Consider the following 109,222-nt stretch of genomic DNA (forward strand, 5'->3'; position numbering starts at 1 on the left):
AGGAAATAACAGCAAATTATTTCAAGGGGAAAGAAAGTGGACTAATAGGTCCTTGGCAAGGATGTTCAGAAATCCTAGAACAATGATTCAGCTCTACAGAAATGTTTCTAATCTAACCTAACCTTTTAACAAATTTAGCAAAAGGGAGATGGTATCAGCACTCAAATTAGGATAACTCAAGCTGATTTTACAGATATAGATCACCAAAGGGCCTAATTATGAAGGTGTGGATGGGTAGAGGGGAACCAGGTGTGTTATTGCTCAGAGGCCTGAAGCGAGGCGGAGGGAGAGGTGACAGGAGCCTGACCCAGGAGTTGAGTAGCCCAGACCGCCCTGAGAGGTTCAGGGCCAAAGCCAGCCTAGGGGTCCTTGCAGGGAGGGGCCAGGAGAATAAATACCCTGGCCTCGTTCTCCTGCTAGCCTCCCCCCTTCACACACACTGGCCAAATCCAAGTAGAAGCCAAGGGGAAGGCAGGACCTCTTGCTGGGTACATGGTAAGTCAGCCTCCAGGGCAGAGAGAAGAGTGGACAAAGATGAAGGGTGACCTGGAGGGAACAATGGGAGACTACTGGCACAGAGGATTATGAAAACAAGAACAGGCAAATTTGATGAATACAAACTTTGCTCATTGCACCCAGTCAGCCTAGAGATCTGTGCTTTACTCAATATTGTAACATGGAGTACAGATGGCAGGTCAGTCAGCAAAACAAAGCCAGGAGCAGAGAAGCAGTTGCAACCCCAGCACAGGTCCCAGAGCAGAGGTATTGACTACTGTAGTTTGCAGACAAGTGAAAAGGTCATCAAGGGGAAAAGCAGAATAATGGCAGCAGGAGGCTTGAAATAGCCTGTGAGCCATGAGGCTCCTTCTAAAAAGGTGCAGGGCTTAGGAGCAGTTCTTGTAGTTCTTCTGAGTGTGTGGTGGGGAGGGGAATAGGGGATTAAAGACCATTTCACTGTAGTTACAGCCTTAGTTGTTCCCAAGACTGGGGAGATGGGGAGCAACAATGATTGCCTGGGTAACAGAGCCCCCTTCCCTCACCTTATCCTAGAGACAGCTGGCTTTTTACTTTAATATGTAACCCTTGACTAAGGAGCCAGATAAGTGTATCCTACCAAATTGCATCCCTTCTCTGCCAGCACCAAAGTCCCTATAATTACAGGTTGCTTTTGCTGGGGAGCCTTTAGGCTCTAAAGCAACCTGGTTAATTTAGGAACAAAGAACATTGTTCCTAAATTGGATCAATTTTTTTAGAGAAAAAGCTTGTGGAGCTTACGTTAACTTCTTTCCCAGGAAATGGCATTACTTTTTCTTTTTTCTTCTTCACCCAAAGGCTCACAAAGAGTTGAAAACATTATAAATACAGAAATAAACCCTTTCAAAACTCTTCATAACAAACTAATAAACAGTTCAACTTCACCAGTAGTCTGACAACTCAAAATGGTGAAAATGTTGAAAAGCTAAAAGGCATTGTTGGCGAGTCTGCTGAGACTGGCACACTTGTACCAATTACAAGTGCAAAACGGCACCCTTCTGGTATTAAAAAATTCATATCCTCTTCCCTAATAATGCCACTTCAGGGAAGCTATCCTAAAGAAAGAGACGTGTACAGAGATTTATTTGCAAAAGCAAAGAGAAAAATTGAAAGCAATGTTATTGTATAAAAATAGAATTACATATGTGATGTTTCACATTGATAAAAACATGTTTGAGAGTGATGGCATGGGAAAAAGCAGTGTGATGGAGTCATTAAGAGCACAGAATCAGGGGTCACTCAGATAGATCTGAGTTTTAATTCTGACCACAAGCACTTTGAGCTATAGGGCAGCTTTGACTCTCAGCTTCAGGGGAAAAGATACCTTCATAATGAAGAAGTCTGGCAGGGGGTGGGGACCACCTTAATGAAGTGACCAAACTATATCCCCAATGATGAGGCCAACTGACATGATGTGCCTCCCAACAATATACAACTGGAAGGACACAAAATCTATCTACTATCATTCCCCCAAATTTTTAAACTGACTCGAATCATGAACAAACTCATTCTGAAATTCTGAAACACATCTAGGGTACTCGTCAAAGAATGTCAACATCACTTAAAAAGAAAGAAAGAAAGAAAGAAAGGTTGTCCTATGGGACTTCCCTGGCAGTCCAGTGGTTAAGACTTTGCCTTCCAATGCAAGGGGTGCAGATCTGATCCCTGGTCGGGGAGCTAAGATCCCACATGCCTTGTGGCCAAAAAACCAAAACATAAAACACAAGCAATATTGTAACAACTTCAATAAAGACCTTAAAAATGGTCCACATCGGGACTTCCCTGGTGGCACAGTGGTTAAGACTCTGCGCTCCCAATGCAGGGGGCCCAGGTTCGATCTCTGGTCAGGGAACTAGATCCCACAGGCATGCTGCAACTAAGGAGCCTGCATGCCACAACTAAGGAGCCCACCAGCTGCAACTAAAGAGCCCACATGAGCCACAACTAAGGAGCCACCTGCTGCAACTAAGACCCAGAACAACCAAATTAAATAAGTAAATATTTTTAAAAATAAAAATACTTATGAATAAATATTTATAAAAAATGGTCCACATCAAAAAAATCTTTTAAAAAATTGTTTTAGATTAAAGGAGACTAAGAGACATGACAACTAAATACAATGTAGGGTGAAGTGCCATGAGGTCTGCAATTTACTTTCAAATATTTCAGAAAAGCAAGCAAATGTAGCAAAATGTTAACAAAGTGAAATCACATGAAAGTCACATGGATGTTCATTGTATTATTTTCAGTTGTTCTGTAGGTTTGAAACTTCTTGAAATAGAGTTCAGAGACTAAATTTGCTTCCTTGAAGGTGGTAAAATCTCTTGGGGTTGTAGAGAGGACTATATGAGGCAGTGCATATAAAGATCTTAGCGCAGCACATGAAAGAAACGCTAACGATGTGCTTTGGTACCTTATTATTTATGACCACAATGGAAATATATGTTTGTCCCATAAGGATTTCTACCTCTCCATTTTCTATCATGGTCCAGGATCGCACTCCCCCACCCCTTTTGATGTTGGCATGGCCATGTGACTGGACAGTGAAACATGAGATAAGTGATATCTGTCACTTCCACATGGGAGCTTTAAGAGCCACCATGTAACTCACAGCATGACTTCCAGCTGTGCAGTGTCCCACAGAGCGCATGCTGACATAAAGCCTTCGGCTGACTGGATTCCTGAGTCACTGCAATGAGTCTTCCTACTGATTCACAGTGGCTATGTGGAGTGAGCAAGACACAAACTTTTGTCATATGAAACCAATGAGCTTTAGGGACCCTAAATTACAGCCTAATCTAACCTAGGAGTCCAGAAACTACTGCCCTCTTGTCAAATCTTACCCATCACTTATTTTTGTAAATAAAGTTTTACTGGGATACAGCTGTGTATCATTTATATACTGTCTGTGGATGCTTCAGAACTACAACAGCAAGAGCTGAGTAGGTGCAACAGACACCATACGGCCTGTAGAACCGAAAATACGTACTACCTTGTCCTTAACAGAAAAGTTTGCTGACCCCTAACCTACTCTATCTTGACTGACACAATCATATTTTAAGACAAAATAGAAAAAAAACCCAAAGCATTTATAAAACATGACTTTTAGCTGTAAAACCTTGGGCAAGTTATTTATTACTTCTACAAACTTTTAGTTGCCTTTGTGTAAAATGGGAGTATTAGCAGTATCTACCTCATATGATGCTGTGATAAGTAAATGAGTTCTTGCATGTAAAAACTTGGAACCAGGAGGCTTGGAACAGCAATGCTGGAGTAGCCAGAAGTAAGTGCAGGAATATGAGCTGAGGCATATAAAGTCATGAAGACAAGAACTCAGTACATTATAGACACCCAATAAATGTTAGCAATTATTCCACTTACATAAAAACTAAATATATTTGAACAGAAAGAGAAGACTAGAAGACAATAAATAACAGTAACCATGGTTATCTTTTAAAATATTAAGAGATAGGATCAGGAATGGTTTTTTATTTTTCCTTTGTTACCATTCTGTGCTTTAAGATTTTCTACAACAAACATAATAGATTTTATAATCTGGAAAAAATAATGAATGTTTTTTATAATTGCTGAACATTTTTAATATTTCTGTCATTTCACTAAACATCTTTTGTTGACATTCTACAAATGATACCATCCAATAATGTCCCAATACTTTCTTCTTGTGAAGATAGTTTATATATCTGTAAAAATAAAAGACAGATTATGACATGCTGACATATTCATGTACTGCTAATTTTCATTACATAAGCATGTATATGTGAATTTATTTATTACTCAATTATTGGGATAATGGTGTAAAATCACAATGAGATTAAAGTATGGAAAGTAGGTGACAATTCATCACTTACGTCAAAAGTTTCAATTGCAGTTATGGTGATAACTCTCTAAACATAGAAATACATTTGTACCAATTTTAAAAGCATACATCTAGACATTAACTTCATACTACATTTTACATTTCAAATGTACTGTGTAAGATATAGATATTTTAAATTATCTATTCTTTTAAAAAGAATGCATCGGGCTTCCCTGGTGAAGCAGTGGTTAAGAATCCGCCTGCCAATGCAGAAGACACAGGTTCGAGCCCTGGCCCGGGAAGATCCCACATGCTGCTGAGCAAATAAGCCCATGTGCCACAACTACTGAAGCCTGTGCTCTAGAGCCCATAAGCCACAACTACTGAGCCTGTGTGCCACAACTACGGAAGCCCACGTGCCTAGAGCCCGTGCTTGGCAACAAGAGAAGCCACCACAATGAGAAGCCTGCACATTGCAACAAAGAGTAGCCCCCGCTCGCCGCAACTAGAGAAAGCCTGTGCACAGCAATGAAGACCCAACATAGCCACAAATAAATAAATTTATATATATTTAAAAAAGAAAGCATCAACTAAGTTTTAAATTATGTTACATAAACCTGAATTTCCAATTCTTTGCATCTATAATTATTATTCAAGTAACTTTTAATTACATTAACCTTTCTTAAAAGTTAAAAAAATATATAGAAGCATTGGTGTTCAATAAGCAATCAGTATTATTCTATCTATCATGTTCTTTCTAAAAATACAGGCTTACAAACCTTTTTGACTTCCATAATATTTGTTATTTCAGGGAGATTTTCAAGAGAAACTTGATGACCTTCTACTTGAGATATTAAGTATTCTTGATTTATTTGTTTTTCTCCCTCTTCAATATAAGCAATCAGAACTGAAGTGTCATTTGCCGAGATACCAAATTTTTTCAAGGCCTCTGAAATCTAAGGGGGAAAAAAAAGACAATAAAATCAGTAGTTTCAACACCTGAAATCTCTCCCCATTTGTGCTCTTTCCTGGTCAGATTCTTGTTTTTCATATCCTAATGGTTTTCTCTGTCTACAGTTTTTCAACAATCCTTTCCTAATATCTACCAGCTCTGACTCTTGAGTACTCCCTGCTCAAAGCTGCACCTCATTCCCATAGATTCAAGCCTGGACTTGGCATGGGGCACAAACACCCACTCCCCCTGGACCTAAGTGACCCTCTAGCCACACACTCCTGCCCTCTAGCCAATCGGGACTCTTTGGGGCTCCCGTCATTTCATACTTTTTTGCCTGGGCTCACACTTTGCCCTCTGCCTGGAGTGCCCTCATCTTTCAAGGTCCAGTTCAAATGTCACTCCCCTTGCACTTTCCTCCTTACAGAATGAACTGCTTCTTTGTTCCCACAGATATGCATTATTATTCCCATTATATCAATTATCTTAGGGCATTTGGACTTTGTCTTGTTCATCTGCCTTCCTCAGAAACATATTTGTTTCTTCTGCCCCTACAGGTGGAACAGGGACAAGCTCAACAGATGTTTATGAATTGTACAGTCTCTTGAGTTATTTCAGTGATCTCAAAGAAACAATAGTTACCCAGTAATTTCCCCCCAGGTACTGGGGAATTCTATTACCACACATTTTATAAACTTTTCAAACATTTGTATTTTAAACTATGCCATGGGTTTCTTAACTTTTCTCTTGATGTCAGCACTTGATTGTGTTGTTAATAGTAGTAGTAATACTAAAACTTTGTCAGCAAAATTACATTTTTTTTTCAAATGTGCCCCAGGTAGAATGTTTTTAACTCAATAACTTTGATTACTATCAGTATCTCAAACCACAAACTCTTCCTATGCGATGGGTGTGTGAGCATGTGTTAAAGGGCTGTTCTAGGTCCCAGGCAGGCTTCTGGTGTATCGAAAAGACACGGGTTATATCCTCAAAGAGTTTATGGGGAGAATGAGAGATTCACATGATAACACACAAATATCCATACCTAATTTTTATCATTAGATTTAAATATCAGTTAGAGTGATCTTCCTGACTCTGTATGGTCAGGAAGGACAAATAAAACTATCCTCACTTAATTTAGCTAAACTTTAGTTTACTCACATGTGAAGTTACTCCAAAGCTTATTTGTCTAGTAAGAGGCAATGCTACACCTCAACTCTCTGTCCAACATTCTTTCTTCACTATTATTTTCGTTTGTTACTAACAACAGGCTCCAACCCAACACTGAGTACAAAGGCTACCATGACAAGGTCAAAAGATATAAAGTAAGTAAATTCCATATTAATTACATTGTTATTTGGGGAAAGATTGAAAATAATTTCAGTAGATAGAGTTCTTGTCTTCATTTTTCCCAGTTTGTAGAGGTGAACTGCTTTGTTTGCTGCCACAAGTATCTGAAATGGATCGACAATCTACCAAAGAGAACAAAAAGAATTACACACAGAGAATCTGGAGTACTCTGAAGACGTATGCCCTATATCATGGTAACTCCAGTGTCAGGCTGTTTTACTTCATCACAATTCCCATGGACTACATTTTCAAAATTTTCAAAATCTCAAGGGCCTACAATGTTTAGAAAATCACAGAATTTTACAGCTGTAAGCAACTTAGGTAAATAGTAAAAAGTTTAAAACAACACTTATTGAGGCCTATTATTATGGGAAAGGCCATATTTTCAACATTTTACCTTCATTTTCTATACTTCTCAAAACTACCCTATGGGGCTTCCCTGGTGGCGCAGTGGTTGAGAGTCTGCCTGCTGATGCAGGGGACACGGGTTCGTGCCCCGGTCTGGGAAGATCCCCACATGCCGCGGAGTGGCTGGGCCCGTGAGCCATGGCCGCTGAGCCTGCGCTCCGCAGCGGGAGAGGCCACAACAGTGAGAGGCCCATGTACCACAAAACAAACAAACAAACAAACAAACAAACAAAAAAACACTACCCTATGATATCTGTATCATTATTCACATGCAACAGATGAGGAAACCAAGGCAAAGAATGAGTTGGCATTCTAGTTCTGTCACTTACCACTGAGGGAACCTGGGCAAATTCCTTAGTGTTTTATCTGTAGAAGCAGATAATCACCATACTTACTTCACAGGGTTGTTGTGAAGATTAAATGAGTTAGCGGTATACGTAAAGAACTTAGAACAATGCCAGGAACCAAATAAGCACTATATAAAGGTTGGCTACCACTTGCTCAAAGTCATAATAAATGGCATATCTGGGATTTAAGTCCTGCTGATTCTACCACTATGCAATGTCTCCTTTACAGAGATTTTCTAGTTCAGAAGAGAAGATGGAGATCCAGGCATCTGCCATCACATCAGAGCTAGACCACCTTTCACATTTCCAAGGGCAGGCCCTGGCACTTCAGCTTCTATTCACTGTTTAATTCAATGCTGACCAAATCTGATTCCACCCTACAGCTTGGACAAGAACTTTTTACCTGAAGATAACAATTTTAGGCTAACCTATAACGTCATGAAAAATCATCATATTCTTAAACTCCCCATATAGTTCACTCATTCCCATGAGTACTTACCACTGTAGGATTTATTAATGAGCCATCAATGGCACCTTCCATGGCCTTTTTTCTCAAGTCTCCAGCATTTTTTACATCTTTAAATAACAGAAGGGTCACCCTGTATTCGGGAAACAGGTCCAGGTGATGTGTTAACTGCATTTCATCGATAAGCAGGATTCTATTGCACAAGACCAAAAGACCAAAAGTTAACAACTGTAAGTCACTAACAAACAAATATCCTTACTAACAATAAATATATTAAAGTAATTTGAATAAGATGTAGAACTGTTAAACTAGAAAAATCCACCCCAAAACATTTGGCATTCTCATGAGACACTGTATTTCTAACCCTGCTGAGCTGTTTCTAGCTTCCTTTACCATTCCTGGGAAAGGATCAAGGTTGACACCTGGCCCCCTGGCTGTGCAGATAAGGCAGGCTCTGATGCATGGAAGAAGGGCAGCTTCCCAACAGACAACTAGGAGCAGAAAACCAAAAAATTTTTTAGACCACAGGTTACTTATAGCATTAAGGAAAACTCACTCTAACTTGGTCTTTTTAGCTTTCTGATCTCACCATTTATTTATATTTTAGCAGAACCTAGACACAAATATAAAGAAAATAATCTTATAGAAGAAAGTATGACACAACTCAAAGATATTCATTTCACACATGGGAATCTAGCTAAGAGGGTACAATTCTTAAATAATAATACTGACCCTTTATAGACGTAAATTTAACAAGAAAAGAACATAAAAGACAAATAACTGCAAAGACATAATCTATCTTTGAAATGGAAAAACTAAGCACTGCAAAAATCTGATCTTTAAAACAATTTCAATTAAAGTGAGGCAATTTTATAGGTTCATTTTATCCTTTTACCTAGGAGGTTCCATTGCTAGCATTTTTCTTAAGAAATAAATTGGCAATCTGAAGATTTATGTAATAAGATGTCCTTCTCATGATCCTAAGAGTAAAAAGTTGAAAACCTACCTAACTAGTAACAGGGGATTGGTTTTTACTAAACAACCACTAAAAACTAGTCTTGGGGCTTCCCTGGTGGCACACCTGCAGATGCAGGGGATGCGGGTTCGTGCCCCGGTCCGGGAAGATCCCACATGCCGCGGAGCAGCTGGGCCCGTGAGCCATAGCCGCTCAGCCTGCGCGTCCGGAGCCTGCTCTCCGCAACGGGAGAGGCCACAACAGTGAGAGGCCCAAGTAGTGCAAAAAAAACCCAACAAAACAAAACTAGTCTTGAAGAGTAGTTAAGGATGTGTAAATATAGCAATAAATAACATTAAGTACTTCACATCTGACTGGAAAACAAAACACAAAATGTGACATAAATTGTGGGTTTTTTAAAAGGTACACAAAAAGAAAAAATACTGAAAGAAAAATACAACAAAAAGTTATCCTTGACTTGCTGGAATTACATCTGATCTTTTCTGTTACAATCAGGAAAGAATAAAATTTGTGAATAATGTCCTAGCACAGAGCAGTTCAACCTTTAGTATCATCATAACGTCCAATGGAAAAAAAATAGATACAGACAGAATGTGTACCCAATTGTACAAAAAGATGCACTCAGAAAGCAAAAACATAAAGGAAGCACACCAAAATACGGACATCTTGGATAGCAGAATTGCAGGTAATTTCTATTGTTTTCTATAAAAAATATTTTTGTGTGTATGTTCTGAATTTTCTGCAGTGTGCACACAAAATAATGAGTACATATAACCAGGGAGGAAAAAATTTTTATGGTTTTTGTTTTTGCACTAGGGGAAAAAGTCCCCCTAGCAAACGTCAAAATGTTTTGTTTTGTTTTATATAATTCACTCAGGTCAGTAACTTCGAATCATCGTTGGATACTAACCTCTCACTCAAATCCCATATCTAATCCAAAAGTCTTGTCAATTTTCAAATATCATCTTTAAAGCTCCAATTCGCTCCTATACCCACTGCCACCACCGTAGGCCACCATCTCTCATCTACATCTGTGACCTCCTAGAAGTGGTCTCCTCACAATTCCTGCCCTCCTATCATCCAACCTCCACCAACGGGCGTTCCAAACTCTATGATCTGGGCCCTTCCTCCCTCTTCGGCTTCCTAGCGAACTCTCCTCTGATCGCGCTCATTCCGCCACCGCCGCACTTGACTTCTCAGCTTCAACTCACCAAGCTCCCGCCCTCGCGCGCCCTCTAGGACAGGCAGTTCCCCCGATGCAATCCTCCCTCCCTTCAACTCGCCGGTAAGAGTCCATTTACCAGCGCGCCCAGAACCTAGGACTAGCTCCCTATTCTACGAGCTCCTCTGTCACAACTTTGGTGAGTCGCGGCCTTATCTGGATGATGTATCGTCAGCTGACACATCAGGGAGAGACTAAGCAGATCACTGCCGGGCTGCATCCTAGGGCCGGGCCTCGGGAGGCGCTCAGTAAACGAGGACGCCGAGAATCACATCCGTTGTCTAGAAAATGGATGCCGAGACTGCGTCTTCCGTTCCCGCCCGGCCAGCTCTTGCTCGACGAGGACTCACCGTCCCGTCCCTGTTCGTCTCGTAAGATCTTCCGCACGGAAACAAAGCCCTGAACTTCCGGAAGATCGCCCTCAGCTGCGCCCCTTCTCCGCCCTTCCGGCACACCCTTCTTCCTCGGCTTGAATCGCATCAGCGGACGCGAAGGAGAGCCGGGTCTCAGTCCGCCACTTCCGGCGAGGGAGGAGGCGAGACTCTTCCGGCGGGGCCGGAAGCTGAGGGATGGGTGTGGGTCTCAGCCCGGTCCTTAAGCACCTTGGCCTTGGACAAGACGTCTCAGTTTCTTTCCGTGCAAGGAAAAGTATTGGCTCCAATGAGCTCTACGTACGTCTCCGCTGCTCGAGATTCAACAGTTCTTTTTCGAGGCAGGCGGGATTCAGTTTGCTACTTGTTCTGGGTACGGTCACTGGGGAAGGATCTCCTGGAGCAGAAAGCAGTCGGCGACCTACCTGAGGTACTTCAGAGAGAGGTGACAGTACGTTAATGGAATCAACCTCTTCATCCAGCAGGCTCACAAATTTGACTTGTCATCCTTACGTGTATCAGCCTCCAAAAGAGGAGGTAATCCGCTGAACAGGCTGTAGAGAATTATTTTCCATGTTTTTTATGCTTGGGGCTCATGTTGGTCAATACTTTTCTTTAAACAGAAAGACAGGTAAATAACAAATAGGGTGGATATGTGCTATGGAGAAAAAAACCAGAGGAAGTGGGGTAATGTCAGGCCGTGGGTATTACTATTTTAAATAGGATGGTTAAGAAAGATCTCACCAAAAAGGGCCATTTGAACAGTGACTGGAGAAGGTCTGGAAGCAAGTTCTGTGTGTATTTGAAGAGCAGCATTCCAGGCAACAAAGGGTGTTCAAAGGCTGAGACACATATGGCCTTAGCCTATTTAAGAAAGAGCAAAGAACCTTGTGGCTTGAGCACAGTGGGAATATATATTTAAAAAAATGGTTCTGACAGAAGACTGGTATCCAGATAATGTAAAGAACTCCAACTCAAAAATTATGAGACAACCTAATTAAGAATAGGAGACAGTTTTGAACACACTTCACAAAAGATATATGAAAGGCCAATAAAAACTTGAAAAAAATGCTCAGCATCATTAGTCATCAGGGAAATACAAATTAAAAACAATGAGATAGGGCTTCCCTGGTGGCGCAGTGGTTGAGAGTCCGCCTGCCGATGCAGGAGACACGGGTTCGTGCCCTGGTCCGGGAGGATCCCACATGCCGCGGAGCGACTGGGCCTGTGAGCCATGGCCGCTGAGCCTGTGCGTCCGGAGCCTGTGCTCCGCAACGGGAGAGGCCACAACAGTGAGAGGCCCGCATACCGCAAAAAAAAAAAAAAAAAAAAAAAAAAAAAAAAAAAAAAAAAAATGAGATACTACTACATACCCGTAAGATGACTAAAATTTAAAAGACCTTAAAATTTTAAAATACCAAGTGTTGTCAGACATGCAGACCTGGAACCCTCACATGTTGCTAGTCTGAGTATAAAATAGTATAACCACTTTGGAAAACAGTTAGGCAGTTTCTTAAAAAATTAAATGTATTCTTACCATACCCAGCAGTTTCACTCCTTGGTATTTACGCAGAAGTGAAAATGTGTCCACACAAAGGCTTGAATGTGAATGTTCATAGTAACTTGACTCATAATATCCCCAAACTGGAAACAACCCAATGCCCAACAACACATCAATGGATAAACAAATTGTGGTAAATTCATGTCATGAAATACTATTCAGTAATAAAAGGAATGAACATACTTGCAACAATACTTGCAACATGGATGAATCTAAAAGCATGCTCAGCAAAAAAGCAAGAAACTAAAATTATGTTACTGTATGATTCCATTTCTATAACTATAGGAATTGCAAATTTATTCTAGAGTGACTGAAAGCAAATTAGTGGTTGCCAGGAATGGGCAAGTGGGAGACACTGACTGAATAGAACCCCCAAGGGAACCTTTGCAGTGAAGCCAATGTTCTATATATTGATGTGTTAGTTAAAAGGGAGTATGAATTTGTCAAAATTCATCAAATTATGTACTTTTAAAGAGTACATTCTATAAAATTATGCCTCAGTAAAGTCAATTAAAAAATAGACATAGAAAAAAAAAAGTTGTCCCAGTTCAGTGACTTGTCTGTGACCACCAAAAGCTGGAAACAACCCAAATGTTCATCAAGTGAATGGACAAACTGTATATCCATACAATGGAATACAACTTGGCAGTAAAAAGGAAATCAACTATTGCTACATAAAATAACATGGATAAATCTCAAAATAGTCATGCTGAAAGAAAAAAGCCAGACATAAAAATAGTGTATACTGTATGACTCCATTTATATAAAACTAATTTATAGTGAGAAAGCAAATCACCGGTGGCTTGGGTAGGGGGCCTGGGGTGGAAAAGGAGAATTACAAAGGGGCACTAGGAAACTTCGGGCTAATATCAATAGATGTGTTCTATCTTAATTGTGGTAATGGTCTCGTGGATGTATACATGTCAAATTTATCAACCTGTTCACTTTTACAGTTGTACAGTGTATCATATGTCAATTATATCTCTAAGGCTGTTTTAAAAATCATGAGACAACACTACATCTGTATTAGAACAGATCAAAGAAATGAAAAAACTGATAATTTAAGTGCTGGTAAGAATGTGAGCAACTGGAACCATTCCTGTGTCATGTGAAAATAACCCCGCAAATGAAATCTGTACTTCTTGATAAACTGTTACTTGACGTCTCTGTATTCCTAAAAGGTATAAATATTTGTAGTATCTCAATGTCAAGTCAGTGGAAGGGCTCTGGTACTTCTTGGTCTCATATGCATGGTTGAAAAATTAAACGCTATTACTGCCAGATTTATTAATAATAAATTTATGAATTTTATTATTTTAAAATTTTATTTATTATTGGTTGCATTGGGTCTTCATTGCTGCACACAGGGTTTCTCTAGTTGTGGCGAGCAGGTGCTACTTTTTGTTGCAGTGTGCACGCTTCTCCTTTCAGTGGCTTCTCGTTGTGGAGCATGAGCTTTAGGTGTACAGGCTTCAGTAGTTGTGGCTCACAGGCTCTAGAGTGCAGGCTCAGTAGTTGTGGCACACGGGCTTAGTTGCTCCGTGGCACGTGGGATCTTCCTGAACCAGGGCTTGAACCCATGTCCCCTGCATTGGCAGGCGGATTCTTAACCAATGCGCCACCAGGGAAGTCCCTAAATTTATGAATTTTAAATGTGTTACATTTGTCTTGCTGAGGTCCTCTAGAAAGCAGAGCCTGAGGCAAGGATTAAAATGCTGGGTTTTTTAAAACATCTTTATTGGAGTATAATTGCTTTACAATGGTGTGTTAGCTTCTGCTTTATATCAAAGTAAATCAGTTATCTCTTCCCTCTATCCCTCTCTATCCCACCCCTCTAGGTGGTCACAAAGCACCGAGCTGATCTGCCGGTGCTATGCGGCTGCTTCCCACTAGCTATCTATTTTACGTTTGGTAGTGTATATATGTCCATGCCACTCTCTCACTTCGTCACAGCTTACCCTTCCCCCTCCCCATATCCTCAAGTCCATTCTCTAGTAGGTCTGTGTCTTTATTCCCATCTTACCCCTAGATTCTTCATGACCCTTTTTTCCCCTTAGATTCCATGTATATGTGTTAGCATACGGTATTTTTCTCTTTCTGACTTCACTCTGTATGACAGACTCTAGGTCCATCCACCATACTACAAATAACTCAATTTCGTTTCTTTTTATGGCTGAGTAATATTCCATTGTATATATGTGCCACATCTTCTTTATCCATTCATCTGTCGATGTACACTTAGGTTGCTTCCATCTCCTGGCTATTGTAAATAGAGCTGCAGTGAACATTTTGGTACATGACTCTTTTTGAATTATGGTTTTCTCAGGGTATATGCCCAGTAGTGGGATTGCTGGGTTGTATGGTAGTTCTATTTGTAGCTTTTTAAGGAAGCTCCATACTGTTCTCCATAGTGGCTGTATCAATTTACATTCCCACCAGCAGTGCAAGAGTGTTCCTTTCCTCCACACCCTCTCCAGCATTTATTGTTGCTAGATTTTTTGATGATGGCCATTCTAACCGGTGTGAGATGATATCTCATTGTAGTTTTGATTTGCATTTCCCTAATGATTAATGATGTTGAACATTCTTTCATGTGTTTGTTGGCAATCTGTATATCTTCCTTGGAGAAATGTCTATTTAGGTCTTCTGCCCATTTTTGGATTGGGTTGTTTTTCTGTTATTGAGCTGCATGAGCTGCTTGTAAATTTTGGAGATGAATCCTTTGTCAGTTGTTTCATTTGCAAATATTTTCTCCCATTCTGAGGGTTGTCTTTTGATCTTGTTTATGGTTTCTTTTGCTGTGTAAAAGCTTTGAAGTTTCATTAGGTCCCATTTGGGTTTTTTTGGTTTTTATTTCCATTTCTCTACAAGGTGGGTCAAAAAGGATCTTGCTGTGATTTATGTCGTAGAGTGTTCTGCCTATGTTTTCCTCTAAGAGTTTGATAGTGTCTAGCCTTACATTTAGGTCTTTAACCCATTTTGAGCTTATCTTTGTGTATGGTGTTATGGAGTGTTCTAATCTCATACTTTTACATGGACCTGTCCAGTTTTCCCAGCACCACTTATTGAAGAGGCTATCTTTTCTCCACTGTATATTCTTGCCTCCTTTATCAAAGATAAGGTGACCATATGTGTGTGGGTTTATCTCTGGGCTTTCTATCCTGTTCCATTGATCTGTATTACTGTTTTTGTGCCAGTACCATACTGTCTTGATTACTGTAGCTTTGTAGTATAGTCTGAAGTCAGGGAGACTGATTCCTCCAGCTCCATTTTTTGTTCTCAAGATTGCTTTGGCTATTCGGGGTCTTTTGTGTTTCCATACAAATTGTGAAATTTTTTTGTTCTAGTTCTGTGAAAAATGCCAGTGATAGTCTGATAGGGATTGCACTGAATCTGTAGATTGCTTTGGGTCATAGAGTCATTTTCACAATGTTGATTCTTCCAATCCAAGAACATGGTATATTTCTCCATCTATTTGTATCATCTTTAATTTCCTTCATGAGTGTCTTATAATTTTCTGCATCCAGGTCTTTTGTCTCCTTATGTAGGTTTATTCCTAGATATTTTATTCTTTTTATTTCAGTGGTAAATGGGAGTGTTTTCTAAATTTCATTTTCAGATTTTTCATCATTAGTGTATAGGAATGCCAGAGATTTGTATGCATTAAAAATGCTGGTATTTTATTTGCAGTATGTAAGAACAGAGTTGTGAGGATGAGGAACAGGCTTCAAAATGCAAGAAAAAGACACACAGGTTGTTTGGTATATGTGTTCACTCAGCAGGCTGGACTTTCTTTGGGAGGCTTGAAAGGAAAAACCATTCCTGAGAGTAATCCACAGAAGGGAGAAAGAAGTGGGAATTTGCCTGCCAGGCTTCCTCATGTCTTACGCATTTCATTAATCAAGGCTCCTTCCATGGGAGCCAACTCCTCTATACTTCTGTTCATCATCTCATCCTTGTCTGGCAGCTCAGAAAGCCAGAGTTGTGGCCTGATATATAGCATTTCCTCCAACTCTAACATGGAGGGATGGCTGAGAATGGAAAGGGCTTGGTATGGAGGCCCAGAGTTTAACTTGGGCTCTAGTCAGCTCAGAGAGTGCTAATTAGGTTTGCTGGCAAAGGCAAAACAGAGGAGTGTGGTCCAGGTGGCAAATGGCAGCTTCAGGGAGGAGGAGGAGGTTGAGGGAATCTGAGACATTCTTAGAACCTGTGTTTCACGTAACAGGAAATATAAATAAATGCTAAATAGTGATACAAGGTATCTTGTAGAAAAAGGAGTAATTCAGTAGGGGAGTAGGGTTGGGAGAGAAGGCTTTACTGAGGAGAGGGGGCTTCAAGAATGATTTGTTCACAGAGGCTATAGGAGAGCCATTATAGCCAAGGGAACAACCTGAAAGACAAAGATACTGTGGCATAAACACATATAATGTTGTGGCCAAGAAACAGCTGGCACACTGAAGAATGGAGTGGAATACAGCAGAGGCTTTGAAAAGCCAGCTGGGAGTCAGATCACACAGGGCCCTGACAAGGAGTTAGAAATGGATTCTGAAGGCCGTAAGCCACTAAAGATTTCCAAGAGGGGAATAACATTAATGAGCTTGTTTTAGGACATAATTCTGGGGCAGATGTTAGAATTACATTAGAAAGGTGGTTCAGACAGGATCTATATAGGGCCTACCTCCATAGCAGGTGTGTTTGTAGTTGATTTTGTGGGTCCAAATCATGACTTAGGGCACTGAATGGCATACACTCCTGGGACATGATGCCTACAAATCAAGCTTACCAGACTGAGGTTAAACCCAAAACCAATTTAATTGGCAAAGTCTCATTACACTGGCTAGATTGAACTCATGCCTATATCTCTACTCTTTACTCAAACCCTACCAAGAAGATAAGACTCCTAAAGATTAAGAACTCACAAGAGAATGGGAGGGATGATGAATGGTAGAGAGAGAGAGAGAGAGGGCAATAAAACTTTCAAAGATATTAACTCTCAGAATGGAGAAAAATAAAACCTAATTGTGTGCAGCAAGGGGAAGCTAAACAAAATTGTCAAGGTGACTGACCACCTTATTACAAGTCTACCATACACTTCCATCAGCCCTGAGTGCCTCAATCTTAAGTACTAAATGACAGGCAAAGATCACCAGATATTTCAAGATCACATCTAACAGGAGAGAAAGGCATCAACAAACAGGAAAAAACAAAAAACAAAAACAGCTGACACAGGGAACAGAAGAAACCTAAAACTTGATAACTTTAGAGAGAGAAAAGATAATGCATTCATTTAAAAAAAATAAAAGAATGAAGTGCCTGAGGAAAAAAAATTCAGAAAAGAGCTAGCTCTTGGGGATTAAAAATATATAGCAGGGGGCTTCTCTGGTGGCGCTGTGATTAAGAATCCACCTGCCAATGCAGGAGACACAGGTTCCAGCTCTGGTCCGGGAAGATCCCACATGCCACAGAACAACTAAGCCCGTGCACCACAACTACTGAGCCTGCACTCTAGAGCCCACGAGCCACAACTAACTATTGAGCCTGTGAGCCACAACTACTGAGCCCACGCACCGCAACTACTGAAGCCCACATGCCCTAGAACCTGTGCTCAGCAACGAGAAGCCACCACAATGAGAAGCCTGTGATCCCCACAATTAGAGAAAGCCCGCGTGCAGCAACAAAGACCCAATGCAGCCAAAAATTAATTAATTTTTTAAAAAACATATAGCAGAAAAAATATGTATATAATATGTAGAAAACCTAAACAATCAACAGAAGGGTGGAAATAAAGCTGAGAAAATTCTTGTATTTAAAAAGAAGAAAGGAAAGATTAAAAATGGAAAATAAGAGAAAAAATATAATTAACGTAGAGGTACATTTCAGAAAATCCCATAGTCAACTAATAGAAGTTTCCCAAAAAGAAAATAGAGAAGATAAAGTAAAAAGAAAATTTCCCAGAACTGATGCACATAGCCTGCCAGAACGGAAGACCTCACTCAGTATCTAGCATTATGAATTTTAAAAATACCCACACTAAGTCATATGATGAACTTTCAGGACACCTGAAACAAAGATCCTAAAGCTTGCGGAAAGAAAAATTACAGGTCACAAATAAAAATTCTGGAATCAGAATAGCACAAGGCTTCAAACAGCAACAATGAACTCTGGAAAACAATGAATAAATGCATTTTAAAGTGCTTACCTACAATTGTACAGTCTATCAAACTATCAATGCAGTGGAAGAATAAACCCATTTCAGACATGCAAAAGCCTCAAAAAATTTATATCCCATTAATCCTTGGGAAACCATGGAAGGATATGCTCCACCAAATGGAAGTAAACCATGAACGCAGCAGCTGTGGATCCAGGAAACAGAAGAGGGGCATAAGAAAGGACCAGGGTGAAGGCAAAGAGAAATCTCAGGGCAAGAGCTATGCCCCAGGTGTAGAGAACAACCAACGTGACTGTCATGTGTTGAGCTGTGCTCCCGCAAAAGTCGTATGTTGAAGTTGTCCTAACCACCTGGACTTCAGAATGTGACTGTACTTGCAGATGGCGTCTTTAAAGAGGTAAGTTTAGATGAGGTCGTTAGGGTGGGCACTAATCCAATATGACTGTTATCCTTATAAGAAAAGGAAATCTGGACGTGGACACAGAGGGAAGACCATGTGAAGACCAAGGGAGAAGATGGCCATTTACAAGTCAAGGAGAGAGGCCTCAGAAGAAACCAGCCCTGCCAACACCTTGATCTTGGACTTCTGGCCTCCAGTACTGTGAGAAAATAAAACATCTGTTGTTTAAGCCACCCAGTCTGTGGTACTTTTTTTTTTTTTTTTTTTTTTGCGGTATGCGGGCCTCTCACTGTTGTGGCCTCTCCCGTTGTGGAGCACAGGCTCCGGACGCACAGGCCCAGCGGCCATGGCTCACGGGCTTAGTTGCTCCACGGCATGTGGGATCTTCCCGGACCAGGGCACGAACCCGTGTCTCCTGCATCAGCAGGCGGACTCTCAACCACTGCGCCACCAGGGAAGCCCTGTGGTACTTTTTTATGGCAGCCCTGGCAAACTAAAAACAGTGCCCAACTTAGAACAGGTCAAGAACAAGTTCAATCAATCCAGGAAAGATTTCAAACAAAAAAGAATCTGATGTGTTTACCCTATCCACACTGAGAAATGTTACAGTGGTGTTAAGAGATCTGGAGGATGAATTAGTGATAGGTTCATAGGAAAAGACGCAAACAAAAATGAAGGGGACAGAATGGTGTAAGAATGGAGACATACTCGTACACGATGGTTCAGAGGTGAGTGATACTTACCTAGCAAATAACATAAACTTAGAATACTGATTTAACCAAAAGTTGGGAAATAACTATCCTGAATAGATGAGGGGAACAGAAGTGTGCATGTGGACAGATGATGTGAAAGAGCTAAATTCTCATCTTCCACAGTAGGAAGTCAATAGTATCAGAAACTGAAAAATCAAGACGTGGTAATATAAGCCTAGTATTTAAATATGGAGGCAAATATTAGAAAATAATGCTAAAATACTTAAAGTGGTTGCATTTGGGTAGAAAATAATGCAAAACTACTTAAAGTGATTGCCCTTGGGGAGTGACCATCGGGGGACAGGGCAGGGGTACTGATGGGAAGACTACTCTTTTTCATAGAAATCTCGGTAGAACTATTTGAATTTTAAACTATTGGGTTGGCCAAAAAGTTCGTTTGGGTTTTCCGTAACATCCTGCAGAAAAACCCAAACGAACTTTTTGGCCAACCCAATACTTAACGTGTGTTTTTTTAACAAAAATAAAAAATTTAAAAGCTTAAACAGACCACTAAAGACCTTTAAAAAAGGTTGCTTGTCCCTTTAGCCAGAGGACTTTCAGTGGTGTGATGTGAGCAGAAGCCAGAAACACAGTGTGCTGAAGAATAAATAAGACACGAGATAGAAAAAGGAGACTGGTTTTCAACAAGCTGTGTTGATAAATGAAATAGCATGGGGACAGAGAGGACAACATGATCAAAGAAGGTTTTCAAAGGTGGCAGTGCTTAAGATGACACTTCTGCTGGCAAGGTCCTCCTCAGAAACTGCTTGCCAAGGAACTCCTTAAAACTATTAGATTAGCTGGACTCCCATGCCTGTCCCTGGTGGCTCTTTTTTTGCCTCACCAGTTGTCTTGCTGCTCCAGTATCTTTCCAAGGGAGAGTTCACGTGTACGCGAAGGAACAATTCCACAGAGCAGCCTTCTGGCAAGAAGAACTCTTGTATCTCTGTTAAATGTGGTGGGCAGAAAAACACTTTCTGAGCCACCACCTAGATAAAAGGTAGCAACCTGAATGAGCTCATCAGACACAGACCAGGGAGTAGCTGAGTTAGAGCACTTCCTCAGGGTCAGGTTCCACAGGATGTTCATTTATAACACGGAACAGAGAAAACAACTATCATATGCAGTATCAGACTTCAAAATACAACGCTTCAAAATCAGAGACTCAAACAATGAAGCCAATTTGCCCAAGTATTCATCAAATATTTACCAAGGCTTATGATGTCATGACAGACCTTTTCTTGAGCAAACAAAGGTTTCTGGCTTCCTCTGCAACTAAAAATAATTAACACCTCCCACACGATCCAGCTGTGTGTTCCAGAGGTAAACTAGCAGAAGGGGCAAGTTAGAAAAAGTCAAGGTCAAGGCACCATTCCGCTGTGAGGGGCAAGTGGAGAAAGACTACAGCAGGTTACGTTCAACAAAGAAGCAACAACACAAGTTGTTGTTGCCATGCAACTCTCCCCAGATAATCCAGGCTTTAAATGCCACACCCTATTCTGTTCATCAAGCAACCTTTATAGTCTATAAAAGTTTCCAAGTTTTCTGAGTAGCTCCACCCAGTTGATAACAATTACCCTGTCAGGTAAGTTACCCAGCATTCAGCATTTACATTTATCAATTGGTCTCTCCTGCTCAACTGACAATCAATCCCTAAAAGTTTATCCCGTGTTAGATGGCGTATCTGGCAATTCAGTGTAAGGAAATTGGTCAAATCCAACAACAGACTGCCAAAAGAAAGAAAGAATGTCTAATCTCAAAAATACTACAACTAATTACAAATAGTGATTAGGTTCTAAAGAGATTATCTCCTAGGTAGATTTTAATAGAAATCTTGAACAGTTTGGGTTGGGGGGAGAAGATACCCTGATGACTGGGTAATAACAGAACATGACAAAAACACTAAAAATTTTCTACACACACACACACACACACACACACACACACACACACACTCTAACATTACAAGTCTAGTCAGAAGGAAATACACCAGAAAAGGAAGATAGAATTTTTAAAAGTAATTTACAAGGGATGTTCTTTATTACATTTTATCAGTTCTAAAATATCATCCTCTTTTAAAAGAATTTAAGACTGGAATGACAGACTATTTCCTTCACTGTTGTACATACTGCAAATTTATCAGCAGAGCTAAGTATCAATATAATTTTTCCTTAAGCTCGAACACATAAGGGAGCACTAAAATAGATTATAAACCTCATTTGACCTGATCTTATAAAAAGTCACTCTGGCTGTCTTCAGTCCTGTTCTGTCTCCAGATAGATTTCCACGGTAGGCTTGTGTCACTTGGTCCATCTATAAGGGGTCGGATAGGGTAGTCTGTAGTAACTGCCAGGATACCACCTTCTGTTCTGTGCTGCTTGACTGGCATTTTGCTTTACATTCCAAGAGTACCTCTTGTGTAAACGGTCCTCTCCGTGGGGACCAGGAGGAGGAATATGGCCTCTATGGTAAATGTTCTGATTCTGTGAAAATTTTCTTAAACGAAACAAAAGTAATACACCATTATTAGTTTTAATAAATATATATAACAAGCTTTATAAAATTATACATAAATACTCTGGTTCTACTGTTTTCTACCTGTGTGATTTTAGCAGATAAAATTCCTTAACCTTTGGATTTCATAGTTCTTTATAAAATAGAGCTAATAATACCTTCCATCTTCATGGATTGTTCTGAAGATAAATTAAGATGATATACTTCAATTACCCACCACAATGCCTTGGCACACTGTAGGTTCCCAGAAGCCTTCCCACCTTTCCCTATAGAGATAAATGCCCATACTATTCGAATCAGATACGTTCTCTCCAAGTGTGGCAGGGTTGACATTAAACAGAATAAGCTATGTATTTTTGAAACCAGGAACCTACTTTCACTTTATAAGTAAATACATATATAAATTAATTATAAAATGTAGAAATTCTAACCATGGCACATGCAGCAAATCTGGAAAATTAAAATTTAATTGTTTCAAAAGCAATATCAGTAAATCTAATATAATCATACAAAAGAAAATTTGGAAATCTGAGAAAAGTAAATACCCCCAAAAACCCCTCAATCCCACTTAATCTAAGTAAACTGGTTAATATTTACTTTGGGTCTTTTTCCCCCTAGCATCTTTTTCTGACTGCTGAATTATAACCTATTATTTTCACTTATCATAAGTAAGCTATCATTTTCAATGGCTTTATAAAATATCATAGTATGGATATAATAATTTACTTAGCTATTCTTCATCATTAGAAATGCAAGCTGCTACCAACTTTTCCACTACTGTAAATAATGCTGGGATTAACATCCCAGAACATATACAACTGTATCCTAAGCACCTAGTCCAGAGTCTGATACATAGTAGGGAGTTTGAGAAATGTGCTGAATGATTAAAAGCATGTAAATTTCTCCATATTTTTAAGTATTTCTGTAACCTCATGGTGGAATTACCAGGTATGAACATTTTTATGGCTATTACAGTTATGTTTCAAAAGGGCTATACCATTTTTCAGTGCCCCTGGCAACATAAGCAACACCTTTTTGAAATGTTTACATCTGCTAAAAATGCCAAAACATCTTTTTGAAAACTGAAAGCTTACAATGTGCTAAAGTACTTTATTAACTCATGTAATAATCAACAACAATCCCAAGGTATATGTTATTAAAATTTTATTTATAATATTATTAACATTTCCATCTAACTGATAAGAAAATAGGAATTTAGAGATCTTACTCAAGATCACATACAGGGTGAACAGCAGAGCCAGGATGCAAACCCAGGTCCAGCCTTACAATCAAACACTGGACTACCTTGTCAAAAACCTGCTAAATTAATAGCAAAAACTGTTGTTGTTTAATTGTACTGAGGTTTTTCCTGTTTCCCAAGTAAAAGTATGTTTGTGATTTATGTGTTCAACCCCTTTGCAAGTTTCTCTACTGGAATTTTACCATTTTCCCTATAATTTGTATTTACTCTTTAAATAAAGCAACCTTCTTTATTCTGAAAACTATACCACTATTAATGCAGCCTAAGAATGTAGGATCCTTTCTGACACTCACATCAAATTATTGGCTTAAACTAAGTTTAAGAATCAATGAAAATGTCTAAGTCCTCTTCCCAACTGCCTCCGAAAAATCACCTATTCCCCCTCCTATACTTGATTTTCCAGCCCTAAATGCAAACTATGGAACGAACAATACCTCCTGGTTGACACTGATCAGCAAGAAAACACCAATTTCTTCACATCATAATGTGTGTGCACTAATTTATAATATTAATTTCTATTTCAATTCTAGAAAAAGGGAAAGCAGAGATACCTTTCTGATTGCTGCAAATCTTGGGTCTGGGCATGGAAATGCCGAGATGTTGGGTAACCTGGGGTCTGATGGAGGTTATACTTCGGTCCTCGGTAAACAGACTTATTGGCTGTGTGAACTGGTTCCATCATATGCACTGAGTCTTCAAAACCACTTGTTCTGGATACACTGGAATCCCGATTCCTCAAACAGAATGTTTCCACAAAATATTACTGGTCTGCAAATTCAGCAGCCAATTTAGTGACTATATATTGGACCGGGAAAATAACAATTCCATCCTCCCCACATTCCTATTTGTTTAGGTTTCCTCGAGCAAGTAAACAGCTATAAGAAGAAGGGATATGTGCAACTTAAATGATATAAAAATAGATCTTCCTAACCACAAATATCACATATAAAATGCAACTTACTTTCTGATGGGACCATTCCGAAGGTCTTCGATGTAGTTTTGTCTTTCTAAGCAATGTCCACGGCTCCTATTGAATACTGAGGAGCGGATGAACGGTTAGAAATAACTGTACAAAAAGCAAATCTTTCCCAGAGAAAGCAGATCAAAGCTGAAATCCAGGGACTTCCCTGGTGGCGCGTGGTTAAAAATCCACTTGCCAATGCAGGGGACAAGGGTTCGAGCCCTCGTCTGGGAAGATCCCACATGCCACGGAGCAACTAAGCCCATGCGCCACAACTACTGAAGCCTCTGTGCCTAGAGCCCGTGCTGCGCAACAAGAAGCCACTGCAATGAGAGGCCCGCGTACTGCACCAAAAGTAGCCCCTGCTCGCCGCAACTAGAGAAAGCTCACACAGCAATGAAGACCCAACGCAGCCCAAAATAAATAAATTAATTAAATAAATTTTAGAAAGAAAAAAAAAATGCTGAAAAGCACTGACTGATTTACTCAGGCTGTTATATCTCGCTATTTCCAGATACATCCCTTTATAAACTTTTGGTAAAAGGTTATCTTATGTCAGAACAAATGAATTACAAACTTTTCTCTTTTCCTTTTTTTTTTTTTTTTTTTTTTGTGGTACGCGGGCCTCTCACTACTGTGGCCTCTCCCACTGCAGAGCACAGGGTCCAGACGCGCAGGCTCAGCAGCCATGGCTCACGGGCCCAGATGCTCCACGGCATGTGGGATCCTCCCGGACCGGGGCACGAACCCATGTCCCCTGCATCGGCAGGCGGACTCCCAACCACTGCGCCACCAGGGAAGCCCCAAACTTTTCTCTTTTTCCAAAATTTGAGAAATTCCCCTACACTTCTACCTTCAAATTTTATAAAAAGGGAAAACTAGTGACAACCCTTATACTTACATTCAATTGCATCATCTGGCCACATGCCTTCTATATCAATCAAGTATCTACAAAACAACAAAATTCAAGTCATTTGTAAATTAAAAAAGAAAATCAAGTTTTTGCAAAAAAGGTCCAGTTTCGCTTTACAAATATAGATATAAAAATCCTAAGAAAGTATCAGCACTTCTAATCAATAATTATTAAAGAATGATATACACCATGACTACAAAAAGGCTTTATTCCAAGGATGCAAGGATAACGCAACTTTAGAAAATCTATTAATTATTTACATTAATACAATAATTTAATTAATAAAGAGACAGAGAATAAAATACAGGACCAAACTGGCAGATGTTAAAAAGTTATCTGGTAATATACACAGTCAGTTTTGGTCAAAATGCTTTGTACACTCAAAACAGGAGACTTAATATGACAGAGTATTCAAGAACCAACAAATAAGAAAAGACAAATTAGGATAAATATTAACATCATATCTAAAAAACCCTATCTAACCAACCATAGGAGCCAGAAACTTAGGAATCACCATCACTGACAGCTATTTCTCCCTCACCCTCATCCTCAACCCACCACCAGTGCTAACAATGATACTGCCTACATACCTCTAGAATCTGTCCACATCTTTCCACCAAAATGAGCACCATACCCAGGTCCAAGCCACCATTATACGCAATTTCTACAAAACTCTCCTAACTTGTTTCCTCGCTTCCACTCTTTCTCGCTGCAGTGTATTCTCCACTCGGTAGCAAAACGATAGGTTGAAAATGCAATTGGGTATGTTCCACACACTCACCTTCAACAAAAAAAGTTCAATGGTTTTCTATTCCTCTTAAAGTCTGAAACCTTAAACATAAGCCTGCACGATTGAGCTCCTACCCACACTTGCAGCTCCATTATAATGACATGCTCCCCCAACAGCCCAACCTTCATGGCCAGTTCCTCCAACACAGCATATGCTTTCCTCTTATAGGGTCTTGTGCTATTCCTTATGCTCAGAAATCTCCCCCCAACGTCCCTATCTGGTTAATACCTACTCATCCTTCAGATATCAGCTGAAACATCCCTAAATAAACCTTGTCTAATCTCCATGATGAGATCACAGCCTCCCTAAAATATGCTCTCATGGTACCATGTCCCTCTCCTTGGCACGTGTCAGAGTTGTAATTCTACAAGCAGAGTATGATTCTTGAATATCTATTCCCTCTCTGGACTGTTAAAATTCACAAAGGACAGGTCAAGTCTCTTTTCAAAAGTCTTTTTGCTAGCACCCAGCACAGCGCTTAAACATAACAGATGCTCAATAAGTATTTCCTGCATGAACAACCATAAATTGGTACAGTGTAGCAACATCCACAAAAAGCATAAGGGTATAAACTCTTTGATGCAGAAGTAAGCAAAGGAACAATGCAGCCTTAAAAAAAAAATAAACAAATGGTACCTAGTGAAACTTAAAAACTTTTGCACAGCAAAGGAAACTATAAACAAGACAAAAAGACAACCCTCAGAATGGGAGAAAATATTTGCAAATGAATCAACAGGCAAAGGATTAATCTCCAAAATATAAAAATAGGTCATGCAGCTCACTATTAAAAAAACAAACAACCCAATCAAAAAATGGGCAGAAGACCTAAGTAGACATTTCTCCAAAGAAGACAGATGGCCAAGAAGCACATGAAAGCTGCTCAACATCACTAATTATTAAAGAAATGCAAATCAAAACTACAATGAGGTATCACCTCACACCAGTTAGAATTGGCATCATCAGAAAACCTACAAACAACAAATGCGGGAGAGGCTGTGAGGAAAGGGAACCCTCTTGCACTGCTGGTGGGAATGTAAACTGATACAGCCACTATGGAGAACAGTATGGAGGTTCCTTAAAAACTAAAAATAGAATTACCATATGACCCAGCAATCCCACTACTGGGTATATACCCAGAGAAAACCATAATTCAAAAAGACACATGCACCCCGAAGTTCACTGCAGCACTATTCACAATAGCTAGGTCATGGAAGCAACCGAAATGCCCACTGACAGATGAATGGACAAAGAAGATGTGGTACGTATATACAATGGAATACTACTCAGCGATAATAAGGAACGAAATTGGGTCATTTGTAGAGACGTAGATGGACCTAGAGACTATCATACAGAGTGAAGTAAGTCAGAAAGGGAAAAACAAATACTGTATATTAATGCATATATGTGGAATCTAGAAAAATGGTACAGATGAACTGGTTTGCAAGGCAGAAATAGAGACACAGGTGTAGACAACAAACATATGGACACCAAGTGGGGAAAGCAGGGCAGGGCGGGGGTCGGTGGTGGTGAGATGAATTGGGAGATTGGGATTGACATATATACACTAATATGTATAAAATAGATAACTAATAAGAACCTGCTATATAAAATATAAATAAATTTTTAAAATTCAAAAATAAATAAAAGTAATAATTAATTAATTAAATTTTTTAAAAAATGAATGAGGTTGGAAGACTGTCAAAACAGCACACAGATCACACACTCAAGCCCCGGAAGATGGGGAACTGCCTTAAGTCCCCCACTTCGGATGGCATCTCCCTGCCTCAGAAGTCTCAGTCTGACTGGGCTAGCTTTGGCAAGGGGACAGAGCTGGATCAGGAGCCACTGCTGCCATATCTGGATCAAGTTCCAGTTCTGGTCTATCATCCAACACCTAGCCAGACTCGCCTAGCAACGCAGCTGAGAGGAACAAATTAGGATAGCTCAAAGAATAGGCCTCATACAGCATCAGCCTGAAGGAGTTTATGACCCTGGAAGAAATGGATCAGAAAAAAGGATCCAGGGGACTTCCCTGGTGGTGCAGTGGCTAAAGACTCCGCACTCCCAATGCAGGGGGCCTGGGTTCATTCCCTGGTCAGGGAACTAGATCCCACATGCATGCCGCAACTAAGAGTTTGCATGTCACAACTAAGGAGCCCACCGGTTGCAACTAAGACCCAGCGCAACCAAAAAAAATAAATGAATAAATAAAATAGTTTTAAAAAGATCCAGGAGTGTATGATGGACTTTGTTTATGCGAACCCAGTTTGATTTCTGCTGTGTATGCAGATCACCTGGGCTGTACAGATGACTGGCTGATGAGATCCTTCATGTGCCCCTCCTGCATGGAGACAGTTGATGCAGCACTGCTTTTGTCCTGCGAGACTAACTGAGCCAGTGTCTCTCACCTGACTTCAAGTGAACCATCATTTCTGGTGGTTTTGATCTTTTGTCGTTGAGCCCAAAGAGCCAGGAATTAGGAATTAAGACCATGCATGAAAGTTTCCTAAAAATTCCTGAACGGCTGCAGATGTTGGGGAAAAGTACGTGATATTTTAGAAATTTAGGGGGAAAAGTAGGATGCTATTATTATGTAAAGCCTTCACCCAGTGTTTAAAAATATAATTGTATTTAGATCTTGTTATTGCTCCAGTACATAGGAATTGTGTAAAGTGTTACAGCAGCTATATATGTTTCAATTGTGTGTCGAAGATTAGGATAAAGATAGCAGTTGTTTTTCCTAAGTGAGATAACTTTCTTCTTCCCCCTACCTAAATTCTTTTCTGCAGTTGCTGGTATTTGGGTCAAGCGTTTATTAAAAGCTACATTTTATAACACTGGCACAAAAAAAAGTAGTTTTAAGCTTGTTTGCATAGTTCTTTTTTTAAAAATAAACATAGAGCATTTATTTTTTACTTTATAGGAACTCCACAACTTAAGGTCCCATTGTTCTTTTGCTGTGATTGTTGTTACTACTGATGTTGCTGTTTTCTGTCTTTGCTGGTTCTGTCTAATCTACCATTTGTCATTATTGGCATATGATCATCTCAAGGTCACAAGATGGCTGCTGTAAAACCAAGTATCATATTTTCACAAAATGAGGAGGAAGCAGAAAAAGAGTCCAAATGGTCATTTTCCTAATGCATATTTATCTTTCTTCAGAGAAAAATATCATTCTCATAAGCACAATAACAGCCCTCCCCTAATTACTCATTGGCTACAACAGATTGATATGACCATTCGTAAGACAATTCATGGCAAAGAGGGATATGAAAATGATTATCTCAGCCTAACAAGGATTTATCCACTAAAGCTGAATGCCTCACTCCTCAAAAAAATCATAAAGTTCTATGAGCAAGAAGAACTAATAAGTGACTATTAAGTAAACCACCAGAATTGTTTGTCCAAAACCATATGATTCTTTTTTTCAAGTGGAAATGGAATTCATTGCCTTAGGTCTTTTTAAATAGTGTACTATTACTGTTGGGGCTGGCTCTGTGCTTGAAAACCAGTTTATTTATAACCTGTTACAGGTGGTATATTTCTTTGCAGTTAAGAAATGCAGAATTCAAAGTGATCTCCTAGATAGTAAGCAAACTGAGATTCATTGTCCCTCTTCTATTAAAAAAATGAGTTAATGTGTCTAGAAGCTAACTCTAGTAAAGTGGGGTTTAACATTATCCTTTCTTATGGGTTTCATCTAATTATTTTGGTTGTTAATATGGTGATAATTAAAAGTCAAGATAAATTTTAAACATTAAGAATTCTGATTTATTGAGCTTCAATTCTGCCACCATGCTTATGTAAAAATGAAAGTCGCACCATGGATAAACTGAGAAAAGTTTCTCAGTTGTAACCATTTTGATTTATTTTTTCCTGTGACCTCCTTCCCTGTTGTCTTCAACCACAGCAAAGAGATACTGCATGTCTTCTTATTGTAGTGCTGAGGTTATTGAAATTATATAAAACACATCTCAGTCTCTGTCTCTTAGAAGGAAAGTCCTGCTAGTTGACTGACAATTCTAAGCAGGGAGAATTAAGATAAATGTGTTTCATGTTTTGCACACAAATGCAGAATTTGTATAATCATGACTTCACAGTTGCCATCTCAAAAGAGAAGGAATTTCTCCTTTATATTTTTCTTGCAATTAATGTAAGAACACTCTGAATCTCTAAGATTCTGAAGTGTTAGAAGTAGAGATGGTCTAGTAAAGATGTAGTTGTAATGTTTTACCCATTTAGCATGTGTTTATTTTTCCTTATGTACTCGAAGGTGACATATTTGTTCAGCTCAGTGACACTACAGCTGAAAAAATCATTCATTAGTGAAAGGAGAAGCAATCTCAACCTAACAAATCACAAGTGTTTCTTATTATTTTATATTGAGTTGAATATTTGACTCTTAACACTGTCTACATACAAAACAGAAGTCTCTTGAAGGGTTCTTCGTAAGTGCATTATAGAAGAATTTAGTATGTCATAAGCTCTTAAAGATTTGACATTCAACTGTCGTAGTATCCATGTTCGTTAATTTTCTTATGAGCCCCATGATGAGTTTGAGAAAAACTGAAAGAATTAGAGTATCAGGTTCTATTAAATTGTTACATGTATCTTGCTTAAGTTTTTGTTCATTAACTTATATACACCTGAATAAAGCAAATTTGAGGAAAATAAATAAATAAATAAGAATGAGGTCTCCAAATATTTTCATAGGAAGATGTCCGCCATATATTAAATTATAAACCAGAATGTCTAAACACTATACCATTAAATCACATATACAGTCAGTTCTGTATATCCAATGGTTCCATATCCTGCAAAAATGGAAGGCCAACTATACTACACCATTTTACATATGTGACTTGAGCATCCGAGGATTTTGGTATCCATGGGGAGTCCTAAAACCAATCAATCCCCTGCAGATACCAAGGGACCATTGTATATGCTTATATCTGCATTTTTTACGTCTGAAAAAATATGTGCTGAATTATTACTGGTGGTAACCTCTAAGTAGGGGGCAAAATTGCCTTCCACTTCATACATTTCTCTGACTGCATTTTTTGCATTCAGCTTACATTAGCTTACATTACCATTGTAAACAGAACAATTTAAACATGGTCTGCCTTTTGGGGTTGGCAACTCACCTGCAGATGAGGTAGCCAGTCCTGTTTAAACCATGGGTACAGTGGACACCAATAAGTCTGTCTATAACAGAGAATATGGAATTAAGTAAGCGAAGTAGATACACTAAAAACAAGTTATACAATATTCTGAAGAGTAGCGTTTATTAGTTACCACGACACTACAACTATCCTGAAAAGGAAAAACTCTGAAGAAAAGAGTGTTTTTGCAGGAATGTACTATGAAGAATTAACTACTATAAACTCAAAATTCATTGTCTCTGGGAAATTTTGCATAGCCTCCAATCAGATGCAATAGTGTGGCATGGAGAATGCCCATCAGGAACTGATGTGACTATAGAAAAAGGGAGTGGGAAAAAAAAAACAGGCTATCAGAAGAACAGAATTTGTTTTTGAGTGAAACAAATGGAATGCCTTCACTTTTCATGCTCAATATTAAAAAGAACAAACGGTTTCTGAAGGGCTCTTGGGGTCCCAAAGCACTTCCATTCCTTCTCTCATTCACTGCTCCTCACACGCCACGGGTCTATGTCCTGTGGAGACCTCGGGTAAGTAGCACCGTTCTTATTTCACAATGAAAAAGTAAGGCTTGAGACATAAACCCAAGCTGCACAGCAGGCAAACAGAAAAAAGACTAGAATGGAGTCTCAGATTTTTCCAACTATGCCACAGTATTTCATGGTCCAGCACTTAAAAAAAATTATATGAGATAGTAAATAAAAAACAACATGTAGCTGATCTCTGCAAAAGGTATGTCTGTGACTAGGTGGTGTCTGGCATTCGTCATCTCCTGCCTGGATTACTACCGCCCTACAATTCTAACAATCTCTTCTATTTCAACTGAGCCTCCACATGGAAGATGTTATCTTTCTAAAATATAAACTTGGCTGGATTGCCTTGTTGCTTAAAAATCTTCACTTAGCACAGAATAAAGCCCAAGTTTTCGGCATAGCACTGAGAACTCTTTACAAACAAGCATCAGTCTGTCTCTTCAACTGAATTATAAGTTCAAACTATGACTTACAAGAACCTACATCATCCACCTCCCTCCTTTCTCCTGCCAGCTTCCCTGATCCCATTCTCTACTGCCCTGTCCTCACTCACTTTCCCCTGTCCAGCCACACAGGCCTCCTTACTCTTCCTCAAACATGCCAAGCTCAGTCGTGCCTCAGGGACTTTGCACCTACTATTCCTTCTGCTTCAGAACACACCCTCCCAACCCATCTCCTCTCCCAGATATCCAGCGGCTTGTTTCTCACTTCAAGGCTCTGCTCAATCGACAACTTAATAGAGGGGACTTCCCTGATCACCTACCACATTCCCTCACCTCTTCATCTTGTTCTGCTATTCTCCAAAGCATTTACCACACTTGACACTCCATATATTTACTACTTATTTATTTATCTCTCTCCCCCACTAGAATGTAAAGTAGTAAGGGCAAGAACTTTGTTCTGTTCCTACTTCCTAAAAGAGTGCCTTCAACTTAGAAGGTGTTATACAAATATTTGCTGAAAATGAATGTATGAATTCTTTGCCCTTTCACACTACCCTCTAGTCACACCAGAGGCTGCCCCTCCAGAGCACAAGTTCAAGCTCTGTGCCTTTTGTATCTGTTCCCAATACCTGGGCTGTCCTTTCCTCATTCTGGCCAAATCCTCTTCCTCCAAGCCCAGCTCAAATGCTGTCTCCTCAGTCAGGCCTTCCTTAATTTCTCCTCTATATTCCTGCTGCACCTGATTCATTTATTGTAATTAACCCACTTACAGTCACTACATGTTGACCTTCCCAGATGACTGTAAGTTGCTACTGAACAAAGACTTCTAGTCACCTCTGTATCCCTGTGCCCTAAAAACAAACCTATAAGGCTCTCGGTGTTTACTAAAACAATTTATTTTCTGAGTCTCTACCAATTCTAGGGAGTGGATAGTACAGTCTCCTCCTCATTATCAGTGTGCCTGGCATCTGTGGGAGGGCCTTAGAGCAGAGGAAGCCACCAATGGGTCAAAACTAAGGTCCTGAGACTACAATGGCAGAGAGCATGGTGAAGTAAGCCCACTGCATGCAGAAGACCCACAGAGGAGTCAGCATATGCAATGGTATAACATGTGAACAATCAACGTTTATAAACACGTTCTCATGCAATTGTAAGGATCTTCTAGCCCACGCAGGACAGAACACACACAAAGGAGCCTGGAGGAAGTGAGTAGGCCGGCAGCTGCACCCTAACATCTTAAGAGGTAACATTTCTGTGACTACAGTTTACGCAAATCAGATAATCTGCCTCCTTTGTAGACACCCTGGTTATCACAGGCAAGGCCAAGCCTCTCAAGTTTTAAAGCTAAAGTACAGGGAAGATATGTGAATAGGGCTTAAGGTATTTGGGAGCTAGTACCTGCATTAAGCAACCACGTTACAGAATGAAAATTTATCTTGAAATTCCAGTCTCTCCCTCTCTCTCTCACCTCCTATCCCCTATCTTCCCACCTCCATCTCTAATCCTTCTCCACTACTCCCTGTTTTATGTATATATGTGCATCCTTTTTATATACATGGAATATTTACTGTCTGTTAGATTTATTTAATAAAGTGCACACACCTCAGGCTAAATTTAGAAAGAGGACAAAATGAACACCTTCTCATGTGGGTCACTGGTGTTTCAAAGACAAAAGATTCCTCAGTCTTAAAACACGGCAAATACCATGTTCCTTCTAATAGTCAGATGCTAGAAACAGGCAACTGGATCCTTAAAATTCAGACGCTATTAAGACCTATCAACAGAGTAGATCTTAAAGCGGAAACAAGAAAACACCAGCCTTTTAAGTTTCCCGTCTGAAGATAAGAATACGAGGTGCTAGTGTTCTTCCTCACTTGTACCCAAAGTGTAAAAGCAGCAAAAATATCTTAAACACATATGATGCGGAAGCCACTCTTCTGGTCCACTCTGTTTTGTTTTGCTTCTAGGGATCTGTCTCACTCCGAACCTTTGCTTTTTGTTTTCTCTTTTATATACGCTGAGAACCTGAGAGTCTTAACCTTTTCTTCTACCTCTCAACCAATAAGTAGGACAAAAGAACACTTTTATTTCTTTATGTATTTTCCATTCAAATTTTTTAAAAAGAGATAAGTAAGCTAGTTCAGTTCATATTTCATACAAAAATCACTTTCCAAACTAAACTAAATTCTTTGTGACCATAAACAGGAAAAACACCATACTCTATTAGTACCATCTGACATTTCCACCTTAATGTTACCAAACACAACAGGCCTAATGTCAGAACTATTAAAAATGTTAAAAATCCCCAACCCCACTCAAAATGCATACCAAGTTCAGGTAACGGAAAAGAAAAAAACAAAAACAAAACCAACTCACCATTATCTTTATTTTCTTTCAAGAACCCATTAACAGCACATTGGAATTTAAAAATAGTGTCATCATCTGGCACCTGATGCCCAATTGTACAAATTTTTAAATAAGGAATAGTTTCTGGTAAGTCCTATAAGGCAAAACCATGAAAATATGTATTATTTCATTTGTAGGGAAAGAATAAAAAATTAATTAGAGAAGGCAGAATATAAACTAAGAGAGTACATTAAACTTAGTATGTCAATCATTATGATAAGATCCATTTTTTCCAAAGCTGCTTTAACCAGTAAGTATCACCTGATTTTCATTAAAACTGCAGAATGGACAGTTACTAGGCATGCAAAAGGAAAAGCAAATCTATGTGAATGAATGCACATGTAACTCAAAATGATATAAACAGTTCTACCTACATTTATGTTCTATCTTACATTTCAAGGGACATAAAGTGGCTGTGATTTAAGTAGAATAGTAGAATAGAGTCAGAAGAACCTGGGTTCGAATTAGGAAATAGAGCAAATTTCAGGCATTGTTGGGAACTGGTATTCTCGTGGTGGGAGAAAGTAGACTATCAATAGAAGAGAGAAAAGTATAAGTGAAAATTCTGTAGTTCTGAATTTAAATGGAAGGTAGCAGTATGAACCTATGACATATTTTATATTCAAAACAAACATACATATCTCCCAGCTCTGACCACTGAAAAAGTCTAGAAACAACTGATGTCATATCAGAAGGACTCAGGAGTCTCTGAGAAGCTCCAACTGGCCAAAGATAGGGCCTCAGTTAGAATAATAACTGTAACGGAGTCCACGGTGAAATGAATAAATAAATTCTAAAAAACTGGTCACCACTGGAGGATATTTGTGAATCAACTCATTATTTTGAAAACTGTTAAATAAAAGAAGAGAATCATGCCTCTACAACTGGGCAACCAAGTAGCTGATGAGGGGAATGGTCTCCTGATAGAAATATACCAAGCTAATAAGTGAAAAAAAAAACAACAGAATTCACCAGTTTTTGATGACTCAACTGAATTAATGGATGTAGGTGTGAATTATCAGTGACTGCTAATATCACAGAAAGAGACAATTATATGTCTCCATGGAACAGCACATCATCACCTATGAAACCGTCTTGCCAAAACAAAACATGCAAGCTTCATTCTGATCAATGACCAATTTACAGGAAATAAAAGGATTGAAGAATATGTTAACAACACATGGAATGTAATCATCAAAATCTAGATGGGACAAATCACCTGGTTTTTTAAAAACTAAAATTCAAGAAGGAAATAAAAAGTGAGAGAGACATGGAGGGAGAACCTATAGATTAAATAAGACTTCAGAGACCTAACAATCAACGGCAAAGTGTGGACCTTATTTGGATCTAATTCAAAATTCTAAAAAACAATTTTTTATGACATTTAGAAGACAACTGCAAATTTGAGCACTCACTGGGTATTTAATATTAAAAAATGATATAAGGAATAAAAATCCTATATTTTACATATACATACCAAAAATGTATAGGTGTAATTACATGTTGTCTAGGTACTGTTTCAAGATAATATGGAATAGGGTGAAACACGTGAGGGTATAGATAAAACATGACAGCCATCAGTTGGTAAATATTAAAGCTGGATGAGTTCATGGGTATACAAGGAACACTCACAGTATTTTGTATACTTTAGTATATGTTTAAAATTTGTGATACTTGTTTAAAAACATGACGACACCGTAGAAAAGTTTGGCAGTTTCTCAAAGGTTAAATGTACACCTACCACATGACCCAACAACTCTGCTACTACCTACACTGCACATCTAAAAGAACTGAAAGCAGGGATTTGAACAAATATTTGTACAACAATGATCATAGCAGCATGATTCACAATAGCTACAAGGTGGAAACAACCGAAGTGTCAATCAACCGATGAATAACAAACTACGTTATATACACAGTGGGATTTATTAAGCCCAAAAAGGAATGGCATTTTGTTCCATGCTATAACATGGATGAACCTCGAAAACACTATGTTTAGTGAAATAAGCCAGACATAGAAGGACAAATATTGTAGATTCCACTTACACGAGGTACCTAGAATAGGCAAATTCATAGAGACAGAAAATAGAATAGAGGTTACTAAGGGTTGGTGGGAGAGAAAATGGGGTTGTTACTGTTTGATGGTTATAGAGTTTTTGTTGAGGATGATGAAAAAGTTTTGATTTTAGACAGTGGTGATGGTTACACAACACAGTGACTGTAATTAATGCCACTGAACTACATATTTATAAATGGTTAAAATAAATATGATTTATGTATACTTTACCACAATAAAAAAGAAAGAGGAATAACTGAATTGACATTTCAATTCTTCCTCTTCTGAGTGTCAGTTTCATCGTTTGTAAAATTAGTAATTGTAGTTGTCTATCCTCTGAGCTTAGTGCAGAGTAAGCACTCAGTAGCAGATATCAGTACTACTTCCACTTCAACAGCAAAGGATTGTTGTGAAGATTAACTAAGTCCATCGATATGAAAAAACTTTCTAAATGGCAAACTGCTGTACAAATATTAACAAACATTAGGTGTTACTGTCTCCCAAGGCCATGGAACAGGTCAGAAGAAGGATAATTCTTTTGCACTGGTATGTCTTACATGGGCCAAGAGAATATATCGGTTTCTGTACTATATCAGAAGGTATTAGGAAAAGAAAGCATAAAACTTAGAGAACAATTGTCTTTTACCGTGATGCTTAAACTTGCTCAGGCAACTGCTTAAAATAAGTGCTGAAGATATAATGGACATGCCTTTCTTTCCTTTTAGCCTACGACTATTCTTACTAAAAGTTTACTTCATTTTCAAAATGTAGAACATGGAAGCTTACAGAATTTCTTAAGCTTATCTAGAGCCTAATGCCAAATACTATAGTTCAATTCATATCTTTAATCTCATTTTGAAACAGCAATTAGAAATGTGTATTTAAGGAAACCACTAGCTTCCCTTTTTGAACCCATGAAAGAAGGCCAGGATTCACCTTAGCATAAGATGATAAGTACTGAATTACTATGAATTATTACAGTATCAGAAGAAGGTCATTTTCAATTACGGGTTCCATTTACCTCTGGCTTATAATAGCGGCGAGTATATGTTAAGTCAATAATCAGCCCAAGTTCTTCATTCTGTTCTTGGATTTTGTTAAAAAGATCCAAGGGGGAAAAACATTCTTCTGGAGCAAGATTCTTTTCAAAACTCTGTCACAAAGAATAAAATAAGAAAAACATGTGTTTAAAATCCTTTATTACATTATCCATTTATTCAAACCCTGTGATGCTAACATATGAGATTCAAAGTAAAGTTTCCTCCTCTGGAATTTACAAGCGATATTACAATCCTTTCTTCCACAGAGATTAGACAGAAGAAAATAAGCTCACTTCTGTATATTTATTTCTATGTTGGTTTATTTCAGGCTGGTCTCCTAACCAGACTGTAAATTCCCAGAAGGCAGGGACCACATCAATTTTGGCTACCACTGTACTGCCACCTCCAAGCAGAGTGCCTGTAAATAGACACATAAATAAATACTTCTTGAATATCTACCTATAGGAAGGATGGCTTTCACTGCTAAATATTCTTTTATGTATTTGGCTTATTTATGTACTCTGTTCCATTGATCTGTTTGGCTATTCAAGTGCCAGCAACACAGTTTTTTTTAAATTAGTAGACTAGTTTTAGAGCAGTTTGAGATTCACAGCAAAACTGAGCAAAAAGTACACAGTCCCCACTTATACCCTCTCTCCTTCATCCCATACAACCTTCCCCATTATCAACATTCCATACCAGTGTGCTTCATTTGTGAGAATTCATGAACCAACACTGACACATCATTATCTCTCAAAGTCCATAGTTTATTGCATTCACGGTACAAGTAACTGACTATTTCTTTATTTCTAGTATAGTCATCCCCAAACATTTACATGCTGAGATACATATTATTTTCTTATAAATTACTTTTTTCTTTATTTATAGTTAGGATATTACATTGTTGTTGTCTTTTTAATTAAGTACAAAAGTTGGTTGTATTTATCTATGAATTCCATGTCTGCATAGTAAAGGAGGTATTAAAAAGTATTTGCTATAAAAAGGGAAAATGGAGTACGACGGGGTTGAGAGCCAGGGCTCTATATGGTGAATTCAGATTTCTGGAAGAATACGGTATTAACTTTTGCTTACCTTTTTTAAAGGAACTTTGAAAGCAATGAAACGAGTCCCAGGCATCCGCTGTCCAACTGGGAGATAGTCTTTCCACCTATTAATATATTTTTTGTTAGGCAAATTTTATCTTAGGCTGTCTCCCTGCATAGGATGAATGCGCCTTGAAAATGGAAATCATATCCGTCTATAGCAGGTCCCTCTTTCTGCTTTGCATTTTGCTGCTGCACTTATTCAACCCCACCTAGTAATAACCTATACTTCCCTTGTTCCTGTTTTCCCATCTTCAAAACAGATAACAGGCAACAAAAGAATGCAAAGGTCTCAACAAATAAGGGATATCTAAATCCAGAGATGGCCAGAACTTCTGTATCCCTGATAAATCCTAGTCTGGTGTTGACTACTGAGTTATCATTAATACATGCATGTTGACTGAAATAGTTTAAACTCAATTCTTCCACTTCACAGTTTATTTTTAGTCCTCAAACAAAACTTGATAATAAAATTCCTTAATGCTAGGAATCACAGTGAAAAATAATATCCGAACTGAGTTCTGTAAGATGAGTTAGAACTAAGGTTAATTCAGTGTATCTGAAGCATAGAAAGTGAAGGCAAAAGTGGCACGAGATGGAGCTAGAGAAGCAGAGAGGATTCTAGACCGCGCAGTCTTAAAGGCCAACAGTTTGTTTTCTATTCTCAAAACAACGTTTCTGAACGATGTTTATGAGCAAAGTTCCAACTTGCTTTTAAGGTTTCTTGTGTGAAGAATGGATTGGAAGGAAACAGGATATATGGACACTAGTTGGGACCTAATTGCAACAGACAGGCAAGTTCAGTATTAGGATGTTGAGGAAGGGTTGACAGATTCAAAAGAAATTCAGGAGATAAACTGAAGCGGGCTTAATGGGGTATGAGATGGAGGAAAGGAAGGTCTTAGGGAATTAAAGGGTTTACTGCACACATGAGCAAAGTCTCAAAATTAATCATTTGAACGTACAGAGGTAGATCTCTCAAATGACACCGCTTAGGAAGCAACAGTACGCCCTTTATAATTCCTAGACACAACACAAATCAACTGTTTCGATGGAAAATTCGGCGGTATCGGTGCGTTTTTTCACTCAAACTTACTTCCAGTTCCTCTTACTCACATTTTCTGTGCCAAAACAACACAGCTTGAGGAATTGAAGGGGATTCCATTTTAGTAATTAAGGAGTGTCCCCAACACTGACAGTCCCATCTTCAAAGGCAGTCCCTGTGCATTTTACCCGAGGGGCAATGGCCAGAGCCTCCCTTTAAAAACGATGGGGGGAAATCAGAACATCACACACTGTCCCTTTTAGCTACTGTGAACTGAGCCGCGAGACGACCAATACCCCCAAGCAAACCGCGGACGGGGCAGCGCGCGGGGGCAACAGTGACAGGAGACAGCACAAGAGACGAAGCCCAGGCTGAGGGGCTCTGAGTTCTACCGGCAAGGCCCAGTGGCCAAGGCGTATTACCTTTCCGGGATGTGGTTTCCGCCCTTCCTCTTGGCCGACGAACGTCCGGAAAAGCCGCGACCCTGACCCCAGCGCCCGCGGGCATGATGCCACTGGCTCATGTGACCCCCCAATATGCCGCCCACCCAACGCCAAGCGTGCCAAAGTCGCCAACGCAGCGCCCCCGGTGCCAGCACAAGGCCCCAGACCACAAGCGCCTAAGCACACACCCACGGAGCTCGCGGACCTCCGACTACTGCGCATGCGCCGCTGCCCGTCGAAATGACGTCATCACGCCGGTCGACTAAGACGCTTGATTAGTAAAGAGAACTCTGATGGTTGCAATTCTCTCCTTAGCCGGAGGCTGGTAGCAGACGTCCATTAGTTCGTGTGTGTACCCTTCAGAATTCCAATCATAGGGGACATGGAAGGTTGTCCCACACCCCCAGTCTCTTGTGTAGTTCTTTCAGATATTTAAGTGCTTACATTCACATTTGTTGTATCCTGTATGTGTTTGTACTCAATGGATATCCTGTATTTTGTTGTTTTGTTTGTTTGTTTGTTTTGGGTTTTTTTGTGGTTTTTTTTGTGGTATGCAGGCCTCTCACCGTTGTGGTCACTCCCGTTGCGGATCACAGGCTCCGGACGCGCTGGCTCAGCGGCCATGGCTCACAGGCCTAGCCGCTCCACGGCATGTGGGATCCTCCCGGACCGGGACACGAACCCGTGTCCCCTGCATCGGCAGGCGGATTCTCAACCACTGCGCCACCAGGGAAGCCCTATCCTGTATTTTATATAAGAGCAGCATACTATTCATAGTCTGGGTTCAAAATGCAGGAAGTGGGTATACAGGACAAGACAACACCCTAACTATAAGAATAAAGATTTAGGGCTTCCCTGGTGGCACGGTGGTTGGGACCCCTCCTGCCGATGCAGGGGACACGGGTTCGTGTCCCGGTCCGGGAGGATCCCACATGCCGTGGAGCGGCTAGGCCTGTGAGCCATGGCCGCTGAGCCAGCGCGTCCGGAGCCTGTGATCCGCAACGGGAGTGACCACAACGGTGAGAGTCCCGTGTACCAAGAAAAAAATAAAGAAAAAAGGTGTAGGTCAGGGTAGGGTCTGATGTTTCTAAGTGTTGAAAAAGAGCTCTTTAGTTTCTTCCTCCTACATGTAAGATTCTTTTAGAGGTTAAGATGATGCTGAACCTGCAAGCTAAAGTTAAATGGCTGGAACTAGGGAGAGAAAATAAGTTACATAGGCTCGGAACCAGGAAAAGCCTAACTAAGGGTTTGCCTAAATAGAATTGAATGTTGGAACTGAATATTTTAATATGCAAACATTTTACTGATACCAAAATTTGTCTTACCACACTTCCCCCAATTTCACACCACCAACCCTAACCTGCAGTAACTATGGGTCCCTTGATTTCCATGGAAATATAGAGAAAAGAGACACTGATCTGGCTTGCAGCTATTTAGTAAGTTGTTAGCCTCACGTCACATACTAGTATCATGTAAGTAGGCCATCTGAAGTACGAAGCTTAGGGGAAAAACCTTGAAGAAAACTTCAAAGCTTAAGCCACATCTCTATACTACAACGCCTTTCACAATTTCTTCTCAGATAAGTATCATCCCCATCAGTGAAAAAACTTATATCTCATAATAGGAAAAACAGGCCTAAAAATAAAAAGTGTGTCTTTGGAGGTCCCATCTATGGGATATCTTCCTGGTACTAGAAAAGTCCCCAGAAAGATCAATCTTTGCACCCCTGAAAACTTACCAGCACGGAAAATGACTAGATCCATAGATTTCCTCCCTCAAACCAGCTTACCTCACATATAAATCATTAGCAACTCAGCCCTTACTCACATTATCACAGTCACAACAGTGGTTAGGGAGAAAAGCACTAACCAGGGCAACTAAAACAGAGGGAATCCAGGCCAAGTTGGGCTGATGGCACATATCAGCTCCTTACGCTTGGGTGCATAATGCGCCTCACCACAATGTCTTTTTCACAGACCCTCTGTAAAGTTTCTCCACAAAATCCAACTGGTCAGGTTAGTTCATGATGCTTCAAGATAAACAATCGTCAAGAGGAAAACATGCAATATGTCTTACAATGTTGCAGTCCTTAAAAATATGACAAGGAAATAACCCTGTAGACAAAATCAGAGCATTTTTAAAAATCTGTATCCTACAAACATACCAGGGAATGCTATAAATAAGGTACTATGACATAAAACAAAATGAAAAATATGTTCTCTTTAATGTACAAAATTCATGGCAGTTGCTGAACTTTCGAGCTACTTAAATATATCTATATCTATAACTGTCTGTTCCGTTAATACAAAATGAGGCCAAAGTGTGTCAACTTGTTTCCCACAGAAACCAAAAAGTCTACATGAATTTCTTTTCTCCTGTGCCTTTTCACCTTACCTGCTCCCAATTCTCCACGAACGTCCTCTTCTTTCTCTAATTATTCTCCTCTTCATTTTGCTTGGCCTTGCACCAAGCATGCAAGACAGAGAATCCTAGAGGTCCAAGATTCTAGACTGACTGTTTGCAAGGGGGAGGAGATTATAGTAACTGCCACACTGTATATACTTCTGTGTAAAGAAAAAGGGACAGTACTCAGACTGTCTCTCACACATAAAAGAGCTGGATGGCAGGATAACTGTGTGGCCCAAGGAAATAGAGGTAGCAAATTATGGGCAAAAGCATAGCAACCAAAGGCTGGAAGAGGAAAGGTTTGCAACCAGCTCTGTCTCCTAGCTCTCTGGTATTTGCTTCCAGCGGACAGAGTCTATTTTGTGAAGCATCAAGCACTGAAAAGAAGACGCCTACTGCTGGAAGTTGACAGGAAGTAACATCCATGAGGGTAAGAATGCAAGATCAAGGCTTGTCCTAGAAACAATGCCCATAATGAAAAAAAAAAAAAAAAAGAAAGAAAGAAAGCAGAAGAGAAATGTAAGTCACAAGTCCAACCTGGTCCAGCCTAGCCCAGCCCAAGGAAGGTAGGAGTCAAGGAGAAGAAACTAAAAGATAAGAGCCTTGGACCACAACATTCTCCACAAGGTACACTCAACAAACTTCACCCTGCTCTTTAACCAAGTGACAAAAAGAGCTTCTTAATCCCTACTTTTGCTCCTTAAAAGCTGCTATAAGTTCACTAATTAGACAGATATGATTTCAGAACAACTGTAATAGTTCAAACTAGATGGCTCTTTCCTTCCTAAGGATATTAATTAAATAAGATATATATATAGCTCTAAGTATATGACACATAAAATATAATGCTCTGTAGAATATAAGTAACTGTTAGTTAATTATATTAATGAACATCTGTAAGAAATGTTGCAATGATTTCCCTAATGTTAAGAGCCTGGGGGAGGTAAATTTGTCTTCTAGGATTTCCTCCCCGGAGCTCAGAAATTTAGGTGTTGTTATAGCTCTCCTACACTCTCTTCACCCAATCCCGCCTTCCTGTTGGGGATCGGACCTCCCTATTAGCTATCTCATACCTTTAAGCTGCCTGCTTTGTGACATCACTCTCCTACCAAACCTTCTACCACTTGGTAGAGTCTTGGGGTTTCCGTGAAGTTGTTTGTAAATAAATTTGGATCATCACAAGTGATGAGTGGCCAGTAAACAGTGAACTTTGTACTGGACACATGCGCCGTTCAGCTGCAGCCACTCAGACATCCTCTAGTGTTGTCTCTTCATCCCTTGTATCTGCAGTTGATGTTCCCTCTTCTTCTCTGACCATGTCAGGTAAGAAAAGAAACTTTTAAAAGTTTTTCGTTAGATTTATTTTGCCCCTAAATTTAGTAGTAGATTCAAAATAACATGGAATAATGAGGGAAAGTATTGAACTAGAAGTCTGGAGACCTAAGTTCAGTTTTGACTTTGGCATTTACTATCTGTGTGACTTTGGACAAACCATTGACTGTCTCACAAAGCCTGATTTTTTTCCTTATCTGTTACATTAGGATACTACATTGGTTGATCACTGTGATCCCTTTCTTTTCTAATATTGAGGCTTAAAGGGTACCCATGTAGAAAATGAAATCAGAGACTTCTCAAGAGTGTTTTAACAGAAACATAGAAAAGCCAGGTGACATAGAAAACTAGCAATATATACCAAGATGTTTCATCTCTAATGGTCTCCCTCCATTAATATTTCGACTAGTTGAAAAGAGAAAATAGGAAGAGTGGATGGAGAGTACTGGGCTATAGGGAGGCACAGAGTCAAACGTAAGGAAGTTTAGGATTGTCTTTATCAGCACAGACCAACAGGAACCAAGAGATAGGAAAAAATATAAGAATGAAGAGGGAAAGCATAGAGGAGCTCTCAAGAAAAACGTAGTTTGGAATAGAATGTTGATGGGCACCAAAGATTTTAAATTAAAGCAGAAACAGCATTGAGTGAAATCTGCTCAGAGCAGAGCAAAACAAAGTTGATTTTAGCCAATCCTTATATTAACAGACTAAGAAGAAAAGTAAGGACAGAACAGAATATCACCAGGAAAGGCAGCTTATCAGAAAAGTCATACTCAGTTTTTTTTTTCTCTCTATATTTATTTTCTGACACTTTGTTTTTTGTTTTTTTTTTTTAAACATCTTTATTGGAGTATAATTGTTTTACAATAGCATACTCAGTTTTTTTTTCTTTCATTGCCTCTCTGAATACAGTTGGCACTTAACAGTTTTGAATATAAACATTTTAGAAATGTTTTAGAAATGATGCTTCCTATAAAAAAGAAACCAAAGTTGTTATCTAGGGGGCTGCTTTTCAATGTTTTATTCTTTCTAATTTTTAAACTATGTAGACATTTTACCAATTAAAAAATTTAAATGATATCTTCTAAATTGAATCAGAAGGACTATTTCCTTTGTGTGATATGTAGGTTCTAAGGCAAGGTTGCTTTTCATCTTTACAGTTATTTCCTTCCAAACAGAGAGCACATTGATCAACAGCCATCGTTCGTTTTTAGATCTTAGCTACCTAAGAAGAAAAAGAAAAAGTCAAGCCCCACATCTCTAATTCCACATTTAGGGAATTCCCTGGTTGTCCAGTGGTTAGGACTCGGTGCTTTCACTGCCAGGGCTATGGGGTGCGGTAAAAAAAATAATAATAATAAAAAAATTTTAAAAATCCACATTTATCTAAAACGTTATTGTGGAGTCCTTTGGATTTTCTTACATTTGAAAATCTTTTTTAATCAGATTCTAGTGATGACGGTTTTTTTAGGGTTTGGAATATCATCTTGGATGTTGAAGATGATTATAATCTAAGTTCTAGGATATATACAAAAACCTTCTTGATACTTGTTAAGCTTCCTTTCTGCTTATTATATAGTTCTATGCTTTGAAATATATATTTCTACCAGGCTTAATAACTGTTACTTGCTGGGTAAAAATATGAATGAGCACAATAATGAAATTCTTTTACACTTATTATTTTGCTGTCTGCTTTGTACCAGTTTTCATTGAAATACTTGTCTATGTATATTGTGGCTACCTATATATTCACATTTATTGCATTTTGTTGCTTGTTATGCATTTTTACTGATATATCTTCTCTGTCAGTATGTATTGACTAGGAATTCATTCAAAATCACCTTCTATCGTGTTTTTTGGTTAATAGTATTCACTAAAATAGAGTGGGCAAAATTCACTTTCCTAATATTGCATGTATGGTACAGAGTGTCATTTGTTAGTAAATTCATTATGCTTTGATACTTGCCACATACCGCAGTTTTCATTAATATCTATGTATTCCTTTTTCGTTATGTAATATGTTTTTCATGATTTTTCTTTGTCTTTCTAGACTTATTGTATCTTCCTCCATATAAATCATATGCAATATATCAGTCTATTCATGTATTAATTATTACTGCTATTATTATTGGTGGTGGTGTTATAACCACTTTAGAGATGAGTAATCTGAAGTAATTAGATAACTTTTTTCTTTCCAAAAGCACTTAAGAAATTCACTTTTGGGTAATCATTTTGAGGTAGGATGAGAAACCAGGCTTGAGGAGGGTAAAAATGACTCTTTAAATTGACCAGTTGGGCTGAGCTATATGTGAACTCTAGGTAATAGCGTGGGAACTGCACAGGCAAAGTGAGACACTGAAAATTACAATGGTAATAGCTGTATTCTTTTCTACCGGTCAAAAAATGCCTATATTATAAGTTCTATTTCTCCTGCTTTCTGGCAGTATCATGCTCAGAGTAGCGTCCTGGCAAGGAAGTCAGGATACTTAAGTTCCGAAACCTGGTAAGGATACTAACATAATTAGAGAACTTGAACAAGTCAACCCGACCTCTCTGAGCCTCAGTTTCCTTACTCATGAAATGAGACTGTGAAAATAAAAGTTCTCTAAGGACCTCTTAGTTCTAAAATGCTTCCAGTCTAGGAAATAGCATAGAAGTCCATACTAGTGCAGGCTGAAGGGAAAGATAGGGCAGGGAGAAGGTTGCTTCCAGCCTGGAGAACAATGTCTGAACCACACCACTTGGGTCTTCTGCCTATCTGTGCCCAAGATGGGAGCACAGGCAGTTAATACAGGAGAGTATAAAACTGCTCAGTCCTTACGACCATCGTAGCTGTCTGATTTTTGGTTTAATCAGTAAGTATTGATATTAGAGGTGTCCTGATAGCAAGAACCTTAAGATAATGCTTTTCCTCAAACATAGTGAGAATTTATCAATCTCCCTGATTTTTTCATTACCCTCTTGTTCTTACAGAAAATTTCCAAAATCCATCTGTACGTGGAACTCTAAATTCTCTGCAGCATTCTCTTCCTGTGGTGAGCAATGCAACTTCCCTAACAGGAAGTGTCTGCAACTTCTCCAGAGTCTCTGCTCCTGCCGTCAGTTCGGCATCAGCTACTGGTACCTCTTTCCAGACACTCATGGGTAGTGCCTACCTTTACCAACATTCTAGCACAACTATGTTATCTCGAGTTACTGACCAGAGCCAGATCTCCACTTCAGCTGCTCCCTATCCAGGTGTTTTTGAGTGGGACATCACAGGAAGCACTGAAAAGAATTCTTCTTCACTCGGAGACTTTACTCTGGCAGTCACTGACCAGCACACAGCTGCTTCCTCCATGTTTATGGCAGCCCAGTATGATAAGACTGCAGACACCAATAACATGGTCCCTCTATATCCATCACTTTCGGCCAGCCTTGCTCAGGGAACACCATCTCAGATTCCTAATCAGGGACATAGCCTGTCATTTCCCTACCAGGAAGGAAGCCAGGTATATTAGTATAACCAAGGCACATTGGGGTCTTTACTGTATGGAGAACTTGGCTCCTGCCTGCAATCCTATGGCTCTGTGTCATACACAGGAAGTAGGGCCTCTGTGCAACCAGAAATGGTAATGGTACTAAAGGAAATTCGGCCCACAAATATCCTACCACCAGCATCCACCTCTGGAATCTATTACCCTGTGTCTGCTCAACCCATCATAGAAACAAGTTTTCAAGGTGAGTACAAACAGAAAGAAAGTTGAACAATGAGGTTAGCATTCAAAAATGGGGTCCAATCTACAGCTGGGAAGTGGTGTATAGACAGGTAGAATTTAGATCCTGAGCCTTTAATAACCACTACATTCTCTCAGTGCTCTCTGTTTTTAGACTCTATATAAGAACAAATAGGGCTTCCCTGGTGACGCAGTGGTTAAGAATCCTCCTGCCAATGCGGGGGACACGGTTTCGAGCCCTGGTCTGGGAAGATCCCACATGCTGTGAAGCAACTAAGCCCATGTGCCACAACTACTGAGCCTGCATTCTAGAGCCCATGAACCACAACTACTGAAGCCCACGCACCTAGAGCCCATGCTCCGCAACAAGAGAAGCCACAGTAATGAGAAGCCCACACACCGCAACCAAGAGTAGCCCCCGCTAGCTGCAACTAGAGAAAGCCTGTGCACAGCAATGAAGACCCAGCGCAGCCAAAAAATAAATAAATACATAAAATAAATAAGTTCAAAAAATAAATAAATAAAAATGAATTTAAAGAGAAAAAAGAACACCTAATGCCCGTGGGCAGGTGGGAGGAACACTGTAAAGGTCATCTATACTACATGTACAAGAACCCCGAGAGTATACCAATAGGTACCACATTTTTCACTGCTGTAGCCAATCATTCCCCCTGTACTACCACACTGTACCACCCCCTTCCCTGGTCTACTGCTAGAGTCTCTTTGGAAGGTGTTTCAAAACTCTTGTTATGATAGTGCCAGTTTAACTGTCTTCACTTCCTTAATTTATACCAGGATTTAAGACCTTGTGGTCTGAGATCCTGTCCAGAACAAGCAGGCTAAGACTCCGTCTTTGTTTATATATTTCATCAGGAAGGGATCTACTCCCTCTCCTAGTTCATGGTGTGAAGTGTTCTTAGCCTCTCAGGAAAGTGGGGAGAATTGAAAGGACCCTATATGAGAATGCTAGGCTTTGTAAAACATTTCATTTCTAAAAACTAAGGCTCATTTTTTATTTGACTTATAACAATCCTATGAAATGCAAAGAAAGCCAAGAATCAGTGACATGAAATGATGACCAGTAAGAATCACAACAGTCACCGCTTATCTCATAGCATAGGGCACTGTCCATGATCCTTAAGAAGAGTTAGTAGAAATGCCTTGCCCATCTTGCCCCTAAACACCAACACAGCAATCATGTACCTTTCAAGGTACATGATTGCTGTATTGGTGTTTACGGGGAGCATCTCACTTACCAGGGACTGACTTCCACCTTGATTACTTTGTAGGGATGGAGACTTCCCTGGTGATGAAAAATTATCTGGGTTTGCAACCTCCAAGCCAGACATTTTGTGTGACACAAACTCAAGAACTCCCTAAGTCCTTCAGTAGCAGAAATATTCAGATACTTGAGAGTAACCCACCACCTGAACTTAGGGACATTTCAGTGACAGATCCAGTCCAGAGTGCCAGCAGTCTCCTGGCCCTTCCTCTAGCTCTAAGCCAGGGACAAATAGAGAGTAAGAACTTGGAGGATATTAAAACCAAGCTTTCAAAGCCTCTGGATGCCTACCAAATCCCAAAAGAAAACCAAGATCCTCCACTACTCCCTTTAGAAATCCCTGATATTCACCAGCTCCTGGCCTGCACTGATCCTCTCAGCCCAGAGGAGCAGCCTTGTTCTGAAAATGCTGATCTGGGAAAGAACAGCCTGAGTCTTGAGGACCTAGGGACACATGAAAATGGGATGGAATCTAGCAGTGGTTTTGCAGACATTACTACACTGGCAGAGGATATTCACCTTCCCCAGCTCTTTAATTCTTTGAAAGATCTTGATCAATCCAAAGGTCCCAATGTGATCAAAGCCAAAGACACCAGAGCCATTAAGGTGAATCAGGTGCAGGAAAAGCCAAGTGTCATAAAGGTTCCCTCTGATCAACCCAGGAAGAACAAACATAAAGCCTCTGAGCCTATCAGTGGTGCTCCCAAGGGCAACATCCAGCGCAAGAATCCAGAGTGCCCGTTAGGGGGAGAAGTGGTTCTATGCAATGCTGCAGTCAGTGACAGGGCTCCTGTGAACTCGCCCAAGCATTCTAAAGGCAAACCTCAGAAAGCTGCATCCAGAAAGATCAGCAAAACTAAGAGCCATGGGCAGGAAAAGACCACAAGGACCAGAGGAAGAAAGAAGAATGAAGAGAATAAGCAATCAGGGAACAAAGTCAAGGCACAAGAGAAGCCAACAATTCCCAAGATGAAGCGAAAGAATCACCAAACTGAGCTTATCCAAGAGAGCTTTAAAAAGCCTCGAACCTCCCTAGGCATGTGCATGCTGGAGTCTGTGAAGGATTTTCATGCACTGGGGAAGAAGAATGATAAGAAAACTGGGCTCTCTTCCTGTCGGGTCTTGGGAAATTCAAGCAACCCTAAAGACCCCCAGCCACCACCAGTGATCCAGCCATGGCAGCATACCCCACATGAGGGTAAGAGTCCTGAGAAAACTCAAGACAAAGCCCAGAAACCAGACAGCAGTGCTGAAAAAGAGTGTCCATCTCCATCCCAGTATGAGCTGCCTCCTCCTGGGAAGGTCAACTTGTTACCTCTGCCTTTTTCTGCCTGAGACAAGTTCAAACTCGACTTGCTCCTCAGAAGCCACAGTCTCTGGCCTCACATCGGCCTGCTGGGGCTGACCGTGCCCAGCCTGCTTCTACTAACTCGGCTCAACCTGCTGCAGTCAGTTCATCCCAGCCAGCTCCTGCCTCTTTGCCAGGCAGGTCCCACCAAACCAGCTCAGCCAACTGTGACCAACCCAACCCAACCGGGTTGGACCGACCATACCCAGCCTAGTGTCCCTCAGTCTGCTGCTCCTAGGCCTGCACCGTACAAAACTTCATCTTGCACTTCTCTCCAGCGGGAGCCTGTTCCCCCTGCTGTGACTAAGCGCCAGTCCCCACCCAAGCTCCAAGCCCCATTTCTACTCCAAGCCTTCAGAAAGCAACGAATTCCATGGAGGGAACCCAATGTTCCTGAGCCAGTATGTCAAAGCCCATCGAACAAGAGCAGAGGCCAGGGCGGGAGGCCATGAAGAGGCGGGCTCAACAAGAACGTGAGAATGCTGCCAAATACACCTCTCTGGGGAAACTGCAGTTTTTCATTGAGAGGGAAAAAGAAATGGAAATTGCTGACTACTACGGATATGTAAAGTAAGAGCTGCTAGGACTGTCAGTGCCATCTTGGGTACCAGCTGTTCTTCCATATATAGATAGATACGTATAAATTTCTCTATTTACTTTGATATATTTTAAAACAATAAAACTGAATAAATAAATGTATTAGAATTAATAGATGAGTAATAAACCTTTTGAATTTTGAGATGCTGCTGTGGCGTGGCGTTTTTTGTTTTGTTTTTGGTTTTTTTTTTTTTTTTTGATGGGGTTGGAATCAAAGTCTGCATGAGAAAGGAAGGACTGAAAGTTTGATGGGAGAAGGAAGGAAAGGGGAGGAAAGGGGTAAAAACTGAGGAAAGAGGAAGGAACTTGGCCCAGGGCTAGGAAGGCCAAAAGAGATTTATGGATTTATGAAAGGAAGCAGGAGTGAGGGTGAAATGGCAGAAGTAAAAAGCAGGGTCAGAGGTCAGGGTTGAAAGAACAAAATATGAGTAGAGTTGAAGATGACAGAAGATGAGTCTAGGATTACTAGGAGAAATAGAAAAAGTCTCTTGGGGAGGTTGGCATTAAGTCTCACCACCACCAGATAGGTATTTAAGAAAACAAGAGGTTCAGGACACATCTCTGAAAGGTTTGAGTTGCCTTTTGCAGGTGTGATTATAGTGGGGGAATAGGGAAATCTGCCAGAGAAGTGGCTAGGGCTCAGAGTTATCCTAGGGGCAGCTGACGACAGGGGCAGAGCCAAGGGAACTGCTGCACCAGGAGGCCCACCAATAGGGCCTGGTATGTAAATCACCATGTACTCAACACCTAAGCACCAGGGCAGCCAATGCACTATTCAGTTAATCCTGGCAACGACAGGCAAGGCCAGTATTCCTGTGCCACTTCACTTAGAGAGGTGCAGCAAAGGGCTGAGGTCACATCGCATGTGGAGGTACAAGGCCTCAATTGGAGGCCCAAATGCCTCCAAAGTCCTCAGTATTTGCAAGTGCCCGCAGGCGGCCAACCTGGCTTTCAGAGCGCAGCATCCTGATGTTACTGGTGGACGAGATCAAACTTCTGAACGGGCCTAAATATTAACTTGAGGGGCTTCCTCCATTGACCAGGGCGCATGCCGCCTTCTGTAAACATCACCATCAATTGAAACGCACGAGAAAAATCCGATGGAAGTGCCCACTCTCCGGGTGAGAGCGGAGGGGCACGCACACTGGCCAGCCGCTCCAACAGCCACAGGACGCAGGCGTCCAGCGGTTCAGGGGCTCCCTGGGAGGCCTCGTGGGGCAGCTCGAGGGAGGGAGGATGGGAGAGAGCGGCAGGGGTGGGCGTCAAAAGGAATGCAGTGGGGAGAAGGGAGAGATGGAGACAGTGGAGAGTGACTATGGGAAAACTGGCAATTTTCAGTTTCAAAATTGTTTTTTAGAGATGTCATTCACATGCCATAAAGTTCACCTTCTGAAACTGCAAATTCAGTGTCATTTCGTACATTCACAAGCCTATGCAACCATCACCGTCATCTAACCCATTACGTTCTCATCATCCCAAAAAGAAGCCCCCGTAACCATCAGCAGGCCCTCTTCATCCCCTCCTCCTTCAGTCCCTGCAACCATTAATTTCCTTTCTGTAGCTATGGTTTTGCCTTTTCTGGACATTTCATGAAATAATACAAGTGTGACCACTGTGTCTGGCTTCTTTCACTTAGCATAATGTTTTGAAGTTCGTCGGAGCATGTGTCAGTACTTCATTCCTTTTTATGACTATATAATATTTCACATATACACCCCATCATTCATCCACTGATGGGCATTTGGGTTTTTTTTTCACTAATAATCTCCATTTATTGAGAGTTTATTCTGTGCCAGGCAGCACCAGGCTAAGTTATGACCTTATTTCACAGATAAAGAGGCTTGGAGAGTGTGAAGACTTTGCCCAAGAGTAAGAGCTAGCAGGGCTTCCCTGGTGGCGCAGTGGTTGAGAGTCCGCCTGCTGATGCAGGGGACACGGGTTCTTGTCCCGGTCTGGGAAGATCCCACATGCCGCGGAGCGGCTGGGCCCGTGAGCCATGGCCGCTGGGCCTGCACGTCTGGAGCCTGTGCTCCGCAACGGGAGAGACCACAACAGTGATAGGCCCGTATACCACCAAAAAAAAAAAAAAAAAAAAAAAAAAAAAAAAAAAAAAACAAAGAGTAAGAGCTAGCGATTGGGGGAACTGGTGTTTGAACTCAGGCGAACTTCAGAGGTAATAGAGTCACGTGACAGAACATTAGAAAAGGTACACAAGGGAATTCAATGAAAAGTCACCCTCTTCCCCACGTTCCCCAGCCTCTCATTTCCCTCCTCAGAGACATCTGCTTTTGCCGTGCTGTGGATCCTTCCAGAGAATTATTTATTCCCCAACAGGTATGTATCACAATTTATTGACTAATCTGTCTCACTGATCTGAAATGTCACTTTTATGGTATAATAGATTCTTATACGTATTTATATTACTCTTTTCAGAGCTGTCCTGACTTTTTTGACTGTCTTTTATGTTTGCCATTTCTCTAAAATTCTTTTTATCTTCTTTTTGATTAAAAAAAATTTTTCCTTTTCTTGTTTGTTTCTCTTAAGGCATTATCCATTATGTTCATTCATTCGTATTATTTTATTTAATTTATTTATTTTTGGCGGTGTCGGGTATTAGTTGCAGCACGTGGGCTCTTCATTGCAGTGCGTGGGCTCTTCCTTGCAGCTCGAGGGCTCTCTAGTTGTGGCACGTGGGCTCCAGAGCACGTAGGCTCGGGGGCTTAGTTGCCCTGCAGCATGTGGGATCTCAGTTCCCCAACCAGGGATCGAACCTGCATCCCCTGCACTGGAAGGTGGATTCTTAACCACTGGATAACCAGGAAGTCCCCACTCTTGTATTATTTTAAACTTAGTCTTCATTTTTGAAATTTTTTTCTTTTATTTTGAATTATGTCCTGAGTTCTATCATCTTACCTAACTCTGGTTTATGCTGTTCTTTCATCTATTTTTTTATTATGGTAAAATATATATAAAACAATATTTATTATTTCAACCATTTTCAAGTACACAATTCAGCGACATTAAATACATTCACAATGCTGTGCAACCATCACCACTATCCAAATTCAAAATAATCATGTCAAAAGATTGAGCAGGACCTCAGAAAGATGGAGGCAGCAGCATAGTTTCTGAATCTCTCCAAACCCTTACATGGAAGAAGATCAACTAAAACCAAACACCCATAGGTGGCATTTATCACCATTTACCATTTCCAGAACTTTTTCACCATCCCAAATAGAGACTCTATCGCCACTAAACAATAACTTCCCATTCCCTCCTCGATCCATGTTCTTTCATCTTTCGCGTTGTTTTTCCTAACGTCTTTTAGCCCACTGTGAAATAACAGGTTACAGTTTTGATCTGTTTTGTGGACCTGTCTTTTCCAACTTGATTTTATTGTCTGAAGAGATGCTATTCTGCTCTTTATTCTCTTTTTTCTTTCACTATGTCTGTACGGGATTTGATCCCAATCCTTTTCTGTTATTGATTTTTGGACGAAAAAAGTTTTAAAGCACTTTGAAAAGGAGGTGCGAGGCCATGTGGAAACACGTTCTTCATGGCTGTTTCATCAATGCTTCACTTATACTGTTTTGGAATGACTGTTTTCCAGGAGGCACAAACCAGTGGGCTTTATGATTGGACAGAGTGCACAGAAAGGACCCCACGAAAGCTGATCACCTTAGCAAAAATGATTTAGTTATGATTTCACCCAAGATTGGTCACAAATCAGCCTGGGAAACTCAATGAACCAGGGACAAGGTATAATGCCATCTTTCCTTCTCTCTGCCTCAGCTCTCAAGGATGGGTCACCTACATATTAGTAGTAATTACTATTTGGTTTCTGTTCATAATTACTATCAGAAGACACAGCACTTATGGGCCTAATTACACAGCCTAGTTATGCACCATTCTTCTTCATTTTGGCTTCCTGTCCACCAGCAGGAACCTGATTTATTTTTGTTCTCCCTTCACCACAGCCCAGTAATTTTTGTGAATGACCCTCAGTCTCACCAGAATCTGTAGCTCTCACTCTGTCCCAACATCCCACCCCATCATTTGCTCCCTGAAGTGTACTCTAGAAATTTAGATAAACTGGATATTTTACCACTGTTCACCATCTCTTATGAAACCAGAAGAAGACAGCTTTCTTATGGAATGACAGAGAACTTGTAAAGATAAAACACTAGTTTGCAGGAGAAAGGGAAAAAGAGAATGAATGAAATAGTTTCTGGAAAACTATTTTTACATTATGTTTTGTTTGTTCCTGGTAAATAAATTGAAATCTTCTAAACATTAAAACAAAATCTAAACCACTAAATTCAGTAATACAGGAATATAACTTTTAAAAAAAATTTCTTTGGCTGAGCAGCATGTGGGATCTTACCTCCCCAACTAGGGATTGAACCCACGCCTGCTGCATTGTAAGCACTGAATCTTAACCACTGGACCACCAGGGAAGCCCCAGGAATAAAACTTTTAAAGGAGAAGTTATAAACCCCTTGGTTATATGAACTGGAGATTTTTAGTAAGAAGATAAGTATTTTAAATGACTTGGAGCTTTAAAGAAAGGAAGGAAGGAAGGAAGGAAGGATAGAAGGAAGGAAGGAAGAAAAAAGAAAAAGGGAGTTCCTTAGTGGTGCAGTGGACTGGACTCCATGCTGCCAATGCAGGGGGCCCCGGGTTCGATCCCTGGTCAGGGAACTAGATCTCATATGCATGCCGCAACTAAGAGTTCACATGCCACAACTAAGGAGCTGCAACTAAGGAGCCTGCCTGCTGCAACTAAGACCCAGCACAACCAAATAAATTAATTAATTTAAATATATATTTTTTTAAAAAAAAGAAAAAGGAGGTGTGATTGAGAATCGCTTTTCTAACTTCTCAGAATTTCTTTTTGTCTGTTTTTTAAGGTAGTATTCAAAAACATAGTGGCTTACTTTCAGAGGTTTCCTGGCTCTGCTGCCCTCCCTGACTTTTACGAAGACATTTCCCTTTGTGCCTGTTTTTCCTCCCAGAAATTTCTCTTCTGTGTGGGTCACATCCTGGAGCAGCTCTCGCTGCTCAGTTTGAAGATGTAGAAGGGCTAGACTGTTCCAGCCCTTCAGACTATTCTGGGCCCCTTGTCCTTACTCAAGTTAGAGTTTGGTAAAATCTCTCCCAGTCAACTGCTGTTCTCAAATTGGCCCACAGTGCTTTCCAATGAATACCTGCTGGCATTCTGAAGGACTCCCATCTTCATGTCCATCAGATGCTTGCTCCTGTCTGCCACTTCCTTTGGTGCAGATGCTGGGACCAGGCAGGTCTGTGTTGGTGGTGGTCTGACACACCCTCTTGTTTGGGGGGTTCTAGTTTCTCAATAAGTGCTACCCATGGGCCCTTGGTTTTGGTTGATCTAGTTCCATGAGAGGGTCTGGTGAGATTCAAAAACTGTGCAACTGCCTCCATCTTTCTGAAATTCTGCTCCATCACTTGCCATAATTACTTGAAATGTGGGGGCCCTGTAATTTTCAGTTTCCCGAAGCAGAGCCCCATTTGCACTACCCTCGTTAGGACTCTGGGTCAGATGAGGCTTTCTGAGTCTCCTCTGTCTGATGTCTCATGTGTGTATTTGCTCAGTCCATGTTTTGAGTAGGAAGTCAAAACACAACGACCTAAAGGGCTCATAGGTTGGGGGACGTTTGGCCACCATGAGAGGTGGAGAAGCCTGTGGGCATGGGGAGAGTCTGAAGGCAGGTCCTGGTCAGGAATGTGTATCTTTTCCTTCCCTCTTTTCCTTCTCTTTTATTGACTTTTCTAAACATGTACAAAATGGAATCTCCAATCTGCCCTCCTCCCCAGCAAAAAACCTGGTCCATGCCCAGTTTTCTTCATCTCAGTTCATGGTAATATCATTTTTCCGGCTGCTCAGGCCAGAGACCTTCGAAATCACTTGACTCCTCTTCTTCCCTCCCAACCACGCATCAGCAAACTCTGTCTGCCTTACCTTTGACTTGTATCTAGAACTTGTGCACTTCTAACCACTTTCCTCCATTTCCACATTAGTCCAAGCCCCCATCATTTCCTTCCCAGATTACTAGGAGAGCCTCCTAACTCAGAAGCTTCCCAAACTTTCTAGATTCACAGAGCCTTTGGTGTCTCACCTCTAGGCTAAAAACAATACTTAACAGTCCCATGTATTGAGTAGTTGGGTGCCAATAATTAAAAAGCATTTATGTTTGTAGTAGGCTGGATAATGACCACACAAAGAGATCAGATCCTAATTCCTCAAATATAGGTAGTTCTATAAATATTACTACCTTATTTAGAGGAAGGATCTTTGCATATGTGATCAAATTAAGGATCTTGAGATGGGGACGTTATCCTGGATTATCAGAGTGAGCCCTAAATGTAATCATATGTGTCTTACAAAATGGAGGCAGAAAGAGATTTGATAGAGACAGAAGAGGGAAAGGCAAAGTGACCACGGAAGCAAAGACTGGAGTGTTGCAGCCACCAGTCAAGCAATGCCAGCAACCACCAGAGGCTGGCAGAAGCAAGGAACGAAAGCTTCCTCAAGAGACTCTGAAGGGAGTGTAACTCCTACTGACACCTTAATTTTGTCCCAGTAGTATTGATTTCAGACTTCTGGCCTCCAGAACTGTGAAAAAATAAATTTCTGCTTTTTAAAGCCACCAGTTGTGGTGATTTGTTAGAGCAGCCACAGGAAAAATGCTCCATTGCACAATAATACAATGCTCCAACAACTAGGTAGACATTTGAAAAATAATACATGTGAATTAAAAGGAAAATATTTTTATTTCACTCTGAAATAACCACAATTACTTGCTAATGGAATGTGGGGGACTGTTGGGCACTGTACAACATCTCAAACCTTAGAATTAAATTGGATGCTGCCAGACCCTTTTCCTGCTCCACACTGATCTTCAATTAGTACTTGCCTTTTGTTACAACTACTGCCAAAATCCCAGGTTCACAATCATATGACAGCATTGAAAGGAATATAGCATGACCTAATGTTGAAACTGTGAACTACCTACCAGCTAGAAGCACACATGGTATTTAACAGATGTCAAATATTGCTGTGAATCCTTCAAAACATTTAAATATGCTGCTACAGGCTGGTGAATTTATGTGGTGTCCTGGGGGGTGCCCCAGTGTACCTTGTGAACCACAGTCCTGACTGGCTTTCCTATTTCCAACTTTGCCTGCCTAAAATTTGTCAACACAGCCATTGTAATGATCCTTTCGTCAGATCCTGTCCTTCTTCTGCTTGAACCCTCCCACGGCTTCTCATTTTTCTCACTGTCAAAGCCAATGTCCCTGCAATGGCCTATGTGGCCCTACCTACATCGGGGGTCAACAAATAAACAGGCAGACAGTAAAAATGTTAGTCTCTGTGGGCCAGATTGTTTTTGTCTCAACTATTCAGCTCTGCAGTGGTAGCATAAAAGCAGCCATAGAAAATATGTAAATGAATGGGCATGGCTGTGTTCCAATAAAACTTCATTTGCAAAGACAAGCAGTTTGCTGAGCCCTGCTGTACATGATCTATTGCTATGTTCCCTGTCACTCATTCCACTCCCATCATGCTCAGCCCTTGCTGGTCCTTAAATACACCAGAAAGCTCCTGGCTCAGGGCCTTTGTACTTGCTGTTCCCTGCCTGCTGTTACCTCCAAATCTTTACTCAAATCTTTCCAATGAGGGTTTTTCTGACTACACTATCTGAAATTACAACTGCCCCCCTGCACTCCTCCTTTCCTTCAATCTGATTCCCTTTACAGAGCCCACTTCTCCCATGGTATTTAGAATCTTCTAATATACTATGTAATTTACTTATTTATCACATAATTGCTTGTAATCCATCATTCCCTCACCCATCACTAAAATATAAGATCCTCGAGGGCAGGGTTGTGGTTTATTTTGTCTGTTTTGTTGGCTAATATAGGCCCAATGCCTTGAACAGTGTTTGGCACAAAGTAGGTACTCAATAAATAGTTGTTAGGGGTAGGACGGAAATAAAACACAGACCCACTAGAGCATGGCCTTGAGGATATGGGGAGGAGGAAGGGTAAGCAGTGACGAAGTGAGAGAGTGGCATGGACATATATACACTACCAAAAGTAGGGTGCATAGTTAGTGGGAAGCAGCCGCGTGGCACAGGGAGATCAGCTCGGTGGTTTGTGACCACCTAGAGGGGTGGGATAGGGAGGGTGGGAGGGAGACGCAAGAGGGAAGAGATATGGGAACATATGTATATGTATAACTGATTCACTTTGTTGTAAAGCAATTATACTCCAATAAAGATGCTAATAAATAAATAAATAAATAAATAGTTGTTGATTGAATAAATGAATGAATGAATGAATGTTTTTCAAGGAGTATAAATACAGCGGTATGCAATTCTTTATCTTGCAATCAAAGTTATAGCGGTTGGTCATACGGCAATAGTTTTGCAAATAAATATGTAAACCAAATATAAAATGATAAAATCCCCCAACCCAAACTGTACAACTCAAATAGTCCTAAAGTTTCTTTTCTCACTTAACTCTTGTTGAAATTTTCAACCTTGAGAATGGCACTCTTACCTAAAACAAAAGGCTCTCAGCTATTAGGAATAAATCATATAACTCACAGCTAACTAGCAGGTAACAAAGAAAGAAAATATGTCTAAAATAAAATTGACTGCTTATGTACAAATTTAAGCATTAATTGTAATAATATACACACATTTAAAACCTTTACAAGCATACATTAAAAACTCATTTTCCTGGGACTTCCCTGGTGGTCCAGTGGTTAAGAATCTGCCTTCCAATGCAGGGGACACAGTTTCGATACCTGGTCGGGGAACTAAGATCCCACATGCTGCAGGGCAACTAAACCCTCAACTACTGAGCCCACATGCTCTGGAGCCGATGTATCACAACTAGAGAAGCCTGCGCACCACAACGAAGAACCAGTGCAGCCAATAAATAAATAAATAAATATGGTGCTTGTATGATATATCTTTAAAAAACAAAACCAAACCTCATTTTCCCAACTAGATATTTTTCTTGGTGACAGGAGACACTATTCTTCAAAACAAACTACAGGTGGAGCCCCAAACCTCAGATTTATCTCAATGTTACTAGTTTTACTGTAGCCTTCTCAACAACTTCATCATAAGGTAATTCCAACTCCAACTGAAAAGGAACATAATTTCTATGCATTCATAATATACACATGTGTCATACATATATTTTTGTCCCCATTGCTTTGCACAGTGACCCTTAGAGATTAAACACTCATTTTCAATACAATTTTATTGGCATTGTGACATTAAAAAGTTAGTCTTATGTCCTTTGCTAGGCAAAGAACAGTTGTCTACTACCTCAGGCCAACAATTTTGTGTAGAAAGTAACATAAACACACTGAAATTTTCAGAAGGAGCTTTCTTTTCCCTGATTTAGAAACCCTGGTAAGTTTAGCCAGGTTTTCAGATCAGCAATCCCTCTTTGAATGTTGGATTTATGTGGGTGTGATAGAGGGGCTATCTGACAGGAAAATCCTACTCAAAATCAAAATAGTAGTTCTTTCATAAGATTCAAAATTTTAAGTTAATAAGACAATGAGGCAGAAGATCTTTTTTATTATAGCAACTATTTTTAGAGTTTAAAGAAATTGTGGGTATTCTTCTGGACAGCAGTAGGACAAAACAATTCAATTACTGGGTAATACAATCAGACTCCAAAGCAAATGGGTTTCTATTTCAGTTTTAAAGCATTTAGTACTTGTTAAGCACACCCATTTATGAAATAGTATGTGTAGATAAATAGAAAAGTACTTGACAATTTTGCAGTGGTCAAAAGCAAGCAAATTCATTGATATTATATAGTGATCAAGAAAAATGCATATTGATATATTTCTAGACAATCTTAAATATTAAACTTTGTTCTTTAGTCTACTAATATTTTTAAAAATTTATAAAGCTGAATACTATACATTGAAGCAGGGACAAATTCAAATGTAATATTTAACAAAATTCAGACTAGAAATTGAAACAGCTTTAAATATTAAAACATTTAACGAGGGCTTCCCTGGTGGCGCAGTGGTTGAGAATCCGCCTGCAGATGCAGGGGACACGGGTTCATGCCCCGGTCCGGGAAGATCCCACATGCCGTGCAGCGGCTGGGCCCGTGAGCCACGGCCACTGAGCCTGCGCGTCTGGAACCTGTGCTCCGCAACTGGAGAGGCCACAACAGTGAGAGGCCCGCATACCACAAAAAAAAAAAAAAAAAAACGAATATTATGATGACCAAGAACTAATAATATTGCTAAACTAAAACAAATGTGCACCTGCTTCTTATGTGATGGTAACCCCATCAACAGAATCAGTTTATCCATGAAAACATAGAGAAAAATTTCTAGTAACAAGATGATGAAGTCTCTTAATGAAGCTATGAAAGCCTTTCAGTTTGAAAAGAAAATAGTTGTAGAAGATATGCTTTTCAAATTTACGGGTAAAATTTTGTTGTAACATATGCTAAAAATAATTAATGATTTAACCAGTATTCAAAAAAGAACGTGAGGGGCTAAAGTGGTTTGCTAAAGTTTACAAAATGAAATTTACTTTTAGATCCTACTAGTGGAAACCACTAGAATGCTTGCTCCCCAAATACTCTTCCTCTGAAAACCTTGCCACTAACAAGGATGGACCCTAACAGCCAATGAGTCTAATGTGACCTACCTCTCTGGCCACAAAGATTTAAAACAGAACTGGACATTGAGTTTCTGAATGTGGCAATGAACAAAATTAAGGTGAAATCAAGAGCTGAGACTTGAGTAATTTCTAAGAAATAAGGGAATGGAAATTCAGAGATGTCTATGTATGTCTATGTATGTCTTCCACATAGAGAAGACCCGAGGATATGTATTTAGCAATAAAAATAAAAGTAAAAACACAGCTCATCTCCTGGTTTTCCAATGACTTAGTAGTATATATAGGGCATTGATAGACTGGTGGGATAGTGTTCAACACCCAATCAATTCTGAGAAAGCTCATACAGTTTTCTCCAGAGAACTGGGACAAGGTAGCTTTTTAGGACTGACATAATCATTTAACATACCTCACAAATGTGAAGAACATGAAGGCATGGGGCAAGCATGAAAGTTGCCAGTCTAATTCCAATAAATGTATGATTTATGTAATAGATTTTATCTGATTCCATACTTTCTAAGCTTTTATAAGGGATGTTGTATTACAACTTGTGTAGCCTTTCACATGGTGGAATGCATCGGTGGTTAGTGCAGACATTTTAGGTTAGCGCAGACATTTACTGTGTCTGCGCTAACCTAAAAATGAAAGTTAGCTCAGTCTTTGGGTCCTTTAACTATTTGTTTCCCTTTTCTTCCCCGTTGGTTTTGTTTTACCAAAGTGGCCACCGCCCCGCTCTCTCCTCATTGGTGGGTTTTTCCGCAGGTGGCAGCTCTAGCCCCGCCCACCAGTCACCGCCCCTTGCCCTAAGTTCTTGAGAATTAACCGATAGACCAGAAGGAGGGGGCGGAGTGGGCGCCGGATGTGACGTTTCCGGAAGCGCCGAGTGTCGTCCGCGGGGACAGGTGGGGAAGGGTCCCAGGAGTATGGTGGGGCCGGGCAGCTGAGCGTGGTCGGACTCTGGCGGGGAGCGGCCACCGTGAGTGTGGAGCCTGCAGCCTTCTCCTCCCCGCGCCCCTTGCCCGGCCTGCCGCGCGCGAGGGCCCTGACGGCTCCGGTCCCCAGCCGGGCCCAGCGCGTCCCCTCCTACCGCACGCAAAAGACCCGAAAACCTTAGCTGATTTTGCCGGGTCTTGACAACTTGGGCTTGAGTGCCTTCGAGAAGGGGGCCTCACGCAGTTGTCAGGAGGTCCGTCTCCACTGTATACGCCCCCTTCGCTCATTCCTGCTACTTCCATTCGCCTCCTCCTCATCTTTCCCCCTTGGTTCTTTACGCCACCTTCCCACCTTCTTTACGGATACTGCATCTCCTCCCTGGAGTGTTGCTCAGCCTTGTAGCTCTGGGCACCACTTCCTGGCCTCGGGAGGGGGTTCCATTCTCTACCAAAAGATCCTCTACCAAGAGGGACTGAAGAGCAACAAGCTTGCTCTGCTTCAAATAGCTTTGATGGGCTTTGCCCCGAGTTTACTAATTAGACAACTTGGGGAGGTTTTAGATTTGCTAGTAGCTTTCTGAGCCCCTAAAAAAGCTTCCACAGGAGATGGAATGTCTCCACATCCCTGGTAGTCCCCACAACTTTTGTACTATTAGGGTGTTTGAGAAGAAGGTTGGTGGAGGAAGTGTGACCTAGAGATAGAATTGGCCCGAAAAAGACCATCTCTGAGGGAGGGGTTGGAATGGAAAACAAAAGCAGTGGATAGACAAATGAAACTGAAATGTCAGGATTTCTGGGCAGATAAGAATCCTGACTGAAGCAAAAGATCTCTGTTGGGAATGAGTAAGGTTTAAGATTGAAAGGACAAAATGAGGCCAGTTGACACAGGGCCTTGAATTCCAAAATCTACAGTAGCTTGTATATTCTACAAGCATATTCTACAAGTATATTCTACAAGCATGCTGGTTAGGATGTGCTGTAATTCAGTATGTGTCAAGAAAGATTATAGAATGACTGCAATCTGAGACCCAAGGAGGGAAAACTTCCAGGGTTTTTTGTTGGTTTGTTTTTTGCATTTCAAGTTACCTTTGTGTCCTTTTGTTATTCAAAGAGTACTTAGTCTTTGAAGATAGATTTAATAAATTGTTTTCTAGATCTAAATTCCTTGCCCTGAAATGGTGAATGATGTTGTAGATTGACTGGAATAGTGGTTTCATGAGCAGAGTTAGGATTATGAGCATTAATTCCACACCATTTCCTCTAACTAACCATGCGCTCAAGTCAGTTACCCTCAGGTTAAATGATCAGCTTGAAATCACTTATCATCATGAAAGTTCATTGAGTATACTCTGCCAGGTACTGGGGTGGATGGAGCTGGGAGGAGAGAGAATGGAAAACATTTAAGATACTGTCCTTCTTTTTATGATGCCAAGGGCAGGGCTACCTAATGACATGGAATGATTAGCATGAAGAGAGAATTGAACCCCTGTGGCTCATTATACTTATACTGTTTGTACCACCTAATTATGGTGCAGGGATTATGGATTTTTGAGTCTGCCAATCCTTTTGTCCTTGTGATATGGGCTTCCTTGAGTGTCTCAGGCTTCTTGTGGGAAAGAGACCTTTTTTGATATGAGCTACAGCATGTGGTATTTTTCTCTTAATTTCTTTGCAAGGTGGAGGTTTGTGGGAAAAACACAGGGTATTAGGCTGTTCTCGGCTGATGGGGGCCTTGGTGTTGATGCCATCTTTTTTTTTTTTTTTTTTCTGTTTCAGAACTTCTTGGTCCTGATGTCTGACCGTGGAGATGTGAGCCTCCCACCCGAAGACCGGGTGAGGGCTCTCTCCCAGATGGGTAGCGCAGTGGAGATAAACGAAGACATTCCACCCCGTCGGTACTTCCGCTCTGGAGTGGAGATTATCCGAATGGCATCTATTTACTGTGAAGAAGGCAACATTGAACATGCGTTCATCCTCTATAACAAGTATATCACGTAAGACGCCTCCAGTTTCCTTTTTCTTTTCCGGTGACTGATGCCTCACTCATTCTGTCCTTGTGCTCGTTTATTTCAGCTCAGAATTGCTAAAACTAGAGAACTTTACAGCATAATTATCATTAATCATTTTTGCTAGAAGCTCCTACATATTGGCTGTCCTTGACATTCAAAGACATGAGTACTGAAAGTGTTGTTTTCATGACTCAGTAATTTCATGAGTAAGAGACCTAGCTCTTTGGCTTGTGCCCACATGGCCCAGCTGTTAGGCAAGAAAGTTGGTGTTTAAACTATACATGTTTTGTATTGATGAATGTTTTTCGCTGTCCTCTCTCTATGAAGACAGCCAATCAGAGAATTATTGTTGAGGTTTAACAGAGCCAAAATTCCTCACCTCTGCTTATTTTGTAGCAAATTGAATGACTCAAGAAAAAGGTTTTTTCTTAACCTTTATCATAAGCATAAAAATCATCAAATAAGTATTGATCACCTACAGTTTGTATAGCTCATCATAAGACCTTTCCCTTGAGTTGCTTAGCCTCTTGCAGCATAAATTGAAGATTTCAGTTCAGTTAACAGGAACAATTGCTAAAGCCCCAGTGATATTGGAAAAGATGTCTAATTTAGGAAGGGAATAATTTTAAAGGGTCTCACTTATAATTTCTAGTTTTGTTCTTTCATGATACCAGGATCTTAAAATAATAATAATTACAGTGTATTTGTATGGCTCTTAAATAGTTTGTAGAGTATTTCACCTGCATTGTTTCACTTGATCTTCACAGTTCTGCGTACATTGAGTAAGGCACATCGTCCTCCCATTCTGCATATGAGGAAACACCCTCTGGGTTTAGTGGTAGGCTTTGTTCCACAGTTTGGAGTGACAAAACCTGAATTTTCTTAACTCTTAATTCAGGATTCATTCTACAACATAGGTCCTGTTCTTTTTGTTTTCTTTTTGGTAATGTTTCATGAATTGAAGGTAGTCTTTTGAGATCATAGTCTTGAGCCACACTAATTTTTGGTTATTTTTTGTTGTTTTTGAATAGGTAACATGTACGTGTAGTACAGAATTCAGAAGACACAAAAGGGTATATATTTAAGAACTAAATCTCCCTACCACTCCTCTTTTCCCCGAAACCTTTAGCTCCCCTCCCCAGAAACAAGCACTCTTATTAGTTTCTTATATGTTCTTCCAGAGATGATGTATGCCCATCAATTATATGATATTAAGTTTTTGATCACATGCCACTCTAAAGCAGAGTCTGTCAACTTTGGTGTTAATGACATTTGGGGTTGAATAATTCTTTGTTGTGGGGAGTGTTCTGTGCATTGTAGCATGTTTAGCAGCATCTTTGGTCTCTCTGCTCGCTAGATGCCAGTAGAACCCTTTACCCCCAAGTTATGACAACCCAAAATGTCTCCAGACATCAACTAATGTTTTTTAAGAGGCAAAACTGACCCAGTTGAGAACCAGTACTCTAAAGAAGAGTAGGTGTAAGAGTGGATTGCCTAGAATTCATACTGTAATTTTAGAATGGAGAAAAGGGACTGCTACTGTTTCGGTTTTAAGTTTAGAAATAGTGTCTGTTTCCTCAGAGATCTTGCATCCATCCATACCATAATGTCCTGTTATGTGGCCTCAATGTTGATAACGTTTTGTGGAATTATAATTATATTTCTGCCTCTCTTTGCTTGTATGGTTTTTCATTCCTAGGCACAATGGGCACACAATTTATTTTCCTGAGAAGTTTCTTTGGCTATTGTCCCTCTCTTCATATACTGTGCTGCTGGTAGAATTAGTATTCTTGTATATTTCCAGTAATCTTGTAGATAGTTCTCTCAGAATGAGGGGCACAATTCTTTTGGGAAATCATAGTTGAGAAAGTTCATTAGAATCATGGAGTCACTCTACCAGGTATTTTCTGAAGGTCCCTCTGTGTCTTGTTATCCCACATAGAAAGTGCTTTGAGGGTGAGGACCATATTCATTCAAGAAATATATATTACATATACCTACTGTCTACTTGATACTGCAGTAGGTCCTGAATACATAGTAAGTAAAATGGTCCCTGCCCTTATTCTACTTATGGGAGAAGACAGTATACAGGTAATCAAATAAATATACAGTTCACAAAATAGGGAAAATGCTGTGGAAGCAACAGAGAGTGCTGGGACAGGGAATAACCAAGGTTATCTAATTAAATAGAGTAATGTCTATCTGAGAAGGTAAGATTTAAACTGAGACTTGAAGGATGCCATAGAGTTGGTCATTCCAAAAGCGTAAAGCAGAGCATTTAAAACAGATACAGCTGTGTATTCAGAAGCTCTCAGGTAGGAAAGACCTTAGTGTGTTCTGAGGATTGAAAGATCATTGTGTTTGGAGTGTAGCAAGTGAAGAGGGAGAATGACCACAGATGAAGTTGGAGAGGCAGGCGGAGCCAAATCATGCAGGATCTTATAGGCCACAGTGAGGAGTTTACATTTTATCTTGAGAGCAGTGAAAGCCATTGAAAAGTTTTAAGTGAGGTTGTGACCTAATCTTACTTACATTTTAAAAATACAAATTTTGGCTGCTATGTGGTAACTGGTGGAGGGAGTGTCAAGAGAGAGGCTGGTAGGTTGAAGGAACATGGTGGACTGGAAAGGAGCAGATGGATTTGGTATTCTGGAGGTAGAGTCCATGGAACGTACTGATAATTTGGGAAAGAAGATGGTATCAAGATTGACCTCAGTTTCTGCCTTGAGTAACTTAGGATTTGCTGGTCCCTTTATTGAGATGGGGAGAGTGGTGTTGAAAAGGGGTTGGGTAATGGGAAGATTCAAGAGTTCAGGCCTGGGTTTTTGACGTGTTAAGGTGTAAAGTTTAAGTTATCTGTGAGATATCCAAGTAGAGATGTCCAGTAGGAGGTTGGATGTAGCGGTCTGAACTCAGAGGAGAGGTCTCAGTTGGAGATACAAGCCCAGGAGTACTCAACATATAGTTGGTTCTGAAGCCATGAAAACTGCTGAGACCTTGTAGTGCAGTGGTTCTTAATCTGGGATCCAGGAACCCACAGGGATTCATTGATAAAATTCAGGATCCATGAACTTGGTTGGGAAAAACTTTTCTTGTTTTTACAAATCTCTAACTGAAATTTAGCACTTTCTTTAATTTTGAATATAGGCGTCAAACCACAGTATTATTAATATTTGTAGTTTTGTCATCAGTAGAAATCAAGATATTTTCATATTAAATTATGATTGTTGCTGATATCTCAAAATAACATTTATACTTATCACTACTTCAGAATTACAGTACAGAGTTATTAAACCCACAACTACATCCTGTTTTTTAATGTATTAACAATGCATGAATAAGTAAGCACATATCACAATTTTTTAATATTTTGAAAACTGCATTACAGTAGAATTGGGCTTTTTGTAATATTTCATAATTTATATTATATCTTTAAAAAATTATTCTGAGAAGGGTCCATAGGCTTCATTAGATGCCAGAACAATCCATGGCGTATTAAAGTATCAAGAAACCTTTCCTTGAAGGAAGGTTCGAGAAGTAGGAAGAAATCTAGGAAATCCATCACTTTGTCATGGGAGCCAAAAGAGGTTAGTATTTGCAGGACAGTGGCCAGCTGTGTCAGATGGGCAAGGATTTTGGTTTGATGTCATGACTTGATCAGTTATCTTGATAAGCAATTTCACTGGAAGGATTAAAGATTGGAGTGGGTTGACAGGTGAAGGGACAGTAAGAGAGTAGAGACTGTGAGTATAGTCCAGAGATTGGAGAACTTTTTCTGTAAAAGGGCCAGATAGTAAGTTTTTTTTAATCATCTTTATTGGAGTATAATTGCTTTACAATGTTGTGTTAGTTTCTGCTGTATAACAAGGGGAATCAGCTATACATATACATGTATCCCCATATCCCCTCCCTCTTCCGTCTCCCTCCCACTCTCCTTATCCCACCCCTCTAGGTGGTCACAAAGCACCGAGCTGATCTCCAACTGCTTCCCACTAGATGTCTGTTTTACATTTGGTAGTGTATATATGTCCATGCCACTCTCTCGCTTCGTGCCAGCTTACCCTCTGCCTCCCCGTGTCCTCAAGTCCATTCTTTACGTCTACGTAGAGACTAACCCTTGGGACCGGAAAGTAGTGGTCTATTTAGTGGACATATCGCTGCCAGACACAGATGTCTGGATTCATGATTTTATGTCAGAGTATCTGGTAGAGCTATCAAAAGTGAATTAATCACTGCTTCTGAGACCTTGACAACTGATTCAGATTTTTTTTAGCAATAACGAAATGTAGTAGGCTTTAAAAAAAAAATCTTACCTCTGCTACATGGCTCTGACTGCTCTGGGGGATTGAAAAGAATATGCGTATGTTTGATGAAAGATATTTAACAAGTTTTGTTTTAACAGAGTTGACTTTTCGAAGAAAATTGCACTTGAATTATTACTATAATATTAGAATAAAAATGTTTATCAATTTAAAAAAATGTTCAAACTTTTTTATTCGTGTCCTGCCCCTAGTTCTTCAGAACCATTTTTTTTTTAGATTCCATATATATGTGTTAGCATACGGTATTTGTTTTTCTCTTTCTGACTTACTTCACTCTGTATGACAGACTCTAGGTCCATCCACCTCACTACAAATAACTCAATTTCGTTTCTTTTTATGGCTGAGTAATATTCCATTGTATATATGTGCCACATCTTCTTTATCCATTCATCTGTCGATGTACACTTAGGTTGCTTCCTTGTCCTGGCTATTGTAAATAGAGCTGCAGTGAACATTTTGGTACGTGACTCTTTTTGAATTATGGTTCTCTCAGGGTATATGACCAGTAGTGGGATTGCTGGGTCATATGGTAATTCTATTTTCAGTGTTTTCTTTGTTTGTTTTTGTTTTTTTGCAGTACACGGGCCTGTCACTGTTGTGGCTTCTCCCGTTGTGGAGCACAGGCTCCAGACGCTCAGGCTCAGCGGCCATGGCTCACAGGCCCAGCCACTCCGCGGTATGTGGGATCTTCCTGGACCAGGGCACGAACCTGTGTCCCCTGCATTGGCAGGCAGACTCTCAACCACTGCGCCACCAGGGAAGCCCTATTTTTAGTTTTTTAAGGAACCTCCATACTGTTCTCCGTAGTGGCTGTATCAATTTACATTCCCACCAACACTGCAAGAGGGTTCCCTTTTCTCCACACCCTCTCCAGAATTTATTGTTTGTAGGTTTTTTGATGATGGCCATTCTGCCTGGTGTGAGGTGATACCTCACTGTAGTTTTGATTTGCATTTCTCTAATGATTAGTGATGTTGAGCATCCTTGCATGTGTTTGCTGGCAATCTGTATATCTTCTTTGGAGAAATGTCTGTTTAGGTCTTCTGCCCATTTTTGGATTGGGTTGTTTGGTTTTTTTTGATATTGAGCTGCATGAGCTGCTTGTATATTTTTGAGATTAATCCTTCGTCAGTTGTTTCATTTGCAAATATTTTCTTCCATTCTGAGGGTTATCTTTTTGTCTTGTTTATGGTTTCCTTTGCTGTGCAAAAGCTATTAAGCTTCATTAGGTCCCATTTGTTTATTTTTGTTTTTATTTCCATTTCTCTAGGGGGTGGGTCAAAAAGGATCTTGCTGTGATTTATGTCATAGAGTGTTCTGCCTGTGTTTTCCTCTGAGAGTTTGATAGTGTCTGGCCTTACATTTATGCCTTTAATCCATTTTGAGGTGTTTTTTTGTTTGTTTGTTTGTTTGCGGTACGCGGGCCTCTCACTGTTGTGGCCTCTCCCAGTGTGAAGCACAGACTCCGGACGCACAGACTCAGTGGCCATGGCTCACGGGCCCAGCCGCTCCATGGCATGTGGGATCTTCCCAGACCGGGGCATGAACCCGTGTCCCCTGCATCAGCAGGCAGATTATCAACCACTGTGCCACCAGGGAAGCCCTTGAGTTTATTTTTGTGTATGGTGTTAGGGACTGTTCTAATTTCATTCTTTTACATGTAGCTGTCCAGTTTTCCCAGCACCACTTATTGAAGAGGCTGTCTTTTCTCCATTGTATATTCTTGCCTCCTTTATCAAAGATAAGGTGACCATATGTGCGTGAGTTTATCTCTGGGCATTCTATCCTGTTCCATTGATCTATATTTCTGTTTTTGTGGAAGTACCATACTGTCTTGATTACTGTAGCTTTGTAGTATAGTGCGAAGTCAGGGAGCCTGATTCCTCCAGCTCCATTTTTTGTTCTCAAGATTGCTTTGGCTATTCGGGGTCTTTTGTGTTTCCATACAAATTGTGAAATTTTTGTTCTAGTTCTGTGAAAAATGCCATTGGTAGTTTGATAGGGATTGCACTGAATCTGTAGATTGCTTTGGGTAGTAGAGTCATTTTCACAATGTTGATTCTTCCAATCCAAGAACATGGTATATCTCTCCATTTGTTTGTATCATCTTTAATTTCTTTCATCAGTGTCTTTTAGTTTTCTGCATACAGGTCTTTTGTCTCCTTAGGTAGGTTTATTCCTAGGTATTTTATTCGTTTTGTTACAGTGGTAAATGGGAGTATTTCCTTAATTTCTCTTTCAGATGTTTCATCACTAGTGTATAGGAATGCAAGAGATTTCTGTACGTTAATTTTGTATCCTGCTACTTTACCAAATTCATTGATTAGCTCTGGTAGTTTTCTGGTAGCATCTTTAGGATTCTCTATGTATAGTATCATGTCATCTGCCAACAGTGACAGTTTTACTTCTTCTTTTCCTATTTGGATTCCTTTTATTTCTTTTTCTTCTCTGATTGCTGTTGCTAAAACTTCCAAAAGTATGTTGAATAAGAGTGGTGAGCGTGTGCAACCTTGTCTTGTTCCTGATCTTAGTGGAAATGGTTTCAGTTTTGTCACACTTGAGAACAATGTTGGCTGTGGGTTTGTCACATATGGCCTTTATTATTTGAGGTAAGTTCCCTCTATGCCTACTTTCTGGAGAGTTTTTATCATAAATGGGTGTTGAATTTTGTCAGAAGTTTTTTCTGCATCTATTGAGATGATCATATGGTTTTTCTCCTTCAGTTTGTTACTATGGTGTATCACATTGATTGATTGGCGTATATTGAAGAATCCTTGCATTCCTGGGATAAACCCCACTTGATCATGGTGTATGAACCTTTTACTGTGCTGTTGGATTCTGTTTGCTAGTATTCTGTTGAGGATTTTTGCATTTATGTTCATCAGTGATATTGGCCTGTAGTTTTCTTTCTTTGTGACATCTTTGTCTGGTTTTGGTATCTGGGTGATGGTGGCCTCGTAGAATGAATTTGGGAGTGTTCCTCCCTGTGCTGTATTTTGGAAGAGTTTGAGAAGGATAGGTGTTAGCTCTTCTCTAAATGTTTGATAGAATTCACCTGTGAAGCCATCTGGTCCTGGGCTTTTGTTTGTTGGAAGATTTTTAATCACGTTTTCAATTTCAGTGCTTGTGATTGGTCTGTTTATATTTTCTCTTTCTTCCTGGTTCAGTCTTGGAAGGTTGTGCATTTCTTAGAATTTGTCCATTTCTTCCAGGTTGTCCATTTTATTGGCATAGAGTTGCTTGTAGTAATCTCTCATGATCCTTTGTATTTCTTCAGTGTCAGTTGGTACTTCTCCTTTTTCATTTCTAATTCTATTGATTTGAGTCTTTTACCTTTTTTTCTTGATGAGTCTGGCTAATGGTTTATCAATTTTGTTTATCTTGTCAAAAAACCGGCTTTTAGTTTTATTGATCTTTGCTATCATTTCCTTCATTTCTTTTTCATTTATTTCTGATCTGATCTTTATGATTTCTTTCCTTCTGCTAACTTTGGGGTGTTTTTGTTTTACTTTCTCTACTTGCTTTAGGTGTAAGGTTAGGTTGTTTATTTGAGGTTTTTCTTGTTTCTTGCAGTAGCATTGTATTGCTATAAACTTCCCTCTTAGAACTGCTTTTGCTGCATACCACAGGTTTTGGGTCATTGTGTTTTCATTGTCATTTGCTTCTAGGTATTTTGTTGATTTCCTCTTTGATTTCTTCAGTGATCTCTTGATTTTTAGTAGTGTATTGTTTAGCCTCCATATGTTTGTACTTTTTACAGTTTTTTCCTGTAATTGATATCTAGTCTCATAGCACTGTGGTCAGAAAAGATACTTGATACAATTTTGATTTTCTTAAATTTACCAAGGCTTGATTTGTGACCCAGTATATGATGTATCCTGGGGAATGTTCCATTAGCACTTGAGAAGAAAGTGTATTCTATTGTTTTTGGATGGAATGTCCTATAAATATCAATTAAGTCCATCTTGTTTGATATATCATTTAAAGCTTGTGTTTCCTTATTTATTTTCATTTTGGATGATCTGTCCATTGGTGAAAGTGGGGTGTTAAAGTCCCCTACTATTATTGTATTACTGTCGATTTTCCTGTTTTATGGCTGTTAGCCTTTGCCTTACGTACTGAGGTGCTGCTATGTTGGGTTCATAAATACTTAACAATTGTTATATCTTCTTGGATTGATCCCTTGATCATTATGTAGTTGCCTTCTTTGTCTCTTGTAATAGTCTTTATTTTAAAGTCTATTTTGTCTGATATGAGAAGTGCTACTCCAGCTTTCTTTTGATTGCCATTTGCGTGGAATATCTTTTTCCTCACTTTCAGTCTGTATATGTCCCTAGGTCTGAAGTGGGTCTCTTGTAGACAGCATATATACGGGTCTTGTTTTTGTTTCCATTCAGCTAGTCTATGTCTTTTGGTTGGAGATTTTTTTTTTCTTTACTCATTCAACAAATATTTATTGACTATATGTGACAGGTCACTTGGGATATCACAATGAACAAAACAAAGTCTTAACTCTCATGGAGCTTTTATTCTAGTGTTGGAGACAGATAATAAAAATATATTTTTCAAGTGGTGATAAGTGCTATGAAGCAAAGAAGGAAGCAGAGTGACTGAGAGGTTCTGTTCAATATAGGGCAGCCAGAGAATGTGACAATTGCTTTGTTAATATTAACAGTATTAATCAATATTGTGCAATAAAATAATCAACTATTAAGCACTTTTTTTGGTGCCTACAAGTATAAAAATAGCAATATTTGAGTACTTCTAGTGCCAGGCATTATTTAACTTACCCTTACAACAAATCTGAGGTAGGTATTATTATTATTTCTAATTTACAGTAGGCAAAAGTGAGCCTTAGAGAGGCTGTTTCAGTTATCTATTGCTGTGTAACAAAGCAACTCAAAGTTACCGACCCAAAACAACAACTTATTTGGTCAGGGCTTGATGGGGCCAGCACATTGGCTCACATGGATGGCTTGACTGGAGCTGAAGGATGCACTTCCAAGGTGGCCTCATAAATATGGTTGGTAAGTTGGTTCTGTAAACTGGAAGCTTAGCTGGGACCACTGGCAAGGGGCTTCACTTATCTTCCACATGGCCTCTCCAAATAGCAAGTTTGGGCCTCTCACAGCATGGTGGTCTCAGTGTACTTAGACTTCTTAAATGGCCACCCTAGGGCACAAATGTGGGAGCTACCAGGCCTTCTTATTACCTGGACTCAGAAGTCTCAGAATGTTTTTCTTGCCATATTCCATTAGTTAAAGGTCACAGAGCCAGCCTAGATTCAAGAGGAGGGACTACTCAGGGTCATGAATGCCAGGAGGCATTGTTCACTGGGGGCTACCAATGTAATTGAATACTACAGTTTGCCCTTTGGTCTCTAATGATTTATGTTCCTCCTACATGTACAATTATACTCACATATCCCAATACTCCCAAAAGTCTTGTTCCACTTTTACATTGGCTCAAAATCTAGGATCTACCTGGAATCTTAGCTCATGGTACTAAGCACCTCCCTGTATGCTTAGGCCAGAATCGCTCATTCTCCTTAATTCCTCTCACTTTCTCCTTCCATTTCAACCAAGCAACCTGTATCATTGACTTTACTTCCTAAATGTCTCCCTAATCCCTAATCCTAACCCTAATCAGTTCACTTCCTTCCTTTTCCACCTCCTCAATTCTAAGCTACCATAATTGCTACCTGCACTACGGTGAAACCTCCAGTTGTCTCCGTCATTCTCTCTTGCTCTTCCTTAATTCAGTGATTCTCAATGAGGGTTGATTTTGCCCCTTGGGGACATTTGGCAATGTCTGGAGACTTTGGTTGTCACAACTCCATGTATGAATACATCTAGCGTGGAGATGCCAAGGATGCTGCTAAGCATCCTATAATGTATAGGACAGCCCCCCACAACAAAGAATTACCCATTGCAAAGTGTCAGTAGTGCTGAGGTTGAGAAACCCTGCAATCTTTTCTTCACCAGGTAGCCAGAGGTCTTTTTCAAATGCAATCATGTCAACACTTAGCTGAAAAATCTTTGCAGCTCTTTCTACTGATTTTAGGTTAAGAATGTGAACCCCTTTTTTTCTGGTGCATAGGGTCCTCTGTAGGGTAGCCCCTACCAGGCTCTTTAGCCTCAGCTTGTGTACTCACCTCTTTGCTTTCTGTGCTCTAGCCACTTGGGCCTTCCTTCAGTCCTATACATATTGCATCTCACTATGGGAACTTACCCACGCTCTTGTCAGAATGCTCTCCCTCCTAACACCCCCCATCCTGACCCTAATTCTAACTGTAACAGAAGAACGAGTGCAGGTGTTGGGGGGAGCTGGCATCTGGGAGAGATCCAGAGGCTCCATATTGATGATTCTGGAGTGCTGAGTGAAGCCACTAAATATACCTCTCTGCTCTCCACTCATTATACAGAATCTTTTTTAAAAGGCATGATGGGACCCAGTGGGGAGGGTTGCAGCTGAATGGAGCAGTGAGGTGGGAGCCTGGCATTGCTGCCCTGAGAGGTGCACTGAGCAGTGCAGGCCCTGGTGGTTCCCAGGCTTTTGGTGCTCCCTACATGGGAATACAGTGATCCTGTCAGAAGCAGAGACTCCCAGGATCTTTGTTAACATTACCTGGTCTTTGGTTGGAGAATTTAGTCCATTTACATTTAAGGTATTTATCGATATGTATGTTCCTATTACCGTTTTATTAATTGTTTTGGGTTTGTTATTGTAGGTCTTTTCCTTCTCTTGTGTTTCCTGCCTAGAGAAGTTCCTTTAGCATTTGTTGTAAAGCTGGTTTGGTGGTGCTGAATTCTCTTAACTTTTGCTTGTCTGTAAAGGTTTTAATTTCTCCTTTGAATCTGAATGAGATCCTTGCTGGGTAGAGTAATCTTGGTTGTAGGTTTTTCCCTTTCATCACTTTAAATATGTCCTGCCGCTCCCTTCTGGCTTGCAGAGTTTCTGCTGAAAGATCACCTGTTAACCTTATGGGGATTCCCTTGTGTGTTATATGTTGCTTTTCCCTTGCTGATTTTAATATTTTTTGTTTGTATTTAATTTTTGATAGTTTGATTAATATGTGTCTTGGCATGTTTCTCCTTGGATTTATCCTGAATGGGACTCTCTGTGCTTCCTGGACTTCGTTGACTATTTCCTTTCCCATATTAGGAAAGTTTTCAAGTATAATCTCTTCAAATATTTTCTCAGTCCCTTTCTTTTTCTCTTCTTCTTCCGGGACACCTATAATTTGAATGTTGGTGTGTTTAACATTGTCCCAGAGGTCTCTCAGACTGTCCTCAATTCTTTTCATTCTTTTTTTTTCTCTATTCTGCTCTGCAGTAGTTATTTCCACTATTTTATCTTCCAGGTCATCTATCCGTTCTTCTGCCTCAGTTATTCTGCTATTGATTCCTTCTAGAGAATTTTAAATTTCTTTTATTGTGTTGTTCATCATTGTTTGTTTGCTCTTTAGTTCTTCTAGGTCCTTGTTAAACATTTCTTGTATTTTCTCCATTCTATTTCCAAGATTTTGGATCATCTTTACTATCATTACTCTGAATTATTTTTCAGGGAGACTGCCTATTTCCTCTTCATTTGTTTGGTCTGGTGGGTTTTTGCCTTGCTCCTTCATCTGCTGTGTGTTTCTCTGTCTTCTCATTTTGCCTAACTTACTGTGTTTGGGGTCTCCTTTTCACAGGCTGCAGGTTTGTAGTTCCCACTGTTTTTGGTGTCTGCCCCCAGTGGGTAAGGTTGGTTCAGTGGGTTGTGTAGGCTTCCTGGTGAAGGGGACTGGTGCCTGTTTTCTGGTGGATAGGGCTGGATCTTGTCTTTCTGGTGGGCAGGACTGCATCCGGTGGTGTGTTTTGGGGTGTCTGTGGCCTTATTATGATTTTAGGCAGCCTCTCTGCTAATGGGTGGGGTTTTGTTCCTGTCTTGCTAGTTGTTTGGCATGGGGTGTCCAGAACTGGAGCTTGCTGGTCATTGAGTGGAGCTGGGTCTTAGCGATGAAATGGAGATCTCTGGGAGAGCTCTCGCGGATTGATATTACATGGGGCGGGGAGGTCTCTGGTAGTCCAATGTCCTGAACTCAACCCTCCCACCTCAGAGGCTCAGGTCTGATACCTGGCTGGAGCACCAAGACCCTGTCAGCCACACGGCTCAGAAGAAAAGGGAGGAAAAAAAGTAAAAAGAATTTTAAAAATAAAATAAAGTTATTAAAATAAAAAAATTTTTTAAAATTATTAAAATTAAAAAATAATAAGTAATAAAAAAGAGAGCAACAAAACCAATAAACAAATCCACCAATGATAACAAGCCCTAAAAACTGTACTAAGATAAACATAAAAATCAGAAACTAGTCTGTCGCATACAGCAAACCCCAAAGTCTACAGTTGCTCCCAAAGTCCACGGCCTCAGTTTTAGGATGATTTGTTGTCTATTCAGGTACTCCACAGGTGCAGGGTACATCAAGTTGATTGTGGAGATTTAATCCACTGCTCCTGAGGCTACATGGAGAAATTTCCCTTTCTCTCCTTTGTTCGCACAGCTCCCGGGATTCAGCTTTGGATTTGGCCCTGCCTCTGCGTGTAGGTCACCCTCTGGCGTCTGTTCTTCACCCAGATAGGAGGGGGTTAAAGGAGCGGCTGATTAGGGGGCTCTGGCTCACTCAGGCTAGGGGGAGGGAGGGGTACAGAATGCAGGGCGAGCCTGTGGCGGCAGAGGCTGGTGTGACGTTGCACCAGCCTGAGGCGTGCCGGGCATTCTCCTGGGGAAGTTGTCCCTGGATCGCGTGGGACCCTGGCAGTGGCGGGCTGCACAGGCTCCCAGGAGGGGACGTGTGGATAGTGACCTGTGCTTGCACACAGGCTTCTTGGTGGCTGCAGTAGCAGCCTTAGCGTCTCATGCCCGTCTCTGGGGTCTGCGCTGATAGCGGCGGCTCGCACCCATCTCTGGAGCTCATTTAGGCGATGCTCTGAATCCCCTCTTCTCGCGCACCCCGAAACAATGGTCTCTTGCCTCTTAGTTCCAGACTTTTCCCGGACTCCCTCCCAGCTAGCCGTGGCGCACTAACCCCTTCAGGCTGTGTTCACCCTGCCAACCCCAGTCCTCTCCCTGGGATCCGACCTCCAAAACCCGAGCCTCAGCTCCCCGCCCCCGCCCGCCCTGGCGGGTGAGCAGACAGGCCTCTCGGGCTGGGGAGTGCTGGTCCGTACGGATCCTCTGTGCGGGAATCTCTCCGCTTTGCCCTCCGCACCCCTGTTGCTGCGCTCTCCTCCGTGGCTCCGAAGCTTCCCCCCTCCGCCACCCACAGTCTCCACCTGCAAAGGGCCTTGCTAGTGTGTGGACACCTTTCCTCTTTCACAGCTCCCTCCCACTGGTGCAGTTCCCATCCCTATTCTTTTGTCTCTGTTTATTCTTTTTTCTTTTGCCCTACCCAGGTACGTGGGGAGTTTCTTGCCTTTTGGGAATTCTGAGGTCTTCTGCCAGCATTCAGTAGGTGTTCTGTAGGAGTTGTTCCACATGTAGATGTATTTTTGATGTATTTGTGGTGAGGAAGATGATCTCCGTCTTACTCCTCTGCCATCTTGAAGGTCCTCCCTGTCAGTAGTTTTTCAGTCAGCGATTCTTTTTTTTTTTTCATTTCCTTCATGCTTAATCTAGTTTCATTTGCTCACAGGGTGCCCCGTGCAGAGGTCTTGCCCCCAGCACTTCAGACCAGAGCTCCTAGGGCAAAGTGGCTGCACCCAAAACCAGTAAATATTTTTGGCTTTGCAGGCAATTTGATCTCTGTTGCAACCTCTGCTTTCTGGTGTGAAAGCAAGCCATAGATAATACACGAATGAATGGGTGAGGCTGTGTTCCAATGAAACTTTATTTATAAAAACAGATGGCGAGCTAGATTTGACCCGCTAGCTGTAGTTTGCCAAGCCCTGGCATAGACAGCTCTTTGGAGAAGTTGGACAGGAAGTAAAGTGGAAAACTGAGGAAGTAATTGAAGGGGACAAGGAGTACATGAACGTATGTGTGCGTGTGCGTGTGCGTGTGTGTGTGTGTGTGTGTGTGTGTGTGTTTGTGTGTGTGTGTTTTAAGATGGGAGATTCTAGAGCATGCTTTTTGCTGATGGAAAGGATACTGTGGAGCAGGAGAGGTTAACGGTACAGAAAAGAGAGTTTCAGTGTGGAAATAAACTCTTATATAGGCAAGAGGGAGTAGGATTAACGGTACACGGATGCTTAAGAAGTTGATTTTTTTTCTGTGATTTGGTGTTGTGTGATATGAATATCAGTGTTAACAACAAGACCAATACGGGGAGTCTGTTCCTGTATGTGGTGTTCTGCTTATAGGACCATTTAACATGATGAATTAGGCCTAGAGGAGAGTTGAGTGAGAGGAGGGTAGAATGTGTTACTTAACTTGTTAGATTTGGGGTTTAATTTGGGACTTTGTTGGATTGGCTAGACCTGGATCAATAAATGTAGCTACCTTCATTTTTCCTGCAGATATCTTCAAGACCCTAACTCTGATTCTGTGAACTGACAAGCCCTAGGAGTTACAAAAAAACTTCTAGCTCAGTATTCTTGGTCAGTTTTTCTACCGCAGTTTACTTGGTATATTCCTGTCAGTTAACATCAGCTCACTTTGGCAGTTATTACACTGAGGAGAGAGGAGGGAAGAGGGTAGGCCTCTACCTCACCACTCTTCTGCCTCCCCCCCACTATTGAGTCATTGTTCTAGACCTTTTTGCATACTTTAACTCAGGATTTTAAAGGCATGTTTGTTCTTTTCCCTTGAGCAGTTCAGGCGTCTTAATGATCTCAAGCACATTTCCCCCCTCAGAGGTTTCCCCTACTGTAGGAATGCTTTGCCTTTTGCAGACCCCAGTATAGAAGAAGGATCTTCAACATATTAAATCAGTACATATTTTCTTGGTGAGCACAGACAGTAGTAATCCAGGCGGTGGATTCTTTCACAGCTTTTTATGGTCATCGACTAGGCTGCATAGAAGAGAGTTACAGAGGACTTAGGCAATTCCTGTCTGCTGTGTGAGCCCCCTACAACACAGACCTGCTTTCTGAAAATGGCCTGTCACCTGTGTTGAAAATGTTTACCACCAGGATTGGGGCTTATGGACTGAAGAGGGTTTTCATTTGTGCTAATGCGACTTTGCTGACTAACTTTTAAGATTGGAAGAAATTAGAGCCCTTAATACATCCATGTTATAGAATTTCTGCTTGACTTTTAAAATTATTTTTACACAAAAGTAATATTTGTCCATGATTAAAACAAATTTCTTTCAAACCATACAGCAAGGGAAATATTAAAGTGAAAAGAAAATTCCCATCTGCCAGAGGTGATCACTGTTATGTTTCTTGTGTGTTTATTTATGTGTTTGTTAAGAAAATATGCCCATGCAAACACATGGGCTCATGTCTTTATCCTTTTTTCTTAAAGCCTGAATGAGATCATACAATATATTATTTTCTACAATTTGCTTTCTTAACAGTCATATCTTTCCGCATCAGGACACATTGATCCAGCATCTCATTCTGCCTTAGGGCTGTTTCTTCTGCCTGGAACAGTCTGATCCCAGATATCGTCATGGCTTACTCTTCCAGTCCTTACTTAACTGCCACCTTCTCAGTGATGCCTTCCTTAGCTGCCCTATCTAAAAACTCAATCCCTTCCTTGTCACTTCTATTCCCCTTCCCTATTAGTGACTTTTTCCTAGCACTGATTATCTATAATACTTTTTATTTTGTCTATTGTCTGTTCCCCCACTGTAATGTACACTCTGTGGTGGGGAGGAGTTTGTGACTGTGACATTCACTGCCAAACCGCCAGCCTTTATAATAATTCCTGACCCCATAGTAGATGCTCAGTAAATATTTGTTGAAGCAAAGATTGAATGGTTATGTTGTTTTACCACATTTGGGTACACCATAATTTATTAAATAATCCCCTACTGATGGTAATTTAGGTTTTCAGGTTTCCCTACTTCTATGAACAATGCTGTATTGAACAGTCTTATACATATATTTTTGTATTATTATAGGATAAATTCATAGAGGTGGAGTTGTGAGTTTAAAGGATATACACATTTTAAATTTTGAATACTTGTCTCCCACTCCCCTTCCTCTCCTAAGGAAAAAGGTATTATCAAGTTACAGTCCTGCTAAGAGCGTGTAAGGATACCCATTTCTCTACGCCCTTGCCTACACTGATTGTAATCAACTTTTAAGCCTTTGCCAATCTGATAGATGAAAATGATATCTTAATTTGAATTTCTTTCATATATAAGTAAAGTTGAGTACCATTTTATATAATTATTTACCTTTTTATTTACTTTTCTGTGTATCTCTTTTTTTCTATTTTCCATTAGGTTGTTTTGCTTGTGTTTCACCAATGCATCTTTGTTTGCTTTGGTACATTTCCTGCCTGTAGACTGCAACCAGATATAACCCAGAGAACAGTATACATCTGGGCCACAGCTATTCTCTGCCTAGAAAATTTCTAACCCTGGTGTTAACATCTTCATCTCTTCTTCTTGCTCACGTTTTTATCTATTAGTAAAAACAATCATATAAACATATAGCAGATGTTGGCTATGTGCTAGGCACCGTGCTCAGCATTTTATTTATTTTTAAAAATCTATTTTAATGTCATAGCAGCCCTATCAGGTAGTACTAGTTTGTCTCTGTATATATAATTTATATATAGAGAGAAACTGAGGGATGGTGCTGGCGATCACACAGCTAGTAAGTGCTTAAAGCCAGGATTTGAACCTAAGCAGGGTGGCTCCAGAGCCTGCCCTCCTAACCATCAAGCTCTGTTGCCTCCAGTGTGGACAGTGGGTTATGCTGCCTATTCTGTTTTCAGGAGATGCTTCTGCCCATATGTCCCCATTCAGAAAATTGACTAGCAGTTACTGAAACAAGAGAAAGGTGTTCATGTTCAGGTCTGGGAGTTTTATCTTATAAGCTAGTTTTCATTACATGGTTCAAAATCGAAATAATAAAACAAAAGGTATATAGTGAAAATTTTCACTCCCACTCTTGTCTCATCTACTCTATTTCCCCTGTCCTCTATTTTTGCTAGTTTCTGTATATACTTCCTGTGTCACTTTATATACTTATAAACAAAATAAATGAATATATATACATGCACACAGGCATACCTTGTTTTATTGCACTTTGCAGATACTGCGTCTTTTACAAATTGAAGGTTTGTGGCAACCCTGCATTGTCAGATGATTCTTAGCATTTTTTAGCAGTAAAATATTTTAAAGTGTATATGTTTTTAGACCTAATGCTATAGCACACTTAATAGAGTACACTGTAGTGTAAACATAACTTCTTTATGCACTGAGAAATGAAAAAACTTATGTGATTCGCTTTATTGCAACATTTGCTTTATTACGGTAGTCTGGAACCGAACCCACAATATCTCTGAGGTGTGCCTATATATAATTTTCCCCTTTCTTACATATAAGGTAGCATGTTATATATACTTTTTTGCACTTTGTTTTTTCACTCAGCTCATCCAAAGGTTTTAAGACAATTTATTCATCAGATATTTTTTCAGTGTCTCTTTATACAAGGCACTGTGCTGGCTTTAGAGGAATATACAAAGAAGCATGAAACACAGAAATCTCTGGCCTCAGGGACTTTACAGTTCTTCAGACTGAGAGCATAAATGAAAATGAAGTAGGGTGTTTATATGACATGTTACTTTCTTGACTGATTGAGGCTTCAATACAAAGCACACTTAGCCTGCTGAAGGTAGTGAACGTGTACCTTGGTCTTTCGAGTTACTGAATAATAGGTCTCTTGAGCACAAGATCTATGCCTTATTTATCCTAATATCCTCTTCAGGACTTCATGGTTGAAAAATGAATCTGTGCTTGTTTTAAGTATAGACTTCAAGGAAACTTTTAATTCATTTTTCATGAACCCAAAGGACAATTTTTAGAATTGTTTTGATTTCGGAATTCATCCCTGCCTGAGGGGTCTTGTGAAATTGGATTGAAATGAAATTTTCATGTGCCTAATTAGAACAGAAGGAGGATGGCTCATCTATAGTGGGTGTGTTTTGGTGGGGATCTTCTTCTTTTCCCTTTACTAAGTCTTCCTCCTTTGTTTCCTCCTACCCATGGGCAGAAACTGAAAAAGAGTCAGTTAATCCCAACTACATAACAGTGTTTTGTGGCTGTGGGCAAGCTACCCTCAATTTATTTGTTTTGGGTCTCAGCTTGTGTTTATTACAACCTAATTCTATTGAAAGACATCTTTGTTCAGAACCCCTCCAACAGTTCTGGACATTCCAGGAACCATGAGGAGGCAGTATGATATAGTGGTTGAAAGAGTAGATTCTGGAACCGGCCTGCTGACATTGAATTCTGAACCCTCCATTTTGGCTATGACAAGTTACTGAACTTCTATTTATTTTCACCGTCCCCAAGTAGACATCATAAATGTTAAAGATCTATGAATTGATTCAGTTTATTTTTCCCACTGAGCTTTACAGCCAAGGACAAGAACTGAAAGAGGAAATCTAGCACTTATGTTTCTCTAAGCACTTTTCATCAGAGATCATAATGCACGTTACACATGTAACGTGCATATATTACACACATATAACACATGAACTGTCTAAGCATCTCAGTGCTTAATCTGGTGCAAGGAATATTCTTCTTTGACGGAACATGAATCCCAAAGAAGAAAAGCCAGCATTAAAGGTCACACAGAGTTAGAAGTAGTAATAGAATGTGGGTTTTCTCTTAGCCTCCTGTCCTTGGCTGCCAAACTGTTCTCCGAAGAATGATTTGTGAGAAGCCTTTTCCTTTGGAAGCCTGTTACTGTCACAACAAGAAAAGAATCTCTTTGGAGGTGTATTTTGGGGCACAGGATAGGCTTTTTCCTCCCCATCGTTTTTGTTGTAGGAGTCTGGTGCTGCTGCACATCTGATGTGGGAGAAGAGGGAGGTACTGTGTTGCTCTTTACAGGGCTAGAGACGAGTGGGGAACATGACCTGTCAGGGTGTGCGTGTTACCCCTTACCCCTGCATGCCTGGAAACCCATCAAGTAGTCTCTGCAGGGTAAGGGGGTTGCATTGCTTCAGAGTCTTTTGGACATTTGGACATCTTCTTTGCATCACAGTCAATCTGATCTGTTCCCTTAGGCTCTTTATTGAGAAACTACCAAAGCATCGAGATTACAAATCGGCTGTCATTCCTGAAAAGAAAGACACAGTAAAGGTGGGTCTTCACTTTAACTGTTGCCCATCTAAAAGCTTCAAAGAAGCACAGACTAACTCCAAAATATAAGTAGCAGTATCTGCATCTGAGCATCATATCCTGCAAATAGGAGATAAGGCCATTTCACTAGATCAGTTACGAAATATCAGGTATGGTATGGTAGGGGGTATTTTAAATTAAATTATTTAAATTTAAATTATTATTTAAATGTTTTTAGAAACATTGTTGCCATTGCCAACTTGACTTCAGTCTTTTTACTTCTCTACTTAATTAGCTGGCAATTGTTCTAATGCCCAGTTTTTGATTTTGTGTCTTAGAAATTAAAGGAGATTGCATTTCCCAAAGCAGAAGAGCTGAAAGCAGAACTGTTAAAACGATATACCAAAGAATATATAGACTATAATGAAGAAAAAGTGAGTATGTAATAGCAAAAAAAAAAAAAAAAAAGGAAATTATTTTGGTTTCTTAGGTTGTGACCTAGGATTCTAATAGATATTTCAGCAGATCTTGTGATTTTAATGTGATATTTTACTTTATTGGCAAAGACCAGAAACTCCAAAAAGGTGTTTAGGCTGAGGATTCTAATACAGATTTAGCCTGCTTATCTAAGAGGATGACTTGAGGGACAGAATATCTATTGCTTGTCTGCCATGTCTAGAGCTAGAACCTAAGAACAATGAAAATCGCACTAAAGTATAGGGTTTTTAGATCAGAGAATTTGGGGTATTTGATACACATTTGATTATATCCAACATAGGATATACCTGTTTATAATAATTGGGGGTTTTTTTCAAGCTATTTTCAAATGATTCTTGTTAGGAAGAGTCAGTTAAAACACATGAGAAGCTCTGAGACAGTATCATTGGTCTGTGTCAGATGAGAACACACACTGCAAGCACTTCCATATTTTTTTGTACACTCTACTGAATTCTGTTCTGGACTCTGATGTTGAAAATCAGCAGAGAGGTGAACAGCTATGTATTTCTAAGGTACCCAGTGAATGAAAACCTTCATGAAGGAGATTGTTACTTGACGTTTCTTAGTAGTTTAAAATGTCACTCTATATTGGACCAATCACCAGAAAAATTTCAGAGGCTTCATTCAGGGTTAAAATTCAATAGAGACCCCCAACATGGCAGTTGTAAGTTTGGATTTGGTTCTGTTTCACAGCCTTACTTGGGATACAGAATGTATACATGGCACACCAGAGGCTAAAATTGTATGATACAGATTATGAGGTGCAGGCAGTAAGTTGCCTTGAGATTTTGGTAAAGAAGAAAATGCATTAGTTAAAGTCATTGGGAAAGGGTACTGAGAGGATTAGGACTTTAACTGTTTTTGAAGAATAGGTGTATGGTAGTTAGATAGACAGGAGCAGCAGCTGTTCCACAGGTGTAGAGGTACTAAGGGAAGCATGAATTCTGTGTTGGGAACTCACGCTAGAGCAGAAGTACGTTTGGGGCGATCTCCCTGCTGAAAAGCCTTGTCCTCCTAAGATGTGAAGTCACTTGAGTGTAAAGTGTTAGCCTAACTCCTATTCATTCTTTGTAGAAGAAGGAAGAGGAAGAATTTGCCCGAAACGTAGCCATCCAGCAAGAGCTGGAAAAGGAAAGACAGAGGGTGGCACAGCAGAAGCAGCAACAGTTGGAGCAGGAACAGTTCCATGCCTTTGAGGAGATGATCCGGAACCAGGAACTAGAAAAAGAACGACTGAAAATTGTACAGGAGTTTGGGAAAGTGGACCCTGGCCTGGACGGCCCACTGGTACCTGACTTAGAGAAGCCCTCCCTAGATGTATTCCCCACGACACCTGTTATATACACACAGCCTTCGGACTGTAATACAACTGTAAGGCCTGCCAAGCCACCTGTAGTGGATAGATCCTTGAAACCTGGAGCATTGAGCAACTCAGAAGGTAGTGAATTCATTTGCTTGCGTCCTCTTCTATCTCAGCTGCAGCCAAACAGGGTGTCATTCCAAGAGATTCAGCTACGACTACCTCCATGATCCCACTCATTAGGCTCTGGTCACAGAAATCCATTTGATTAGTAGTACCATACTGTGTTCTATCACAGCTATATTATAAAGTGGACTTTGCTTAAGACATATAGTTTACCTGAGCCAGGTCGATTTTCTGAAGAGCTAATAATATCCTTGAAAGTCAGACCCTCAGCTTTTAAGGGTTATACAGAGATTTGAAATGTTCAGTGAACTAGAGACCACTATTGACCTTTTGTAAAGGAAATTTGAGATTTATAGTACCACTTCACAATTCAACCACTGACCTTTAAATAATAAAAAAGAGCTACTGAATTGTGCTTGCCCTGCAAATGTTCCTAATTGGTAAGGAGTTTAGTCAAGGTAAATATTGTATGTAGTCAGTGATAATTCAGTCTAGCCATAAAACTATTGAGTCTTTCCTCCTCTCACCAATGTATGGCTATCTGAGAAAATAACAATAGCAGCAAAATGATGAGTATGCCTTGATTATTAGAATAGATCTTTTTGTTAGCAATTGTCTTTCAAGTAGTCATATAAGGAATTCAGCTTCGCAGAAGATCCACTTAAAAGGACAAGGTAAGAGTGGGCAAGGGGTGCTGGACTCTTGAAGCCTGGCCTTCAGGGTTTCTCCCCACGTACTCGGCAGGATTGTCTCTCACTATTATTCCTGAATAGCTCAGAAACTTCTTTTAAGCAGTAGTTTACCCTTGTGTTAACTTGAATGATTAAAGCCTCTTTTCTTTTCTTGAAATAACATACTCCCAATGGCTGTGGCAAGAGGTTGGAGAAGAGGCTTTACAGCCCTTTTTCTTCTGCCATAAGGATGAGATCCCCATGCACAGCCTACAGCTGCGGGACCCCAGTGATTTAGCATTGCTCTCCCAGGGCTGCCAACTCTGAGGTCTGCTTTGGGAGGCTGTACCCCATGATCTCAGATGTTTCTTCTTTCTCCATTACAGCTCCTACAATCGATGGATTGCGCCACGTGGTGGTGCCTGGGAAGCTCTGCCCACAGTTTCTCCAGTTGGCCAGTGCCAACACTGCCCGGGGAGTAGAGACATGTGGAATCCTCTGTGGAAAACTGGTAAAAGACAAATGCTTTCCTGAGCTGAGACTGTTTCTTCCCCCTTGGCCTCCTGTGACTCTCAGAGAAGATATCTAGGGTCAGTTACTCTTTGTGCCAATCCTTCTGCCAAAGAGCCATGGGCAGCATAATGCAATGTCACCTTCATTTTAGTGACCCTGTATTTGATTGATTTTCATAGTCCCTTGAACTGAACTGATTATTTTAATGCCAGTGGTAAGAAATACCTAATTCTAAACTTTGTAGGAAGATCCTGTATATCAGCTTTTGAACACCGACTTTATGGCAGGACCTGGGAATATGAAATATGTAAGGCACAGAGCATGTGTCTGTAAAAAGTACCCAAGCACTTTGGAGAGATGGGAGATATACACCAAAAGATAGATAGTATGCTGACTAGTATGTACAATAAAAGCACCAGGAGTTATGAGGAAAGAAGGATCATTAAATGGACGTGCTTAAAGAACCCATTACTAACTGCTGAATAAATAAACACATAAGGTGGAATGGACTTAAACTGAGCTTTAAAGAATGGGAAGGGCTTAGAGAAATAGTAAAAGGAAACTACTCTAGACATGAACAAAGGAAGAGAAATGGTACTATACCCAGAGCTTCTTAAGAATCATGAGTAGACCTGTTTGGCTGCAGCAGGGAATTCCCACAGGGCTGTGGGCATCTGTGGCTTTGCAGAGGGCCCCAAGCAATGTACTTGGGCAGTCAGGGTTGTGAACATGACTGACATAAGGGACTCACCTTATGAAGAAGACTCATGCTGGGGGGAAGGGCCTTCGCTTGTATAGATGTTTAACTTTCCACTGCTGTGACAGAGTGGGGTTGCCTAAGTGCCAGGGAATTGTGATGAGCTGTTTTCTCATTTGACAGATGAGGAATGAATTTACCATTACCCATGTCCTCATCCCCAAGCAAAGTGCTGGGTCTGATTATTGCAACACCGAGAACGAAGAAGAGCTTTTCCTCATACAGGATCAGCAGGGTCTCATCACACTGGGCTGGATTCACGTAAGCAATTCCGAGCTCTCCAGGGGTTCGTCTCCTCTTCTCACATGATGTTTTAAACACACTGCTTATTTTTTTCTTGGAGCAGAGTGAATTGTATCCAGACTATTTAGATGGTTGTATTTCCCTCTGTTGGACACAGACTTGACTTCCCTAGCATACTTAACTGCTTGCACCACAGGATTGATTTCTGGGCATTACTTAGGGCTTTTTAACTTAAAATTTTTTAATGGAAATGAACTTGTTTCCCTGAAGTCCCAGTTCCCCTGTGAGCATGAACAGTGATAGGATGCTAGCCTAGAGTGTATGTGGACCTTGACGGTAGAGGCTATGCCTTACTTCGTACAAATGATGTTCCTGAAAGGTATATAAATCAAAATATTTTAAATGAGCCAAGGAAGTTAATTCAGATGCCTCCATTTGGTCTTTCTTAAAGCAGCCTATACTTTTACGTAAAACAGAAGGGCCACCAATATAGGAGATTTTCAAGTGTCTGCATGTCTTAACAGTCTTCTGGTAATAGTCAGGTAAAATATAATTCCACCCCTAAAGATTACTTCTTAATTTTTCTTTCTGTTCCTTTTCAACCCATCATTCTCATAGACCAGGCTGTTTTCTATGTTGTGTGACAGGGTTACATACAAACAAGCAGCTCATTTCTGGATTTGGGAAGTTTGCACACACTTGTATGTTAGAATTTGGGAAATACTGACCTGTGAGGCAGTCAATGTGCCTCTGTCCTTTCATAAATATTTGCCTTTTATTGTGTATCCCCCGTTATAGTACATGGGGAGTAGACAACTTGTACCTTATCCGCCAGGGGATACAAATTTGAGTAAGATATGATTTTAGTCTCATAAAGGAGACTGACATATAGACAAGTCATAACTCTTCATGTGAGGCAGAATGTACCAGGTGCCTCAAGAGGTGCAAACAGCCCTGTGGAATTCTGAGGAGGGAAGGATCACACCTGGGGTGATTTTCTAGAATTTTGACAAGGTGAGCCAAGGGAGAGTTACATACAGAGGGGACAACATTGGAATAGGCAGACTGTGATCCTGGAGCATTGAGTGGTCCAGTTTTCTGGGGCTTATGATTCATATCAGGAAACAGTGGTAGGTAAGCTTTCACATGATACATTAGGAGCAGTGTTCTGGAGGGTTTTGGGTGGACAGGCAGGATAGTTCTGCTTTTTAGTGAGGAGGTTGAGGCAGGGAGATCATTTAAGAGGTTAATGTGATGATGAAATCTAATAATGATGAGAGCTACAGTGACGGCAGTGCATTTGGGAAGGAAGAGATAAATATAGGATTTCAGAGGATGTGGGGAATGAGTAAGAGAGGATGATGAGTAAAAGTGATGACTTAGAGATTTCAGGCCTGACTCATGGGGGTGGCAATGATTAATCATCTCATAAGCAGAAACAGAGGCTCCAGCAGGAGAACTTACTTGGAAGTGGGGCAGATGGTGTCTTCAGTTCTGAGTATTTGACGTTATATTGGTGGAGGTAATTATCAGGCATTTGGAACTTGGGAACAAGGTCTAGGTGGGAAAGAGAACCGGGAGACCTCTGCATAGAGCTGACCTTGGAAGCCTTGGAACTGGAGGAGGGTGGAGAGCAAGAAGAGATTCACTGGCAGCTTGAAGGACAGGCCACTTAGGGGAGCATAGGGAGTAGTCAGTCATGAAGCAAGGAGATGTCAGAGGAAGGTGAGGGGAATGTTAAGGCACAGACGCCAAAGGAGGAGGAACGTCTTAAGAAGAAGCTTCAGGATGTTAACTATGTCACATGTTGCAGAGAGATGAAGACTTGTATGAGCCCTTTGGATTTGATGAGGTCATTGATGACCTCAATTTAGTGGGTTTCAGGCAGATTTAAAAGGTTTAAGAAGTAATGGGTATTGGTTGTGGTGATAGTGAAATATATACTGATATTTTGAAGAGCTTAGCACTGACTAAAGGAAAGGAAAGAGATGGAATGGTGGCTTAAGGAAGAGCCAGGTTGAGAGAGTTTGCTTGATTTATGGTTTAGTGTGAAAATGTGTTCTGCTTTTATTTTGTTTTTTTTTAAAAACCTTTATATTTGAAATGTGTATAAGAAAGTACATAAAATAAATGTGCGCTTTAATTATCATTAAACAAACATCTGTGCACACACATTACCTAAGTCAAGAAATAGAGCGTCGCCAGAAGCACACTCCCACCTCCATGTCCTGCCCAGTCACCCTTCCTCTCTTGTATAGATAGTCCTTCATTTGACATTTCTGGAAATTCTTTGCTTTTCTTTATAGCTTTACCACCTAAGTGTGTATCCCTAAACTCAATAGTTTAGTTTTGCCTGGTTTTGAACTTTATGTAAATAGAATTATATAATATGTATTCTTTTGTACTTGGCTTCTTTTGCTCAATTTTTGAGGTTCATCTGCATTCTTGTGTATAGTTGTCTGAACTTTTTTTAAAAAATTATTTATTTATTTATTTATTTTGGCTGCGTTGGGTCTTCATTGCTGAGCGCAGGCTTTCTCTAGTTGCCGTGAGCGGGGGCTACTCTTCGTTGCGATGCATGGTCTTATTGCAGTGGCTTCTCTTGTTGCGGAGCATGAGCTCTAGGTGCACAGGCTCAGTAGTTGTGGCGCATGGGCTTAGTTGCTCCGCGGCATGTGGGATCTTCCTGGACCAGGGCTCAAACCTGTGTCGCCTGCATTGGCAGGCGGATTCTTAACCACTGCGCCACCAGGGAAGTCCCTGAACATGTTTTTAAGCCCAGTGAGCTGGTGTAGTATAGTGGAGCCTGTGCAGGAGATGTCAGAGGTCAGGAGAGACAAGGTAATGTGAAGATAGGAAAGTATTAAATCAAAAGTACAAAAAGGGAGTCATCTTCATATGGGGGAGAAAACCCTCACTCCTCTGAGACAGAATTGAAGGAAGAAAGAAAGATACAGGGAGATTTTTGAGGTTATAATTGGAGGGGTTGAGGGAACTCATTTTAGGTGATCTTGCTATCAACAAGGTTGAAGTCTAGATCCACCGCCCAGCAGGAGGAGACAGGTAAGTTTAAAAACTGGAGAAGATGGGAGAAAGTTTGGAGTAATTTCTGTTTAGACTTCAGGTAGCTCTTAGCCACAAATGAGTAAAAGGATTTTTAATATCAGTGAGGGCCTAGCTAGGAAGAAATTTAGAGCCTAAATTGATAGTATTCCAGCTTTTTTCCCCCATGATATTTCTGTAGCATTCCTTCCTAACTTGGGATTGAAAGCAAACAAAAGCAGACCATAACGTTTGCTCAGATCTTAAAATTGGCAAGAGGAAAAGGCAAAAGGTCAGTTCTTCCTTCTGTACCTTGCCAGCTATAAATCAGCTTCCCTGGTCAAAAACTTTGTATGGTCATGTTTGTCACCAGCTATTGTGTAACCCCCAACTCAGTATTCAGGGCACTCCTTCACGTTGTCTTAGTTGGCATTGCTCTCCCGTGGCTGCTCTACTCATCCAGGCACCCAGGCTGCCCTGAGCATTCACTCTCCTCACTTATTTCTGCTCCTTTGGTGTATTGTTTTCTCTTCATAAAAATGCCTGCCTCTGTCTCCAGCATGGTGGGCACAGTGAGCATAACTGTTTTTTCAAGAAACTTGACTGTAAAGGGAAGGAGAATAGGTGCAGTAGTTAGCGGGGAGCAGCGGCTCAAACAGGATTTTTTGGTTTAGTTTAACAGTTATTTATTGATCCCCTGCTATGTGTCTGTATATCATCTTTCTAGCTAACCCAGCTTTAGATTGGAGGCCTTCATCAGCTTGTGTAGGTCTTATTTGTCCTCAGTTAAAATTTCAGGCTGTAACCATGGGATGTAGGGTGTTGGCACAGGCCGTTTGTCCCTAACAGTCTATAGGATCATATTCTTATTAGGTAGAAACTGTTTCTCCCTTGTGGTCATGAAAGTTCTTTCCTTCCCCATGCAGACCTGTGTGTAGATTTACTGTCAGCACTCAGCTAACATGTTCCTGTATTGCAGACCTCTTCCACAGTGAGCTGGTCACAGCATTCTATGCAGTTGTGCTTCTCAGATGAGGCTGCACGTAAGAATCATTTAATGAGCTTTAAAGAAAAAAATTTCCTTCTCAGGATGGATATTTCCAGGGTGGGATGCAGGAGCCTGTGCTTTTGACAAGTTCCTCAGAAGCTTCATTTTTTGAAAACGCTGGTCAAGGGCACATATTTATTTTCTATGTTTTTCTGTCAGTAAAGATTGGTGGTCTTTTTGAGTCATATTGGGTCTTTCTTTTTCCATCCTTGTTATCTCACACCCCCTCTGAGATGAACATAAGTCATAATATGGTCCATTTGTGTACAAAGAGTGTGCTCAATGAAACATTAAATAACTGGGGGATTCCAGTGGTTAGGACTCAGTGCTTTCACTGCTGTGGCCCAGGTTCAATACCTGGTTGGGGAATTAAGATCCCACAAGCCACAAGGCGCAGCTGAAAAAAAAAACAAACAAACCAATTAAGTAACTGAAAACAAATGAGATAAACTGAATGTAATTTAGATGGTGCTTTAACTGATTACCCTCAAAATTCAATATCTTGGTCTTTTTCTCATATAAGACAGGGTCCTTATTGTGTGATTTAACTACCCTTCTGAAATCCCAGTAACCCTCTGCCTCTCATATCCTTGAAAGATATGCTTTAACCACAGGACAGCTTTTGCCACTTTTGCCTATAGAGCCCCAGACTCATGCTTGACCTTTTAACCCCTCCGTCAGGAAGAAGAATCATTCATCTAACTGTGCTTTGTTAAGTCCTTGACTTCTACTAGGTTGTTGTATTGGGCAGCATGTACTGTCTGTTCCAGTATGGGAGACGCCATTGTGTCGAGAGAGCTTGTGAGGAGCCAGATAAGTCTTGATGGTCAATTAGAAATTGAGTCTCTTCACATACTCATGTTACACTATACTCGTTTACAGTGCTGGGAAGGAGGTTCATTACTTATTATTAACTTCAGGCATATTCCTCATGGCTGCTAATGGCTTTGTGTGTAAGGAGATCGTGGCAAGTTGTTGAGAATTACTTGGCTCTACCTTCCTTCATGGGCCAGGCTTGACTGTGTATTCTCGCTGAAGGGGTCCCTGCCTTTTTTTCTCTTCTCAGACTCATCCCACGCAGACCGCCTTCCTCTCCAGTGTTGATCTACACACTCACTGCTCCTACCAGATGATGTTGCCAGAGTCGATAGCCATTGTTTGTTCCCCCAAGTTCCAGGAGTAAGTACATAGGGTGCGGTTCAGGGTGTTGCAAGGAGATAGTGGGGGGAAAAGCCTCAGAGGAAACGTTCTCCATTCTTAAGACCTTGTTCTCTATAAAATATATAGATTGCGGTATTGATTGGCTTTTTAAAAAGTCTTCCTTTTAAGCCCTATATCCTGATAAACCTACTCTACTTGTTTACAAAAGTATCCCAGCAACAACCTAGGTGCTTTTATAAGAAAAGGACATAAAAAATTTGAAGTGTTTGACTTGAAGCAGTAGGAATTTCAAGAAATTGATATCAGATTAGAAAATTTCAAAATCCAACAGATTATCTCTGAAAGTTAACTTCTTTTTCATTCTAAATCCTGTTATTTACTATGAATTCTCCCAGTAAAACTAGCGTGGTGGCGGTGATGAGTCATTCTCTAACTCTGATTCATTCACCAGAGAAGAGACCTATGAGCCAGCATACTTTTGAAGCTGTCTCAAAGTGAGCTTTTCACTGCTCTGTGTGTGTGTGTGTGTGTGTGTGTGTGTGTGTGTGTGTGTGTGTGTGTGTGTGTGATTGAGGGGACACCTTTGCTTGATTCTAGACCTGCTTTTTCTTATTTCAGAACTGGATTCTTTAGACTAACTGACCATGGACTAGAGGAGATTTCTTCCTGTCGCCAGAAAGGATTTCATCCACACAGCAAGGATCCACCTCTCTTCTGTGTATGTATCTATGTAGAAGAAATCGGAGCTGTGCTTTAACCAGGGAGGACAGTCAGAGCTGATGAGGCACATTGTCCTTTGTGACACATATAGAAGATCAGCCTTGTCACTTATTTTTCCAAATCTTCCTAATAAAAACATACACGGGAAGCGGTGTGGGATAGGAAGGAGTTTGAGTCTCAGCTCTGCTGCGTAAGGACTGTGTGTCTTTGATCAAGTTCCTTAACCTTCCTGGACCTCAGCTTTCTCATCTGTAAATGGAGATGATAATAATAATAATACATACTTGAATAGGGTTATTGACAGGATTAAATGAAGTGATGCACAGAAAGTACCAAGTGCAGTAGCTTGCTTATTAAATGTTAGGTATTTTCCTTCATCATCATCAGTTGCTAAGCCTGCACTTCAATAAGAGATTTGAATTCAAAAGAAAAAGCCACATAAGTAAAGTATATTTAATTTTGGAATTTTGCTTTTAATTTGATTTTAGATAACAGGGATTTTTATGACCTTCTTAGAAAGTTTTTTTTCCCAAGTGGTATTCTGTGAGTAAAAAGTTTCAGTTGCTGATAAGTATGTTTCAGTTTTTCCCCTCAAGTCTAATGTGATAGTATTGCTTCACATCATGCTGGCCCTGGAGTATTATTATTTCTTTTGGGTTCCCTGAAAAGTGACCAATATGGAAAAGGGACTCAGACCCTTGTCACATAAAAGAAACTGGGGATGTTTAGGAGAGAACCCCAGGGAGCATCTGAGAACTGATTGTGTTAGAAGAATTGTTGTATAAAAAGGTATTAGGTGTGACTCCCAGAACTAAAACTTAAGACCCTGTGGGCTGACAGTTTTCAGCTGAGTATGAGAAAGAACTTTCTAACAGACTTGTTCACAAATAGGTTAGCCTGCCTTGGAATGTAATAAATGTCTCGGTACCAGGATGTTGAAACAGAGGCTACACAATCCCCCAGAAGTGCCTAGGCTTCCAGTTAGGATGAACTGAAATCCTAACAATCCCCCTTATGCATGCCAAGAGGGAGTATTCCCCATGTGAGAGTAGGTGTACTTTATTATCTGGTTGACATAATAACCAAAAAAACTGCAATGAATTCAGCAGTTATTTTAAATAAATGTATACTTTATGAATGACTCTAGAATATACATACATTTGAAAAGTAAATGAAGATATATGGGCCCACATTGATTCAGGCTACAGCCTGTTGATTCTGGGTTGGTGGAAATAATAATTCCCAGACCCCTTACCATAAAAGCCGTTTAAGCAGCAGTCTGGCTGCCAGCCTGGGAACCACTAGCCAGAATGAGCATTGTAAATAGGAGTTTTGTTTGTTTGTTTGTTTGGGTTTTTTTAAACATATATATTTATATATCATGACAATATACAAAAGATATAAGAAGTTAGGCAGTGAATTGCTTATTGTAAATAGTTTTTAAACTTGCTTTTCAAAGATAAGAAAACATACAGGAAGTTAAGTAAACTATATCTTCCATGACTTCAACAAGTAAGGAGTTTTAAAGATGACTTTTCAGAATTTTCCAGGACTTTCCCTTTCTTTCTTTTTCCCTATTGCAGAGCTGCAGCCACGTGACTGTTGTGGACAGAGCAGTGACCATCACAGACCTTCGATGAGAGTTTGACTCAGAAACTTCCCAAGAACTATAAAACCATATCAGTGTACTGTAGCCCCTTAATTTAAACTTTCCAGAAAGTTCTGGAAGCATTTTAAAACAGAATAGAACGTATCACCTGGGGGAGAACTGATTTTCTGTTTCTGGTTTGAAAAGAAATAATTGAATATGTTTTTTAGGCACATCTGGAAAGTAGCATGATCATGCTAAAGCAACTTTTCAGTCTGCCTGTAACTAAAAAATTAAGTTGAAAAAATGTTGTAATGAACACCTGTATACCCTTTGTTCTAGATTAACCAATTGTTAACATTTTTTCCCTCTCAGAGATCCTTCTAATTTCTCTGCCAACTTGTTTATTGTTTACCTTTGGACTAATTAAGGGCATCTATGCAGAAATTTGGAAGCCATTTAGAAAATCTTTGGGTTTTTCTGTGGTTTATGGCAATATTAATCAAACTTATCATAAGGCTGAGGGAGAGCTTGCTGCGTTTGACCAGATGGTGAGGCCCAAGAACCCTGAAGAATGATTTTTGTCAGGAGTTATTGTTATTTAACAAATATTTCGGGATATTTTTTCTTCTACAATAAAATAACAACTATATATATTTTTTGTGCTCTAGAATGATCTGTTGGATCAAGCATTGTCTAGAGAGGTTAACTAAATGGTCTGGTTATTTGGGGAAAGGTGAGGGGAAAATGGAATTTGAGATGTACCAACGTCAAAGGTATGTTCCAGTTCACTTTTTTTTTTTTTTTTTTTTGCGGTACACGGGCCTCTCACTGTTGTGGCCTCTCCCTTTGCGGAGCACAGGCTCCAGACGCGCAGGCTCAGAGGCCGTGGCTCACGGGCCCAGCCGCTCTGTGGCATGTATGATCCTCCCGGACCGTGGCACAAACCCGTGTCCCCTGTATGGGCAGGCGGACTCTCAACCACTGCATCACCAGGGAAGCTCCCGGTTCACTTTTAATTGTTCAGTCTTTTCTCTCTGCCTTTTGCCATCCTCCAGTCATCTCTGTTCTTTTGGTGCTGTCTCAAGTCGGTCATCCCATTCACTTCCTCCTTATGCCCTAAAAGCTTTCAGCTGAGGATAATAGAGCCTTTGTTTGGCATACCCAGGTTACACTCCAGATAAATGATTATATTCCCATGCCGCCCCACCCTACTAGTTTTATTGTGTTGGCTCTTCCTTTCTGACTTAGGCAACATCTAGGAAGATGCAGTTGATTCTGTATTTTTTCTATGAGCTGGGCCTAGTGTTATAAGGTGGCTCAGAAATTAATGGCATTGTTTGTGTCCTCTCTGGTCAGGGCAGGAAAGTAAATGCCTTGGATAGGAGAATGATTTCTTTTTGTATCAAAATTCTGTGGTAAAGAAAATTTGCAAATGTATGAAGTTTTGCTTCATTTTTAAATTTTGTGTCCCGAATATATTGTCTTTATTGCTTAGGTTAGCAGCTCTTGAACTTTTCCCCTGAAAGCCAAGGGTCTATATTCTTGTTCTTCTCATAAGTTCTTAACTCCAAAGATACTAGAAGTTCTTTCATCTGCAGTTTCAGAGTAGGTGGGAAAGTGGAGGTAGGTGGGTCCGGGCAAGGGAAAGAGAACCTCTCTGGTCACTGCCCTCCTTTCCTGCCGTAGCCCCAGAGGCAGCCTGGACTGCTCCCCCTTGCCCTTAACAGTTCTACAATTGCCTGGCCCTGCCCTTTCCAGTAAATTCACCCCTTCTTTCCATTCTCAAGGCTACTGCTTAGTTTAGGATCTTATTACCCCTTACTTGAACTATTGCAATAGACTTTTTACCAGGTCTCTTTGTTTTTAGTGTTTCTTGACTCCAGTCTTTTCTGCCCAGTACAGTCAGGAGAAGTTTCCCACATTACAGCCATCCTCATGTTTCCTCACTTGCTCAAAAACCTACAATAGCTTTCCACTGCTTAAAATCTAAATTTAGCCCTTATTCCAAACTTTCTACATATGGCCACATGAAGCTCTTACCCCTGACTACACACACATTCAAACACCTGGGGAGCTTTTTAAAAAATATTGATACTCACACCCCACCACCCCCCAACCAGTGAAATCCAAATCTCTGGAGAGGGACCCCAGACATTGTTTGTTTCTGTTTTTGTCTTTTAAGCTGCTAGGATTCTCAAGTGCAGCCAGGGTTGGAAACCACTGTACTAGTCATTTATACCGGGGAGTTTTGAACTGATTCATCAATCTCTGCACATCATAGACATTCAGCAAATGTTTGTTGAACCAAAGTGAACTGTATCATAGATTGCAACCACATTGATCATTTACTGTTTACCAGATTGCCACATTTTCTTGCCTCCACACCTGTGCACAAGAAATCTCAGTAAATGGATGGGTGCGGGGAATCAGTCTGCAGTTGTCCTCTTCAGACCTGCTACAGTCTAGCCACGAAAGCGGTACTTTGCACAGGCAAGTTTTAGTGTCTCACTTCACCCTACATCTGTGGAAGAGACATGCTATCAGGCCAGCTCACAAGGAAGCAGGGAGACTGGGTAGGGCAGTGAGAGAAAAGGAGGCAGAATTGTAGGGAAAGGAGGAAAGGAGTATTGTGAATAAAAGGGAGTCAGACCACAAAACCTGAGGAAAGAAACTTGTATTGAAAGGGTAACAACTACTCGCTGAAGAAACTGACTTCTGGGCTCCAGAAAGCCTTTCCACTCTCCCAAGCCACACAAGTGCCATACTTACTGGTCTGGACTGAGTGGGGAGAGAGAAGCAGTATCTGATTGCATCCCAGCTGGCCTCAGAGGCACAGACCCTCCAAAGTGCCAAGGGCCAGGTGCAGAGACGCTGGTGAAGAGTCTGCTCGGGGTCAGGCAGGCCTGGGTTTTTTCAGCTGATTACTTCCAGGTACTCCTAATTAAATACCACCAAAAAGGAAGAAAAAAACCACTCAAGCCTTATAATGCTCTCTTGGGTACCAGACACCTTGAAAGGCATGGTGGGGAGCATTCACTAGTGGGGGGAAGCACTCCCTAGTGTCATGGTGGATACTTGTTTGAGAAGCAAGGGTTTCCACTTCCATTTGGCACCCCAGAGTTTAAAATCATAATGCCTATCCCCTTTGACTCTGGTCACCTCTGGGTTTCAGTTACCCCATTGGAAGGAGGTTTTCATGTGGGGGTTGACAGGACTGGAGACTTCTAGGAGCAAAGCCTTACTGACATGAGGGCCCAGTGGATCCTGTGACTTTGGTCTGCTTCAAGTGGACTTTGAGAACAGTTTTCGGATCAGACCAGATGTTCCCTAGAAAACAGTCCAGCTTGCATTGTGCCTCCCAACCCCTCCCCACTATATATCAGTATATTAACCCCACCTGGGTTTGGAGACCAGTTTGTCCAAGGATCTTTCAAGCCTGTGAGCCCAGAGTGGAACTTCAGAGGCAAGGCTCAATCATTTCTTTTTGTGAGGAGCTTTGCTTGAGGCACTGAGAAGGCCTGTTTGGAACACTGGAACATTATCCTCTTGAGAGGAAGTGCCAGACTGAAAATTAAAGATTTTGGTTCTAGGCCCAACTGTTCATTCACCGGGAAGTCACTTAACTTCTCAAACTTCTTTAAAATTCTGTAAAGTGGGATCAGTCTAATATACCTACCTCGAATGAGGATAGAATGAACTCCATATGCAACTATGAGAGTTGTAAAGATGCTATTCAATATAAAGATTTAAGCTACTTGTTATTTGTATCTCTGGATGTGTTAGAGTTGAGGTGCCATTACTTCCACCTGCGAGACCTCTACCTCCTCCAACTTCTAGCTAGAGGACTCCTCAGATAGATTCACATTCTTTATCACTAACTGAGCCTCAGCTTCAAATATCTTTTCTGGTCTGCCCTGATGTTCTGAACTGGAAAATTGAGAACCTCAAGAATCAGAAGAAACATTCCAAATTTCTACTCATTTCCTCTAAGACCCAGAGCAGAGCCAGGACCTAAAGAGATTGCACTGTATCTTTTAACCCTTGGTTCCATCCCACTCTTGTTTGAACCTCCCACTTTTGTTGTTCCAACTATTTCTTGAGGTGAAAGAAGAGGAAGAGAACTTAGATCCTCTTCACAGATGTCTTTATTCCTTAGTCCAGGGTTGAATTTTTTGTTAACCTTTGCCTACTTGGGGTTAGAAGTGGGCCTTACTCTTACAGGATAAGCCCAGCATCATTCATTGTGCCTGTTGGATCCAGAATCCAGCCCTGTCACACTGAATAGCCATGGGCTCTTGTGTCCTTTGGTGATTAAACCTACTTCCCTGAGGGCTTTGTTCAAGTTCTCCCGTCAGTGTCTTCTTGAACAGATAAATTCACTCTGAGGGCTTCCTTCTTTGAGCTCCAGTGGCACTTGTAGCCTGTTTCCCACAATTTGGTATATGTTTTTTTGCTGTTTTGCAGTGTTTTCTTATTGTTTTATGTGAGTCAGGTCACTGAACTGTCATGTAACCTCATGTCATGTAAGGATAGGACCATGTTTGCTTTCTAGCCCTGTGTTGAGTGCCTTTCAGTCAGCACAGTACTTCCTTACTTTCTTTTGCTGAGCCCTCCCTTGAAATAATGTCCTTGGTGTTGAGCCGTGTGCTAGAAAGCCAGGTGGACTTGTGCCCTAACCTCCGCCTGTGGGAAGCCATCTCACTGCCTTGACTCAGACGTTGTATCCTGAGCCTGTGCCGCCACCCCAGTGTCACCTTGTGCCAAAGGTCTGAATACAAGCAAGAGCTCTCAGAAGAGGGAGCCAGCATTTGAGCTCTTCTTCCAGCTGCCAGGACAGATGATTGTGGGCGGGGGAAGATGTGCCTGCACTAAAGTCTGAAAGGCGGAGGCCAGGGACATAGGAGGAAACCAAGAGACAGTGGTGACAAAGTCACTGCTATCTCGTCACAGAAACCAAGGAAAGCAACAGTTTAAAAAAGGCGGAGGTGAGTGGTACCAGATGGCTCAGGAGAGGTTTTCTGGGCTAAGGACCAAGATGAGTCCATGGGATCTAGCAGTTAGCAGAGGTCTTCCCTGACGACCCCATCTAAAACACCTCCACCCCGGGACTTCCCTGGTAGTCCAGTGGTTAAGAATCATCTTCCAATGCAGGGGGTGCAGGTTCGATCCCTGGTCGGGGAACTAATATCCCACATGCCGCGGGGCCACTAAGCCCGTGCACCGTAACTACTCAACCCACGCGCTCTGGAGCCCACGGACCGCAACTAGAGAGAAGCCCACGCGCCACAACAAAAGATCCCACATGCCACAACTAAGACCAGATGCAGCCAAATTTAAAAAAAAACAAAAAAACCGTCTCCACCCCATCACTCTACCACATCTTTACTGTCTGCATACTGTCATTAGCTAAAATCATCCTGTTTATTTCTAGCATATATTATATATATATATATATAGAGAGAGAGAGAGAGAGAGAGAGAGAGAGAGAAAGAGAGAGAGAGAGTATACTCTGTGAAAACAGCAACTTTTGTCCTGTTCACTCTTGTATTCTCAGCTCCCAGAACAGTGCCTGACAATCAATAAGATAGGAATAAATGCACAGACTTATCCAAAGTCATCCAGCTAATAAGTGGGAAAGCTTTGGTTTTTTAAGGAACAGAACAATAAATATGCACACAGTTTGAATAATTTTAAAGATTTAAAATTTAATTTAAAAATTAACTAATTTATTTTAATTAAATAAATTAAAGTTAATTTGTTTAACCTTTTATGATTATAGAAGATTACCTCTTAGAAGGTAAAAGAAGAAAAGCATATGAGAAAAAAAAAAACTACATATGTAGCCATTTGTCTTTATTTAGAGATGAGTGATAATGCAGTATCACAAATGGAAACTTCTGAACTTTCTACAAATTATACAGAGAAGGAAATTTAGAACCTTAAATGCTTTAATATTTAATAAGAAAGAATCAAAAGGTATGAAATAAGCATTTGACTCAAATTAGGAAAAAGAATAACAAATATGCTAAGAAAGCCAGGAGGAAGGAAAGGAGTATTATAGCAGATATTGCTGAATTTATAAATAGGAATCTTGGTAGATAAGTTCACAATATTATTCTTTGAAAAAATAAAGTAGACAAAGAGGAAAAAGAAAAATATATACAAAATTAGAAGTGAACAAAGGGATACAACGAATGCACATTTTAAGAAAGTCCTGTGTATAACTAGGCTAATGAATTTGCATCTCAATGAAATTGTTAAGAAACAGATCTCCAGAACTTTTTCATCTTGCAAAGCTGGAACTCTGTACCCATTAAACCACAACTTTCCTTTTTCCCCTCCCCCCAACCCCTGGCAACCACCCTTCTGTTTTCTGTCTCAATGAATTTGCCTTCTTTAGATACCTTATATAAGTGGAATTATACAGTCTTTTTGTGACTGGCTTATTTTACTTAGCATAATGTCCTCAAGGCTCATCCATGTTGTAGCATGTGTCAAAATTTCCTTCCTTTTTAAAGCTGAATAATATTCCATTGTATGTATATACCACATTTTGTTTATCCACTCATCTGTCAGTTGACGCTTGGGTTGCCTCTACTTCTTAGCTAATGTGAACAGTGCTTCTGTGAACATGGGTATATAAATATCTCTTGCTGTTTTTAACTGCTGCAGAGCAGAGGAAAATAAAAAAATGAGCATATTTCATTTTTGTGAACACAGCCTAATAAATCATATACACATATTTCACATCACCCTCAACAATACAGATGCAAATTTCCTAAATAAAAGCATTAATAAATTCATCAACATAGTGAAGGAATAATGTATCATAACTGCCAGCATTTGTTGTGCATCCCCATTTAGAACTTGTACATGACCCCCCAGCTAGTAAGTGGTGGGCTAGGATGGCAGCCCAGGTCTGCCCAACCCTAGAGCCCATGATGCATTTGATGAGTTTGTTGAGAAGGTAACGTTGGCCCCACAAAAGAAATCCACTAATATGATACCTCACAGAAGAAGGTCAAAAGAAAATAAAGACCCAAGACTCTTTCATAGATAATAATAAAGTATTTGACAATGAGAATTAACATTAATTATTTTTCAAACTCCCCTAATAAATTAGGAAAGAAAGAAGCTTTGTTAACATGATAAAATATATCTCCTGAAACAACACCCAGCATCATTCTTAATAAATAATGTTAGGGACAAGACAGACCCTTTCTAACTACTGTTATCTAACAGTGTTCTGAAAGGATAATCTAGCCAATGTACTGAAGCAGAATAAAGAGCATACTACTGGAAAAGAGACACAGTTTTTGGCTGCAAACTAAGTATCTACCTAAAAACCTAAGGATAATCAATCATTAAAAATGGTTAGGCCTAGGGCTTCCCTGGTGGCGCAGTGGTTGAGAGTCCGCCTGCCGATGCAGGAGACACGGGTTCGTGCCCTGGTCCGGGAAGATCCCACGTGCCGCGGAGCAACTAAGCCCGTGAGCCATGGCCGCTGGGCCTGTGCGTCCGGAGCCTGTGCTCCGCAACGGGAGATGCCACAACAGTGAGAGGCCCGCGTACCGCAAAAAAAAAAAAAAAAAAAAAAATGGTTAGGCCTAATAAGAGCAGCAAAGTTGTCCACTGAAAGATATATATATATACATATATATATATATATATATATATATATAAAACATTTGTAACTTTCTAGTACAGGCAATAGCCAGTTGTGATTGGGAAAAGAAAATTCTCATTCACCCTAGCAACCAAAACTATGAAATACCTTGGAACAAAATTAACAGGAAATGTTCAGGACTTACATAAAGAAAACTAAGCTGTACAGAGGGACATGAAGAAAATAAATGGGAAGACAGATATTCTGTATTCCATGAAGGGAAGATTTAATGCTTTAAATATGTTAATTCTTTAATTAAACCATAAATTTAAATGCAAGTCTACAAAAATTTTATTTTTTAACTTGAAAAGATTATTCTAAAATTAATCTGGAACTGGGACTTCCCTGGTGGCACAGTGGTTAAGAATCCACCTTCCAATGCAGGGGACATGGGATTGATCCCTGGTCAGGGAACTAGATCCCATGTGCATACCGCAACTAAGAGTTTGCATGCCACAACTAGGGAGCCAACAAGCCACAACTAAGGAGTCTGTGAGCCGCAACTAAGGAGCCCAGCTGCTGCAACTAAGATCTAGGGCAACCAAAATAAATAAATGATTTTTTAAATTAAAAAAAAATCTGGAATAAGTGAAATAACCATTTTTCAAAATTGAAAGATGAAGAGTGTTGGGGGAAATTTTATTACCAGGTAATTCTTATTATAAACTTATAAGTTAAAATAATAACATACTGGTGGAAGAATAGGTTAAGAATTAGCAAACTTTGGGCTTCCCTGGTGGCGCAGTGGTTGAGAGTCCGCCTGCCGATGCAGGGGACACGGGTTCGTGCCCCGGCCCGGGAAGATCCCACATGCCGCGGAGTGGCTGGGTCCGTGAGCCATGGCCGCTGAGCCTGCGTGTCTGGGGCCTGTGCTCCGCAAAGGTAGAAGCCACAACAGTGACAGGCCCGCGTACCGCAAAAAAAAAAAAAAAAAAAAAAAAAAAAAAAAAAAAAAAAAAGAATTAGCAAACTTTATTGTTCAAGGAGGTAAGACAATGCTGTAGATGGCATGGACCGTATCTTGATGGAATTTGGTGTTGGTATGATGCCAGTGGCTTTTTTCAAGGCAAAGTGAGGTGAAGAGAGGAAACAGAGGGGTAGAGAAGCTAACTACAGGGAATGAATGAGAAATATCTAAGAATAGTTTTACTTTCTTTAGTCTAGGTGATGTTTTCACTTCTTTCACCCAGTAATAACCCATTACTATTTGTCCCAACACAAGTAACATCCTATATTCTCACTCAGGTCTAGGAAAAAGAACAGAAATAACCCATGGGCCACTGTGGGAGTTCTTTTTTAGAGTTGCCGAAGGCCACAGAACTGCAAATAACTGGTGTCAGACTTCTTAACCCACACTCAACCACGGTGCAATACTGCCTTCCTAAAATATGTATAGATATATGCATTCATTAAAACTATGGGAAAGAAATACACCAAAATATTAATAGTAGTTTTCTGTAGGTGATAGAATTATGGCATGATTGCTCTCTTTTTTTCCCTCTATACTTTTTTGAGTTTTCCAAATATTCTACAGAGAACATGAATCGTTTTTATATTGGACAGAAAGGACAATGCCTACTATTTTCAGAAACCAAAGCTCCACTGCCCCTTCAATGTGGGAATCAAGCCAAGACCTTATTCTTGGACGGCATCAGTGAAAGGGCCTTAGGAATGCTCTTGGGCACAGCAGCAGAGGCATGTCATATATGGAAACCTTCCATGAGGGTGACCTCACCACTGGAACCCATTCAAAATAAACCTTGCTGCAAGGGCTAGCAGCGGAGATCTTTGGACAAAACCTGGAAGATGGAAAGCTAAGAAAGAATTGACCTAAAGAAGACAACCGCCGGGCTTTGTCCTGAAGAACTCCTGTGCATCCATCTGGGCTTACTGGCAGATCTCCTCTGTGCTCAGTTCCTAAGGAAGGATTACTTTACCCCACCTTGCCCTCCTCCAAAAACGAACGCCCACAGTGGCCCAAGGGTTATTTCTGGTTTATTTCCCCGGGCCTGAGTGAGAATATAGGATGTTACTTGTGCTGGACAAATAGTAATGGGTTATTGATGGGTGAAAGAAATGGAAACCACACTTAAACTAAAGGAAGTAAGACTATTCTTAGATATTCCTCAGTCATTCCCTGTAGTTAGCTTCCCTGCCCCTCGGTCTCCTTTCTTCATCTCCCTTTGCCTTTAAAAAAAAGCCAATATGGGCTTCCCTGGTGGCGCAGTGGTTGAGAATCCGCCTGCGGATGCAGGGGACACGAGTTCGTGCCCCGGTCCGGGAAGATCCCACATGCCGTGGAGCGGCTGGGCCCGTGAGCCATGGCCGCTGAGCCTGCGTGTCCGGAGCCTGTGCTCCACAAAAAGGGAGAGGCCACAGCAGTGAGAGGCCCGCGTACCACCAAAAAAAAAAAAAAAAAAAAGCCAATAGCATCATACCAAAGCACAATTCCATTAAGATATGGTTCATGCCATCTATAGCATTGACCCCTTTGCCACCTTGAACAGCTCTTAACACCCCTGCCTGCCATGCTTAAACATCTGTGTCTGGAACTTCTTTCACCCAGCTTAGTCTTCTATACCTTTCCATTGGCTTAGGAGGTTTAAATTATTTTTAATTGAACCATAGTAGACTCAGGATAAGTTCACACAAATATTTTACTTCCCAGTCTCAGTGCTGCTCTGCAAGCACAAGGCCTCTGATACAGGAGCTTCAACGTGGCCTAGGAAGAGACCATATAATGAGAACAGAATCCTGTGTTGGTTTGAATTCTTTTCATTGTGCTTACAGAAAACTCAATTCAAACTGGTGTTCAGGCACAGCTGAATCCAGTGCCCGTTGTCATCAAGGCTCATTTTATGTTCTCCTCTTAGCTCTTACATACTCAATATTTGTTCACTTAATTACATTTTTCCAATATGGTAGTTTTGATAGCTATAGGTTTGTATCCTATTGTCTTGGTAAATCCAGAAGGAGAAAGAGAATTTCTATGTCCAACAGTTCCAACAAGTCCTGGCATTGAGTCGTTGGGTCATGACTTCGGTCATGACTTCATCCTTGGACCAATCACTGTGGCCAAGGGGATGGAATGCTCTGATTGGCCAGGCCTGTGTTGTATATTTATACCCCATCTGAACTGTATGCACTAGGAGTGGGGGAACATTCATTCTCCAAAGAAAAATCTTGATGGCATTAAGGGAAGAATGGATGTTGGGCAGGCAAAAGCAACAGATGCCTACAATAAGTGCCTAGAAGAAAAAGCTAGGGTACCATCACCACTGTGGGCACAATGACCCAAAGTGAGCAAGCTAATAATACGCAAATGAAAACACCAAGTGCTACTGGCTTTAGATAACAGCAGCTGGACTATGGGGTAGTAACCCGTTCACTTCCCAAAAGGTGGGCACACATCCAGACCATGGGTCATTTATTTAATTTGCATTTATTGAACACCTACTGTGTGCAGAGCACTCTTTAAAATACACAGGAAGTAAATGTTATCCTCTCTGTCTTCAGGGAGAAAATAATGGAATAAGATAAAGAAACTATACTCCCATGAATTGGCACAAGACCAATTTCTTCGTATTGATGAGTGTACACAGAATGAACACCAACTCCGTGCGTGAGTGCTGAGGGAACCCAAGTTAAGGAGAAATGAATGTTTTCATCTTAGTTTATTTATACTCTACTTAGGTAATTTAATTTATACTCTGTAATGTTTTTGTATTCCATTTTTAATTCTCTCAAAAATATTAACTGTATACCTACTAAGTGCCAAGCCCCATGCTAGACTCTGGGTACCTAGTAGAAACGTTTTCCAGGATATGTATAATACTACAAAGAGAAAATAAATTGAATGTAGAGGCAAAGGAATATAGAATACAAGGATACAACAAAGCAGATTCACTAACAGAGCAAAAAAGCCATGATCACTTACATTCCCACCATGGATAGGCCACATGATATGTGATGTCACAAATAATGTAAACATTTGTATAATAAAGCCAAACAGCACATAGAGGGTTATGTTTTTCCATATAAAAGATGGCATCTCACTAAAGCACAATATGTAGTAAAAGTAATTCTACTGGAATGCAGGGAGTGGGGGCAGGCAGTATAGTTCAGCTCAGATACCTAGCTGTCTGCAAATCTGGTTTAACCTAGGGATGTATTTTGTCATATCTGAGAGCTCAGGTGGACTGCATGGATTTTAAACAACTCCAAGTTTCTCTTTGGTGACATTTTAATAAATATTTAGTGACAGTGAACTTGGAATTGTAATCTTTGGCAAGTACCGGGAGTTTAGCTGCCATTCTTTTTTTTTTTTTTTTTTTTTTTTTTATTTTTTGTGTGATATGCGGGCCTGTTACTGTTGTGGCCCCTCCCGTTGCGAAGCACAGGCTCCAGACGCGCAGGCCCAGCGGCCATGGCTCACGGGCCCACCCGCTCCGCGGCATGTGGGATCCTCCCGGACCAGGGCACGAACCCGTGTCCCCTGCATCGGCAGGCGGACTCTCAACCACTGCGCCACCAGGGAAGCCCTAGCTGCCATTCTTTATTGGTGGCTAAGTAAGATCCGAGGCTGTTGACTTTCAAACGTTTCTTTTGTTTTGTTTTGTTTTTGCGGTACGCGGGCCTCTCACTGCTGTGGCCTTTCCTATTGCAGAGCACAGGCTCCGGACGCGCAGGCTCAGCGGCCATGGCTCACCGGCCCAGCCGCGGGTGGGATCTTCCCAGACCGGGGCACGAACTCGTGTCCCCTGCATCGGCAGGCGAACTCTCAACCACTGCGGCCACCAGGGAAGCCCCAAACGTTTTTTTTTTAACACAGCTCACCAAGGTGGAGTAAGAGAGCCTGCGGCCCACTTAGTACATTGATTCCCGCTTTACAGCGGAAAAGGGACTTGCAGTAACCACAAGGGATTTTGCACAGTAAATTTGGGGAATCAAAGTTTGAACAATATGGTTGTTAATACAATGGTTGTTAATACTATGGTTGTTAATAAATACTCATTTATGAACTTGGGAATAACATGGGACTACCTACCTAGGTAATAGTTTTGATCTGTAGCCCTTTTCTGTCCATAGTTTACTAATAAAGACTGTTGTGTATACAGACCATTCCTTTTCCAAAAAAAATATAAAGCCATATCATCAGAATAAAAAAGGGTATCTCCGTTTCTTTTTTTTGTAGCAAGGGGCTATGCAACTAATTCATCCAAAGATACTATCAGTTTTTGTTTTTGTTTTTGTTTTTAATGAGTAGGAATGTACTGGTGTCAGAACTCAGCCTGGATCAGCCCTCAGGAAATTCCCCCCATCCTGGCCCATGAACTTCCTAGGTGTTATTCAGCTTTTCGTCCCACACGAACTCGCTTTCCAGGGTAACCACTCAAAAAACTCTTCTGGAGTCTGCCCTTGTTGCCAGATTCCATTCTCACCACAAGATGTTATTGAAGTAAAATATATGTTTTCGTTTTACTGAGATATAATTGACATATGGCACAATATAAGTTTAAGGTGTATAACATAATAATTTGACTTATGTATGTGAAAAGATGACCACAGTAGGTTTAGTGAACATCCGTCATCTCATATAGGCAGGTGAAGTAACTCACTTGGGAGAGTGTTAGACTGAAGAAATAGAAAAGAATTCTTTTCCTTGTCATGAGAATTCTTAGGAGTTACCTTGGAGAGCTGTTACTCTTAACAGCTTTCATTTATAACATAGAACAGTGTTAATTATCTTTATTATGTTGTACATTACTTCTGCAGTCCTTATTTATCTTATAACTGGAAGTCTGTACCTTTTGATCGCTTTCATTCGATTTCCCCCCCCACCCTCTTGTAACCTCAAATCTAATCTCTTTTTCTATGAGTTTGTTCATTTGTTTACTTTTGAAGAATAAGTGACCTACAACACTGTGTTAGTTCCTGGTATACAACATAGTGATTCGATATTTCTATACATTTCAAAATGATCACCATGATAAGTCTAGTTGTCACCTGGCACCATACAAAGATATT

The 109,222-nt window shown here is 40.5% G+C and overlaps 4 protein-coding genes and 1 pseudogene across 10 annotated transcripts; 3 read left to right on the forward strand and 2 right to left on the reverse strand.

The window, feature by feature from the left end:
* Positions 1-3,637: 3,637 nt before the first annotated feature.
* On the reverse strand, positions 3,638-13,321 carry LOC131765897 (EKC/KEOPS complex subunit TPRKB). Of its 3 annotated transcripts, XM_067007317.1 has the most exons (7): positions 11,807-13,321; positions 10,152-11,571; positions 8,268-8,365; positions 7,908-8,067; positions 6,653-6,775; positions 5,131-5,307; positions 3,638-4,235 (listed from the first exon to the last, which is right to left on the reverse strand). In XM_067007317.1, the coding sequence occupies exons 4-7, from the start codon at positions 8,046-8,048 to the stop codon at positions 4,152-4,154; spliced, it is 525 nt and encodes a 174-aa protein (XP_066863418.1). In that variant the 5' UTR covers positions 8,049-8,067; positions 8,268-8,365; positions 10,152-11,571; positions 11,807-13,321; the 3' UTR covers positions 3,638-4,151. The 3 variants fall into 3 exon arrangements, with proteins under 3 accessions (XP_066863418.1, XP_066863419.1, XP_058935884.1); XM_067007318.1 differs by lacking the exon at positions 11,807-13,321 and having other exon boundaries at positions 9,761-10,416; XM_059079901.2 differs by lacking the exons at positions 8,268-8,365; positions 11,807-13,321 and having other exon boundaries at positions 9,761-10,442.
* Positions 13,322-19,967: 6,646 nt separating this feature from the next.
* DUSP11 (dual specificity phosphatase 11) lies at positions 19,968-40,234 on the reverse strand. Its single transcript, XM_059079886.2, has 9 exons — positions 39,972-40,234; positions 38,494-38,569; positions 37,383-37,514; positions 34,276-34,399; positions 30,909-30,969; positions 24,963-25,009; positions 24,062-24,137; positions 23,652-23,834; positions 19,968-21,821 (listed from the first exon to the last, which is right to left on the reverse strand). Exons 1-9 carry the CDS (start codon positions 40,070-40,072, stop codon positions 21,626-21,628), a joined length of 996 nt encoding a protein of 331 aa, XP_058935869.1. The 5' UTR covers positions 40,073-40,234; the 3' UTR covers positions 19,968-21,625.
* On the forward strand, positions 27,502-28,157 carry LOC131765907 (RING finger protein 11-like; annotated as a pseudogene).
* Positions 40,235-43,313: 3,079 nt separating the features above from the next.
* Positions 43,314-50,655, forward strand: C11H2orf78 (chromosome 11 C2orf78 homolog). Its single transcript, XM_059079871.2, is given in 6 exon segments — positions 43,314-43,721; positions 46,704-47,450; positions 48,736-50,052; positions 50,055-50,211; positions 50,213-50,475; positions 50,478-50,655. Coding segments are annotated over 6 exon segments (2,757 nt in total). The 5' UTR covers positions 43,314-43,621; the 3' UTR covers positions 50,651-50,655.
* An 11,512-nt stretch (positions 50,656-62,167) lies between these two features.
* STAMBP (STAM binding protein) lies at positions 62,168-96,182 on the forward strand. Of its 5 annotated transcripts, none has more exons than XM_059079874.2 (10): positions 62,168-62,269; positions 64,076-64,293; positions 83,805-83,880; positions 84,198-84,293; positions 85,432-85,795; positions 86,841-86,965; positions 87,848-87,985; positions 93,124-93,236; positions 93,837-93,936; positions 95,522-96,182. In XM_059079874.2, exons 2-10 carry the CDS (start codon positions 64,091-64,093, stop codon positions 95,576-95,578), a joined length of 1,272 nt encoding a protein of 423 aa, XP_058935857.1. In that variant the 5' UTR covers positions 62,168-62,269; positions 64,076-64,090; the 3' UTR covers positions 95,579-96,182. The 5 variants fall into 5 exon arrangements, with proteins under 5 accessions (XP_058935857.1, XP_058935861.1, XP_058935858.1 ...); XM_059079875.2 differs by having other exon boundaries at positions 62,202-62,343; XM_059079877.2 differs by having other exon boundaries at positions 62,232-62,553.
* The last annotated feature ends 13,040 nt before the right edge of the window (positions 96,183-109,222 follow it).

The sequence above is a fragment of the Kogia breviceps genome, chromosome 11 (genome assembly GCF_026419965.1).
Source record: "Kogia breviceps isolate mKogBre1 chromosome 11, mKogBre1 haplotype 1, whole genome shotgun sequence".
Classification (NCBI taxonomy): Eukaryota; Metazoa; Chordata; class Mammalia; order Artiodactyla; family Physeteridae; genus Kogia; species Kogia breviceps.

Coding starts and splice junctions, on each gene's coding strand:
- LOC131765897 (XM_067007317.1), bottom strand. CDS start 8,048: ATGCAGTTAACACATCACCTGGACCTGTTTCCCGAATACAGGGTGACC. Junction 6,776..7,907: donor CATTAATAAATCCTACAGTG/GTAAGTACTCAT, acceptor TCTCTTTGGTAG/ATTGTCGATCCATTTCAGAT. Junction 5,308..6,652: donor ATCTTTCCCCAAATAACAAT/GTAATTAATATG, acceptor TTTCCCCCTTAG/ATTTCAGAGGCCTTGAAAAA.
- DUSP11 (XM_059079886.2), bottom strand. CDS start 40,072: ATGAGCCAGTGGCATCATGCCCGCGGGCGCTGGGGTCAGGGTCGCGGC. Junction 38,570..39,971: donor GGAAACCACATCCCGGAAAG/GTAATACGCCTT, acceptor ATATATTAATAG/GTGGAAAGACTATCTCCCAG. Junction 37,515..38,493: donor TCAAAGTTCCTTTAAAAAAG/GTAAGCAAAAGT, acceptor TCTTTGTGACAG/AGTTTTGAAAAGAATCTTGC.
- STAMBP (XM_059079874.2), top strand. CDS start 64,091: ATGTCTGACCGTGGAGATGTGAGCCTCCCACCCGAAGACCGGGTGAGG. Junction 64,294..83,804: donor CTCTATAACAAGTATATCAC/GTAAGACGCCTC, acceptor CTGTTCCCTTAG/GCTCTTTATTGAGAAACTAC. Junction 93,237..93,836: donor TGTTCCCCCAAGTTCCAGGA/GTAAGTACATAG, acceptor TTCTTATTTCAG/AACTGGATTCTTTAGACTAA.